The 144179-nt window shown below is 38.0% G+C and overlaps 10 protein-coding genes across 21 annotated transcripts in view; 4 read left to right on the top strand and 6 right to left on the bottom strand.

Annotated features, from left to right (window-relative positions):
- The window catches only part of LOC144476529 (uncharacterized), a 142189-nt gene extending 116264 nt beyond the window's left edge, over positions 1–25925 (top strand). The window contains exons 4-6 of the mRNA XM_078193608.1: positions 6397–6519; positions 8822–9010; positions 22091–25925. Of these exons, the coding sequence (XP_078049734.1) occupies positions 6397–6519; positions 8822–9010; positions 22091–23376 (1598 nt within the window). The 3' untranslated portion in view covers positions 23377–25925. The remainder of the gene's footprint in view (positions 1–6396; positions 6520–8821; positions 9011–22090) is intronic.
- A 15768-nt stretch (positions 25926–41693) lies between these two features.
- On the top strand, positions 41694–43496 carry Dtwd2 (DTW domain containing 2). Of its 3 annotated transcripts, none has more exons than XM_078192190.1 (6): positions 41694–41871; positions 41975–42187; positions 42311–42472; positions 42543–42723; positions 42861–43063; positions 43190–43496. In XM_078192190.1, exons 2-6 carry the CDS (start codon positions 42102–42104, stop codon positions 43317–43319), a joined length of 762 nt encoding a protein of 253 aa, XP_078048316.1. In that variant the 5' UTR covers positions 41694–41871; positions 41975–42101; the 3' UTR covers positions 43320–43496. The 3 variants fall into 3 exon arrangements, with proteins under 3 accessions (XP_078048316.1, XP_078048315.1, XP_078048317.1); XM_078192191.1 differs by having other exon boundaries at positions 41716–41758; XM_078192189.1 differs by having other exon boundaries at positions 41694–42187.
- Positions 43497–43510: 14 nt separating this feature from the next.
- On the bottom strand, positions 43511–46712 carry Art7 (arginine methyltransferase 7). The gene is made up of 9 exons (XM_078192188.1): positions 46306–46712; positions 46085–46234; positions 45759–45980; positions 45448–45680; positions 44995–45124; positions 44721–44932; positions 44089–44647; positions 43848–44005; positions 43511–43772 (listed from the first exon to the last, which is right to left on the bottom strand). The coding sequence occupies exons 1-9, from the start codon at positions 46432–46434 to the stop codon at positions 43511–43513; spliced, it is 2055 nt and encodes a 684-aa protein (XP_078048314.1). The 5' UTR covers positions 46435–46712.
- A 4233-nt stretch (positions 46713–50945) lies between these two features.
- Positions 50946–59292, bottom strand: LOC144475858 (sodium-dependent neutral amino acid transporter B(0)AT3). 3 transcript variants are annotated; one of them, XR_013494935.1, is made up of 15 exons: positions 59256–59292; positions 57254–57527; positions 56949–57147; positions 56686–56801; positions 56494–56601; positions 55664–55747; positions 55438–55599; positions 55226–55336; positions 54514–54715; positions 54234–54430; positions 53954–54155; positions 53113–53272; positions 52573–52836; positions 51980–52227; positions 50946–51319 (listed from the first exon to the last, which is right to left on the bottom strand). XR_013494935.1 is itself a non-coding variant. In XM_078192186.1 (14 exons), the coding sequence occupies exons 2-14, from the start codon at positions 57437–57439 to the stop codon at positions 52032–52034; spliced, it is 2187 nt and encodes a 728-aa protein (XP_078048312.1). In that variant the 5' UTR covers positions 57440–57527; positions 59256–59292; the 3' UTR covers positions 50946–52031. The 3 variants fall into 3 exon arrangements, 2 of the variants coding, with proteins under 2 accessions (XP_078048312.1, XP_078048313.1); XM_078192186.1 differs by having other exon boundaries at positions 50946–52227; XM_078192187.1 differs by having other exon boundaries at positions 50946–52227; positions 57254–57524; positions 59256–59288.
- Positions 59293–61403: 2111 nt separating this feature from the next.
- LOC144476206 (uncharacterized) lies at positions 61404–64213 on the bottom strand. Of its 4 annotated transcripts, none has more exons than XM_078192874.1 (6): positions 62671–64213; positions 62397–62598; positions 62128–62263; positions 61819–61976; positions 61621–61733; positions 61404–61548 (listed from the first exon to the last, which is right to left on the bottom strand). In XM_078192874.1, the coding sequence occupies exons 2-6, from the start codon at positions 62540–62542 to the stop codon at positions 61502–61504; spliced, it is 600 nt and encodes a 199-aa protein (XP_078049000.1). In that variant the 5' UTR covers positions 62543–62598; positions 62671–64213; the 3' UTR covers positions 61404–61501. The 4 variants fall into 4 exon arrangements, with proteins under 4 accessions (XP_078049000.1, XP_078049003.1, XP_078049001.1 ...); XM_078192877.1 differs by having other exon boundaries at positions 62397–62583; XM_078192875.1 differs by having other exon boundaries at positions 62397–62573.
- Positions 64214–64230: 17 nt separating this feature from the next.
- On the top strand, positions 64231–97193 carry Lpcat (lysophosphatidylcholine acyltransferase). Its single transcript, XM_078192872.1, has 11 exons — positions 64231–64788; positions 77132–77277; positions 87250–87467; positions 92594–92706; positions 93130–93284; positions 93419–93556; positions 93971–94096; positions 94191–94338; positions 94640–94738; positions 94804–94948; positions 95051–97193. The coding sequence occupies exons 1-11, from the start codon at positions 64663–64665 to the stop codon at positions 95134–95136; spliced, it is 1500 nt and encodes a 499-aa protein (XP_078048998.1). The 5' UTR covers positions 64231–64662; the 3' UTR covers positions 95137–97193.
- A 184-nt stretch (positions 97194–97377) lies between these two features.
- LOC144476202 (RAB11-binding protein RELCH homolog) lies at positions 97378–104688 on the bottom strand. 2 transcript variants are annotated; one of them, XM_078192864.1, is made up of 16 exons: positions 103809–104688; positions 103370–103564; positions 102706–102864; positions 102287–102633; positions 102108–102221; positions 101781–102025; positions 101398–101708; positions 101044–101330; positions 100636–100963; positions 100410–100563; positions 100221–100344; positions 99810–100080; positions 99580–99715; positions 99272–99471; positions 98928–99189; positions 97378–98711 (listed from the first exon to the last, which is right to left on the bottom strand). In XM_078192864.1, the coding sequence occupies exons 1-16, from the start codon at positions 103858–103860 to the stop codon at positions 98564–98566; spliced, it is 3333 nt and encodes a 1110-aa protein (XP_078048990.1). In that variant the 5' UTR covers positions 103861–104688; the 3' UTR covers positions 97378–98563. The 2 variants fall into 2 exon arrangements, with proteins under 2 accessions (XP_078048990.1, XP_078048991.1); XM_078192865.1 differs by having other exon boundaries at positions 102287–102627.
- Positions 104689–105539: 851 nt separating this feature from the next.
- Positions 105540–112940, bottom strand: Eip63e (cyclin dependent kinase Eip63E). Of its 3 annotated transcripts, none has more exons than XM_078192870.1 (7): positions 112333–112940; positions 109832–109921; positions 109054–109179; positions 108396–108592; positions 107604–107989; positions 106975–107519; positions 105540–106757 (listed from the first exon to the last, which is right to left on the bottom strand). In XM_078192870.1, the coding sequence occupies exons 1-7, from the start codon at positions 112376–112378 to the stop codon at positions 106666–106668; spliced, it is 1482 nt and encodes a 493-aa protein (XP_078048996.1). In that variant the 5' UTR covers positions 112379–112940; the 3' UTR covers positions 105540–106665. The 3 variants fall into 3 exon arrangements, with proteins under 3 accessions (XP_078048996.1, XP_078048995.1, XP_078048997.1); XM_078192869.1 differs by lacking the exon at positions 112333–112940 and adding an exon at positions 111633–112308; XM_078192871.1 differs by lacking the exon at positions 112333–112940 and adding an exon at positions 111661–112308.
- A 4124-nt stretch (positions 112941–117064) lies between these two features.
- Psa (puromycin-sensitive aminopeptidase) lies at positions 117065–122887 on the top strand. 2 transcript variants are annotated; one of them, XM_078192866.1, is made up of 4 exons: positions 117065–117363; positions 118990–119234; positions 119535–119685; positions 119918–122887. In XM_078192866.1, exons 1-4 carry the CDS (start codon positions 117238–117240, stop codon positions 122006–122008), a joined length of 2613 nt encoding a protein of 870 aa, XP_078048992.1. In that variant the 5' UTR covers positions 117065–117237; the 3' UTR covers positions 122009–122887. The 2 variants fall into 2 exon arrangements, with proteins under 2 accessions (XP_078048992.1, XP_078048994.1); XM_078192868.1 differs by lacking the exon at positions 119535–119685 and adding an exon at positions 119336–119483.
- Positions 122888–127110: 4223 nt separating this feature from the next.
- Positions 127111–128982, bottom strand: Emc (Basic helix-loop-helix domain-containing extra-macrochaetae). The gene has a single exon (XM_078192968.1). The coding sequence runs from the start codon at positions 128453–128455 to the stop codon at positions 128072–128074; it is 384 nt and encodes a 127-aa protein (XP_078049094.1). The 5' UTR covers positions 128456–128982; the 3' UTR covers positions 127111–128071.
- Positions 128983–144179: the final 15197 nt, after the last annotated feature.

Raw genomic sequence — 144179 nt, 5'->3', positions numbered from 1 at the left:
ATCATTCTTCTCATTATCCCAATTTATGCAAGAGAAATAAAACATAAACTAACCAATTGTCAAAACATCAATCTAGCGAACAGTAGCAAAAATATTCAACAATACGCTTTCAAGCTGCAATAAAATCGATTTCAATTTCGTACCTCCTGGAAAGCGTTCCATAATAGGTGCTTGTACATAATTTCACAACGTACGAATGCGATTGTGACTGATGTAGTGGCAAATTCTGAAACAAAAGGGAGGAAACACTCTGGCACGCAACGAGTTGAACCGATTGTCCCGTTTCGGCAAGACGAGAGAGAGAAGGAGGTTCGGCGCGCTACTTTTCCGACACGATAGGTGCGCGCGGATGCATCGCGCGGGTCGACGATGGAACGACCCCGACACGGAATTAGGGGCGGAGGGAATATTTCCATGGGGATGCCACCCATGCCGCGGCGCATCCATCGTGCCGGCACTCTGGCGCAACCTTTGTGCCAAGATTCAGGTTTTCAGCCTCTACTCCGTTTCCGTTGGAGCCTGCACGAGTCAGAATTCCGGCAGCGTGGCTGCGTCGGCCTCGTTACCAACGACTAATGTGTTTATATGCATTTGCGCGGCGCGACGCGACGCTTCCGTGCCGCGAAACGCGAGCACTGCCATTTTCGCCGTTTGTCCATCAACATCAACATCGCGCGGCACTGTAAACGACGGGAATATTTGAGTGCGCGCGCGCGCGCGAGCACGTATATACGGAGTCGATGATGAATGTTTTCGACGGCGCGCGAACGGCGAAACGGAACAGCCAAGGAACACGTACATTTTGTTTCGCGTTCGGTGCCTTAACCCTTTCAAGGCTGAACAATGGCCGGCAACTTAAGTTTCAGAAAAACTCCTGGAAAGTTCGACGGCGGATGCAAAACCGTTCGCGTCCCAGTCTTCTTGTCTTTTCAGTCCGTGTATAACTCTAGTCGCGGCTCGGCATTGTTGGTCGGCTCTCCGAACTTCTAGCCCCGATGCAATGTACTAATGGAACTCTGTGTTCCATTTGGAAAATTACGAGAAATCTTGTTCGATCGGGCCGATCCGCAGTACGATCCGGTGTACGGGGATCAATTACAAGGAGACCGGCGCGCGCGATCCGGTAATTCTATGAGCGGAGCAGCGTCGCGGAGCAGCGGCGTCTCGATCAGTCGTTTGCACGGAAGATCAAGAGATTCCGCCGAGAGAACGGGAAATGAATAAAACATTGGGTATTACTTTTCGATCGATTCTTGGTAGATTATAGCGTTTCCCCATTTGCCGGGTGTAATGGCGTCGGGAGTCGTGCGAAGCAATTCGAACGTTCCCGTTGTAAGAGCGTCGTTCGCTGTGGCGGCTCGTTAGCAGCCATTAGCTTCGTTCCGATACTAATCGATGAAAACAACGGCAACGACCACGAGAAATATTCCTACGGACGGCGGGCGACTCGGAATCGACTCGGTGCTACGCGACGAGACCGCGTTTAACCTTTCCGATTGCCCTAATAATTTAACGGCGGACAACGCCGGAGCGCGAATCCGCTCTAATTCGCTCGGCACCGCCAATGAAATTAACAATAGTCGTTCGGCAAACCCTCGCCGACCCGGACGTTGGCGACGTGCTGCGTAATCAAGCGGAATGTTCGGAGAACTTAGTTGCAATCGCGGGTTGTTTGCTCCTCGAATCGACCTAAACGACGTTCAGGACTCCAAAAGCTGCGAACTGAAATCAAATATTCAAGCGTCTTGAAAATTAATGACTTTTTGCTAACAAGTTCCTAAATGTATGAACCAACTTGCAGAACACATGCGTATCGGTAATAATATTCGTACACTTTTTGCTGCCGCTTTGAAAATATACTTCTTGTTCGAAAATTACATTTTTCTTATAAACTAGCATGATTTGTATAGTTATACTTTTTAATGCGTGGAAAGATGCTTGCACCCGTCAATGCAATATTGAAGGATATACTTCTAGCTAAAAATATGCTGTAAAAGCGAAGCAATGTACATATATTAACTCTTTGAAAAATGAGTTTTCCTGCGCGCTTATCTTTGACACTTGTCGGAATAACATTAAAGATAGCTGTGCAAGAATTATTTACAGTCTGTTGCATTTGTAAAAGTCATAACTAACACAAAACTCATATATATGAATAAATAAGTATTAGTTTCTTATATCACTTGTAAATAGAACAAGTGCAACTGAACTAAAATCATTTTTGAACGAAAAGCTTTATTTAGGATGTTCGGAAAGTGCGTTTCAGATTTGATAGAAATGATTTTATTAAATTCGCAGAAAAGATTTTAAAAGAACTTCCCGAACAACCTAATACATGCATTTTTATTTCAAAAGTATCGATGAAAAGTGAATTTATATGTTAAGAAGCAATAATCATGCAAATTCGGTTCGATAGAAATTGTTTATATAAAAGACAATATCAAAATCGGATTCTACGATTTTGCAAGCTTCTGTAGTCATACTAGTCGCAATGATTAACACTAAACGTACCGGCATTTTTCTGTACCTAATCTTACCATAGGGGGTCATTTGACCCCTTATGAAATAAACGTAGATTTTTAGTAAAAAATTCTTTATTTATTAAAGGAAATAATTTGCAACATCATTTCTGATTTCGTTGATTTCGCACACAATCTTATTTGACATTTTTTCCTGGATTAAGAATTATTATTTGTCGAATTCTTTCCAACTCTCTCACTAACCGTGCGGACATATTCAGGGTTGCAGTGAAACACAAGTCCAATTGAATGTAACAGAAATTGTCAAATGTTACTAAAACTGTCGTGTATTGTAACTACTTGTCGAACTTTATTTCTTGTAGGCTCTGATCTTTACACTCCGACTCTCAATATACGACTGTATTTTTTTTACTACAGAGAACTCATTGGAGGGAGTGTTGCTTGTGAATCTCCGATAAGAGTCGGTTTTGTTTCTGCGTTAGGTCATATGGACCCGGTTGGGTCACATAGCGCTTGAGAAAGAATCACTTGAGAAGCGTATCTGAATTTAGAACTAAGGTTCCAGTTGGAAAACTGATAAAAATTACGTAAACTTCGTACGGGGTCAAATGACCCCCCGTAGTACGTAAGGTAGGTAAAGAATTTTTGTCGGTAAAAAATAAGCTACGAGAAAAACGGAAAGTGGGAAATTGAATAATCGGATGATATAAGAATTTACAGAAAGTCAAATGACCGACAGAAATAACAATAAATGTACGAATTTAAAGTAAATTTTCAAAAGGGGTCATTTGATCCCGCTTGGTACGTTTAGTGTTAATACATAAATAACGAAGACATTAATTTAGTTCATGTTCTTGGAGCTCTAAACCGCTGTGCGGTGCAGCATGGCCGATCGAACACGACTATCGTGCGACAATTTTCGACCAAGAAACACCCTTGGACACGGGTCGGCAATTGTTTACGCGATTCTGAAATGGCGCGTATACGTCGAATCCTTAAAATATCGGCGAAGTCACGGACAGCGCTATGGCTGCGATCGAGCAAATAATTAACGGGCGCTTTACGCGAAATAGACTTCGGAACCAATTTATTTGCAGAATTTATGAGGTTCGAAACTCAAATGTTCCGGGTCGTGAAAGTGGCGTAGTTCCGGAGTCCATAATGCCCTGTGGAAAGTTAACAACGAGCCCCTTGTGAGTTTTCATTGGTAGAATCGCAAAACTCTATTCGCGTCGAAAGTTTCTCACGATCGAAAACGTACAGGGCATTCTAAAACCTTTGTTACGCCCGGAAAGGGGTTGATCAGGCTAATCGAAGCTGTTTCAAAAATTGTACAAATCTATAAGTACATCTAACTTCTCATCGCTGTCGTTTTTTACGATTTCAGTAATCTTACGTCTCACGGAATCTAATAAAATAAAAAAGATGTAGCTTAGCATGAAAATAAATTTCCAAATCTACGGAAATATTTTTGCCGCCCACACATGGATAACGCGACAGTTAACCCTTAAATGTATGAATTAATGAATTTTATTTAAAAATTAGGGTTATAATATTTCAAATGAGTGGAAATCGGGAAAAATATTTAAAAAAATTATAAGTCATATCTTATAGGGTTTTTATTGAAAAATATTAATGATTCATTTTTGGTACACTATGCAAAATAGACATAAAAATTCTTTAGTTAGTATGAAAGAGATTGAAGCAGTCGTTTCCTTAAAAAAGAAACCTTACCTTTAGAAAATATTTTTTGTTTAACGAATACACCAAAATATTTCTAAATAATCCACTTCCAAAAGTACGTAAATGAACCCGCTATCAAAAAGGCGCGCCAATTGGTATAACGTCAGAAAGATACAAATATTGTCAATGGACAAAGGAATCACTGCCATTCAGCCAAATGTATCGATATCAAAACTTTTGTCGGGTATCCGCGCAAAAAGTTATTGATTCATTTTTGGGACTCTATGCATTTAAGGGTTAAAGTATTATCAAGTTATCAATGAAAAGAAGTGGACCAATCACAGAGTAAGTACAACCGGTGCGTTCAGACACAATAGAGAGCACGACGCTGCATTGGCCGCGTGGGCGGGGCATCGCTATACTCATTCTCCGATTGGTCCACATTTTTCATTAATAACTCTTTAAAGAAATCGCGGAGAATATTTTCATTAAGGGAAAAGCTACTTAAAATCACTCGGAGAAGGTGATTACTTCTCTCTCTCTCTCTCTCTTCACCTTTTCCGGGTGTGACAGGAGTTCTGGGACAACCTATATAACAGTCCCCTTTTCTGTGATCATTACGGGGATTCCGCGCGTCTCGCGTAAATCGTTTGAAAAATTACTATCTCCTGGAACCGTTTAGTCAACATCGGCGGAAACCCGTTTCATTTCTTCGAAAGGATGCATCGCGCGAGATTTGTAGGTAACTCGATCCCATTTTAATCAGGACGATCCCCATCGCTCCGCCCAGTTTTTCTTCCCACCGTTCCCGGAATTCCTTCGAATCGTGGTGAACGGCCACGGGGACAAACGGGAAAGATAAAAGCGAAAAGAATTTCAACTATTAAATTATAGAAAATTACACTTCCCCGACTCGTTGCGACGACGTTCGCCAGTTTTTCTTCGATTCCGTCCGGTCATTTCTCTCGCCCGCCGATCCTTTAACCCTACGTTTCTCGTTTTATTACCTTCGATGCCGAGCCACCCTCGAGAGTTATAATTGCGAACCGAGACAGGCGGAGTCATTACCCCCGCGTTCCATCATCGACCACTTTGTTACGGTCTGCCAGAGATATCTTCGACGAACTTCTCATTTTTTTACGGGTTTCAATTTCGAGAAGTCCAGCTTTCTGCTCCTCGAACCTTTATCACGTCGACCGCAAATATTTTTAATGAACGAGTGCGATCGAATCAGTGGTGCGCGATGCATTTTTGAAAACATCGTTCCTTTTAGCAAAGACTCTTATAGAGTTTATTAACACTTCTTTGCACCACCTGCTCTTTTTCATCTTGAACGTAATTCTTTTTATTTGGCAATATTTCAAAATTGGTATTAAGATCGTTTTCTCAAAAAATAGCGAGTGTCTCTTAAAGTATATACAAACATCAGATGATCTTTTATAAAAAAAAACATGAACAGAAATATAAAATAAGTCTTTTTGTTCGACACTTAGTTTTCTTGAAAATCGAATTTGAAAATTCGCTTCGTACTCTTGCAGTTGAGATACGATTCGTGGAGCGACGTATGTCCACCTATTCTTTTCACTAATTTTTCACTGTCTGGCTACGAGCAAACTTACAAACAACATTCCAATATTTTACGGTCACAAAATTATGAAATTTGACGTTTCGAATTTATGAGTTGTAGTTCGGGCGATAACCGTGCGACGTTTCGATTGCCGAAAAGCGTGGTCGTCCTCAAGCGCCGGAAGTGCCGAAGTTCGAAATGTGTAAATTTAATTAACCTGAAAGCTTTTCATTTCAACGCGGCCCGTGGACGTCATATTCGGCCGGCCCCTTTTAATAAACTAATCTCATTTGGATCGCAATAGGGTCGCCGTCAAATTATCTAATTCGCGATCGCCCTATTAGCTCGTGGAAGGAGACGCGCGCGACCGAAGCTTGAATAATAACTGGTAGAAAAAGGGTTGCACGGTTAAGTGGCGGCACGGCCGCGACAGAAATAGCCGGAGGGAAGTTCGTCGCCAAAAAGTGCGACGCGTGTTTCAAAACTGGCCTGTCGTTGAAGCCTCGACACCCGTCGGAGAGCTCTCGACTCGAGGGGTGCGTAACCCTTTCGCAAAGCCAATGCACTTGTCCGCGAAACACCATACTTTTTTTTTCCTTGTTGGTTCTTGGCTCTCCTGCTGCGACACGGTTAACGTTCAATTTCTTCTTTTTCTCTCGTTTCCAGAGCACACCTGCAAGGACTTCCGATGCACCGAGAAGGAATTCTGCATAGACAGAGACCTACTTTGCGACGGCGTGAATCACTGTGGCGATGGCTCCGACGAGGCTATCTCCACCCTCTGTGCCAGTAAGTTTCTCTCATTATTCCTTGGAAAAACACATCCTTCGTTTCCTTTTACATTAGCCGCATGAAAAACTTCCTCTCTTTTCTCGGAGCATTTCTTTTATTTGCAGCTCTTTTACAGCATACGTAACATAACTTCGCTATGTGTTGGGGTACAGGTTTTGCACTACGTTAGCATCTTTTTCTTGTATTCTTCTTTTTTGAAATCAAATTTATTCTTTACGAGTAATGTTCACTTTTTTCAAATCGAATTCATCCTTTGCGGGTTCTATTGATCTTTTTTTTCAAGCTGAATTCATCCCTTGCAGGTCGTGTTCACTTTTTTCAACACAACTGCGTCCTTTTGCAATACATGTTCACCTTTTTCAAATATATTGCAACTCCACCTACTGAAAGTTATATTTACCTTTCCTTAAATCAAATTTATCCTTTTACAATTCATGCTCACTTCTTTCAAATATATTACAATTCATCGCTCTATTATATTTATCTTCTCTCAAATAAAGTTCATCATTTGCAGGTTCTGTTCATTTTTTCCAAATCAAACGCATCCATTTGCAGGATTTATTTACCTTTTGTCAAATAAAATTCAACATTCGCAGATCAAATTAATTTTGCGGCTCTCTCGAGATCGAAATAATATAAATGTAACTTCAAATACTTTAGTAAATTGCTTCGGGAATTATTGTGGGAACTCGATGCATAAAAATGGACGATTTTATGGAAAAATTATTTTTTTTTCGCGAAGGTTACGAATTTTTCTGTTGCACATATTATCTGCTCAAATCGATTCTGCCAAATTACTACGGCAGAAGAATTATTATAGATAATGATGTGTTCATAATTAAATGAATATTTCAATTTCATTATAAAAGTACGTTCGCTACTAAATAAGTATTTTTAATTCATTGTTGTTATGTGTTACAATAAATTAAAAAATGTCAGAACAACAACGTTACATTGGATTTTATTTTCACTACAATGATTTAGGGAAATGAAGTAGAACAATTTGATTAGCAAGAAAGTGAATTCGATTTATGAAAGAGTGAATTTAATCTGTGAAAGGGTGAATTTGATTTTCAAATGGGTGAATCTCACTTGCAAAAGTATGAATATAATTTGCAAATTTGCAGTTTGGAGTGCAGAACCTGTAATACATGGGAAAACGATTCATCTCGAAATATTTACATTTGAGTCATCGCAAGACTACGAATATTTGTGCATTTATGGTACTTACGTATCTCTCAAATACGGTAGAATTTCGACTATCCATTCCAAGCAGTATTACATGAGAATATTTGGGCAACAAATAGTTACATAATTGTAGTGTCAAATTTAATGTCCATTAACTTATAAAGGAAATCGTTTTACGTATAAGTTGCCTTAAGTTGAACTCATTAGATGTGGAACCTATTTTGATAGTGGATTATTTTAATATAGCTGGCCTGGATATTCATGGTTGTACTGTGCAAGATAGCAACCATATTCACAGATATTAATAACATTTTATTCTATATATTTCTATCATTAAATATTCTCTGGTAGGAGAATTAAATTAGTTCCTCTTATATATAAATAGATAATAGAATATATAAAAAGTTCCGCAGTCTTGCATTACGTTTGTCCAATTCGAATAATGAATTGGTATAATAATGTCTTTTGATTAATTCAATAGCTGATTGGCCGATTTCTCGATGTATTGATAAAGCCATCTTTCTTTTGACGCTTATGGTATAATAGAGACTCATCCTACCTTTTACAATATTCTGATACTCAAACGTTATTTAATCTCTATCATTTAATCTATTATTTAATCATTGTATTATTCAGATACATTATTGTCTACTAAAAAATATTGAAAGAACTTTTTAAATCAAAATGACGGGTCACTGATTTGTTAACGTACTATTGTTCGGATTTTAAAGATTCATTTATTGCTTATTTATCGATTATATTTACTATAATTATTTATATTTATTTACTTATCGATTACATTAACGATTAGAATAAATCGTTACTTTCATAAACAAATATAAAACGGCTGCTTTTATTACTCCGTAAACCTAGTGTTAATGTTGTGGAATTTCTAAGTGAACAGTCAAAGTGTTAAACAGAATCTGGCACGTAATCGTATCGATCCAGATTTTCTGACTAGCAAAGTTCAATCTTGTTGCGTCCCCTGAGAGGCGACATCCGAGTGGAAGGAGTTAAGAACACGCGGGAACAAATTTCTATTTAACCGGCGGTAGAAGTTTCCAGTTTCGCAGTCTAATTACAATTATGCTCGCATCGCGTGCCGTTTCAGACTCCGAGACATCAACGATCCTGGGCCTGCATCTGATCTGGTTTGTGACCGGCCTTATTTTTGTGATCCTGAGCATAGCAGGCATGGTGGCGGCGACGATACTGTGCTTCTGCAGACAACACGTCGCGACCCCCAGGCACCCCCATAACGCACACAACGCCCAAACGCATCCTCCAGTCAGCTTCCCATGTGAGTCGAAAAAAAAGCAACTCTTATATACCACTACACAGTCCGTCCTCCATGTTGTGTCGCTGTTTAGTCGTTGCTCGGCAAGCCCGTTTACCCTCCGGCTTTTTTCGCCATTCGTACGTGATTTCGTATTTTTCGGAGTTGCAAAAGGGGGGGGGGGGGGGGGGGGGATTGTGACGGACTCCCGGCTCTCGCATCATAAAAATTCGAGACGTTCGGGCAGCTGATACTCTTTGCGAGAACGAGCGGAAATGGAAACAGTCTTCGCGATTCTTTGTTTCTGCTCGCGCGCGATGAACAGCGGGAGGAGGGTCAACGCACGGACTTAGGAACAGGGATGGGATCAAGTTCAATGTATGCATATGGACGGCTCAGAAGCCAACCATTTTAAGGTTAATGGACTTACGTCCAATTTGATAGAAAAAAATGACGTCAGACGAAATTTACTTCGAACAATAACAGTTTAACGATGTCTTGCACACAGGCGATAATAGCTATTTGTATTTTTGTTGAAGATTCAAAATATGCACGTTTTATGTGCAAACTTCACAAAAATCAGTCTGCAATTGCCACACTTCATCTTATAAGCTTGTTTCGAAGTTGAAAATGATTACTTGAAGGTTATTATATAAACGCACGTGTAAGTAGTTCGATGCTAGAAAATTTCGAACCCCTTTGAAATACTACTCGAATTGTGAGTTTAAATGACATTTGTTATCGAGAGTTTTATTTCTTAATTGTCTCAAAATCTACAAAAGTATTAGGAAACATATTGATTTGATAAACCGATAGGAAATTGTTACAATCTATTCTTAAATTCATTTCGAAATTAATTTTACTAAAATGTAACAAGTGCACATGTATATTTTACGTTATAATATTAGTAACGTTTAAAATTACATCTTGGACTAATTTTGGCATCCGATGTGCATGCTTTTTCTACTATTTCTAATTCTATTCGGTTCAATGAATCTTTTATTATGTTCCACATGTTAAGATATTATCGGGAATCGATGTGGATTCTACCGAGTGATGAGTATGAAATGAAATCGGCATACGTTTTCTACAAATAAAAGGCAATAGATGAGTAAACTTATTGCATTAGTAACAATACTTTGTAAAACTCGCAGGTATTACCTAAATTAAAGGAAAACTTGCAATTTATATTAAATAAGCAACTGTAATAATATTATTATTATTAATAAGCATCCTAATACTTTTTGAGGAAGACAGTTCGATATAAAGTTCATTATACTTAGAGGTACCATTTATATTTTGCAAAATACTTACGAAAGTGTTCGAACCGTCTCGTCTGGGTTCGAGTCTATTTAAAACTAATGATTTACTTTCAAGAAATACCCATGAAACTCTTATTATACTAAATTCTGTCTCTACTTGAGAAGTATAAAGACCGGACACGATCAAGCCAGAAGCAGGGTGCGAGATGAAAGCAAAACAGAAGGACCGTCGGCCATCTTACTTTGTCCTTTAACAGTGCAGAATTGAAGTAAAACAAAAGTAGAAAATGTTTTATTCCGCTTCTGAGGTATCGAAGTAATATTCGAAAGTTGAACAATGTATTACTTTAATCGTAAAGAACAATTACAATGTTAACAATACATTAATTGTACGCAATTACACTATTTTAGAATGACAAAGAAATGATTAACGAATGTAAAAAATTTAGTTGATCGACTTCTAAAATGTACGGGTTTGTTATAAAAATTCCCAATGTTCTAGTTGTTTACAGTACTATCAACGTTATATCTTATTCGGTAATTTATAAATATCTGGTAACTTCTGTTCTCATTGCAGTGGCATGCGCATCTAATGTTTTAAATATTGTATCATTTTCAAGATGTGTTGAAAACATTTCCTTTTAAAACATATCCACTTTCATAATGCTCTGCTCTTATACAATAGCAAAGAAATAATAACTCTTATTTATTAGATTAATTTTTTTAATAAATTCTCCATAAACGTGTCTTCACAAATTCAATGATCTTAAATCAAAAAATTTAATGTAAACTGTGGACCCGGCCGATATTTAATATTTTTGCTATTACAACACGTTACATGTTTTACAAGTTTTGACGGGACATGCAAGGTATTTCGAATATCTTGTAAAACCGCTACCGATACTCTAACGCTACGCTGGCTACGATGAAATTCAGGGCAAAGTAATATGGCGGATGCCCTCGCGGCCGATCCATATTCGGTCCCTATTATATTTCCTAAGTCCGTGGTTGAACAAGAACCGGCCTTGCGTTTTGATCTCGACTCGTATACTTTTCCACCGGCGAAATGGATTTCCGATGTATTAGCATGTAAGTGAACGCCTTCGGACGGGTCGAGCCAATGAATGAAGGATGCATACATACGCGTTCGTAGCTCGTAAGTCGTAAACTGTGCATAATTTCGGCGCGATCAACGCGCCCATGGAAACGGTATCCGACGTTTTTACAGTGTGCCTCGCTTATTAATTTATCAAAGCGACGACTAATTAATTTAGCGCGGGATTAATTTAACGGGAACACGGTTGAAACTCAATGAACGTTACGAACAAGTTCGCGCCAGTTTACTGAGAACGGTTGATCCTATTCTTCGATAATAACGTCGGAACGCAATCGATACCGCGCTTACAACCGAGATTTAAATATTATCTCGACGGTAGAACAAGGCGGAAGCAGCGACGTTCGCGGGCTAGGCCTCGTAAATATTGTGGCCCCCGTAACGAATTCGATTGGAGTTTTAATAAACCAATCGACGACGGAATACCGGAATATAGGTACGGACCGATTCGGAATAAATGGTACGGAATAAATTGATTAGCAAAGCCCCCTGTAATCTAAAGTGCAAAGAGCGGATCCTCCGTTTACTTTGATCGCGAATCCGCTGTATTTCACTCGGTTAATGCAAATGAAAGGGGACCAACAAACCAAGTAAACGAATGTCTGAGCAGTTAATCCGATTTGAAAATCATAAATTTCCTCCGTAATGTAAATTGCCATCGAGTCTCGCCGCGCCTCGGTCCACCTTTGCGTTCGATCGTTTTTCGAATTTGCATTACTGTAATCTGAATATTACCTCGACGGCCGATCGTAAAATTTATTATTTCCGGTGTCCTCCGAACGGAAATTACAGTCGTGAGAAAGTCGTAGCGCACTCGTGTAAAATATCGTTGCGCGCGTACCGTGGCCGTACACGCAGCGAACAAAATGGCCAGCCATGGCCGTCCCATAGATTTTCAAGCCCGACAAAGCGTTCTTTATTTCTCTCGCTAGAATCAAGTGAAATTAATGTCTCGCGAGACTCGACACTGAATGAGATAATATTTAAATCGAATCGATAGCTCCGAATAGCACCGCGTTTAGGTTTTTCCAACGATAGTATCGCTTTTTATCCTGCTTCGTTGTTGCTTTCGACGAACTTCGAGTTCTATTCCAATAGGGTAGTAGAATCAGTTACTATTGGTTAACCAACGTATCTTTGATCTGTTTTCGAGCATAATTAACTTTATCTTTACCGTATTAAATTTTTGTATTCTTTTGTGATAATTTTATAAGAATAATATAAGAATAATACGTATTAAATCTTCTTGTTCCGTTATTTTGTTTATTTTTTAAATATGCAAAAGTTAAACAAAGGATAGAACTGTAACGGCTCCGCTACTCTACCTGTTTTATGGTTGTGTAAACGGTTTTCACTCCACCATAGTTACTCACAATTTTTCTATTCGATAATGTACGAATCGCAGTTTGCATGGCCGCGATTGCAACGAATTTTTGTCGTTTATTGCAATTTCGTGAGAGTGATACTCGTCGAGGAACCGAGCGATCCGATGAAATCTGGCGAGGAGCAATCGACAAGAATTGAGACTAATTAATTCTGACCCAGCGGACCAAGAACCGCTGGTTCCAGATCTTGCGATGAGCAGACCCTTTAGTTGGGCTTGGTTCGATAATCCTCGTCAAAACCGGAATTATACCACGTCGCGTCGCACAGTGCTCGATTCCTTCTGAAAATGGGATGAAAATCATTATAACTTGACGACCTGCTTTATTGACAAATGGAAAAATACCTTCCTTATCTTGAAAAATGCGCACATTGTTTCTGTTAAGTAACGACAACATAATTATTGATATTTACTCTTTTTTTTATCGATAAACCCATGAAGCTTGTCGTTAGAGGATTTGATGCTATGCAAAGCGTAACATTGTTTATTACCTTCAGACAATAATACTAAAAACATTCACCGCAATTTTTAACAGATCTAAAGGAATTACGTTACAATACTCAAATTGTAGGCTAACTAATTCTTTTATTATAATTAGACTACGAATTTTATCATTCATGGCAGAATCATATAGTTGTCAATTTATTATTTTTAATATATTAATCTGATTAAAGAATGAATACATTTCAGTGTCTCTGTCATGTAATTACTGCAGACAATTATTATTTTACATAAAAGACCAGTTTGATTATTATAATACTTTGAAACCAGATTTGCAGTTTTTAAACAATTAAGAAACATTAATAATCTGAATATATAATAACAGTATTCATATAAATTTAAATATACTTGAGTTATAATAATTTTTTGAATTATTAGCAAACGTATAAAACCTGCCAATTACACGTATTGTATTATAATAATTTTGCATAACACACAACGATTTTCTATTTGCAAAACAATTCTTTCCCCGTTTTCCAAGAATATCGACCACTGCGCGTCGCATCGCTTCGAAAACCGAGCCATACTTTATAAAACTTTCGTCGGAACTTTAAAATTCCAGTGTGACGAAATAAATGATCTTTTTTCTTGCTAATAGAAGTGTACGCGATCGATTTTTTTTCGGTTAATAGAGTTTGTTTCAAGTTCTATTACTTTCAACTTTGCTATTAAAAATTCCGATTAATTCCAACGAAGTTAACGGTTCGAACGCAGTTTTTTCGGTTGACTCGTTACGACAACGTTCCGCTGTAAATTGCTGCTTAGACAAAGCAACATTTACACTTCGTTGGGGATCCCCGATCGTTGCCGAAATGTACGCTGAGGTACGCTAAGTAGGCGCTGAAAAATGCAACGCAAGGCAATTGTTTTATCTTCTGTTAACACTTTGATTGCTGCGTTATCCGTGTCCTGAGTGACGGAGTTACAGTCAGCCTAAAAAGTATTCGCACGCCGATTTTCAAATTTTGACAAGTCGTCGATGATCGAGCTGCTATAATTACATAAAAGCGAGTCCTACAACAATGATTCTGAACTCATTTTAAAGCTCGGAGCTACCAGTTATACTGCGTAGCGTTTAGTTTCCTGTAACATGTTCATGAACCACCTCTAAATGTGCTGGAAAATTTTTTACACTACTGATCCCAACATAAATGTCAAGATTGCAGTTACGATGTTATCTTAAACATTAATGTACGACTTTTTTAGTCACTCTTTTGAGCTTCGGAGGTGTACTGACCAATTTACAGTAACACGAACGAATTTGTTTCTCGTTTCGATTTCATAAAATGACTGAAACAAGTCGTACACCAAGTTTTAAGAGGTCTTTCCAAAGAGAAAACTACAATCTCCACATTCGTGGTTAATTCATTCGTGAAAGAAATTTTTCAGTGGTTCTAGAGACGATTCAATTATATAACTGATTGAGCAATTACGAAGACAGATGCTTCAAATTTTAAAATAAGTACAGATTTATTACGATATGATGATCTCTTACGAAATTATATAATTAATCTAAAATTCACTGTACGAATACTCTTTAGACTGACTGTACATGCTCGACTTGGAAAATTCGTTTTCATGCTGATGTGTTACATCTCTGTTGAAATTACAAATTGTAATTGAACGTTGGAATTGTAATTGATCTCATACAGTTCGACTTGTCAATTTCAATTTTATTAAAATACTTTAATTTTATGAAATTTTATAAGGTTTTGACGCGACAATCGAAGTGTTAATTATACTTCATTACTATTGCCACGCTCTAGTTCACCACAAACGATCCCAGCACACTCACATGTGGAATGTTTATCAGAATTTTGCATTAGACTTCTGTGTGCTTGCTTGTTGTACAACACCGTTCAGCCATGTGTTCGTATTCTGTGTGTAATGTTAAGGTTATCTCTATAGGTAATAAGTCGCGACACTGTTAACATTCAACAAAACTTGATAATAATAGCTCCGCGAGATTATCCGAGATAAATACAATTTCGCGAATGATGCCTGTACAACGTATGGATCAATTGCGCCGAGTGGACTGTAACATAGGCAAATTTGCGTTTCGCCTCGACGGGAAACGAACGAGCCCGAATACGAAAATGAAAAAGCTGCCCGGTAAAAAATTTCAATGAAAACGCTCCATCGCGGTTCGTTTTCGGATGCTTGCACGATTAACCTCTTAACGTGCAAATACATATCGCATCTATCCGCATCATTCCGAAAACATAAGTCAGTGTTACTTTCACACTTGTTCTCACTCGGTGGTAAAATGAATATGCTCATTAATTTGATAAATGCTCGATGGTAAATAAAACATAGTTTCGAATTTAACAATCTCTGTATGGCTTAATGAGCCTGTAAAGTTTCACACTAAATCTACAGAGCGCAAAGAGCGACGCATTTCGCTTTATATAAAACTGGATTTATTTAATCTTTCCGACATTTTTAGGCTAATGTGGAATCGCTTTCTATGAAACGGTCTTTGTAACATCAAGATTTTAAGCCGATAATGTGACGGTTTAATCGTAACCAAAAGCTGCATCCGTCAATTATAATGCTAATCAACGTTCTCGTCATCGATAATTGTAATTTGTAACACGAAACAATTTATTATGCTTTCGGTTATTTGTAACCAAATCTATCTCCGTCATTTGTAATGATTACCGTTAGCCAACAAAATTCTGGTCACTTATAATCATTGATTAGCAATGGTAATTGTTATAGCTAACAATTTAATGGCAATATATCAATTTTCCTCATTTCAATTATAACAATTATGGACGTTATGGTTCAGAATCAGTTCGACCTCTTGTATACTCGGCTGGCTATTCAAGTTATCTGGACAGTAATATTTTCGTGGGAGGTTGCAGCTCGTAGATCCTCTGGAAAAAGAACTTCCGCGATTCGTGCGTGCGTGGAACCGATGTATCATTGAATTTCCTGGCGGTATCAATCCTCTATTCGGTAAAGGAGTAAGAACGGTGGCAGCGGCGGCGGCAGCGGCGGCGGTGGCACGAAACGAAGGAAATGTTTGGCGGAGATTAAAAGACAGTCGGCCCCCAGCCTTAATTTCCGTCCCGCGAATAATTCAGCCGTAGCAAAGACCGCCGCCGCCGCCGCCGCCGCCGCCGAGGCGAATAGGTGAGACATTATCCACATCACGAGACGTTCATAAATCTTGCAATGCCCCGTTATCTGTTATCAAGTCACCGCGCTCCATTAAATCGGAACGTTACAAGTTACAAGCGGAGCACCGTTTCCCGAACAAGCTCCCATCCTCCGCGTTTCGCCGTGTTTCTCTCCTCTTCGTACGGTTTTCATGGCCGACGCCGGAACACTCGGAAACAAAGAGATCTGATTCCCGAGATCTACTTCCGTCACCGGGATCGGTTGTTTCTGTATCTCCTTATCGAGCAACGGTACGTCGCGCGGATCTGGAATTCATTATATAAATCCGACTAGGGTCGACGGAGGCGGGAAACGGGCACGCGCGCGAGGCCATTTCGACCGTAAAATCGACCGATCGACGCCCACTTTGTCTAAACGGATTGCGTGCAATTATCGGACAATAATCGGGCCGCATTATACCTTATTACAACAGATCGCACGGCCGTCAAGCGCGGCGCAATTTGTTTGCGGTCATTTCGCGATAACCCGACAAACCGGAACAGCTTTGATTTATAGTTGAGCCATGGGGTTATACAGTTGTCCGGCGAGCGCGCGCCGTGTCGTCGAGAGGTCGATCGACGAGACGCAAGTTATTTTCGCGCGGTTAACGATCGCGTTCGGCAACGGCCTCGTTTCTCCGAATTTCATTGCGTTCCGTGGACCCTCGCTATTTCCGTTGAGAACGGAGTCGCTCGTTCGTTCGTTCGTTCGTTCGTTGGTTTGCTGGTCGGTTGGTTAGTTCGTTCGTTGGCTCGTCGGTACAATAATAAAATACATCGTTGGCAAAGGCTGAATTAACCGCAGGGAACACGGTTGAAAACGGACCTCTCCCTGTTCGCGGGACTTTCCGCGGAAAACTTTCCCCGTGCGATGACTGGCAACTACGTTGCCATTGCCGACCGTTGCCACAGTAGCGGCTCGCATGACTGGAAAAATACGAAAAAGCTAGCCGGGTACGGGAGGAAGTTCGAAGAAACGAAGAAAGAAGTATTCGTCGACGGGTAACGGTGGACTTTGGCCCCGTTCCAAGAGACCATCGACCGTTTCCAACCCTGTTTCTTTTCTATTATCGTCGGAACAAGCAGGATGGGGTCGGAGCGCCTCTTTTCCTCCCTTTATCCCGCGACTCGACCTCCCACTCGCCCTTTCCTCATATCTCCACCCTCTCTCTCTCATCGTTGCCCGCCGCCGTCTCTTGGAAAACGGATCCCATTCGATTTTATTATGACAACGTCAGATCAATGAAACGAAAAAGCCGCCTAGCCAATTATCGACCTTTAATTGGCAGAATAGCACGCGTATGAATAATTCGACGAGACCTTTATCGACCCGCGCCTCCCCGTTGCCTGTGTCGAAAATAACGAACCGATTCGAATGCGCGGCGATTTCGTCGCCGGGTAATTGCCAATTTAATATTTGTTTACCCCCGGCGAACAGCTATTCTGTAACGGATTTTTGTCAATAATGCAACCGTTGCAGCTGCACGAGTTACATCGGATTGATTTGACAAGCGCGCTTTTCAATACCGTGCGCGTCACGGTTTTGCGAACGCGCGCGTACCGCTGTGTGTGTGTGTGTGTGTTTTTTTTTATTTATTTTGTCATGTAACTTGTATAAATTCCGAGCTTCGAGATCTTTCCTTTCGACGATCCGCCGCACGTTCGGCCGGAAACCTGTTCTCTGTGGCCGAAATTATTTTTAGCGTTATTTCGAGGTTTAAGGTTACGGTACGGCAGGTCGTTGAATTCGTTTCGTCACCAGTTCAAGTATTATTAAATATATATATATATCGATTTACAAAGTATTCGTATACCTTTTAAAACGGAATAACCTTTTTGTAATTGGACCGAAAGATCTAAATTTTGGTGGGATGTTAGAGGTATTAGTTTACTAGAAAGTGGTTGAGAAATGGTTTTAAAAAATATTTACTGAATCGGATAAAAGTGTTAAACAGATTATTTTTTTCAATCTCTTCATCTGAACCTGGAGCGAAAATTTAAAAAATGCGCTTCGAAGATTTCGCCAACTTCTATGCATACTGAAAATTTCATTTCAATTGTAGCTCATCTGTGCGTGAACCAATTTCAACTAAATGTTCAACGCGTATAAAAGCTACCGAGATCTACAAAATGGATTTTTTTTAATTTTCGTTATACGTTCAGATAAAAAAGTTGAAAAAATTATCTTTTAATCCTTTTTTTTCATTCCAACCAATTGCCATTTTTGAGAATTCTTCCCTGGAAAATGACCGAATTTTCTAATTAATTTTCTGATTAATGTCATAATCCAAACAAATATTACAATCAAAATCACTTGTAATCCGTAAGGACGACAATCAAGTTCATTATAATCAAAATAGCAACAGGTCTGAATAAATATAATCTTTTAGTCATTATAAAGTATCACATGTTACCTACTTTTAAGGCTCGGTAGGTTTAGCATGAAAGTTTCAGTCTGATTTAATGTTTTAGTACTTCAGGGCATCTGTTTCTTAAAATCCGCCGAAACTTTAAAGGTCTCAGGTGGTTGAATTGGAAATTCACGTATTAGTCTCCATAATTGCTTATGCTTTCGTATGAAATAAGTCCCATTTTACAACTTTGAATGACTTACTTAGAACCTTTCTTAACGCTTAAATTTTTTCAAACATTGTTACATCTATATGAGCCGCCCAGTGCACACATCGATTAACTCCACTTTTTGAAAAATCTTAAATTTAAGTGTCAAAGCACTTGGTATAGTCATAACTTTTTATATTTATAATAACTTTTCTGAATAATAAAGATTAACACCGTTAAACGGCAAAATTTTTTTTTCTTTTTTTCTTTTTAGCTATTCTTTCTTGTTAATTTTATACATTAAATAATATTAATTTTATACATCAAATTATACGTTAAATGAAAGCTATATCTGTATTTATTCATTCTACATTATATATGTGAATCTATGTTATAACAGGAATTTTAAAAATCAATGTACATCATTTCATCGCGTTTCTCGACTTTTTGTTTTATGGAGTTAGTCGAAGTGTGCACTGAACGGCTCATATATGAATTAAATAATTCTTAAAAAAATAATAAATAATGAGTATACGTACATATCTATTCTTATACAGGGTGTTTCATAATATAAGAGACCTTCTATTTCTTTGTTTATGAGTTGTAATACATTTTATAGAACAAAGCAAACTCTCTGTAAACAAAAAAATGAAATAAAAAGTTTTATTAACAATGCCGAAATGTAAATTCGACAATTGAAATCAATCAAAATATTCTGTTACTATATAATTAACACAGAAAATTCGCTACATCTCATAAACGTAAGCGAACAGAACATATGACTCTTGTTTATTATTTTATGTGTACAATCGGCCCCCAAAGTTAAAAGAATTATATACACACATATTTCTTTTTCGAATGATTTCAATAAATAACGCACTACATTCTTTTAATGATTGCTCTACTTTTCAGTCGCTTCACATAGTTTTCTCATAGACGTATAAAATCCATAGTTTATTCGTAACGCTCCAATAATATACTTTATCAACCATTTGTCCGTCTAAAAAGCATTTCAAATAAATAATACCACTATAATCGAAGAAAACGATGTATGATTTTGATTTTTTCATCACAGCAGTTATCATGTTTTTCATAAACGTAGAGTCACTAGAAAACGAAGCCAGAAAAATAAATGCAACAATTAAGACAAATTCTTTGCTCGACAGATTTTACTACTATAAAAATCGCAGAACATACTTGAAGTTGATTGACATGAACAGTTGCAGTAAAGTAAAACTGCTCAAAAGATTTATGTTGTATAAGTATTAATAAAACTGTCTTCAGTTGTACAACTACCGGCTATGCTTATTGTTAATATGTTCACAATTCTACTGACACGAACAGTGAATAGACGTGCGGTCGGCATTTTGTGTTTTCCTACTGTAAACACAATGATTGATGGATCGTGATCGAACTTAGCGTTATAACTAAACACAGTGATGCCTGTGTACAACAAATTGTTTCGATACACGCGGGACTTTAGAACGCGAAATTCCGAATACTTTTGTTACATAATATATTAGGGTTAGAAATTGATTCGGTACATTTTACAGCAAATTTAGTACTTATTTATAAATAAATTATACATTGGTTATTCTTCGAAATAGTGTTTACTATATTCGATGACTTTGACTCATCTTTTAGGCATGTGTCAAATTCCTTGACTAAACAGAATGTCGACTTCGATGTAATGAATTCATTGATACCCCTTTTGCACCAATGTTTGGGATTTCGTATCTGTTAACACGCTCGTCGCCGACAATTAGACACTAAAATCCCCACATAATTAAAGCAATTTAATTAATTAAAATGAAACTAAAAAGTTCACATACATCATAGGAGATGACATTAGAACTCTTTCGCATTCGAAAAATCATAGTCGAATTCATTTTCCTCGAATATATTGCAATAAAAGTAAATTTTCAAAATTGGTCAGAAATAAGTGTCACCCAGATATGGATGATGCGGTGACGAACGTGTTAAATGATGTTGGAGTGATCGGAATAAATAAAAATCCGATGGAGTCAGAAGAGTATGTCGCATGTGAGAGGACACTGATAGGAACAATTGCATGGAAACTCCCACGGGAACGCATGGAAGAAAACTCTTAGCGTTACAGAAATTTTGTATAGGATTTGGGGCGGAGGTTGTGATCATAATCGGTTCACCTTTCTTCTTACACCGTGACCCTAACTTACTCAGTTACTAATCATTTTTGTATCGACTAGTAGTTAAATGTTTCGTAAGTGTCGTTACTTAAACATTATATAATGGCAGTCCATTATTTACAATTACATTCAAACCACTGTTGTAAGTTTTTCGCACTACTTTTATTTACAAGTTTTAGTCGGATAAACTAAATTATTAAGATTCGATATCAAGATGATAAAACATAATTTTTTAGTTTACCCAAAGAAATACTTATAAACAGAAGCAACGCAATAAAATGTGTATAACGAAGCTGGCTGCCGTTATATATTAAATTAAAAATATTCAAATCAATAGATTGTCTCATATTTTTCTTCGTGACTGTATAAGGTTTCGTCGGCTGGGTTCAGTTAGATGTACGTATAGAAGGGACGCGATCGAATCATAAACAACGTTCGTGGAGGAGTGCCGATTAGACAGAAGTCGCGTAATTGGGACGCTCGCGGCGCGTTCTCTGAAACGAACGTAAAAGTGTTTTCGGGCCCGATTAATATTCCGTGGTCGTTTATCGCGAAAGTTGAGGCTTTCGAGTCGCATACCGAATGGCTGCGGGAATTTCACCTTCTAGCGGTGTCCGCCGACGGAAGTAAATACTCGCTTTCACGGTCGCTTCCGATAGCTCCAGGAACGTCGGTCCCCGATCGGCGACCACTCGGCGATCGGGCAGCTGGACTCTTTCTAACGACGTTTCTATCGCGGCGAATCAACGGGAAAATAAAGTCACGTGGCGATACACATCGACTGCAGCAACGTGCTCCGACTGCTCCGAATCGTCATCGGTTCGACCTTCGCCAAGGCTGGCCGCAATCGAACGGTAGTATGCTTATCGAACGTGTCGGTGCGTCAGAGCTTGCCCCTACCCTTCCCCACCCCTAATCAGAGACAAGTCGCGTGTGGCATGCCCCTCTTTAGGGATTCGGAGCTCGTCGAGGCGGTACGTGCTGATTCAACACGAAGTTTCCCCGACGCCGACGCCAATGCCGACGCCAACGGTTGGCCGTCGTGCGGACACTGCGGACAGCACGGACAACGCGGACCGCCGCTCGGTAGTTTGGTGCCGGCAGTCGAGCGAAATCGGCCCTAACGTCGATTCCGAAACCCCTCGATCCTCGAAGCGGCTCCGCGGACCGTTCGGACTAGCCAGGATGGACGTTTCAATTATACGGAAAGCGGTCAGCGCCTTATTGTTCGCGCTGCTCGTCGTCGGACAATCCTCGGGCATGCACACGCCGCAACCGTTCGTCATCAGCAACACGCTGGACCAAGGTAGCTCGGCGAAGGACTACTTCATCGGGCCGTGTTTGGTGAACACTAATCAGACGTGCCCGGACGAAGAGGTGACTTTCTTCCTGTACACCCGAAGGAACGTGAAAGATGGTCAGCAGATCCTAGTGGACGCGACCGACTCGAACCTGCCGGAGACCAATTTTGTGCCCTCGAACCCCACCAAGATCCTGATACACGGTTACGACTCGGACATGCAGCTGTCGTACCTGGTCGACGTGCGAATGCAGTACCTGAAGAGTTACGACTACAACGTGATCTCGGTGGACTGGCATCGTCTAGCGAACGCACCGTGCTACCCCATCGTCGTGAGAAACGTGCCCCACGTGGGCGACTGTCTAGCACAGCTGATCGACAGGCTGAGGGACATGGGCGCCACTGACATCCACGCGATCGGCTTCAGCCTCGGCGCCCACGTGCCCGCGTTCGCCGCGAACGTGCTCCGTCCGTATCGCATCAGCAGGATCACCGGCCTGGACCCGGCCATGCCTCTGTTCGTCACCGTGGACAAGGACCACAAGCTGGACGCAAGCGACGCCGAGTTCGTCGACGTTTTGCACACGAACGCGTTCATCCAGGGCAAGGTCGAGATGAGCGGGCACGTGGACTTCTACATGAACGGCGGCATCAACCAGCCAGGCTGCTGGGAGATCGGCAGACCCTTCGAATGCGACCACCATAGATCGGTCATGTACTTCGCGGAGTCGATCAACTCGAAACCCGGTTTCTGGGGATGGCACTGCGGCGGGCTCGTGTCCTACTTGCTGGGCATGTGTCCGCCGAGGTACCCGGCCATCCTCGCCGGCGACAAAGTCGGGAAGACGGAGAGGGGATTCATTCTGGTCCGCACCAACTCGCACAGTCCCTACGCCTTGGGGAATTTCACCGTGAACCAGTTGGACATGTATACATAGGCTCGGCGAAAGGATCCTCGGCGATTAAGTCGCCAGATAAGGCTCCCGCGATAACGGACGATATACGACGAACTTCGCGAGAGCCGCGCGATGAAACGGGATCTCCGAGCGGGGATCCCAAACCGAACCCACCTCTCTCGCGAATACTTGGAGAAACTTCGACGATCCGAGAGTTCGCCGCAGAAAAACACGAACCCGTGCCAAGGTCAGGAGATTCCGGGCATCTCCGTTCCCACCGTCTAATCGATATCGAACTCCGCGAGGCGAGAGATACAGCGCTAATTTGCCATCGAGAATCGATTGCTTATCAGTCGTGCACGAGTCGCAAATAACGAATTACAATGCCCGTGGCTACTAGCGCGTTGTATCGTGGACGTGTTCAAGATTGATTGTATTTTGTAGTGATCGTTTTTCGTAACTCCATATTCTGTTAAATTGGGGCACATGAAATATCGAATGTTTTTTAATGAACGGCAAGAACTTCGTATCTGTTTCTGAAAGATGATCTCATCGTGATATTATATATTTGCTTCGATATTGTTTTTCTTAACGAAGTTTTAATCTAGAAGTGGCTACATTTATTGGACTGTCGAATTTGATGTTATCACGTCTATTTGCGACGAGGAGTATGTTAACGTCTTTTCAACCAGAAGAACTTCTTCAAAATTGATCCGAATAACTTATATTTTGCTGAAACGATAGACTGCGATTATTTAAGATTCGTTTAACTGCGATTGATTAAAACGATAAACAAAAGTATACTTATATACATGTCGAAAAGTTCATCGAAATTGGTCACAGAGAAATGTGTAAGAATGATGTGTTTTTAGTTGAAAAATTGCTGTCTTCAGTCGGTATAACGTGTCAAAAAAATATTCAAACCATATTCGAACTAATTAAAAAAGCTGATTCCGTTTGAAATGGTGTTAACATACTTTCCGATGCAAGTGCGACTCCGATAAATTACTTCGGTCGCTCGTGAGTCGCGGTTTATGAGACACGTTACAAGCAGTATAAACGTGTTCGCGGCACGAACTTATCGGGCCATCTGATCGTTCGGATCGATTAAACTCGAATCTATTTGCAGGCCATAACTTCACTCTTCTACGTAACTTCTTTGCTCTATTTTAACATGCTTGCATAACTTTAATCATCAGGTGGGGTTAAATTGTTGGAAAATACAGCGTAAAAAGATGGAATGAAGTATTCAAGATCGTAGATTGCTTGCTATATAGCTTAGATTAAATGGTAAGAAGAAGAAGATAAAGAAACAAAGGGAAATTAAAAGGTCGATCGCCGTCAGCGAAGTGAAATATATCGCTTGTGAAATGAACTCTAGAAAATGGACGACCCTATGTCGACCGTATATACCCGTAGCTTCTCGAATCGAGTCGCCGTAACGCGATTAAAGTTTCAATAAATATTGTAGTCGATATGGCTTCCATAATCTTTATCTCGAGCAGCAATAAAGCTAGTGGAACGTTTACGTTTGTAATCGAATTTATTGCTTGAAGAGGGAACGGTGCAAAGACCTCGGTTCTTCCAAAGATCTAGAAGCCGTACTGTATGATCCGGTTAGTTCCTTTAAGCCAACTTTAAGATGAAAGGGCCCGTCGTGCTCCGTAAGACCGGCGGAAGAACGTTTGAAAAATTATAAATGTTTTGCAAAGAAGTCACGATTACCAAAAGCACTCTTAATTCTGTAGTACTTTCAAGGCATCGTTGTACGCGTTATAGACCGACGTCGGAATGATCATGAAGGAAAAGAAACTTTATAAATTTATTTAATAAGAAGACTTACATTTATTTCAACGCACAAACCATGGAAGCGTAAATATACTATTTAGAAATAAGCCATGCGATTAGGCTGTGGATTTAGGTTGCGGAGCCTCGTTAGCTTCGCTTCGTTAACACGATTGTCAAGAAATGGTAAGAAACTTATCGTTAACATTTTAGTAAAATTCGATGTTCTAATAAATATGCGTATTATTACGTTAATAGTACATATACCAGTGAGGCATACATATAACACATTGTTTATGTTGCAGTATTGTTTTATTTAGTACGTACAACCAATGAAATAGAAAATAAGAAACGTAAAAAACATGAAGATCTAATAAAAATGAAATTGTTAAGAAATAAAATTAATATTCCCGTTGACAGCATGCAATGTTACGTTACGAACGTTTACTACAGTCTAGAATATGCAATTGCGTAACATGTATCTTAACTTTCTGTACTGCAGTTCCTATTCCAGAAGTTACAAAGACATTATTTGATCAAGTACTTAACAAAATATACTTACCATTATTTATGTCTTCGATACGTAATATTCCCTGAGGAGAACATTTTTGGAAAATCCTCGTTCTCAAAGGGTTAATTGTTTTACACTAAACGCAGCGGCAATTTTTATTTCGCGCCGAGATATGCAGTCGAATTAATGTAGCACGTCGATGCGTCTATTACGTCGGCGAACGTCGAAAGATATAAATAGAAGGTATCGAACAACGTTGGGAATATTCAATAAAATGCTAAATGTTCAATGTGAATCGTTTCTCTTGTTCCATTCGTATCGCGCGTAACCGCGTGTGCCGCGTGTCCGTTTTCAGACAGTTTATCCTGGGTAATAATCTCTTATCCTTGCCCCCCCCCCCCCCTTTCGCTTCCTTTCGAGCTCGCGGTTAACTACCACGTGGCATTTTTAGTTTACGTCGCCGGAAGCTCCGTCGAATCGGCTATGGTGCTTCGAAACGCGATCTTCTATAACCACGGCGGATCGACGAAACCTAGTTATGTCACTTGTTCCATGAAACGAGCAACCGTAGTTGCTAGTCGGCAACCGACCAATTTAGGAGATGAAAAACGAACGGAAAGAAGACGGTTACGACGAAGACACGATAGGCCTGCCGACATTTCTCGCACAGATTCTAACAGCGATTCGGGGGATGGAACTGGTAGAATTGTCGGTTTGTTGTACATCGACCTTATTGCAGATTTGAAGTAAGACTTACGGTGGATCGGAAAAAGATTTCGCACACGTTTTAAAACGGAATATCCTTTTTGTAATTGGGTCAGGCGATCTAAATTTATTTAACATGTTCGTGGAATTAGTTTCCTAGACAATAGCTAAAAAATTGCATTCGTAAATTAAAATTTGTTGGAACGATGAGAAAATTAAGAAATAATGTTCCCTCAACTTTTTTTTATCTAACCCTTTGCACTCTAAGCTATTTTTATCCGAAATTCAAAACATGTTTACTGATCCAAAAAATTTCTATTTTATATAATTTATTGTAACCTATACATATGAAATTGAACTTTCACAAAGTTGATACTGACAAAACTAATTTGAAACGTGACACAGCTACTTTTAACACTTTGACTGCCGCGTCACTCATATGTGAGTGGTGAAATTATTTTCTCACATCTGAAATTAAGATTGTACGCTAATTTAATACGTCTTCCTAATTAGCAAAACATTGAATATTATCGAATTAATGTCACACAATTTATCTTCTCAATCTAAATGTTTCTAAGTCAAATACTTTTTGATTTTATAAAATTTTAAGGTTGTTGACGTGGTCAAAGTATTACTGGCGTCTCAAAGTCTCCACTTCAGTGCAAAGGGTTAAAAACCAATAATTTCACCCATGACTTCATAATGGAACCTTACTCCAGCTATATCGTTTTGAAACTCTAACCCTGATATCCTAACCCTTATATGGTGGTTCTTAAAACAGTATTGGACATGTATTTTTTACAATAATTTCTTACCACTCTGCAGAAAACACCGAAAAGGTAAATTATAATAACAGTTTTTGAAATGGAAAAATATTCAAGAAACTAGATTAACATTTAAACAGAAAAATTGACTAATATATTTTTTATATTTCTAATATATTTTTTAAACATATAAAAATACCGAAAACATGTTAGTGCAGCTAGACTCCATATTTAAAAATACACAACTTTACAATATGAATCACCCTCCTAGCTATAATAATCTTCAAGATATTCGATGAAATATGGTTCCAACCCCCGTCTGTTTTCACCCCTTCAGTCCAAACATGGGAAAAATATGTGGCGAATATTTTTCTAAGAACTATCCTTTACTATCTTTTACCAATAGTTTCATAGAAATCAGAGTGTCTCACTTCTATACGTCCTCTTATTCTTAAAAAAAAATCATGATGAATATAGATCGAGGAAGCGAATCAATTCTGACATTAAGATATGAATATTTTTATATGTACAATAAAAATATTCAAAGTATTTAAGAATATTTAATTGTACATTACTTTCAGCCCGCTATACTTCTTAAAGAAAGAATTAATTTTCTACGTGACGTCCGCTTTTTTCAATCGACAAAGAAAATTCTAATTTTACACGAAGACCTGACTTCTTCGTTTTTACTGGTTTACATTTTCTTTCGTTTCTACGAAAGCCTAGTCATCTTACTGTTGGAGTCGTTTCCTTAATTGAATGAGGACATTTAGACGCGGTTTACAACCACTATAGTCCAACGAGACGAGAGAGTAGATCAGGTAATTGCGCGTGATCGACGCGTGAGCAGGACAACGCCGACATCCAATTCTACCTACTTCAACATATAAGAAAATAAAGAGTTACTTTTCCGAATGAAAAGTTACTTATTGTCAATACAGTATGGAATAATTCATGGTACAAGTATATCTAAATCAAATTCGAGAGTTAAAATTCCGCCGCGACTTGTTTAATAATAATTATGAAAGAGGAAAAATTTTATTTAATTATTTATGATCGTTACACGTAACCAAAAACGGTTTTATTCCTATTTATTTTTTCCCTTTTTGCTTATAACAATTAGAGCCCTTTCTGAAGGTCCTGTCTTTTTTAAACACCTTGTATATACCAATCTCTCTCAACTCTAGTTAGAGAAATATGGAGAATTTAGGCGGGTAGACAGACAAATTTTTCGTATTTCAAATTCCGGGGCAAAATTCAAGCAGACCGAGATCGTAGCGTAACCTTATAACGTGTATGTAGTCGTATAAACCTGTTCAGAGAATTTAGTTATAAAAGCGTTGTGCTCGACTGTTGAACCCGGAATCCCAGTTCCGCGCTGTTTGAAAACAGCATCGGGGTCGCGCGATCGCGTTGCCGTATATTAAATCCGAAAAAATTTGAACACACCGGTACGCTCCCGACGTGGAAAGATACGAGCGGGCCATCGAGCTGTGCGATTGTTCAAAGGATCATTTCCTTTCCAAGACAATTGGAAAAATATAACGATAACGAAGTTGTATGCTATGAAATCCTCGTCGATCATCGATTCCCGATAGCGCTCTTTCGGTCGCGGACCATTCGACCGGGGGCTTGCAGCAGCCCGGTGTATCGAAATAAAAATCGTGGGACGAGGGAAACGCGAAAGTAATTAGTTGCCCGTGTCGCTGTGCCGGCGTAGATCGATAATTGGTATTTTGAGAACGCTCGGTAAATTTAGTCGGTCGACTTCGCCGCCGGAGTTTCAAGTCCGTGCGATCGGTTTTCAATGTTCAAAGGCAACGGAAAAGCCAAATTAATAATAATTATTATTATTTATTTATGTATACGGATAAAATCCCTTTGTTGCAAAAATGGAGGTAAAGAGAAGAGATTTCATATAGCTGTCACACGAGTTCGATAAAAATAAAAATATATACAATGAAGGGGTTTACAGTAGGGGAGCTAAATTCTGTGAATTTATTTTACATGTGATTTTTATCGAAATCCGTCCACCTAAACCATAGTAATTTCTATGCGTGGATACTGAACATTCGGAGTTGTTTTTCTCGACAACGTAGCCTAGATTTAAAAAGTTGTGTTTCTTATTTCCGATTTGTTTTTTCATGTAGAGTCACCACCCCTTCTCGATTGTACCACCGATGCTGGAACACCCTGTATGGTGGATATAATAAATGTTTATTAATACTAGTTTATCAGTAGTAGAAGAAATCTAATAAATAAGATTTAATGAAATGAGAATACTAAAGAAAGATTAATAAAAAATGGGGCAAAGTAGCGTAAAATAGTGACGTGCGAAAATATAATAATTACGAAAGAATCCATAGCGATCTGCTATACCTAGTAGACGGTTGAAACAATTATGGTAACCATATAGGGTATGGCGAAGGTTCCGGAAAAGTTAGAAATATGGTGAGGGTAGAAATTGCAAGGGCAACGAGAGCAGTCTGGGAGGGCAATTAGTGCAGATACGAAAGAATTTGGAACCGAAAACGGAAGAGATGCAGGTGTTATGGCGGGACTGATGTGTTTTACGGAATTTCAGTGCAACAGATGTACGGATCGAACGGAGCGAGCGCAGGCCTACCGGTGGGCATGACCACACTGAAGGGTTCCACGGGCACTCTGGGACCCCTAGGGAGCTACGGTACGGGATACAGGTCGGGGATAACGGAAGCTACGACCCTCCCGCGGCCGGGAAACTGGCTGCGCCCTGCGGGCCTCAGGCTCGGGCACAGCGCGGCGCGGGTCCGCCTCTACTGCCAGGCAAAGTGAGGAGTCACGGTTCCGATAGGTAACTATTAACCAAGGATTCTAACCGAACGCCTAATCATAACCCAAATCCGATTAACACCTCAACTAACGCATGAACAACGGTGTACTTTCATAAAATCAAAGTGCAGAGTGCGGATAAAATTCTGTTTTCTTATCAAAACACCCTTTCTGCAAATATTCGAAATCTGAATCTATCTTGTTTTTCAAATTCTTTGTACTTTCTACATCTATCGTTCTTTTTCGTTTTATTTGTTCTTTTCAGCTTAAAAATGAAAAATTATGTAATATTGTCACGATTACCGGATATGTAAGAAGAGACGGAGAGGGTGGCAAAGCAAACAATCACTCATTATTATTAAAGATAGAAGATCGCCCATCAATCACTCAAGTCGAGTTAATGAGTTTGAAACTAGCTTTACGAAATGTATGGAACGAAATTATAATAAACGAGTGTGCGACGATCATTAATAATGTCCGAGGAAGGCTTTGAAAATGTATTAAAGTGGAAGGAGCAAATTTCGAACGCCCAATGTAAATTTCATTGTTCAGTTTCGTGATTAATATCTTCGTTAAATTGGTAAATTATGTAAGATATTAAACTGAAGTGTCCCCTCCGCACCGTGTACATCATTTCATCAAATAGAAGTTGAAAAATTATTTTCCATGACATGAACTATTTTCTCAACATTCTTGGTTGCGGTTCCTAAAATGTTCTACCATTTATTTATTTAATCTTTTTTATATTATATCCGAAACAAAAGTGTCCCCTTCATACCATTTCTCCGCTATCTTCGCTGAAAATCGACTGACTCGCTCGTTTCTCTGCTTGCAGCGACATCTCCTCCAGCCAAAAGGATGAATGGTTTGTGTAGGTGAGCGAACAGAAACTTTCATGTCGGCGAACATGAAATACGTACGAATGGCTGCGGGAATTTATTTATTAAATAAATCTTACCGCCTAGTGCTTCTCTCCCTAATGAACTGCCCGCGCGGTAACTGACCCGTTAGCGTCAGCGTGTTTTTAACGAAGCTAAAGGAAGATGGCAAGACGCCATGCAGCCTTCAATGGGCTTCACGGCTGAAGTTTGCGCGCGGTCTTGAACGACGGTGCCTCTCGGAAAACTGTCGATGTTTACGATTCTAAGATTTCTGATCGAAGGATACAGCCGGTTAATGGGACTATAACTACCCTTCAACCGATTTAAACGGCTGGCGTGACGTTCGATTGTTCCTAAAAAGAAAACGTGTAAAACTTCTACCAATATTTTTGAACATTGTTTTTTATAAATTCACCCTCACAAATACTATTATATAAATACATATAATTCATATGATGAATTTATCAACGGTACGAAAATGTCTATCCGAATACGGGGTTTTCTAATCAAGAACGTACAGTTCCATATTGTGTATTTCAAAGTGTTATGGACCGAACGATCTTTTTCGTACGGTGCACAGCTCCTTGTTGTTCCAATGATGCTGCGCCTCCAACGACAAATTAATGGCGGTGAAAATGACTGAAATGGTGTAGGAATGAATAGATGTCAATGGGTAACAATACTATTTATTCGCTAATTGATGTTCAGTTGCGCGGAGGTCACCACGATTATCTTTATCGCACTGTGTTACAATATAGTTAGACTACTGGTTGTTGATTAACGGAGAACTTAAGTGATTCTACGGAGTTATAGATGTAAACTGTTGAGTCTCAGTGCGTCGCCACGCACTTCGACTCGGTTGGGGTGGGCTCAAAGATTCCAGTCGATCTTGAATCTATCTGATTGGCCTCACCCACACCCTGTGCTAATCCTAAGGCGTTTCCTTAGGGCCTTAAGGAAAGGGCAAGGATAGAGAGAGATAGAGAGGGAGGGCCCACTGACGCTCGGTGCATACGTCATGTTGTGTGCGCATGCTGCCGGCAATTATCTTTGCCGAGCTACCTGGGCAGACTAGACGAGCCCTGCTAGGCGTTTATGTTTATCGTAATTTACATCTTTATGTTCTTATCGTTTTACGCGTTTACAATAATCGCTCTACGCGTTTACGGTAATCGTTTTACGCGTTTACAATAATCGCTCTACGCGTTTACGATAACTGTTTTACGCGTTTATGATAACTGTTTTATGCAGGGAACCAAGTGTTCCCTGCTCCGTCAGTTAATTTCTTGGGGCCGTGTAACCCCGTAACTGGGGACCGTAGGCCCTCGACCCTCGCGACGCGGGTACCTGCTATGTTGTTCCGTATGGGACGGAACACAAAGCTTTCATTGTTGCGATTTATGAAACATGGGAACATGATATGGAAACGATGTTCTATAGTAAATACACGCTTGTATTTTTATATTTTAATCGTACTATTTTTTATTTCGTATATTAATATTTGAAAGTTGATTGCATTATCTAAAAACATCAATCTGTTATCTAATTCTTTCTTTAAAGTCTGTGAAAATTTTGTACTTCATTCGTCACTGTTAGTCGAACAATAATGCGCGTATTATGCACATGAACCGTTCAGACCGGCTGAAGGGTACTTTTGATTCCCATAATCGGCTATGCCCTTTCCCTTATAATGTTCGCCTCGTCGGTCTCTGAACCACCCTGCGAACACTCCTTTTTTAGCCTTCGTAAGGATCCCGTCATTTAAAAATCCGTTTCTCGAGCCAGGCTACGACGCGATTGATTGTCGGTCAAAGTAAAAGCCCGCAAAGGCAGCTTTCGAAAGAGGGAGAGGAAGAGAGAGAGAGGGAGAGAGAGCACTAGGGGCAAGCCGCAATTGACCATGTTCGTTATTGCGTTTGGCAGAGGCAGGCCTGGACCAGAGCCCGCAGGGTGAATTGGAGCGGTGGTGCCCTCACCGCCTCCCCCTCCCGGATGGACGTGACGATGCCATGCGTCGCTTCCATTCCTATTGACATTGGTCGCGTGTTACCGAACGTCGACGAACATCTTTGTGCGCGCGATCAAAGCGTGCAACGCAAATTCGCCAGTCGCCGTTCCAGGCCCACGGAAACGGATCAGCGAACGCTACCGACCGGTCTAAGAAACGACTGCTATTCGCGAGCGCGTGTTCGCCGTACCGCACACACGAGGAGGAACAAGGTTCGAGCGCCGTTTATTCGCTGAACGCCGGTCGTGGATCGCTGGAAGCATCGAATTCGTCGATCGAATTCGATCCCCGCGACGACCCGGCTGCTCCTAACGTCCAACCGCACTTTGGCCCCCCCGAAGTCCTGTTCGTTGTCCGGTGGCCGACGCAACGCTTGAGTAGACAGTGGAATCGAGAGCCGGAAAGACGCGCGATCCGTCGGATAAAATTTTCTTCTCACCGTGGGCACGTTGTACAAGAACGGCTTGGCGAGGAAACGCGTGTCGTCGCGCGAACTCGCGCGAGCTTGACGGATAAGAGCCATCGATGCACACGCCGCGAGGATCGATCCGAGTCTCGGTCTCCCCTGTAACGCGCGCAAAGACAACGATCCTATTTTTCGGTTCTGCCATCAATCAGCCATCTCGACGGCACATTTTCCGTGGAACGACCACTCTCCGAAGACCGTCGGCAGCATTCCAGCACTTCTCCGACCCAGCTGCAACGTATTTTCGAACGCTCGAGCGTAAGCATAGGCAAGACCCGATCGACGCCATTAAATTCTCATCGCTGTCTACGGCTAATAAAGAGTCGGCGAACTCGAAGTTGTCGCCGCTATTACGAACGTCTTGGACGTAGATAAATTGATTTCGTCGCGCTTTAAGCGCGACTTCGAGCACTCGAGCCGTGACACCGCGTCGAAGCTCGCACGACGGAAAAGGGTGAATTACATCGGCGCTATTGATCCAGGAAAGGCGGCTGAATCGTTCCACGGAAAATCGTTACCGCGAGACACGTGTATGCATGTGGATGCGGCACGTGTACGCGCCGTGCGTACCCGGGTGCGAAAACCTTAAACGAAAACGGAGAACGGCGAACGAAGGGATCGCGTCGCGGAGACCGTCGCTCGAATTATTATAGAGGGCTGCGGATACGAGGAGAGAGAAAACGAATGAAATCCTGTATGCTGGCGTTTCACTCCACCGAAGCGGCAAAGATAGACGCGAAACTGACTGACGATGAGAATTATCGCGATAACGATCATCGCCGTTGAAGATTTATTGTTCGATCGCGGAGCCCGCGAGCCGGTTCCGCGATCATTCTATTCCCGCGTTTAGCATTCTCGCTGCGACTGCTCTATTAGTTTCGCGATACCGATCGATCTCGAGACGATTGCCTAGTTCCTACAGTATTCTAGCATCCCCATAGACGAACGTAGCAACGGCTGCGTACGAATCGGAGCACTTTTACGACAAGACTGTTAGTACTTCCGCCTCCGTGAGCGACGCGTTCGCCAAGCTCAACGTTTCGAGCAATCTCGTGTGTACCGCCTAACGCGTTTGCGAGCGTTTCGTTGATCGACTCCGGGAGTCGTGGACACGAACAATCGTAGCCGTGATCGTGGTCGCGGGTGTCATGGTTGATTCTGTTGCCGTGCGACTGAGTTGGGTTGAGTTGACTGGAAATTAGTAGACCTCGTAGCGGATACGAGGGATTATCATCGCGATCGGGTATTAACGTTGACATTTCAGACGAAATCGAGTCTGACGTGCTTCTATCACGAAAATTTCATGATCGTTGCTTTAGGATCGAACATAGAATCATCATCCTCGTGTGAATATTTCAAGAAATGACAATCGCAGTAGCATATACCTATTTAACAAGACTACTACCCGCGAGTACTTACGCGATCGAGGATAACGACGGTGTCGCGTGGTTTTCCCGAACGTGGTCATCCTTGGCGTAAAAACCGTGGGCGCTACTACACAAAATTCAATGGTAAAATTACTTAACGAATAAGAATAATACGATACAACACCGACTGAACCCCGTTTTATAGTCGAGTAAACGACCGTCGGGCCGAACCGTTTACGTTCTCCACGATTCAATTGTCGTCCGTTCCGAGTAACTTCTACGACTGTTTTTTAGGTTGTTGCACAAGTGTAAATGAGTCGCACAATTTTTTGATACAAGTCTTGGTAATTGGAAAAACAAACGAGCATCCTCAGATAAAAAAGAAATTGACGAACAAAAATGTACTATTAACCGACAGAACGAGAAAAGGAAGAAAAAAGGGAAGGGAAAACGTATACTCCGTTTATTCTATTTTTTTAAACTGTTTTTATACTGTACGAATCACGATAATATCTTTGCACTGCCTTTTACGGGGACAATAAATGTGAATTCTCCGCATAGTCGTGTCAGAACTGAAAATACAAAAGATACGAAGCATTGTTTCAGCCTTGGCATTTTATTTGTTTACGAGCTCATTTTTTCGAACGGGAAGCAGCGGAGTGAAATGCAAGCGACAGCGATCGTACTCGTGTACATGTAACATATTTGTATCTACTACTAGCCGTTCAGCTTTGTGCCGTCTCCATAGATTACAATTACGATAAAAAGCTATATATACATGTATATACATGTATACGTATATGTATACGTATATAAGTATATAGGTATATATATAAGAAAACTGCTATATATATATATATATATATATATATACATATATATAGCTATAGAGATTATAGATGCGAGAAGAACATCTCAGATAAGGATGGAAGAGTGAGAACATGGAAAATGCCTGTTATGTGTGCGCGCGCGTGTGTGTGCGAGCGTATGTGAGATGAAAAATCGACAAAAGTTTTTAACCATCGACTCTAGCACGTACCCCGTATCGCAAACCAATTATATAAGTCACCGAACAATGATTGTCAGTTTGTGTTTGATACAATCAATAACGTTGATCTGTTAAAATCTTATCGATGTGTAATCACCGTTTATCATTGTCAAACTGACCCTTCGGCCTCAATCTTCGAAAGAAACTTCGCAACTCGGGATCGCAGCGTGGTTCATATCTTGCACATAGGTACGATTTCGCACCTAATACGATCAACGTACAAAAGTGTACCGAGTAATGTCGTGAAAATTTTAATAAAACGATCGAGTTGATCCGATAGCGTCGAATGTGCTGTCTAGGAAACCTGTTGACGCAACCACGTTATGTCCATGGAACAACATAGATACAATTGTCGAGCTCGCAATACGGAGTGGCACAAACGATTACGGAAATTCAAAGCGAATCCTTTTATAAAAGTTTCGATGTCGAATTCCGGTACAATTAGTAGCGCATTATAACATACACATACATTGCCGCTCAACGGACCATTTTGATACTAGACTGAACGATCACGTGTCAATTTAAAGTGATCGACACCGATGATGCTTAATTGTATATTTTAGTTAAAAGTGTTTACATATCAAGGGAAGACTACGTTATTCGAATTACAAATGAATTCGCGTTTGATCAATTGATATTATTGTAATTGTCGTTCGATCGGCGACATCGACAGCGACGCGATTCGTTACACCGTAGTACCGTGCATGTTCTGTGCGCTGCCTATGTGTAGTATGTGAACCAAATATGGTGTCCCTGTTAGCTTCTTTATCGGTGTGCGCGTCCCGACAAGACCATTAATGGTTCGAGAGCACGAAACGATGCCGATAGACGACAACAACAGATCGATAACGAGACGAAAAGCGATAATGACGCAGCGTGTAAACACCTTGCGGGTTTCACTCTTTCGTTGTGCTACTCGATGGTTGACTTCTTACCGTTGTCAACCACGGACAGATGAGACGGTGATAGGTCGCGGAAAGCGAAGACACCAACATTTGCGAGCACGTTACGAGATTTTTACGCATGGTCATGGAGAATGGCATTGGTTGATGAACGAGTTCACTGAATTTTGAAACCCGCGCACCGCGATGCGATAAGTGGGAATAGGTAGAAAGTTCCGTTCTGTTTCCACAGATCCGGACACACGGAAGCTAGTTAAAACTGCCATGAACGAAGCGACGTAGACGAATGGGTTTAAGTGATATTAGTCGGAAGGCAATCACTTCCCTAATGAATTTCTCGGGTGATCGGATTGCCGGCATCTTTTATTTGATCTCTTGGATCTTGTATAACGAGCTTGATGTTCTCGAGAAATAAGGATGAATAGCTAAATTATATATGATTAGTATCGTGTTGTTGTTACCTGTTATTTCAACTTTACAATTCACGAGGAACGAGTTCTAGAAAATTAATATTGGGGAAGTGGTTTAGCAGCGTGTTAAGAGAGAATCATTTTTCAGACTGCGACTTCATGGAGAAGGCAGAATCTGTTCTCGACTCGTATAATATTTAATGCTAGTCAAACGTTTAAAGTACCAATACGAGAAATGTTTAAAAATCTTTAGATTAAATTAGTCGCTAGGAATTTAGATAACTCGTTATATTAATCCAACGTGTCTTCGTGGCAACACTATATAAGCCGAGCGACGTCGATTCGTGAAATTCATTAATGGCTCTTTCGAAACTACTCAACGATTCGTTTCGAAGAAAATTTTTGGTCGAGAAAGAGTACGAACTTTCAAAGAAGAGACTTATCGTGCTCACGAGTCTCGAACCCAAATGCGTGAACTAAAAAAAGAAACGTGCGAATATTTATCAGCAGGACCAAACGTCGAATTATCAGATTTTTGTAAACTTGTTTTCACTAATTTTAATACCTAAGAAATGTAACGAGCGCTTGTACGTTTTGAATACTATAGTCATCGCTTATTCGTAAAACTGCAACATTGCTTGACGCGAGGATCTGCCGATGCGCTGCGCTCGATGATCGTTGAACCGCGCTTTAAATTAATTAACATTTAGGATCGCGATAAATGTTGACAGATGTTTACCAATGTTTATCGTTCCAATGTTATTGCTTGAGAACGCGACGCATACAGCCGTAGAACGGAAAAAGATATTCTCGGGATCGTTGAGTTACACCGGAAATAATGATTTCATATGTTATGGATTAGAATATTTTGTTTGTTTCCTCGGAGGCGAATCGATCAGAGTTAACGAAAACGATTCACCGTCTTGCTTTGTAGTCGAGTAGTTCGTCGTATCGTCGGACGGACCAATTTGTTGTTAGAGTTGTGTATGCACGATGAGACGAATGATGCTAGTAAAATTGAAACGAAGGTAATAATCGCGAGTCGAGAATAACGGCTGGAACTCCTTTAATTAAACGGAAGTCAAGCGGACAATAATCATCCATGTTTTCGAGCGACAAATTGTCAGCAAACATCTGCTATTCGAACAATGTTCAGAAGCAACGCAACACCCTCACCATTTTGTACCTATCATTGTCATTACGAGACAGCATCGATCATTACCTTTACATGGGAACGTATTTCCATCGCATAATCGGTTGTTCCAGATTCGAGGCCGATCGAACACCAGACTCTCGGGACTCGGAATTCGAAATTCGAAGTTCGACGAACAGCGATCTCGACGGAACGTTCATGATAGAATCGTAACAAATAAAAGACAAATAATATACGCTATTAACAGGGAAAGGAGAAACCTAGTTCTCGCGTGTATCCTAGGTATTCGTGGACGAACTTTGGAATTCGTCGTCCAACGACAGCTTGTGTTCGCGAGATTGACGATGTGGGTCACGACCTAATAATAAGTAATGGGAAACAATACAATAATTTTTCATACTGTTTTTACTTTTTACTACTATGATTACGCGCGACCATACGATGTTACTCTTATCCGCTATACTGTACGCACGTAGTATCGTGCGAACCAACGGAGAAACCATTCGCGCGCGACATTGCATCCTAATAGCGCGCGTTACATCCTAAAATGTTGTAGGTATGTACTATATAGTTTGTGGAGAGCTAGCAAATTTTGTCTGTGCATATGTACGTGCGTACGTGTGTATGTATGCGTGCCGGTATGGTGTATTTGTACGGGCGAACAGAACGAGAACAATTTACACGGAATCGCGACCGATACAAGGCATATTGATCGCTAAAGGGGGAGAGAGAGAGAGAGAGAGAGAGAGAGAGAGAGAAAAGAGAAAAACCAGCGAAACAAGCGAAAATCTTGGAACCGAAACACGTGTTGGAACGGCAAAGCTCGCCTCCTGCAAGCGGAAATGCGATTTCCGCGTGACCATAAAAGAGATTCGCATAGCGTCGTTCGATCGAACCGAATATCGCATAATCCGCTTTCAGTGTAAATCGTTTGATCGTATAGTTTAGAATGCCAAGCCTTCTCCTCGCGACGAAGAGCACGTGAGCGACTTTTGAGAAACGCATTACAAAAACTCGATGAAATATTTAGAGCAGAATACGTTTTAAGAAACTACCGAAAGATTCTATTATCGTCTTCTAGATATCTTCGATCATTGATTCAAATCGATTTACATATCCTTCCGAACTCCGCTTACATATCAAAATGAATATCATCAAGTCGAATGTATTAACTTGTTCGTACAAACTAGAAATAACAGCGCGTCGCCGAGTCAAGATCAGCCTATGAGCGGATTCGCGCGAAACGATCCAAATTTCGACAAATCGATCGCGTGGCAATAGAAGAAATTCATATCAGACCTTCTATAGGTTGTCATCGTACCCGAGTAATGTCACTGCCGAACGGGAGCGTTCACGCGTCACTATGAATCGAACAAAAATAAACGAGAAACAATGAGAACCGCGCCGTAAAGACGGAGAACGTACCAATGAATAATTAACTACTCAGTATTGATCAAACTCGACGTGTTCTGCATCCTTTCGTTTCATGAAAATGTCTCAGAGCTGTTGTGGGGCTGTTTACGAAAACAGTCGCATGATGTTCGTGAAAGAACTGTAGCGTATTATTCATTGATACGAACCGTAAGTGGGTGCACGCGACAATGTTCTGCGTGCATCGGTACACGCGCAACAATAACAATTAAATAGTAGGCCACGGAACTGCGATCAGTTTACATATTATTTCGTCGTTCGACAATTAACGAATTGAACGTGAATCGAGAAGGGGCCTCTTGAACAACGGATTCTTATCTTGGATTCGTGGGAAGAATCGACGAGAGTCGGTTGGTCGCTTTCTCAAACTGTGAATTTAGTGTAAGCGACGTTGTAATAAAGAAAATATATTGAGATTCGGGCAGCCGCGTCATATATGTTTATCTTTGAAAGTGCGAAGCAATAGATGGCTCCTTGATACGCGTGATTGATGTGGTTGGAATTTTGTCGCGGCAAGTCGATAGTAATAGTAATTATTGTATAACGATAGTAGTACTATACGTGTGTCGGACCGATCACGCGATCGAGCAGCCGAAACGACTACGAGCGAACTTGAAACTATCAGCTGCTTGGTAATTTCAGTGCTAAACAAAACAATGGAAACCAACAAAGAACACTAATTATACCCATAAGTATCCTATATACCTAAAACCAAAAAAAGGTAACCAAAGCATTGTAACCTTCTAGATGCAAAGAGGAAATAGAGAAGTACCTAATCTTGTATGGTTTAGTTCGACCACTGATTTGTCCGTGTGTGTTCGTTATTGAAATATGTTTCTTTAGTAAAAAAATGCTTAAAAATCTATAACTCTGTGTGTTCTTTATTGCCCCTTCTGGTTCCTTAAGCAATGACAGAATTACAAAGTATTGTGAAAACTATTGTTTATGTTGATAAATTAAATCAAAATGAACAGCCACTTTATTAACGTATACAACGTTATATTATAAAGATGACTATCGATGGCACAATAAGTGAAAAACTCTAAAGAAAACATTACTGTCTATAATATTTACAATAACCATTTCTAGATTAGCCTATGGAAAATACACAATTTATTTAATGATGGAAGGAAAAACAAAAATTTTTATTTACAATAAAATAGAAATACTGGTTATTACGAAATCAGTTTTTAACGTTGCTTTTGCGTCCAACAAAGTTGTGCACATGGTATATTAAAAAACAGCCGCCCAACGGGCACAGAAACACTATAACCACCTAGCGGCAGAATCCATGAACTAAACCACCCTCATTGATGATGGTTTTCAGCTTAGCGCGCTAATTTTCTCTATTAGTAGAGATCCTGATCTTTTCCTCTTCTTTTTGCTGGACAGAAGTTCCATTCTTTTTCTTATAAAAACTATATATGAAAGTATTTGAAGGCCCATTCTATATTCTTTAGTTGCTAATATTTCCAAATCATTAATCGGAAGCTAGTCATTAATTAATTCCCTACTGCCTAGTCAGGTTATCGAGAAGCTTTATCCTCCCTTCAATTAATTCTATCAAACTGTCTTTGTTCTTTGTTTTATTTAAAATGACCCTTTACATTATGTTCCTGTTCTTACAACTAACATCGTCTTTTATTATGCATAAATCTGTTCTTGTCCGTAACCTCCTTGCTCCTCATACTTCGCGTGTACGTACCAGGGAATTCAAAGTCCCACAGAAAAGTTCATGGCGGCGCAAGCATGGTTTGATCTATGCTTAGCGTATTCAAGAAAATTAACTACACAAGAAGACACATACGCAAGGAGTCCCGCCCAGCGGCGTGGAGTGCCTATCGGTTAAACGTTTGTAATTCTAAATGATTTGAACTACGAAAACGACGTGATCAGTGTCTCTAGCTGATCGTAATTTAAAATTTTTAAGTTTACCCCGTATACGTCCTACGCCGCTGTGCCAGACTATTTGCGCATGCGTGATCTTGCGTAGTTGATTTCTTTGACTGCATTGTCTATGCTTGTTGCATCCGTATTTCTATCTTTATCTTACACGTAACAACAATAAGAATAATTAGTTCACAAATCTGCCACTCTAAATGGCACCACTATCATCAGTATCGTGGCGGTTTTGTCTAGTTGTTTAAAATTTCTTTTAGATGTTTTTCAATTAATATTAAACGTATGACAAGATTACTGTTTTACGATTTATAAAGATTAGAATAGCGTAATAGATTGTTTTTTTGGGAACCAAATGAAAGTTATTCCAAAATATGCATATCATGTCGTAACAATGTATTAAAAATCGTTCGAGACATTTGTTTATATTCTGTACAAAAGCTTTATATACAATGACAGTTTAACATATTTATATTAACATTTCAAAAATATATTTTAGATTTCGTAGATAATTTTCCTAGTCACATCCGATTATCAGTTTCAAGCCATATCCAGCTGTTTATTATGTATGCACCTTTATCATTGCTCAGCGGTCGATATCTTTTATATTTTTCTACATTATTATTATGACAAACGAGGAATCTGTATGGCAAGAATTATCAGAAATATATGCTGATCCTCCGGAAACAAGAAACAAATGCACGCAATGCAAGTAAGTGTGCGAATGATATTAGGTTATATGCAGCTTGTGTCACAATTTCTATAGCGTATATATTACAAAGCAATAATCAGATAAATATCACGGTAGTCTATAAAGATATTTCTAACTTTCTAGAAGACCAGTGCCAGTATGTTGGTGTCCAGGACTACCGAAACACGTAGTGCGTCCTGCATCAAGAATAATTATTCTGCAACACCCTGCTGAAGTAAAGCGTTGTTTAAGAACGGCGCCTATGCTTGCTTTAGGTCTAGAACCTGGAAAATGCATCACTTATAGGTGTTTAACATAGAATATTATAACTCAGTGTAATAGAATACAATTAATCTGATTTTATCGTATGCTTCAGGGGGAAGAAGTTTCCATTACCAAAGCACGAAGGATTAACAGAAATTTTGAATGACAAGAATACTCTATTACTTTATCCATCGACTGATGCTATACCACTCGATAAATTGACTCCTGTTGGTACAGATGGACAAGAGCCTTATAATCTTATTTTATTAGATGGTACTTGGCCACAGGCAAAGGTAAACCATTGATCATATTACATTGGAACCTTCATTAATTTGATTCTTAAGAGATTACTTTTTTTTATAGATGTAATTTTCAGTCACAGAACATAAATTCTGAAAGGCTTTGATTTTTATTTTGTACATTTCTACAGGCAATATACCATTCTAGTCCAGCACTTGGCCTTTTAAGAGCATGCAAACTGGTTGGAGTTCCAACAAGTGAATATGTTATTAGAACACAGCCAACCGAAGGATGTTTATCTACGCTTGAAACTGGTGCTTTTGCGCTTTCCATTTTAGAAGGTGATCCAGAATTGAAAAATAGAATGCTTGGACCTCTGCATTATCTTTGCAGGTAAGCCATCTCAATATACTAGTAATTTATTTCTTCAATGAATGTTCCCCCAGGCTTACAAGGAATGCCATCTCAATATTACAATGTTACCTTAACTGATCAAATTAGCATTCATGAAATTTTTAGATTTCAGTTGGAAAATGGTGCTGTAACTCATCAGAGTAAAGAATTTCTTATTAAACAGAAAGCTTATCCTAAACTTATAGGACGTCGGCTAGCAAAACAATTACGCATGTTACCTGAGGAATCGTCGTAACATTTCCATTTTGTAGCTTGAAATTATAGATTTTTAAGTATAGCTATTTAAAGAGATTCATTCTATGATAAATGTTTAATTTTTGATAATCGTATATGTAAAGGAACAGTTTTACGGAAAAAGGAATTAAATATATAACTGATGAATGGTTTTACTTTAAAAACGTGTATTTTTATAAATGACGCGTCAGGTTATTTCAGTGGTTCTGACAATACATGAAAATCAAATTTCATATTCGTGAAAAGTTCTGGCGTAAAGTCGAATGACCAATGAAGAATACTTTGTTGCGTAACGTCTGTTATGTCTCTAAATAAATATACACCTTGTCTTGTGAATGGATCCCACGATATTTGTGTACCGGGCTGTATTGCCCGTGTTGGTCCTGACGATACTGTAATCTCAGTGTTTAAATGCCAATCCACCCACAAACATACGCCGTTACACGATCCATTCCTAGATTAACAGAAATTAAATTGTTAATGTCTTATAGACTTTTAGTAAATAGAAAATTAATAAAAACACTCTTACTCTAAAATTGGAACTGTGTCGGTGATATGTATATTCTTGAAATTATGATATTGTGTTAAATCGAACTTTTGAATAACAAAAGGTAAACTTAATGCTCTCGCAGGATACTCCCACAGTGGTTGGGGTTCTACCGAACTGTCGGTTCTCTCGCTCGATTCCTAAAACGAATGCAAGTATCGTATAATAAGTCTTTAATAATAGTTTTTTACTGCATTGCATTATTGCCTGCAAATCAACTCACTTGAAGAAGTGCATCAAAGATCGATAAGTCATAACCTTCGCAAACCCCAAGTGTAGCTCGTATTTTATGGAGATCTTTGAATTCGACAGCAACAGCTAATATCGTTGCTCCAATCGGTATTCTTTGTACACGAGATGAATACTTTGAACCAAGATACCAGAACATAAGATTCTCCCACGGCAGCTTAGAGGTAATAAAGTATGGTTCACCGAAAATTAAATTAATTTCATCTTCCGAAGGCAGATCAAATGCCGATTTTACAATTTGTATTTCTTTCGACAAATTGTTGAATGTGATAAATTTTTCTATGCATTTTCTTGAATGGAGTTCTGTTTCTAAAATGAATACTTTCTTAGCTCCTAATTTAACAGCTGCAAGGCTTAACAAACAACCATCCGATAAACACAAACAAACGGTATCTGAGGTAATTTTCTTCTCCAGTGCTCTGATATATTTTTCGTTTCGTTTCTGGTCGTTTAATTGCCCTATACGAGTTCTGGAATAAGCGATGTGAATACCGCAACTGCACACAGGTGTTCTAAGGGTTGTTTCGTGGATTCTAAAAGTAAGCGGTCACATTACGCAACTGTAAAATGGTAAATAACATTAACGAAGGATTGAGATTAACGTACAAATCAAACCGTAAAGAGTAGTCGTCGTGAGATCCGATTAGATTGACTTCATTACCGGCAACAACTGGAGTTTCTGAGGGTAAATGATAAATAGCTTGCATCCAATGGTCCCTCCATGGTATTATATCGGCTATTTCTGAAAGACTTAAACCTTCGCGTAGCATTTTTTTGGCATCCGGATGCTCCCAAACAGGTGCGCAACTTAGTAAAATCTACAAATACAGAACCTTTTTGACATCGAACTTAAAATATAAAGTCAGTGTAAAATTAATACCTTATTGTCTACATCCATGTTCAAATCCCACCACATAAAAACAGCATGAGCTGTACCAGTCAATGTTGGCTTCACACGTAAATTCACTGTTTCGGAATACGATATCGGAGTTTTGCCAGTAAAATCAAAACTGAAACATTTACCTTACATTGCTTTATCTGCAATGCGCATCTTCTCCAGAAAAAGAGTTACAAAACTTTTGAAGTACATAGTATGCATTGTAATTGGCTCGTATTTAAAAAATATATTTATCAAAATAGCTCACCGGGTCATAAACAATGATTAACTACTTTTTAATACTTTTCCAACAATAACAAGTCAGCTAAATCAGACTCAAAGAGAGACTTTTTTCTTCTTTCTTGTGTACTAAGTACTCAAAATGTTTATAATTCCATTTCAGAATAACTAGTATATTTCTCAAGGATCATTTTAATCTATATTTTATGCATCCACCTAAATACAGGCTGGGGTGGTATCAGAGGTGTAAATGCATCATATGGAAATTGTGTTAACTGTAAATCGTGTACATATTCAATTCCATAACAGGACTTTGCAGAATTTGGAGTATCAATCAAACATTGGTTTCTAGATTTTAATGGTTGTACTTTATTCCATGCATGCACATCAGAGCTTTCAATAACTTGTACCCAAATTGTGGCACTATGCGGCACAACTATACTGTTTTCCTAAAAAGAAGTAATAAGTTAAACATTATACATATACAATATAACAGAATATAATGTTCAAAAACATAGTGCATATACTTCGAGTAGGTTTTCATAAGCGTGTCTAAATGTAGGAAGTGCTCCTTCTCCAATAAGTTCTGTATCAAAAACTTCTGCAATTAAAATGTTTGCTTTCTTGGGCATATCACCATCCGGTCCTACTGTTAGTTTCACAGATATTTTTGGTATCAGTTTGATCTTGTCTTTGAAACCATTTTTTTGGATTATTTTCATAGCACACTCAGCCATTGGTGAGAAAAACTAGGGAAAAATTAACAACTTTAATTATCAATTTCCAAATTGCTTAATAAATTCTATATCTACAAATACAGTAAAATAATGAAATTTCATTAGAAACAGATTACCTCACATGCTGTTACAGTATCAGCTCCACATGTAGCAGCCATCATCGAAAACAAACCAGTACCAGTTCCTATATCAAGAACATTCGCCTCCTCTCCCATTTGATGTTTTCTTTCAATTGCAATTTTTAGAGCAGCGTAATACTTCTGATTCTATAATTATAATAACACTGTAAATATTGTTACATCAAAAAGATTGCATAAAAACACTTTGAAGCACTAACTCTTTCATGATCGTGTAGCATATCAGCAAACGCTGATCTCGCAATTTCTTGGTAATAATCGAAAGTATCATCATCCATCCAGTTATCAAAACCGGTCAATGGACGCATATTTGCATTTTCGAGAGACATGTTTCATAGAAAAATTGATTTAACAAAAAACTATTTAATCATCTAAAACTATAACAATGTCTATTTGTTTCTTGAAACAATATTTTAAATAACAGTTTTGTTTACGTCTGTCATACCAAATTACATACTAAGGTTAAAGTTAACATAAAACGTTCGATAAAGTTGCTTCAACATGTACAAACAATAATAAAACTAAATTTATACAGAAAGAGTATGATAGTACGACATGTGGAAATGATTATCGAAATGTAAACTACACCACGAGCGAATGTGTAGCGTATACCGCGACGATTAAACTGATTTAACGACCCACCGAAAGATGGCACAGAACAGTACTCATTTTATTGTGATCTCACTCTTTTTACACATGCGTACGCCTGGTACCCCATCTGAAACATACGGCGCGATATTCGATTGGTTTTAGAGCATATTTAGAGCTGACATAAAGTAGATTTAGAACAGGTTGAGATATCAGTTACTTCTCTAACTGTCCACTGCTATGACTGTTCTCTCATCTTATAACTATTTTGTGAGTGCACCTAACTGCTCACTGATTGCTCTGCCCTCAAAGTGTTCTAAAACTGATCTGCCCTAAGACTGGCGTAAATTGAGCGATTTTGTTCTGCGTTCTAATCATTACATACCAGTACAAACTTCAATAGGATTTCACCAAACCTGATAGTCTACTTAAGGGTTAATTAAATCGATCAATTAAAATGCAGTTACAAATCCATATTCACGCACGTTATTTATTTTAACATTCAACTGACAACAATATATATATGTACAGTTTTACGTATACGTAATATAAGTGTATATATTATACTCGTATTTATATGTGTATATATATAAATCTAATTATATATATGTACATATAATTGTAACATTAGCTACACCCCGCATCTCTGTGTATCTTATTTATTTTATTGCACAAGCTACATCGAGGTTTGGCTATCTGGTACGATGTATCGTGAATAAAATTTGAATAAACACGAATCGTCTCTGAGAACTAACTTCGTAGCTCACACTTTCGTGTCTCCTCGGATACACAGCCTTCTTATTTCACGTTTTAATTGCATTTTAAATATGGATGGACACACAACTTCGTACACACCTATCGAAACCGATCGGGCACCCCTAAAAGAACAAACAGAAACAACGAACTCCAATAAATGAAAACTTTCTATAAAAATTGATATTCCATATTTTTTCTTTTTTTTATCATTGATCAAGCACGCAATAGACCCTAACTGTGTTATTTTATTAATACTTATTATTCGTTTGAGCCTCGAGCGCTTGCAAACAGCTCACTAGCGTCAACGAATCCGTCGAAAATATGTATTTGTCAGTTATTGTCAATAAATATACGACTAGAAGTATCGCATACACGCTAATCTATGTAAAACAAATATTTATACATTATTGTCTACACATAAAAAAAATTGTCAAATAAAAAATTTAAAATATGAAATATTTATAAGTTATTATATTATACCTGGCTACAAATATTAAATGCAATCTCCATAATTGTTATTTTACATAACTAAACAATGTACTATATAAGATTCTGTTTAGTAGCTACAAAGGTACAGTCGTAGAGTTGTTAACAGTTGTAGTCGGGCTGAACATCGATTCAATTTAGCGTTCCTGTTTGTTCAAGAAACATCTATCCTCAAACATGTTCAGCCAGATTTAAAATGTTTTACATTACTTGTGCCATTTATTTCCACCAAAAGTTTAAAGTAACATAATCTTGTGATTTCCGTTTATGTAAGTTGAGCTAAGGTAGACTGATCGAGAACTCTCAAATATATATTACCAAACGATTTTTTAAATATCATCACTAAAAGTTACTTTTAACAATTCTTAAATAAATAGCGGGGGTATCCAGTAATAATTACGAGTATTTTTATACAAGATGTCCCACAATTGTCAGTACAAGTAAAATGTAAAGAATAATTATGATAAATAAAACAGCTTGTCTGACCATTCCTGAATGTTTCTACTTGCAGTAGACCAAAGAATTTCTTAAACATTAACTTGTACTACAGTTAAATACTTTTAGAATAGGAGTTAATTTCAATGTAGGCAAACTTTAATTGTATATTCCTGGCATATGTTGCAAGTAAAAATCAATTTCCTGGTTGTATTAATAATTGCAGGATACCTTGTACGTTACAGTGTTTTAATAATATGTTAATTATTCTAATTCGATAAAAGACTTATATAATAACATTTTCGCTCGAGGCCCCAGCCGAATATTGACACGAGAAATGAAATTGCATTTGACATTATTGTCTGGTATTCCATAGTGTTTCATACAATTTATTTGTACGAAACGCGCCATGGTAAAAGAAGGATTTGTACTATCCATTTTCGGGTGATTTTTCATTTGTTGCGTATGGCAAGCCCTCGTCCGCGTTTATTGTCGTTTTAGAGTTTAAAAGACACTTCAACAATTATTTACAGCTGATCTATGTTCTACGAGTAAACATAACACACGAGCTTAAGTAAATCACCTAACCAATCGGGAGCAACCGAATTATTGTCGAAGGCAATCATTTAATACAATGAGAAGACCTTAACGTACACTATCGTTAACGACTGTGTATATGTTTATAGATATATTTATGTATACTTATATATATTTATATATACTTATATATACATATATATTTATATATGTTTATATATATATCTATATATTTATATGTATATGTATATATAATGTAGCATTATCGTGTCGTATTAAATCACTCTTATTTTATCGTAGTTTAGCACCTTCTTGATAAACGAAGAACGACCTACGTGTGAAGGTATTTTAAAAACGAGAAGAAGTTATAGCTATAGCTAATCGAAGATGGGGATCAAATTTTCTCGTTCTTATTGATGGCCAATCTTTCACCTATTCCTGATATGACGAGATCGTTTTTTTTTCGGTTTGTAGTATAACAGATTTGTGATCAACAATTTGTTAGAAAGGGGTAAAGACCATACCCAAAAGCGCACATACAAAATAGAGAGATCCGAAGTACAAATAGACGTGATTTGAGCGCATCTCACTATTGCTCTAGTCTTCGCTACTAGACGACTCTTTCATCGAAGGAATAGATCTGTGCTCACTAATTACAAACAATAGTTATTCTAATGTAAGATTCTTAATGTAAATGCATCACAAAATTAATTAACTTAGCCCATATTTCGATAACGTGACATATTCGGCTCATAAATCTGAATATTACTAATGTAATATTGAAATTAATTTTGTGAATGAATAAATTAATTGTTTGTGATATTCGATAAATTAATAATTCCATCTTATATTCTTAGACATAGCCATTGAAAGTGAATATATTCCTATAAACGTTGGTAAACATTTTTTCTGTGAAACTAACATTCCCGTCATTTTTAAAATTATAGGTCATGAAAATGAGATTTTGCATTCCGGACCAGTGGAACGTTGAGGAATATTATGTAGCAGATAACGGTTCGATCTCAAACAACTGATCTAGGCCGATTGATACTTCTCAAGCAACCGAGTGCCAAAATAGTGCTATTCCTTCGATTCGACGCGCCAATTTCACGATTTTATAGGCCTCTGTGAATGTGCATGAAGTGCAGTGCAAACATTGACCATAATGCCGGATTTCGGAATAATTAATTTCAATCGGTTCGATTGCGTTTTTATTGTCACGAGATGTCTCTCCAACCTCGAGTCTTATGAAATTTGTTATTGTCCTTATATATTAGAATGCTCGCTCTCGAGCCCACGCTAAAATTGCAAATGAATCCACGCGTTTGATAATCGTTTTTTTGATATGCGTTCGTCTCGTTTCCTGACGTTATCGTGATCCAGCTACCGATACTAGCAATCGATTCTCCCTATCCGGCAATTACTCTTAGTTAGTTCCGTTCTCATAGAAAATACGCGACGAGCGAGATATGTAACCTTTTGATAAATTAAATCGATGCTATTTAAAGCCATCGGTAAAACAATCCGGACTTAACGAATTCTAACACGTGTCGCGAGTAATCGGCATCGATGTTTTCTTTCTTTTCTCTTTTTTTTTATAAATTTTGTACGTGATTTTGTATTAAATTTCAAGGAAAATACGAATCGTTCAACTTCAGAGAATCGATCAGGAGCTAGACACCATTACAAAACCGGAAATTATTATAATAATATTTGGGAACGTCCTCGTCACGCCCATTGGACGGTTCCTACGCTACCCTTACATTTTTCACATAATCTGCGACCGCTAAGCGCAAAAGTATCTCGTTTCTAACTTTAACATTATGCTAGTTCATTTTATTTTTCATTAATGATCTGCGTTCGGTTTTAAGTTGACCTTTACGAATATGTATTGCAAATGCTAAAGATGGTATGTTACGCTAAAGTAGTCATAGCATATACGATACATCTCGCGAACGATATTACAGTTTCACCGATTCGAGCTGTTTAAAAATATCCTGCAGTCATTAAGATCATTACGAGCGCTCGCTTCTGTATCTTCTGATAGTACAATTCTTTCGCTAGGAACGATGAAATAAAAGGTTCTAAAACCGTGCGATACCGAGATGTATTATATATGTATAACACGGTTTAGTAGATTTAAAAAACTGCAAGTTCAAATTCGTGACGCAAGCTTCATGCCGTTTGTTTCGCCTACGTCAAACTTACAGTTTCCTATGCATTTGCTCGACCTCGTATTATTGGGAACTCCCTATGTGCTCGCGATATATCGTTCGGATTAATATTGACATGTGTACGCGTCGTCAAAATGGTTCAGAAACACGAAAAACAGCGACGAGACGTTACCAGAAACGAGCAATTTCTTCCCATTTTCTTTTCACCTTCCATCTTAGATTCCTCGCTGAAACAAAACTGTTAGAAACAATTCGGCGACGATTAATGATACACTCGCAGACCAGATTGCCTATACGTATGTTTCTTCTTCATGGTAATTGACGCGATATCTTTGTACCACTCTATAGAATCAAATTAACCCTTAAATGGATCTGTACACCTTTAAATTCCATTATACCGTGATTCGAATATTACAAAGTAAAATCGATTTCCACTTGTCATTTAGCTAATTTTTTCTGAATCAATTTGAATCAAGGCTTAATATTCGGTTAACACCTTATGTATCGGCAGTTTTCTCACAGTCGTTTCAATGTTGAAGATCAACGGTTCAGAATATCTTAAAAAACCACTTATTAACTGCTTTTTATATAGTTATTTAAAAGAAAATGATCAAACTTCCATTACGTACAGTCGAATTGTTGAAATTCTCTTAATAGGCCTTCGGTAAATGAAGTAGAAAGACTCGACACCAAATCGTACAATAAACACCGATGGTACTTTCCTGTATAGGTGTCTATAACGAGAAACGCGATTTGGGTCAAACTGACCGAAACGCCTGCAGCACTCTGAAGGTCCATTTAAGGGTTACTGTCGTTGAACATCGACTTGGAGCTACAATGAGGGGTAAATATCGGAGTTCGAGGCGCATTGAAAAATGAGAAAACGCTGTTTTCCGACCTATGAACCATTTAAACACACATTAGCCCAACATCGGCGACGACAACCATTCCTAGGTGAGGTCTTCGTCGTCGTCGCTGGGACCACCGGTCGGACAACAGAATCCTTCGGACCCGTCGCTTCTTATGCAGAACAACAATGTCTCGGCGGGCGTAACTTCGTGCGGCATAATTCCATGAAACTCTTTCAGATCCGCCGCGGGGAACCAGGCTTTCTCGTTATCTTCAATTATGAGTATCCCGAAGAATCTGTGTTGAAAAATAAACAATCTGTTAGTTTCTTATCACACATGAAGTGCCGGCAGTGAACTCTAAAAATTCCTACGAAATTGAAATCATTTAATCAATGAAATCGAAACTAGAAAGTTTAAATGTATCATAGTGGATGGTATTTTAACTCCTTCGCATTATGAACGACCTAGTAAAAATCAATTTTTCGTATAATTTTGAGATCTAGTCAAAGATTGCGTTTAAAAACTATCTTTGATCACCCAGCACTTACCCGCCGAGCGCAAAGGGTTAAGAACTCTTTCATCGTGGAATCGTGTCTGCGAAAGATAATCAGGTGTAATACTTTGTGTTACGTCATGTTACCTGCAAATTGCAACTGCGGGAATCCAGAGAACAGACGCGAGAATGAGAATTCCGATGAGAACCAGGGCCCACATCGGCCATTCGTGCCGCTCCGTAATGCCTTTACTGGCGATCCAAGCCGGATAACCGCTCCCGTCGACGATAATTTCCACGATCGAGGCGACCAGAATGCTCAACATCGCCATTGGGCTGAGATACTTCCAGCAGATCAGCCAATAAAGACCTGGACGGTTGCCGGTCATCAATTCGATATCGTCGGCGAATCTGAGAGAAAGATGAAACAAAGAGATGAGAAAGAGAGTGTTCAGAGATAAAAACAATTTTCACATATGTAGAATTTTCCACTCCAAAATATTCTCGCAGTTTATACATTTATTTTGAGGAAGTCGCGGAGTACAAGAATTCTCAATCGATTTTATTTGCATAAAAATGAATATGATTTACAAGAGGGTGACATTTTCGAAAGAGTAAATTTTTCGTGCAAGGGATGTGATTTTAATTTGAAGAAAGGTGAATATATAGTTCATGTATCATCCGTACCTTTTCAAACCGTACACGTAAGACACTGCGATACACTCGAAGAAGGCAATGATCAGCAGAGGAAAGTTCCCGCTGAAGTTATCAAAGAGCACGAACACGTAACTACCAGCTCCATGAGCGAACGCCATCGATATTACGCAGCAAACCAGGCAAATTCCACCTAAAATGTATGATCACCGCGTGACAAACCAGGGTTATGAAAGAATTACAATTACATTACTCAAGAAATTACAATTACAAAGAAAAGCAATTACATTGTAATTTCTAATTCAGATCTCCATTAAATTAAATCACAATAATTCGAAGTTTAGTTGGAGTACAATTACAAAATACTAAATAATTCAATTATATGAATTACGAATTACGATGTAATCGATTTAGAATTACAAATTGAAGTATAATAAATTAGTAAGTATTATTTCTTCATTATTATGAAGAAGAATTTATTATTATAAAGAACTGTACTTCGTACCACTGTACTTTAATTACATTGCAAATCAATTGCATTGTGTTCGAATTACACAAGTGATTAAAATAATTAACAGTTGAATGAACTAAAAGGTTTCAATAATGTCATCGAATTATAACGCAGTTCCATTACTATGTGATTGAAGTGCAGTGTAATTAAATTGGGAAATCGAATTAATATGTAATTGGATTTAATATAACTTCGTGATAAACCTTTTGATAACAGTGACCCAGTCACAGCATCGCATGGCTATGAGATACAAACGAGAGAAACTAACAAAGTTGTGAGGCTTTAACATGATACCATCTGTCAACCCCGACAGATGGTAACTACTAGCTGTGTTATATGGTAATCGTGACACAAGCAACCAACCTGTGAGTATCTCCTTGCGTAAATTCGGAAACAGCTTCATGTCCACGATACTGGTGACAACACCCTCCAATGTGCCGAACTGCGAATCGATGCCCAATGTGAACAGCATGAGGAAGAATAACACAGACCAGAATTGAGCACCGGGGAATTGATTGATTGCCTCCGTGAAGATAATGAACGCCAGTCCAGTGCCTGACGCCGACTGGAAAAAACACGATGGAAGTTCAAGTTAACATTGGAAACAGAAACACGGTGGAATTTCTTCGAGTAGTTTACTGACGTTGTCCAATTCTTTTTCCAGATCGCACTCGGGCAATTCGGGCATTATTAAATTGTCCAGAGTTCCGTTTCCTGTCGTGATATTCAAAAGTGTGCCAGCGATCGGGATCTCGTCCGGCATTTTGTTCCCGAAAATGCTGAGGATCGTGGCGTTCCTTTCCGCCAGACATTGTTCGTACACCATGGTTGCTTTGAACCCTGCGAAGCACAGCGTTCAGAGATCGATACGTCTAGACGCGCGGCCAATAGTCGAATAATTCGGACAATGTCAGGATAATTACCGATAATAGAGAACACGACAATCCCTGCAAACATCGAAGTGAAACAGTTCGTCATACTGACCATAATAGCGTCTCGGTAGCAGTTATTGTTCACGGGATTGTAAGACGAGAACGCTATCAAACCGCCGAATGCCAAACCCAGCGAAAAGAATATCTGAGTGCCCGCTTCCAACCAGACTACCGGATCTGCTATTTTCCACCACTGAACAGACGATATTTTACAATTGAGAAACATCATATTTACATTTCTAATTGATATTTCCGTTTAACCATTCAAAGGATGTTTGGTCTACCCGTGCGACATATCGTTGTGAACTCCTTAGAATATTTTGTAACACTAGAGCTACCGAGTTTTAAAAGCGATTAATGTATATTGGTCTTATAGCAACGACAATATTAGATTTCTATTATAAAATATGCTTCAATAAATATATTTACAAACAATTTTCTGTGATTCCAGGAACTATGAAAGAGAAAATCAGGAACCAACTATTTTGACTAGTTTGGTAGTTCTAGCGTTAGTATCATCGTCATCAGTTTCAATTGACTCGTATTCTACCTCCACTGTCGTTTATCTTGAAGATTTGCGAAGAGATACATATCGTTGAAAGTACAGAAGTAAGAAGTAGAATGCGATAAGTCCATCGAAATTGGTGACGATCGAGGAGCGTATCAAGAGCTACGAAATGAGATGGTCACGAAGAAATATTACCTTCGGAGTAAAAAGGTGGCGCAGACCGTCGGACATGCCTGTCAATGTAATGCCGCGGAAGAAGAAAATGATCAGAACAATGTATGGAAACGTGGCAGTCACGTACACGACCTATAAAAGACATTCCAATTGATAAAGGTATTTTATAACCGATCCGGTTAATTATGCATTCTATAGTGACGCATACCGCGTTGAACACTTTAAAGGAATACCTTCCCTGAAGACGCGATTCCCTTGATCATGCACATATAAACGAGAATCCAAGCGATCACCAGCGCCAGAGCGATCTTCCAATTGAATAACTCCGGGCTATTGATGTCCTTCGATATCATCAGAGTGGTCCGATACCAGAAGTATTGTGTAGGACTGCTGACCTGTGGAATCAGCATCGGTTGCAGCGTAATTGTCTTTATTAATTGAAAGACGAATTGAACTTACCACACACTCCGGCTCTGGGGCGTACGAGCCGTTCTGGAAATACACGTTCGGACATTCTGCCCATGGTAGCTGAGATTGGAAACTCTGCCAGCCAGAAGATTCGGTTATTAGAACGGGCAATGGACTCTTTATATGCATCATGTTATGTATTATTTTTCGTCATAAAGTTGTGCAACTTTTTGCTGTACTTCCACGAGTCTTACTCGTCGTTAACATACTTCTACTAATAAGCTATTAACACTTTATGCCCGGGAAGCTTATTAATAGGCTTTTTTCCGACAGCGCTTATAGTCGTGGAGTCTTTAAATACACTTTTAATTGACATAATACTTTCAAGATATATTAATCAAATGTTAAAGCTATATTATTCAAGTATTATTCAAGTATTATTAACATTTTAATTTTTCGTCAATGAAGTATATACAAAAATTATTTGAAAATTAATCTTTCGTTTATGTGCTGCAAATTCTTCTGTTAAACATTTTTTTTTACTTTAGTTATAGAACACAAACTCGCACGATAACCGAAACTGGCCCGATTTATATGCAATCCGTACGCAGATTCGTCCGAGCATAAAGTGTTAAGTATGAATGTTATTACGTATTTCTAAGTGGGAATAAAAAAATTCTATTTTCTTGTCATCAATATGTAAGTAGCCAAGTAAAATAAATATTGATTTTCTTTTTCTTTTAAGGAATGATTGAAATCAAAAAGATTCTAACCGTTGTAACTAAAGAAAGAATAACATGGCAACGGGTTATATTTGAAAGATGCGTTCTGAATTTGATACGGTATCGTTAATTTGTGATTTTCGTAATTCGAAGACTTACTTGAACAAAGTAGAAGAGGCACCAAGCGATAATAGTGTTATAGTACAGAGCTACGTTGAAGGAAACTACGGCGCTGCTTATCCCTATGCCGCCCATATACGGAGAAACCTTTTCCGAACAAACGTGAATATTTATTCAAGTATATTTGGATTTTCTACTGTAATATTATTCCGCGTATCACGCGACAATCACCTGGTTCCACACACCGATAGCGCCCTTCCGCAATCTCTGGCCAATCGCCAGTTCCAGATAAAATATGGGGATGCCCTCGATCGCCAGCATCACGAAGTATGGTATTAGAAATGCACCTGTTTTCAAAGTCGTACGCAATAAGAGTAAGCAAGGAATAATAATTTGCATCGAAATCGAACTCCAAAAATTTAGAAATCATATTCGAATTGGCGATTCGGTTTAATTTTCGTTTCTGAAGCGTAAAAGTATTTCTCACAGCATACCTCCGCCGTTCTTTTGAGCGAGATATGGGAATCTCCATACGTTCCCGAGGCCTACTGCGTATCCGACAGTTGCTAACAGAAACGTGAGTTTACTATCCCAATTCTCCCTTTCGTCCTCGCCGGATTCCGGTCGAAATATCGTTTTCCCATCGTTGTTGGCGGTTTTGTTGCTACCCCCATCCCCGCTTGCTGGTTTGCTCTGCAATTAATGAAATTAAATTATGAATTAAATTAAATTATGAATGAAATTAAATTAATTATGTCTTTACTTTTTTATTTATCGGAGTATATACTTTTATATTTACCTTTGTGTTAGGACTGGAGTCTTCGAAGGCTGCGTTCGTGGCACCGTAATTGGCAGTACTGACATTTTTTCTGTTCTCCGTCACCAATCTTCCCCTCATCTCCTTCATCTCGAGTCTGTCGACGCTCTTTTGGGGCTTTAGATCGCGCGAGCTTTGCCGGCGGACAAGGTGGGCTGTGTTCGCCATCCTTTTTTTTTCTGTGGTGTGAACCACCGGTTTCCTACTTTGCTAGAATCAAACGGAAATGCCACACGCGCCTATGGACTCCATCCTTCTGAAATCAGTCGTTTGAAATCGTTACGATTCACCTAAATCACTCGTCTGCGATCTTCTTAGCGGAACGACTACTTGTGCTTAGAAATCGTTGCTCAATCGCACAGTATCGAACGAAGGTGAAATGACATTAAACTATCGCGAAATTCAAAGAAAATTAAGCATATCATCGAATAATACCGATCTTATTATTAATATTCTGCTTTGCATCAATGGGTCAAAGCTGAATGAACTATTAAGTAACGAGGATTAATATCAGAAAATTAGATGAGTTGTAGAAGATTAATCTACTTCGTTTCAGGATTATTACTTTAGGATTCGGTACACGAAATTAATTTTCAAATCGTTTTTCGCAAATATGTTGAACATTTATAATCCGAATTACAAAGCTCAGAGTTTTTCTGCTGAATACGAGAGAAACAACCACCTCTCCTAAAAAACGATTCTCCAAAGTGTGCTTGTTTCAACGAAATGTTCAGATTTTTCACAAATGTTTGCGCTCGAGTACTGCTCGCTGACTGTTCGACGCACACCTATGCACACGCAGCTGCTAATCCCTCACGTGCACGTTGAAAGAATTCTCGCGAATTGGCAGGAAGAATATTTATAAAATTATCCATTAATTTGTTTAGCCGTGTTTATTGCTCGAACGCAATCATGCTAGCTTTTCACAAAAATATTCGCACGTTCCTTCAGAAAACCGAAGCGATCAAAACTAAGAAAATTCCGACGGGTTTACAGAAACGATCAGACAACGAAGAATGTTCGCGCTGCCCGAAGGTTTATCATCGATTAAAACCGAGCTTACGTCTGCTTAAACGAAAGCTTACTTAACGAAGAGCTTTAAGATCGACGGGACGTCGCAAGAGGATCGGGAACGCTTTTCACCGGAGAGCAACAGAGAAAAGATGGCAACTTTCCCGAACAAAGTGTCGTTATTTCTATCGATTAAAAGCGGCGCGAACAATCTCGGTTACCTAATATTTACGCGACCGTGGAAAGCGAAGTCCGAGGAGAGCAGGGGAACTCGAAGTAAACAATAGGCAATAAAACAACGTGTCGATCACTGATCTCCCGCTCTTGAGCCCTCTTCCTCGCCGAAGCGAAGCACTCGGCAGAAACGTTGTTACGATTCCAGCAAAAAGAATCCGTCGCTGGATGGCAAGCAGCCGTGTGAAAAAGGGGGAGAGATGTTTGCCTTTCAGCTTCACCACGTCCCTGACCTCGTACGCGAGATGCCGTCGAGAGCAGACCGAGAATCGCACGAGAAATAGTTTTCAGCTGGAACGGCGCGCGGCAATCTCGGAAAATAAAGAGGGAAAAATCGATGTCCGCGATTTGCGTCCAGGGACATTCCGAGGCGGAAAGGAAAACGGATTTTCGTCACTGGAGCACACAGGACATCGGAGCGGCAATTCAACGCGACTGACATATACTACTTTCCCCGTTGACGTCATGGGTGGACCGATCGAGTGACATTGCCCACCTTTCGCGAAATCGAGCGCGTTTCTACAGCGAGAGAGAAACAAAAATTTGGAGAATCGTTCTTCGAACAGTAAGAATCCCATTCGGGACCCATTGAGGCTAGACGTGATCGCGTGGACCCGGGATATGCGAACGAACCGGCGCGTTTAATATCGCGAACGATCGAGCGACTCTAAGCCGGAACCGAGAAAAAGAAACGCCTTTGTTTTTTGTCAGGATATATCGTTTCGAGTTCGTCACTGACCTGCTGGGGTGAGAGAAAGAAAAGCGCGAGGGCCTCCTTATGGGACGAGGAGCAGTTAGCTACTGTGGCACCCTCTACTGCGATGGTAACTTTTGAAATCACGATACCCCACGGAATCAATAGCAAGCGCCGGCGCCCCAATGCCTCCGTGTCCCACAGACCGGAATATGCGTGTACCCCTTTCGCTGAGAGATTGGTCGATGATCGACGAAACCGTGTGCGAGCAAGCATGGCAAATGTCACAGCGTGACGTTGCTCTGTCCCATTAACTCCTTGCACACGGACTACTGTCCGATACCGTGACGAATAGATCGATCACAGTCAAAGCTTAAGCTGGATTCGACGATCGTCAAAGTGGAAACTGTTGCACCAAAAATTGGCAGCGAGTCGCACGACAATCGTTCGCCACTTCAGATCTTGGAATGTTTTGTCACTTTACTTTCCCTTTTCTAAGGGTTCTTCCTTCTCCTCCGCACAAAATTCCTCCGCATTCTTTGCTCGCACAGTTCTTTGATTATGTCTTATACGTGCCTCTTTTTTACTTTCCCTTTTTCGAGAGTTCTTTCGCTTTCGTATGAAATTGCTTCGAGTTCTTTGGCTTTCGAATGGAATTGCTTAGAGTTCTTTGACTTTCGTACGAAATTGTTTCAAGTTTTTTGCTCGCACAGTACACCGATTACGACCGGGGTGAACAATTTTTGACTCGTTTTTGCTGTCCACAGCTCCAGGCCACAATATTAAGATCACATTTTCAACGTTCATCAGGCATATTACCACGTCGCGGTACATACACCGGTGACACGATTCTTCGTGCACCTTTAAAACTTAATCCGCAGCTCGAGATGCGATTACCCAAAGCGAATTTCATTAAGGTTTGTACAAACTAAACGGTATGATGGAATTATCATTGTGATTTGAACATCGAAATTTCGTCGATCGTATCGCGAGTTATATTTCATATTTCGAAAACAGATAATTTAACACGGTGTTTGTATTGTAAATTCTAGAAATACACTGAATGATATTTTTGTTCCACAAAGCTTTATGAATTACGAGGATGGTGATGCGGCAAGCACGTTTGTACGTGTATTCGCATACAGATTTTGATCTGTAGGCGAGAGGACGCGACTACGCATTCCGAAAGATCAAGTCAAAGCGTTTGACCTTTACGAAAACTGAATCGATACGAAGTTTATATATTCGTCCGGTCTGCATAGAGGTCCGATTTTAAATACGATGTGACATAAAAAAATTAGGGCGAAGCACCAGCCTATTTTCCTGCATCGGTATCGACATCGTTACGTAAGGGAAATTGTTCTTCGGCGAGTGATTGCTCCCTCCTATTAACAGCTGTTCGCGTTACGCAGAAATCAGGTGAAGAGGGTAAACCGTCGGTGACAATAATGCGATCACCGTTAATATCGTCCCGTGCTAACGCTCGTTTCGATTAAACATGCTTTTATGGTGACAGACAATCAACGAACGTTTAGGTTCCCGAGCCGGATGAAAATTACAGGATAATTTCGTTCACTAGCGAACAGCTGTCGATTTTGTTCGAGTGAAAACACTGTCCGCGATCGATTCGCCCTACAATTTGCCGCGAACGTCGTTCGCGATGTTCGTTTTATGCGCGAGACCGTAATCTTAATTAAACGTCATCGTTTAATGATGCCTCGGTAGGAACGGTTAGTCATCGGCTCATAATACTAGCGCGACACTTGTCTTAAGTTGCGAACAGAAGGGATTAGTCCCAGCGACAGTGGAGAAACCGGTCTTTAATCAGACAAGTAGTACAACACGTCTTTGGCGGGAGAGATTCCGTAATGCTTGAAGCAATACGCGTGTAATACCTATTTCGAAACGAGCACTATTAATGCAATAAAATCTGCATAAAGAATATTTATGCAAGACAATAAAATTACTGTGCCTGACTTAACATTTATGCTAATGAACATTGAAATAACTTTATCCTATAGTCATATCATTTGGTTATAAAAAGTATCGCATGTTATATAATTTATATACTATTCAAATTGCAGACTTAAAGAAGTCGAAAATCTTTTCAAACTAAATTTTATGATACGTTTTACGTGAACTTTTTTTAGACACTATGTCGTCCCAAGACGTAGGAAGATAATACGAAAGAAATTAGGAATAAAAATATTTTTATTTTGTAACTTTTCGTATGAAATACATTGCTGTAATGATGTTTCTTCTTGTACAAAAGGTTTACAGAAAAGTATTGTTCAACGAACAGTCTCCTTTATTAAAAACTGTGTAACGGCCAATATTTCTGAAATGTATAATATAAGTTAGCGATAAAACCGCTAATTAAGTAGAATTTTAATCAAGGATAAGTGCTTACGATCGATTCGTTCTCTTTTAAATCTGTCCTCAACGAACAAGTTTGTCAAATCTTCGATCATCTCCTCGTTCTTGTAATTATATTTATTGATGTTTTCGTTGATCCGGAGGTATCTACGTTTAATACAGATTAAGCAAAATGATCGCATCGGGTATCAACAAACATCAAATGGACAATACGAATGCTATTAAAGGATACAAATCGTTGTAATAGTTTAGTCCATCCATGGCACACTTTAAGAGTAGATTCAGCCTCGGTCTGTAGGGAGTTCCATTGACCAACTCTTTCATCGTGTCATCGTTCAACGAAACATTGCTGCGAGCGTCTTCCAAATTTTTATAACGAGACCTTAACGCCTAAAACGAAGTTTCGATCGAAAGACTCGCACAGAAAAGTTTCAAAAATCTTAACTTTACCTTTTTGATAATATTACTTATTCAACTAGTCAACGATGAAATAGTAAATTCGATTCGAGGTATAAGAAACGTATGTAGTTAAATTAATTACTTGATTGACGTTATTGAAACGCGACGAAATATCCAGAAGTAATGTAATTTCGTTGTCGATTCCTAGGAGAATTTTATAAATCAATCTTCCGTATATCTCCTCCGTTTGGCAGATAACTGTGTTATCGACCCCCTCGCTGTAAAACAACGACATCTGTTTGTGAATCAGTGAACTCTTTACCGTATTAAGCATCCACAGCGCTTTTGACTTGTTCGTCGAGTTTCCGTTCTGGAAACTTATCCGAATAACAATGTGTAACTAGACGGTACCTTGTAACAAGACGAAGTTGTTCCAATTGATTCTTCAATGCGTTCAGCGGCCGTTTGGCTTCCTCGGATAATTCCTTCCATTTGCAGTCAATTTTCTCCAGTTGCGAGAAATAACTAATCAATTGTTTGTGTAGTTCCGTTGCCATAATTTATAGGTTATTTCATGGCACTGTGATACTATGCATTACTACATTAGAGTACGCTACTTGAAGTAAGCGTCATTAGAAGAACTTTGCGTATGTTCGAATGTCTTTTAATATGGGTGAATGCTTACCGACGATCCGAACACTAATATTGTATTAAAGGCGAAATAAAATTGCGAATACTTCGTCTGAACAATGTGGAATACATGTATAATACATGTGGTCGATTGTAAAAGCTTCATAACACAGTTGCTCTTTTTAATGTGCTCTAATAACATCGCGCGTGAGCATTTATGCAAAAAAAATAATAATGAATGGACAATTAATCGTTCTGCTCCAATTAGACGGTGTAAATCATTACGGTATAGTCCTCCAACCACATATTTGAGTAACTAGTACACGTTTCCACGTTATCATTCTGTCACTGCTATTTTCGTAGTTTTGTGTACGTTTAAATCACAATTTTGCCATCTTCGTGTAGTCAAATCGAATGAATATTGCGTCATCTGAATTTCATATTTATGTTAAGAGACAAGAATAATTGAGGAAAACTTAAGACACAGCTTATGACATATAATAGGTATGAGAACAATATGCTAATTTTGATTGTCTTGTATACAAGACAAGACGTAAATGTAAGATCTTCACGAAACGTTATTCGACTTTGATTCAAATTATTCCATAATCCTTGAAACCTGTAACTTTATCCTACCTTGACATACAATGAAATTATGGGTTGCGATTAGTATATTAATTTTTAAATGGTCAATACCTTGAAAATAAGACAACGAGAACTTCGAAACTAAGTCAACCGATAACTACGCAGAGTAAGAAATCCTCGAATAAAGACACGTTGTTTCATACTATCCAATCGTTTTAATTTATACGAATTCTATAATTTTGTACTTTGCGCCCGAAAATTTCAATAAAATACCAACACGAAACGTTCAATTTTCCAAAATTAAAAAAAAAACATACAAAAAATTGAAGATTAATATTTCTGTTCATTCAACATTAACATTATATATAAATATTCACCAATTTCGTCCACCGCTTTTTCTCGACTAACTGTACTGCCCTCTTGATCAACGAAAAACTGAAACTTTAAATTAATGAACTTATTGTAAACTCAGTTAATGCCAACTAAAAGAATTGTGTGTCTGGAATAAAATAACAATTTTGTAAAAGTTGATAATTTTAAAATTTCAAAAGGAAAAAGATATGAGAAGCAAAATCATTATTTAGTAATATTGTTAAGATGAGAACATTTTCTAAAGCGTAGACAACAACTATGTTGAAAAAAGAATTAAATAAGTGAAAATAAATAAACGGAATTCATTTGCAACTCTATGAAGTACATAGAATGTTGTAGCTTTCCTGAAAAGGTAAAAGCCACATAGTGTTCCGAATATTTAAAACTATCCCAAAAAGTAGCAAATTAATAGATAGCACGTTTTAACTGAACTGATTGAAGTAGTTTCACTGTTCGTATGAAAAATTCGAATCAATTGAGAACGGAATTATTTGAAAATGGAAGGGGCACGGGACCTAACGAGTACGTCCTTGGCTCGTGCTCGTTGGGGGTGGTCGGATGGGAGGCCGAGGGAACTTTCGACGAGGTGACGCGGTGCACACTGCGCACGCATCTGACAGTATCCCCGAGTGTTCGGTAGAGTTCGGTAACGGTCGGGAGAGCGCTTGGCCGGTTTGTTCGGTCGAACGAACCGCGAGAGCACAGTGTACCGTCGACCAACAACCCTTTCGCGTGCAAGGATGTCTCGTCACGGCTAATCAAAAGTCCGATTTCTCACTCTCACTCTTCCTCTCTTTCTCTCTCTTTCTCTCCTTGCCTCCGTTTCATTTTCTTCCCCACAGTACACACCTTCGACTGTGTATCGGGACAGTGTGTTAGGAAACATCGAGAGCATATCGTCGGAACTTTCTCACCTGGCCGATTCGTATCGACGTTTCGCGGCCAACACAGTGTGTGACTCTCGACCGAGCAGCTAAACCGTGCGACTCTGATCTGGTCTCATCCCACCCCACGGCCGCCGCTCTCTCGCGCGCACTCGTGCACTCTCTCCCGCTGTCTCTCTCCCTCCTTTTCTCCGGCGCGGAGAAACATGGACGAGACAAACGGGAAAATGCGGAACAAGCCCGAGGACGTGGATACCGCATCCCTTGGCTCTGACATCCTGAACCCGTTCGTACACCGTCTTGAGCTGGACACAACCTACGACAAGCTCAAGGTCAGTGGTTCTCCGAATCCTCTCGCACACGGGAATCCCGAGAGGGATCGATGCTCACGCGGCCGACTGTTTAGGGGTTGTCGAAGCAGAGCTGCCCGAGCGGGGAGGGGGCGCACCGACGATCCTAATCGCGGGAGAAACGACTGTGTCTCCCCGTCCCGTTCGTTCCGGCAGACTGACAGACACGCCGGCATACACTCCCGGACAAACAGATTGTACAGCGAATTAAGTCTGCCGGAAAGGACGGCACGGTATTCATGTTGTTTCGTTCCGAAACGTTTCACGAACGTTCTGACCGTTTATTTGAATCTGTTCGGTTCGTTCGTGCGCCGAACGGTCGAAATGTTTTCGACCGTTTTACTTCCTCCTTCGGTTAGAGAAACTCGAAAATATGGTAAAACGTTAAATGCGGAAATACCAACAATTGACGATATACGCGCAATCTCTCGGAAGGTCGAGCCTCCGCATTTGACGCTATAGGCAGAGATGATGAAAATGATGATTATATTATGTGAACACAAAATCGTGTAAATTTGAAAAGTTTGTGTAGACAAAATTTGATGCACTTGACAATTAGCTTTGGATGTGGAATCAAGTGGTTCAAGTGTGCAGGAGTTTTGTTACCTGCACAACTTCAATTTATCGAGGGAAACACGTAGATTACCTTTTCAGCAATAATCTTCTCTTACACGTTTAAGACGAAGTATTTAATACACAGTACAAAATATTTAATATGAAATATTAAACGTACAATATTAATACTGTACAGTACACAAATTCTTAATAAATAGATACCTTAAATTTTTGTGATGTCGAAAATGGTAGTTTCCATTGACCTACATGAATTATCTTCCAAACCCATTTACGATATCTTTATCACTGTTCAAATTATATAGACATTGTTGCCTTAATTATACCCATGCTCTATCAACAGCAATTATAAACTACTTATTGTGCAACTCGTCCTAAAACGCATTATTTTTGTATTTTTGCGTTTTAAATTTTTCAGTTTGATTTACACGAAATAATTGTATTAATCGTCACCTATTGCAATATGAAACACCGAAATGTGTAATTTTGCATCCTTGAATTACAATCTACAATATTTATCAGAACAAATCGATGCAGACTGTATTAAACGATTCAACAGCAGCTTTCAACTCTCAAGAACATTTCTCTCAAACCGTTTACAGTAACAAATTTTCGTCAAATAGTTGCTTAACATTATAACAAAAATAACTCTTCCGCCATGTTGCGGCACAGTAATTTCATTATTTTACCGGCGCGGAATTTCTGCGGCTTCCGGTTAAAGAACTCGAAAAGGCTTAAATGTTTCGCGGCGATCGAACCGGTTTGCACCAACAATGAAAGTCATCAGATTCCATTGTGCCGCGCGATCGATAAACAATAAATATTTCTATTATTCAACGGGCAGTTATAGATTACCACGTGGCCGCTGCACAAGACCAATCGGCGATCTTATCGATCCCGTGCGCCAGCCAAAAGAATTAATAGTTCGCGACTCGTCGCGCTCGTCGGGTATATTTCGAGTGACGGCGCGTGAAAATATTTCTTTTTTCTGTCCACGTGCGCACGGTAAAGGCTTGCGCGCATCATGCTAAAACGATTCGTGCGGTCGCGTCGCATAAACATTCAGCGCGAGATGCAGCTTTCAAAACGAGACACAAAAGCGTGGCACGTTGCACGCGCGCGTCTGTACCGTGCATCGAGAAAGGGAAACTGTTACAGAAATCACTTTGGAATCCGGGCGACAGTGCTAAAATCGGGCTCGCTTTGGTAAGCAGCGCCACGGAAATGCATTTTCCTTCGAACGCCGCGAAAAGATAGCTCACCGTTGGATGTTCCGTTGCTCAAGGATTTCATTGGTCTGCTCGTGTGACCATTGCGGTGGCATTATGTAACAGGAATCCGATGGTTAACGCGAGAAAAGATGAAATTACAAGGAAAACCAGTTCCGGCGTTTCCATAACGTGACGTGTAACGACGATTACCCCGGGATCGTGGCACGAAATTCATTTTTGGAACGACGCCGGCGAGGATAGTATAGATACTTAATACCGGCTTGGTGTCAATGAACGTTGTATTCTTTGGACGCGACAATGTCTGCAGATTTTATACTTGCTCTTAAAAAAAGAGTATAATAAATTTCAAAACAGTAAAAGCATTTGAAAAATTAAAAAATAGTATGGTACTATTTGCAACTCGTTAAAATGTTTATATACTCGTTTAAGTTAATATATATTTGCGTTACCTCCCCACCTAAGAATTTAACAAATTAATTTCTTTTAGCCGTTAATAAATAAATAAATCAAAATTAAAAACGGGAACGAATTATGGGTCAATTTCTTAGTTGGTATAATAAACACTCGTGTAAAGTTCGATCAAAATCGGCGTGTATCACTCACCGATAAACCGTACGAGATATTATTGCTGGAGGGTCGTAGAAAATTATCGAACGGATTGGTATCGATCGAAATTACCAGGAATAAGATCGGAATTACATGATTTCCTTATAGTAATTTTGTAAGATTGCGGCGGGAAACAAGAATGCAACGCATATCTGAGTGTTATTGAATTTCGAAGCCTCTGGCTCTAGCTTATTCGTCTCACTGGACAGAAAATCTCTTTAACGATTACGAGAACATTTCACGATGGCACGTCGAATCGCGTTGAGTAAGGTGTCGCAGCACTTGACTCTAGCAGTCGCAACTGCCACGTTGATATAATTTTTTTTTTCATTTCATGTAACCGACATTTATTTCATTCCCGTCGTATGAAGTTGATATTTTGGCAGGTTGTGATTAAATTGTTGGATCTGGAACGTTGCAGGCCGAGAATATTGGCATCCTTTGGGGGTACGTGCTTAAGCACGTGTATAATCTATTGGGAGAAGGGGTTCGCTCATGTATTTCCGACTCAACCACTACAATCTTACTTATTGCTATAGCACGGTAGCCTCCAGTGACACTCTCGGCAGCAAGATTGTCTTCAATAGGCACGTTGTCTGGCTAGAGCACGCCTGGTCACAGATCTGGCCCTGCAGAGCGCTGTCCTGGCATCTAAAGGGCTACCAAACCACGCCTACTCAAAAGTCTTAGGGTATTTTGCACTGAGGAGATGAGACAGAGGAAGAATCAGGTAGAGAGAGTACAATATAAATGCAAATTTAAATAAATAGATAGCAAGGTGTAGTATAAGACACATAACAGCAAAATAGATAAGGTGCAAAATATTTAAAGAACAAGGTAAATTGATGATAAAATATATACAGAACAAAGCCGATGTCACGCAATATACTTAGAAAATAGGTAGATTAGGAGGAAGATAAACAGAAACCCTTTAACGTAGATAATAACATAGATAGAGTACAAAATAAATGGAGTTCTAAATTAATAACAAAATAGGGTGCAGGGTATTTGAAAAGCAAGATGGGGTACAAAATGTTTGAACTAGGTAGATGAAGGATAAAATAGAGGAAATCTTTAGTAGACAGTTAGGTAGATGCAACTCAAGATACGGAAGAAGTAATGTAGCTGAAGATAAGGCAGACAAGAAGCACCTCAAGTAGAGAGCAAGATCGACAGAAAGCACTTCAAGTAGACGTAAAGATGAAGAACAAGAAAAATGGAGAGCTAAATAAATACCAGGATAAATGAACATTCTCAGTAAAGGTGGTGGATGTAACGTAATATACTGAAGACAAGACAATGTGCATTATAATGGGCTCAAAGTTCTATATTGTTACTGATACCTAATCGAAAACTTAACAAAAAATCATACTTGCATATTTCTGTTTTCTATTATCAGTAATATAGAAAAATATAAATATATTTTTTTAAAGTTTTTGCTTAAATATCGCTAACACTGGAAAAGTTACTTTGAGTCTGTAATTATTCGCTCTACTGTAGATAGAACGTACTATTGAATAGACAACAAAATACCTAAATAATAAGATAGATTCCAAGTTATAGACAGATCAATGAATCGATAGATAGTGTCAGCTATTCCAACTTTATTCCAATCCAAGCTACAAAAAGTACTAATTTGATCACTAATTATAAAAAATAATTTGCATTTTATGAAAAGTAGAAATAATCTACAATAGTTGCAACACAATATTTTTAAATTCTTTAAATATCATTAGAACTTAACGTTATTCAATTAACCCACTTTTGTAATAAAGGAATGAAATCAATAGTCCATTAATAAGATTCAAAAGTATTCGTCCAATGACATTCCGTACGAATCAACGTATCAACGTTTCGCTAACATTGCAATTATATAGCCTCGTTAGGGCATCGAATGACACGTTGATAATGGAACGCGAATCACCGATTAGGCAAGCGAATTGTCAAATCGCGCAAACCAAGCGAGTTTGAAGGACATTTGTCCTCTGTGGAAATTGTTATAGAAAATCGACTTGCAGTATTTTTAGTTTCATCGGTTTCGCAATGACGCTCGAGGAAGTTGTAGAGCCAAGCGCATTGTCTGAAAGGAGTGCAACGACTATTTGATATCTGATGCGTGACCTAGGCACATTGCGGGAACCCATGCGTCCATAAAATATTCGATGTTCTTTTTCCGGAAAGACTGCGCGCTTCTAAATACATCATGCGCAATAACTCTCGTTAGGAGCCTCGTTTTTTTTTTTAATTTCACGTTCTCGGAAGCCTTGACACGATTGCCGAGCGTCGGCCCGAATACCGCGGAGTTCATTAATTCGCGTCATAATATAAACACGAGATGAAATACGTGATTCGTTCGATGGCGGGTCTTCGCACTCGCCATACGGGCCGCGATGGCATTGACTGGTTCATTGGCAGTTCTTTGGCGAAAAACTTACGTGCATGCTGCCCATTCTTCTGGAATACTAATTGCACTCCATATCACGCGACCGTTAACAGTCACGTACTTGTGTAGGTACAGAGTTTCGTTTCGTCAGGACAGCCAGTGACGTTTCACGGGTCCGCAATGCAATTGCACACGGTGCGGAAAGAGACTTTATACAGATACTCTTTCATAACATGGAAAATAACGTTGCATGTGCATAGTATCTCCCTTGTCATTCGCATCTAATTAATTTCACTATTATTATCCGTCGCGAAATATATTGCAGACAGAAATGAAATCTTCGTTCGTTTGTATCGATGTTGTGCGATTTTCGATGCACTGGTCAATGCACTTGTACACAGTGTAAAAAGGAAATCTTACGGATCTTTATGCAAAATAAAAACCTTGTGCATTAATTGTAAGATATAGGCTTCAAGTATAATTTAAATTCTTCCTGCAATATTTTTAATAAATTTAAATCAGTACATATACCGACGGTCTAAACTCTTTGAATCTTTTCATTGCTTTAAATTTTCTGTATCTCAATACTTTCGCCATAAACACATAAAATTCGCAGTATAGTTATTACTCTAAATTCAACTACGCGGTTACTATCCGTACGGAAATTTATTACAGATAAAAAATTAAATGTTCATTCCTTTTAATTGAATAATACTGGTTTTTGATTAAATGGTCGAGGCACTTGTATATGATGCGAAAGGAGTCTTTATTGGCTTTCTCATAAAATGAAAACTAGCGTTGCATATACAGTGTTTCGCCTGTCATTACCATAAAATTGACATCACTGCTATTATCCGTTGCAAAATATATGGCAGACAATAATTAAACCTTCGTTACTTTTAATCAAAGACTTGCGATTTTCAGTACATTGATCAATGCACTTGTACATGGTGTAAAAAGAGTCTTTCTTTCTTGACTTTTTCAAAGAATAAAAACTAGCATTGCATATATGGTACAGTGTCTCGGCTGATTATCTCGGCTCATTACCATCTAATTAACGTCGGGGTTACTATCCCCAGCAAGGTCACATTGCAATAAATAATTGAATCTTCATTTCAATTATTTGAAGTCGTATGACCTATCTCGCATCTACATATGGTATAAAAAGAGTTTATTTATTTTTTCTTAAAATGAAAAGAGTATTGCATATAGTCCTCACCTCGCCTATTGTTAGCGGACTGCCAATTTGACTATTTATGGCAAAAATGAGTAGCTGAAATATAAAATTACGAAATCATAAGAAGAATTTAATAATACTGTTACACTGTTTTGAACTTATCAAAATAATTAAAAGAAACAATTTATTTTCTCTTAATTTCTGTTCTTTATAATCGTTCTAGAAAATTGTTTTCTGCATAAAAGTCCGCAGTGTAGTTATTCATATCTAATTAACGTCACTATTATTTCCCGTAACATTTGTTGCAGACAAAAATGATTTCTTCGTTCCTTTCAATCGAAGACGTCTCGGTTTTCGATGCGAAGGTCACTGAACTATCGCGTAGGAAGAGAGTTTATTCGCTTCCTCATGAGATGGAAAATAATATTAAACTGGAAAAATATTATTGAACAGTGTTGCAGACAAAAATTTAACTTTCATAGGTTTCGAGGCATTTACGTTGCGTACGTTAAGGAATTATTGGCGAGTTAAACATTTCTAGGAAGTTTATTACGAAATTGCCACCTTTCTCACCGTTTGAACTTAAGAGGTCCTCGCTACGCAATCTGTCAGTGCAGTTCGCCAGTCACTTTCTCCAATAAAAACAGCTTTTACTCGGCGCAACAATGTCTCCGGACGAGCGAAAGAAAGACAGAATAGCAAGAAAATTAATCAGAAGGATAGTATTTTAGACCATGGTCTTTCTTTGAGGTTCCCCGGTTCTTATTAACGACATTTCGCCCGCTTTCGAGGCATTGCCGGTGAAACGGCGATAGTTTTCCACCGTACCAGCCGAGCCTTGCGCAAAAACTGCGAGCCGGTTGCCAAATACGGTCGGCGCGAACATTGATCACCGGAACAATCCACCTTCGAAATATTTTCCGTTTGAAGATTCGCGAGAATTAATTGCTGACGCGTGAGTCAACCTTTGAAACGATAGCGGAGGAGAATAAAAGTGTAGAGCCATCAGATATTGACGTACAGTTGCTTGCGAAACTCCACGCGGTAAAGAAAAGTATGGATTCACGCCTATGTATCGGTCGTGTATGAATAATTAACTAGGCATGGTAAAGCTGTTGCAGTTATGATAGAATTTCTGTATTTTTCTGTGCAATTAATCTGACGATTTTTATGCAAAATAGAAATTATTGTCAGTGCAAGATACAAAAGCTAGGCAGACGTTTATTTCGTTTCTGAATCAGTCGGAAATAATGAAACAGCTATGATATAGTACAATCTGAACATTTCTAATCGATCATGAGATTCGCAAGTTTCTTTCCATTAGTTTCAAGGAGATCATACTTTTTTCCCGACGGTGATTAAATTCTTTGCAGTTCTGTCAGAATTGTTTTCCCGAGATAATAGAAAACGAAACGGCGACAACTTGCTGAAAGTGCGAGGAATTATTCAAAATGACGTGTGGCGCGCGCATTATTCATGAAGATATCGAACCCAAGGAAAGAAACTACAGACGGAGGAAAGTGCACTCTACGTTTTCTAATCGAAGAGGTTCAACATCTCTCGGGACTCGCGTGTTCGGTTTACGAATTTGTCGATTAATTAGCTTTTCAAACGGCACTGGCGGAGCATTTGATGATTCATATGGAATATGCCGTTTTTACTTCCGGACTTAATAATAGGCTCGACAACTAATTGGAATCGGGCAAAGCTATTCATTTAATATAAAGCGATGAAAAAGGAAAGCCCGATTTATTTTCTCTTTTCCGGTTGATTTTAAGGTACATATTATACGGAGTGTCTCAGAGGTACATGCCAATACTTAAGGTGTCGCATCTACGTACACGTTAAAATAAGTAAACAAATTCGTACGAAGAAGTGTCTTATGTACCTTACTTTTCAAGACGAAAGTGAAATAAGAAAGTATTTAGAAGTGACCGTCCGTGCCTCATTTCACGTAACTACTTCTTTTACTACGCCTTGATCTCTTATCTAACGTTTACGATCAAAACGAAAGAAAGATGTTATGTTATTCAGATCAGAAATGCATTTGGGACTAATCGAGAAATACTTGATATTTATCGATAAATGTGAAATTCAATGTTGAGGCGTGTAAAGGCCTCTTTGGAGTCACGTAGTGATTGTATCGAACATTTTCTTTGGACATTTTGACATGCAGGACACTTGTTCGTAGGAAACTTTTTACTTATTTATTACTTATTTTTAATTATTATAAGTATTTTCTGAGACACCCTGTGCAATACTAGGCTACCGGCTAGCAATTTTCGAGAAACGATTACAGTAAGTTTTCTCCATTTGTACCTCAGTTTGTAAACAAAAATAGACAATCGTCGATTATAAAAGAAGCCGCGAAGATCGCTATTCTTCCTACATTGTCCACGTTTGTTTACAAACTGCGAGACAATTGGAGAGAATTTACTGTAGCAATAAATCAGCGCTTTAAAGCGTTAGGAAGAAATATTGTTTTAGTTCTAGCCTTTTCGGATGGAAATTTGGAGATTTATATTTTTGTTTAAGAATATATGTTATAATTATTTAAATAACCAGGCAGTGGATTTTGGTATATATATATATATTAACAATGTGACCGTTACGTTCACGTTCTCTATACAAGAATGATCTTACATAGCTAAACAGAGTCGGTGGTTCCCAGAAGAGAACATTCTGGAATTCTTAATATAGTAATTGTATCTCTACATAGGTGTCGACGTCGTTAACGTAATTAAACAGCTATCGTGTCCTACCATATCGACACATATCGTGTTTACAGTTATAAGCTAAAACAGCTATTCTAACAATATAGATAATATTAGTGTCTTAAAATTGTATAATATTTTTAAACCTCGGTACTGAATTATCAATGTTTTTTAACACCGTCAATTTCCATAATAGAGAGTTTCTTAAGAATTCCTCAAAAACAGCAACGATTTCATCTATAATATAACAAATTATTTTAATTAATATTACATAATAACTTCTTTTGAAATTGTTATTTGAAACAAAATTATATTTCGTTGAGCAGTTTCAAGTTACATAAATTATTAGAAGCTTTATTCAATTACATGATCTTTTGTATTTTCATATTAATTATTATATCTTTTCATGCAATACGTCTAAACCCTTATTATAGTTCTGTTTCCAATTATATTTACAATAGTTCCAAAATGTATTCGTACACTTTTAAAACGATATGTTTTTAAAACTGGACTAAACGACGAATTTTTGCAGAATTAATTTAATATACAATAACTGAAATACTTTTTGGAATTTTTCTATATCTTGTTTCATACAAAATATTGTCACACATTTTATTAGTTAAAAAAGGGAAAAGTCATAAAGTGAAATCAATTTTCCGAAAACCGGTACAATAATATACTCTGAAACTTGAAAATGGTGTCAAATTGACACAAGGAATTCGTTGCCATTCCATGCAGTAGCAATATTTAAAAAAACGTGTTTTAGTCATTGTACTGTAAACTTGTTTCTCCAAAAAGTTCAAGTAACTTGATCCAGTTTTAAAAATTCCTTCACGACGAGTGTACTCGTCAAAAACAGCGAACTGGTTGAAAGTACGCGAACAGTTCCTGCAATCATTACGCGTATCATTCTTGTCTGGCCTTTGTGACCCAAACACCATTACAAGTTTTTATGGACTCCATAAGGAGATTAAGGAAGTTCGAATAATTGTAGGTGCGCGCGAAACGGCGATCGAAATTCCCAGAAATGGCTTTCGACGAGACAGAGATTCTTTTTTAGAAAAAGTATCGGCGGGATTTAGTTGGTCGCGACCTCGATCTTGGAAGTTATGTAAATAGATACGCGAAGCGTACGTCTTCTATAGGTACAAAATGAAGCGAACAGGTGATGGAGCCTAACGGAACGAATGAACGGTACCCGTTTCTCGTTTTTTCTTGTTTCCCGTCTCTCTTTCCCGCCGCTTCCTTTCTGTTTCTCTCTTGCTCTATGCTACAACTCCTTTCTCTTCTGCTCCTTTATCCATCGATCGCCGGCATCCTAAATCCTCTCTAGTCCTATAACCTTGCCCCACTAAGGTAAAAAGAACGTTCCCGTTGTTAACGAGCGAAAGGTGGTCCAAGAATACCTTTTATTCTTTTTCGTCGTTCGGTCGTGAATCTTCAATGACTGGGATAGCTCCGTTAGGAAATTTAGAAAACTCTCACCGGTATTTGTACCCTACACTCACTGGAACCATCGTCCACGTTCCATTCTCATGAATGAACCAGCTCGTCAACGCCCAATTACTTATTTCTACGATTTCTTTCTATTATTTAATCGTTAATAATTGAGTTTAAAACCCGGTATTCGGTTTTACTTTTATTTTTGTTATTTTTTTGTAATTCTTGACAAAATATTGCAAAACCGCTCCAAGGTGCCGAATGTTGGCGTCGATTTTTATTGGATCACTTTTACGTCGATTAACGTTTCATGAGAAAACTATTTAATGTATTAAATTTAAATAGTATATAAATAAATAGTATATAGTAAAATACGTTGAACATGATAGGAAATAACGTGGCTCCATATCCTGTACATACATTTCATCTAAGGAAAAGGATATATTAACACGTGCGCCAATCTAGTAAATGGAAGATCGCGTAAAATGAGTCGTATAATTATGGGTCTAATAAAATAAACTAAACGCCAAATATTAGATATTTTCGTTGCACACGAAAGGATTCAATGAATCGATTCATTTAATATTTGTTATTACTCAATGTTTCGTTGAACAATGGGAAAGAAATTAAAGTTAAGTAAAGCGAAATGAGATGACATTTGGAAGGAAATAATATCAAGACAGCGTCACAATGTCGTGCGCTTTTCCAACGTGATCGTATTATTTCTTCCCCGGCTCCCACTGTTTTCTGTCTTATTAAGTCTCTCATTTTTTTTATCCCTTTGAGACTTCCCTTTGAGCTTCCTCGGCAGCTCTAATAACTCATTCTCTTGTTTTCCTTTTCTTCTTTAATCTCTTTCGTAGCCTGAAGCTACGTTTGATTACCTGCCTCATCGAAACATTGCCGTACAAACCGAACGCGCTAGATCGCTATTTTTCATTCGGCTCCGTTCCCCATTTCCTCGCTGGCCACTGCTATTTCAAACATCTATCAACCCCGTCCTACAATTTCTCGGATTTGTAAGCATCGTTTTATCATTCCATGATAATTCTCTGGTCTTCCTCCGGCACGTAATCTCGCTCCAGGTTACTTAATAGCTAACTGCGTTCGACCTCCTTCGATTATAATAAAAGGACTTTCGTTTATTGCGCGCGATCAGCGAGCGACACATTCGAGGAAAATGATGCTAAAAATGCAACAGCATCCTCTTTTCTCTGTTAAAACATCTTGAAAAGCTTTTGTCAATAATAATATGTACATATGTACGGAACATCCCAACACTGTGGTGAAAATAAGTCGAACAAACAAAATAACAGTTTTCCGTTTAAACTTTTGTTTTCAGGAACAATAAGTATGTAGATCCACCAGATTCGCGTAGTTGATATTAGATGACTTTTTAACCCTTCGCACTCCGAATTTTATTTCAATTTCGTTATCAGCAGTTCTCAACGCTTTTAAGTATTTTATTTGATATTTATTTTAACTAAAACGTAAGGCAATTTAAATAAATAAAGGATGAAACAAATTCACTTAAACGCTAGTTTTATTTACACTATTGTCATATTTTGAAATTTTCAAGAGTACGATATCTTTTTCGCTTAATAATAATAACAACAATAAACCGGTTCGGTAAGAGCGTCGGTAACGTGTGCACGACATCTATTTATTTGGACATGAAATAATGTCGAGTGGGACACGACAATGGAGCTCCTGAGGTAAAAGCTAATGTCGAGTCACATTCGACATAGGAGTGCAAAGGGTTAATGTGTAGAGTAAAGAAGTAGAAAAACTGTTTGATATTTAATTTGATCGAACATTGAAGGAACTGAAGGAAATGTTACATCTGCAATTACCTTATGATCCAGTAGTAAAAATCGGTATGCAGAAAATTTTACGAAATTTGCGAGATATTCCAAAGAATTAACGTCACAATAATATCCTGTGTTCACACAGGTATCTCTGTGACGATTCCCTTAAAGCTCGAAATTAATGTTGCGTGTACAATCTGAACCTATGAAATGCAAATGTTGGGAGAAATGATTTTGCGATAGTGGCGGAAGTCAGTATGCAAAACGCGTTGCTACGGTCATGCATCTCGAGGTAACGCTGGATTAATCGTCGGTTTGGCCAGAGGTGGTTGTTTCTGTTAGTACGTACGTATTGACAGCAGTTGTTGAAGCAGAGGTACTTCTTGTTGCAGACGGCATTCCTGACGGTGGCTCTTCTACCATTCAGACTCGCTGCAATTACGGCACTGGTGATCATGGCCTGGCTGCTGGCTTGTCTAGGCCTCCTCGGATTATCCGAGGAGGATCTGCGGCGAGCTCCTCTGAAAGGGTGGAGACGGTAAGGCATCAACTTGCCATTATGTCCTTTTTCATTCCGCTTTTTGTACATACACTTTCCTCACCTCCCGATGATCATGCTTCTTACCTACTGTGCGCTGCAGCTGGCAGCTTAAAGGCTGAATCCATGATTGCACGATTCTACTGTTCACCTGTGTGTTATCGCTGGCAAATCTAGAACTCGTTCCCCGCTGGTCGCTCCATCCTTAGTGATCGATTCTCAAAAGTCCTCGCAGTTCCCCTTTTATTGTTCGTTGATCGTGAATTGTTGACGTCCTTGCAAAAAATTTGATTCAAATTTGTTTTAATTGTGCTGCCTACCTCGACTGTCTTGTTCTATTTCGCATAACTTTACGGGTTTTTTTTCATCGTATTCTTTTCTCTGCAAGACAAATCAATCATTTTTTAGACCACGTTCGACTGCTTTATAAAACAAATTCATTCTCATGCAGGTTTACTTCATCGCTATGCAAATCAAATTCACTTTTTTCAAACTAACCCTTTCGCAGATCGAAATTGGCTATCTTTCATTTAATTTTTGTATTTAATAACAAATAATTAATCTGTAATAATTGTTTATAAAATGTCATTCGATTCTAAAATTTATTAGGATTTTTATTACAAATAAGTGAACTTCATTTGCAAAAATGTGAATGGGATCTATGGAGGAGTTAATTTGATTTACAAAAATGACGAATATGGTCTATTAAAGAATTGATTTGAAAAGCAAAAAGCAAGCTACACACTTTTTATTAATATAAAAGAAAATGTAAAATTGTAAGAGATTATAGGATTTCCGATTGCTGCTTTTCTTAGTTGTTTTACGGATTGTGCATTCCAAATTCATCCTTTTGCAAATTCACGTTTTTCAAAATCGAAATTACCGTTTTCCGAATTAAATTCGCCGTCGTTTAATTTATTTCCTTAATCTATTACCATCGACGTTTAAACTATTGTTAAAATGCTTATTTAATACATGTTTTTATCTCTGCGTCTAGTAGACACCAACGAAAAAATTTGTCCACATAATTTAATTTTTGAAAAAACTTAATTTGCGTCATCATTGAAGGCGAGAAAAATATTCAAATCATTCTTGTGTGACCAAGAAGGTCAGGCAAATCCACACGGCGATCGTCGAAACAGTTTGTAAAAACGTCTGGAATAAATTAACTCGATTTGCATAAGAATATATTTAATTTGCAAAAAAAATGAATGCGATCGAAAAGGATGAATTTGAATGAAGGGAAAAGTGAACGCGACCGTCGAAAAATTTCGTTCGATTTTCAAAAAGTCGAGCGTGATCCGCAGAATCTTGAATTCAGAGTTGTAAAACCTGTTTCGATTTTATTTACTTTGTGATCGCTCCTAGAGAAAGTGATATTCATTGATTGGGTACGAGGAAAGCAACAGTGGTGATCAATGTGTATCAAAGAATTTGCACAAATCGAATTGCGTCCTATCAAAATTGTAATTCCTAAAATCAATATTCGAACAAATTGTCAGATTCCACGAACAACGATCGATGCATCGATAATCGAGAGCCGATGCTAACATTTTTCTTTGAAGACAACTGTTATGAACAACATGACGTAAATGCAACAAGTAACAATAATAAAAGAATGTTTGATTTCATTGGCTCGAGAAATTTCCCTGAAGCTTTAACACTGCAAAGTAATCTCACTCGCTTCGTTAATATAATCCGCTCGCCGATACATCTATCATCGTACTTTTACCTTTCACCTATGTTCGCCGTGCAATTCGTGTCTGCTGCTCCACTTAAGTGTCATAATTTTCACTTACAGCGTACGTGTGGCATCGTGTACTTGTTTAATTTTTCTTAAAAGCATGATACGTATTATTCGCTATAAAATCGCCGAGCTGAGAACAATAGGAAATGCTCGTGTAACTTAATAACCATCGTCTGTAATCATTCTAGAAAATCGAAGAAAAAGTATTGCAGATGGGAAGTTTATCCGCAAAGAAACTCGTTGCTATCTTATTTGGCAATAGTTGAGAGTTCCAAGCAACTTTATACAAAGTTAAATACAGATGTTTGCGCAGAAAATAATACAAAATTTGATGCAAAAAGGAATGCAGAGCTTGATGCAAAATTTCACGCAGAATTTCGCGCCAAAATATTTAACGAAAACTTCGATTACATTAATACCAATTTCTGTCTTCGTAAGCAGAATTCTGCGTCTTGGCAAGTCGGTGTTAGAATTCAAATGTAGTGATCTCGCGTGGCCTTGACAAGATCTCGACAACTCTACATTTCATTTAGGCTTCGTAAAATTCTAATGAATCTCTCGGCATCATTTGATGCTTTCCACGGCGAAGCACACTTTCCAGGACAAATTTATTCGTGGGTCGGAATTGGTCGCTCTAAACACTCGCTTCTATACAAGTTAATTAATTATATTTTCAACTTTCTCGTCGAAGCCAAAATTATCTGGTAATTTCGCGCGGAAGTTGGTACATTAATAGGACACACCGGTATCTATAACACAGTTTGATAAAATCAAATAAAATCAATGACTTCTACTCCCTTCTCCTCTTTTATCAGGTAAATTCATTTAACAACATTATTAGTACGTCGATGGAAGTTCTTGTTAATGTTCAATAATAATAGAGTTACGCAGTATTACCAGAGACTAATTTCATTTTAAATTTTCTTCGTATACTTAATAATATGACAAAAATATGCAACAACAAAATAATTACTCCTTGGACGTCAATAAAAAATTAATACTTTCGTTTTTCACATTCTTACGGACCGAATTAAATTCACTTGTTTGCAACTATTTGTAATGAAGCTCGTATTCAAAAATTAAATGAAATTTTATAAACGATCAGTAAAGATTTATAAATATTAATTATGTGTGATGGAATTTGTATTAATTTATAAGTGATTGTTCGAAGATGTGTTAAATTTGAAAATTTAATAAAAAACGGTCAGATTTTATTTATCATAGGGTTCATGATGAAGTCATTTAGACTACAGAAAGGTAAACACATATATTTCCTAAAGAATATTAATCTTTACTGTAAACGCTATACAGCCCGAATGATATTCGTGCAATTCAAAAATAAATACATAAAAGTAATATAAAAATTAGAAGTCTCTATCATATTTCTCATTAAAAAATAAATAATTAATTTCAATGAAAGAAATTCCATCTACGTAACGAGCCTGGCTAAATAAACGCAAGAACGAACGCGCTCGTTCGGAGTTGTTTGAAATCCGTAGTCGACAGCTTCGTTTCCCGATTGTTTTCGAGACGAAGCCGCGATCGCGCTTGACATCTTGAGAAATGACACGGGATCCGGTGTTATTAAACCGTGGCGGATGCAAAGTATCCTTCGGAGAAGATCCGTCGGAATTGACGCGAAGAGGCTGGGGAAGAGATGAGACGGGGGGGGGGGGGGGGGGAGGATATAAATTGCGGAAATCCGTCGAAGAATTTCAGTTCATGAATGCATACTTGAAACGATTGTAGGATCTCGGTGGGGAGAGAGCGTGAATGACCGCGGAAAAGAAGTGAACGAGGATACTACAAAAGAAAGAAGTAACGGGAGAAAGTAACCATCGGACAAGTAGTTCGTGTCCATTTTCTTACGAACGACGGACTCGCGGAATCGGCAGCGTGCATCTTTGCCGTTATCTCTTTAACATCTTTCTTCGTCGTCTATGCCTTTCGAAATTATCGCGATTATACGCGGTAATATATAGCCTAACTGTTTACAAAACTTGTTTGGCCGATGCGTTGCGTTAATTGAAAAACATTACGTTATTGTGCGGTTGAGTCCAGTGTTAATGCACCGTCGTTTCTCGAAGTGTTGTACACAGACTTAGATAAAAGTATTTTAGCTAAGAAATGCACACATCTGCAAATATTATTTCTCTTGACTGTGTTGGATACGCTCCATTGGAAACAGTAATTTATTTCACATTAACTGTCAAATATTTTTGTCACATTCAAATTACATTTTGTCGTTAAAATATTTCATATTTCTTAAAATGTCCCGAACGGGGATGATTCTAGCAGGTTGCATGGATAAAAGCTAGTAAGAAGAAATTGTTTCTTTTATATGCAATGAATTTTCTTTGTTTCTGTTTTACTAATTTCACGAGTTACTTCGTGTAAAGTTGAGAAGAAGAAAAGTTGGGTATGGATAAGTGTGTGATGTCGTTTCTTGTTGAAAAATAATTAGAAACAAAGTTCTCTGGCTGGTCGAGAAATAAATCATAAGGCAAGAGGTTAAACTATGCTTATAAAAATACAATATTCTATTTTAAAGGCGCGTATATATGCACGCACACAGGTGACCTTCGGACGTACAAAGGCGACTTCTGCTGTAAAAAAGATCGTCATCATACGTGCAAACTTAGTTAGTCCGATGGTTTCTCCTGTGACTTCCATTCAGTCTGTTCACCTCCAACAGCATTGCGATTGGTAATTGTTATAGAAAACGATTAACCATCTAGCAAAATTTTCGAGAGTGAAATAATTTCCTGAAAAAAGTGCAGAATTTTCGTTTTCTTTCTATATCTTGCTATGGTCGAAGTCATCTTTGTATTATCAAATATGTTGCTACTTGTATTTTTTAGCAGAAATTGTTTATAATTAATACTCGGTTGTAAACGGAGTCGAAGAATCAAGTACAATTTTTTACTATTACCGTGAATCGTGTACAATGGAAAAAGGGTTAAGGATAACAGTGTAATAAGGCTTCAGTATAATGAGTATACTAATGTAGTATACTATAGTATATTACATACATATAATAACATATATGGTATATTATATTATAAATATAATAATAACAGTATAATACATATAATAATGTATATAAAACTGTATCCAAATTTATTAGAATCAAAAATTACTGTTCCGTTAAACCCTTTCAACTTAGCAAAGGATTTAAAAGATTGTGTAACTGGTACGAGTGCTTGAAAAGAAGATTAAACATTTTTTTTATCTACAGTGGATAACGATAGCATTCGGATACCTTTTAAAATAGTTTTTTTAAAATTGCATTGAATAACTTAGATTTTCTTGAGAAGTTAGTGAGAAGTTAGACCGACCAGCTTACTAGAGAGATGAGGAAAAATGATTTTAAAAATTGTGCTCCCTCACTAGCTGCGTACACTAAAAGTCACATGTTTTTACAGTTATTGGTCGTAAATCATAAAAAACTGGAATGTTCGCTATCTTAGATAGTTTATAACTTGTAACAAGGTTAACCGATTTCGAAAAAATTTTTAAGATTCATAAAAGTCATCGAGTATACAATATATAAGGTTGAAAACCATAATCTTTTCTATTATTCAAACAGTCATAATTTTTGCAAACACTATTTGCTCATTGCGTGGTAAACTAGTCAGTATAACATTTCAAATAGTTCCAAGACATTTGATGCCATTTTTAAAAAATTATTTGTTTTTTAAAGTATCCGAATATTCACTGATTACAAGTTGACACAATTCTTATTACTAACAATAAAATTATAGTAAAGAATATCATATATTATCAAATATCGTATACAATATCATACAATTCGATATACATCGACTGAAACGTTGACGATCTTACAAAAATCATACATTTATTAATGTAAACTTGTATCGGCATAAAAGAAACGAAGTCTATTATTTAATAATAATGTGGTCAGACGATTACAATTTGTTGTTCATGCTATCATTTTAGCTATAAATGAACACACTTTACACATTGTCCTTAACCCCTTTAGTGCCGACCGAAAGAGTTGTGTGTACCTGAGCGAGGGAAACGAACCAGGTTAGCGTAATTCCTGGATGAAATTATACAAATTGTGTATAAAAAACGAAAATTAGAAAATTCAGAAAATTATTCACATAATTAAGAAATTAGAAAATTAAGGAATAAAATCGTTATTCCTCAAGAATGATAAGAAAACAGCATTTTCTCAAGTGAAGCCAACAACGATGCATCGTTGTTCGGCATTGCAAGGGTTAAAAGCTGTGAAACATATCTTTATACGGGATGTGCGATGCTGGCGGCGATTCGCTACAGCCAGGGACCCTTCGTTCGTCGATTATCGAAAGATCGAGGACGTTACGCTGTCCGCGACAGGGTATTGGCATCTATTGGGACCATCTGCTTTTGAGAAAGTCTTCGGCCAGAGGGTTTTTGCGGCTATCAGGAAATTAAATTAGGAATTCGGGTCGTAGAAATCGTTCTAGTGTTGCCCGGCGCTGTTGAATGCATCCGCTTCTGTCGGTCCGGGTTCCGTGCACGGTCAATAGCGGTCGCCGCGTCACAAACCACCATACGGGGTATAGCAATCGATGGGGTCCGCCAGGCGTGTGCAACCCTCTTGTCCTAATCCTTTTTCAGGCCTGCCCGATCGTGAACCTGACACATGACTCAACGGGGCACGCGCGCCCCGACGGTGCAACTTTAACCCTACAGCGTGCGCTGATGTGCATGCGAATCGTTCAACTTTCTGCAACCCTTAACCGTCGCAGAGCTTCTAAGAAATAATTCCGCAAGACGTACCTTCCACATTCGTTGCACATTTATTCAGCCGATTGCGTTTCACTCGGGGCCTGGGTAAAAATAATTGAAAAAGTATCGGAAACAGTTAATGAAATGCTCTTGCTTGTATGAAATAATATTTCAAGATTTATTTAACGTCGTGAAGACGAGTGCATGTATTGGAAATAGTTATTTGTATTATGGTAAAGAAAGTTATTGGTTGAACATTTATTAAACTTCGTTAGTTTATCATTTTCTGGAAATCGAGAGAGACAGAGAAAAACAACCGGTTCATTAAGTATTTGATGAGTCTAAATTTCTATTCATTATTTGAACTTCTATTTCTTGCAATTGATATTTATGAAAGAAAATAAACCTATAATCAAACATGCTTTCCTTTACATTTCCCTTGATTGATGAACATAATTGGAACATTTAATATCTCAAGACATTGATTGCTTGGATGGTAAAATTTCATGGAAATAATATGCATGTGTTTCATTTCACGTACGATAAAAAGAATATTTGTTTCAATTAAGTATAGCAGGTTCATATTACAAAATATATATTTTAAATACATGTTATATATTGTAAAATCAATGAAACATTTTAATTATTATCTCATTTAATAGAAAAATAAATTACTATTTCAAATAAAGCATATGTAACGCAAATTGAGAGAAATAGTATTTGTAAATGTTTGTAGTTCTTTTTAAAAATGTTTTTACTCAAGTCTGGTTTTACTCATAATTTGATTTTTTTTTAAACGAATATATCTAATTCTAATAAAATTTGGACCACCAAATGATTGTTATTTAACCACCAGGCTACGTTTGCATCAATTATTCAACAAGAGGAAACTCAACTTTTTCCAAATTCTTAATCGAGTTTTCCCCATCCAAGGAATTCCAAAAAATTGTTTACATGGTCAGGAGTTTCAATTGATCCTATAGACATCATGAAAATGATATTAACCCCCTTACCCTTTCCCCACTTGACCTTATAACTTCGCGCAATAACAATCGTTTGCTCGTGTTTGCTTGTCACTAATTGAACGGCAAAGTCAAACCGTCCACCCCGTATAATCTTCTGGAAATAATCGATGCTATTAACATATTTATAGTGAAACGGTTTACATAAAACGCTAACCTCGAGCAAGTTACGAAAAGGAAGGCCGGGAAGTTCTCTTGATGCTCGGTGTCCGCGAAGCGAGGAATTCTCACGATTCCATTGTTTATTCATATAATAATCAATAAAAACGACAGTCCGCATCCGCCAGTGTCGCAGGGTTCTTTCTAGTTTCCCATAAATAATTCAGCCACGTAACACCGACGGTAGTGGGTCGGAATATTTCCCTTAAAGACTGGTTGTTTGCCTATAAGACAGTGTCTGAGACACAACCGTATGGCGAGCTTATGTTGTTTCGTTGTTGCACAAGCTCCTCTATTATTCTGCTGGATATGCATCGTGGAAAGGAGCGTGAGATGCTCCAGAATCGTGAATGCGATCGAAAATGAAATTATTTATGTATCTTAAGATGCGAGATGAAGGCGAGTAGTTTACGGTAAGTTCAGAATATCTACAGTGAATTCTCTGAAGTTGTCCATTAGCTTGTAAACAAAAATGAACAATTGGGAAGATGAGATACGATTGCGCGAGCCTTGTGGTTCGTTTATATTGTTGTCGACGATTATAAAGTCGAGTAGAGAACGTGATACATGTATTACAAGGTACTTAGAGAGCAAAATAGGCAAAGAGATAATTGAACAACGAATAAGATAAATGAAATTTAAGGTATTTGGAGAGCAAGACAGATTGAAGGCAAAATATACGGACAGCTATTTAGACAAAGATCAACAAGATAGATGGGGCACCAGATGTCTAGAGAGCGAAATAGATGAGAAGAGGAGGATGGCCGAGGAACAAGATAGATATGAATACAACAAACACAAGTTCGAGATTGAATCTTGCACGAAGAATAGTTCTTTGCGCGGTTACATTAACATCGTCGTCGCACTTTGTTTGCACGGGAGAAAGTACTGTGCGCGTCTGTTGAAACAAGTTCCCGTCTAGCACACGTTTACTTAGTCGATCCTCAAACCTATTACTCTGACGAGCAGAACTCCGCAGGAAAGCATGCTTACCCAATACGAAGCCAATCTTGTTGATCCTAAGACATAAAATTGAAAGCCTGAAATATGAAAGCAATACTAATCTTCTCATTAATTGATTACTGATACACGATAATGGTAATTTAGAAAGATATTCGTTGATGGAGGATCGTTACGGCAATGTAGATCACACGTGTTATTCAATTGTTCCGAATCTCCGACACAAAGCCAATTAGAAATTATAGTACGAGTTTGTGTTGCATACTTTTTCTTCGCTCCTAGAATCATTCAATAATTAGGTATTTTCTACACACCTAATCCTCGCGGGTCACGCTATAATGTACTTTCAAACGATTTGCAGCATTTCCTTTTAATAGCTAGCACCGTAGAGCAAGGTAGCAATTGCACGCAGTGGAGTAAAGCTACACATGTTCCCGTGAATGTTGTGCCTCGCGTGTATGCAAAAACAATGGACGTGTCGACGCGATTTAACAAGTGCAATATAGTTCGATTTAAACTTGTCCCCGAATATTATTGTTCTTTTTTCAATGTATTTAGTTGGAAAAACATTTGCCGAAAAATGGACTACGCTGTCTTATTGTCGAGGCACTTACAGTATCCTCTAATGAACAACTTTAAACAATACATGTTCCTTTTACCTCAAACCAATACAATAAATTGTCAACTCTATGTCGTTGTATTTTAAAAAAAATAAAGTTTGGTCTGAATTCAATATTGTTCATGACTACATCATGATTAAATACATGCGTGAGAAGACTGCGGATCTTTATGCATTTATTACAAAAATGAGATTATAGAAGTATAAAATATTACAAACATTAGCAAAAATTTAAAGATGTTGTTTAAGTTCAACCAATGAGATCTGTTCATATCTTACACAACGAGTCAGACTCGTGATCAAGATTTCATACGTGATCTACTAAATACGGATGGCATTGATTTCTTCCAAATCGAGAATGTCAAATAAATTATATCTGGGAACGAAAGCATACAAGTATAACATAAACGAGGTCGTACAATAAGCAAAAATTGTCTCCATCTATTAGGGTAATTACTGAAGAGTACTAGTTTCATTTTGCATAAAGATTCGAAGTCGATTAATCAGCAAGAATCAAAATGGGACTGAAAACAGGCATTTCAGAAGTTTTGTCGGCGACCTAATTTTTTCGCGGAAGATAAAAGAAACGGCGATGAACAATCGCAGAGCAATGAACGCTCTCCTTTCGAGCACGGAACGGCAGCCATTGGTTTTTGTATACACTCGTGGACCGTGAAGGTTCGATTTTAAAACGCTTGAACGAAAAAAAAAAACTAAAATAACAGAGACATGCGAGTCGTAATCTGCTGGATGATGCGAGCGTTGTTCATCTGCGGGGGATTCCATCACCTGAAGGTCAAGGGTCGCAAAGCGGAAACAAAGGATGCTCCCGTGTTAGCCGTGGCACCACATTCAAGCTTCTTCGACGCGTTTCCGGTTGTGTACCTCGGCGGACCGAGCATCGTCGCCAAGGCGGAGACCGGGCGCATTCCTTTTTTCGGAAGTAGGTCTTCCATGTTTTCTGTGTCAAGCTACTCGTCGCCTAGTTGACGTTCCATCTTGTCCCGGACTACTTTTTTTTTTTATATCATCTGATTGACGCACGATCGCCGTAAACTTGTTTCACTTTTCAATGAACATTCAATGTACATTCTTGACACACGATTCGCAGATGATCGCAACGACGCGCACTGAAGTATTTCGCCTTAAAAGCTGGCCAAACGTACATGGGAATGATATAACACCATCATTTACTATAATTTAAAACAATTCAATAAAATCATTTTCATCGTGTTAGCTTGTATTGTTTTACTTCAATATAAATTTTCATTTATAATTATGGATTTAACATGTCTATTTGTCACGCGTTTCTTTCAATTCGATCTAATTAAAAATGTTTCGAAATTTATATAGACACGAAATGCTAGCTGATTCTTTGTGTATCATGAGGGGATGATAATAACATTAGTAATAACTATGTTAATTATTTGAAATGTATCGTAGTTTGTTAAATTAATCGTAATTTTTTAACGTTGCTCATCACAGAACACAGGTAACGTAGAACACACTATTTAACAAGCAATCATTCAGAGACTCATTAAAAGGCAAACATTTTTACTTTGAGAAACGTTTAACGCTTCATGAAAAAATAAACTGAAAGGATGGTATTGGAATATTGTTTTCCATACATTTATCTCAAAAAGGAGAATTGTATATTTTTAACAAGATATTTTACATCAACTTTTGGCTAGTTTTTGTGGCTACATACAGTTTTGCAAACATTAACATTGGAAGGACGTTCATTTCACATTTCAGTGTATTTAATTACCATGTGTATTCGAAGAAAAACATATACTTTCTTGGCTAAAAACAAATCTCCAATATTATAACATTTCATAATTGCTGTTTAATCCTTTAAAAATCTCGTCTGCCATTATCCCTATCATATAACTATATCATAAAGCTCGAAAATAATATAAAAAGCAGATATTTCTTCTTTCTATACTTTCGGACTTTATCAAACACTAGAACACAGAATTTCGTCTCGAAGTGCTGAAAATTAAATTCTTTTACGACCACAAGAAATTACACAATTTCTAATGTATTATTCGACCTCGTTCGCGTCGAATAACAGGATGGAACTCAACTTAGGCTTCGTCAAACGAAATCAATTATTTGTCAACTATGTGACGCAGACACACGATAGGATATACTTGGTCCGGATAAAAATATCGTCGATTTCCAATCGGAAAATTCTGAATGGTCGAACAGGGGAGATTGTCTTTTTGCGACGGTAATTTACAGTTGCGCATATAGCAATTTGCCGAGTACGACCGCGGCGCGGTTCGATATCTTGAAGCTGATCATCCAAGGCGAAAGGATCGCACTAACAGAGGACTTTATGTATACGGTGAATGGGATCATCCATATTGTTACTAACAAGATCGTGGAATAATGGGAACACTTGTGCTAATTAACTGACGCCTTTAATATTGTGGGAGAAACTTGGAGCGTTGCATATATTTATTATTCATGCTTTACGACGCTGTCGAACGCTTCATATTTTTCATTGTTCACATCATATTTCTATAAATCTGTCTTCCATATTTTTTTCCTCTCTCTATATTTCTCTCTCCCTTCGCTGACACGGTACAAACGGATCCGAAGTGAAAGGTTTCTATCGAAAAGATTCTAGGTGTCGCGAAAGAGTCTTAATCAACTCGGACCAGAGGATCAATTATTTTTAAAGACTCCCATGTTTTGCATACTTTGTTGTACACATAAACGACACAAGAAGCGTTCAGGATGAAACGTACGGGAGCTAATTGGCACACGTGGTACATATAATTTGTACACAACGTTGTTGCAAAGGCGTGTAGCGATTTAATAATACAGAGGAAAATTCATCTTACACGATGAAAAATGATCGGTCCCCGTATCGATGTTCGTTAAGACTCCTTTCGTTCGCACGTTTTTCTTTTAAACGGCGATAATTATACATACGTGTCGACAAATATTTTCGCCGGCATGCGTGTACCATCGGCGAAGAACTCGCGACCGCCATAAACTTTCTCAGTAACGTGTCACGTGGTTTCGAAGCCGTTTAGAAGTTTCACTCTTGTGCAAATAAACCGGTGATATGAAGTTTTCCACTGCGCTGGCTACGCGTGATACCTGCATACGCTATTGAGAAACACGCTCGGAAAATTGTTAATTCGGCGCCCAACTTTTTTCTTCCTCGTAAAAAGAATTCGTGCACTTTTCGTTTCGCAAACGATATCGACGCGCCGATAACGATACCCGACGTAAAAACAATTGTTCTACGCTGTTGGAAGAACGAAAGACCGATTCAGCTATTTTCTACCGTAATCCTGCAACGATAAGCTTCTCGAACTCGATTGCATTCAGTGACGTTGGTTTTCGATTTCCAGTAATTAAGTTTTCGAATCTTATCTTATCTTAATTACGTGAAAATATTGTCGAGGAAGAAAAAAGTGTACCCGGCACGAATTTGTTTAACTTTGTGTGAAAAAAGTAAGCGTAGTTTCCCAACGTTCTCCTGTTAAAATTATTGAAGCTATTATACCATGATCGATTTTCGGAAACGTTTTCGTCTACATTGTTCATTTCCTAGAGACAGTAATAAAGAAAATGAAGGAAATGAAAAAAAAAACAGAGTAAAAGAAACAGAAATATTTGTAACCCTTTTAATACGTTCGCATACCAGCATGACAGACGTTTAAAAACCTGTTGCGATGTATTTCAGACTTATCCTCACGAAAATATAACCATTTCTATTCTAGAGGGTACAAATTCCACAAAAATAACATTCCTTCGTAGTTCGTTAGTAGAGATATTCTATAGAAATTACAGATATTTTTCCTTGATTACTATAAATTTTTCACACGCGAACTGTTGATCTGTTAAAATTAACAAAGAATAGATTCAAACCATTATTGAATGCAGGCTACAATTAATGTTCTACACATGTAGAAGTATTACCACAAATGATGTCAATTTTCCTTTGACAATCAAGTGAGAATAAATTTAAAAATTTATTTTATTGCCATCCCTAATTCAATAAATCATATAAAGTGGCAGTGCTGTAGGTTAGAAAACATGTTCTGTATTTTCAATTAAAATAGCTTCGATTGCAAGAGGTCAAAATATCATCCGTTATGATGAATTTTATCTCCTTTAAATTGACGATGTTTAACAACTATTTACAGAGTTTACCAATACTTTTGAATCTGTACTTTGGTTGTAACTTTCCTCTATGAAAAGTAAAAGAGATTTTACTTTCATATATGAGATTAGGTCGACAACCTCTTTGGATTGATGATAAATTTAAACTTTCTATATTCAGTTTCACGAATTATATTACCTTGATTTCGTGGGATATTTTGAGGTTGGTTTTCGGCACTTACGGCGTTAAGGGGTTGATAAAATCTTTGAACTACGAAGGCTTGTGTTTGTTCAAATGCTGGTATTGAATGTGTTTTCTGAGCATCGAAGCAAAGTGTGATATTTCGACAACCTAAGAAAAATTTAATTACAAAATTGAATGCTTGTAGAAAATTATTTAAACTACCCTTGATTTCAAAATGACCCAGGCGGCGACTTCCATTTATATACTATATATTGATTTAATAATAATAATAATAATAATGTATATTTCAATCAAATTACTAAATCATGTAAGAAATGATTATAACTATTGACAATTAATGATTATAATTGTACATGACGAAAAAAAAAAATACAGAAAAATAGTCGTCGAAAATTAAAAGTCATAATATCACACTGCGCTACGTTGGGAAACTATCGCGATAAAATTGAAAAGATATTCCGAGTGGTTTTTGAACTTTGTCGCCAACGTTGAAGAGTGATACGAACCTTCGGGGAAGAAAGGGAGCAAGAAAAAAAGGGGAGATCAAGAACTGTTAACCAAACCCGATTGAAACCTACAGCAAAATAGTACCCTGGCTGTGCTTCATGGGTCGGCTGACATACCAGGCAGGAGGGATGAGAATTGTTGTACGCGGAAGACAGGCCAGCAGATCCGAGGCGCCGATCCTCGTGGTCGCACCCCATTCAACCTTCATGGATGGCGGGATCGTCTACATAACCGGCTTCCCCTCCATCATCGTAAGACGAGAATCGGGGCTGAATCCGTTTATCGGAAGTATGTGCTAAACTATACAAAGATTCCGCGACCCACCCCGCCCCCCCCCCCCCCCCCCTCCTCCCTCCTCCGATTAACCGAAGTTCCTAGATTATTCCATTCATACTTCGCACAGTGAAACGTTACGAAACCAAATGAATCCCGTGCGATAAACATTGCAATCGCTTCGAACTAGATCAGGTACATAGGCTGTCCCATTATTCTATGATGCTCTAATACTGACGATCTCGAAACATTGTTTTTTATGGAGTACGATGATAAACGAATATTTCAACGTAATTGTGTGGGATTAATGCGATTTAGTGAACGAACAAATTGATATTCCATTCACCATGATATACGAAAACACAACGAGGAGCCGATTACCGTTGGGTGACCAATTACTGTCCCTTCGGTTTGTTTACGGGCATAATTAACTTTATATTTATCGAATAAGACGTATCGAAATTTTTGTATTTATTTCATTTATTTTTCAACATTCGACTTCGGCATAATTAACTCAATATTTATCGAATAAGGTATATTAAATCTTCTCGTTCCTTTACTTTGTTTCTTTTTTAATAAATAAATTAGTATGACTTATTCGATAAATATTAAGATAATTATGCCAGAAAACAAACTAAAGGCATAGCAATTGGTCACCACACAGTAAACGGCTCCACTTCTCTGAGAACACGACAATTTTTTTAAACAAAGAAAACAGTCACCTTGATTCTGTTGTCAGCTGATCGATTGATCGATACTAACGTATCGCAGAGAAATAGAAATCGTTAAAACATTTTGTTGACGTGTGACACGGTGGTCAATAAAAAATGCAACGCTCAGCATGCAATAATTAATGTTCCATCGCGATAAATACACTTATCGGTAGACAACGCGCGTATAACGTTGATACAGATTGTTTGGCTTAATACTGATTTATCTATTTGTGTCGCCACTCTCAGAACTTATCAACTATACGCAGCCGGTCTACGTATGGAGGGAAGATCCGAATTCACGGCAAAATACGATCAAGGAGATCATCGAGAGAGCTACTTCGAAAGAGGACTGGCCGCAGGTACCTTTAACAGCGAAATAACGTAGCGTCGTCGTTGAAGCTAACAATTAGATTTATAATTTTATTTATAAAGCTTAAAGAGTATTAGAATTGATTAAAATATTATAATTAGACTGCGGATTATGAGCATTCGCCATTTTATATTTTAATTATATCATTTGTAACTCTTGTAAATGATTCAAGACGGAAATAAATGTTTACAGCGGATTTTATTTTGCATACGTATCCGCAGTATAATTACAATAACTTGAGCATATTTAATTGTGTCATCGCTACGAAACAATATCAATTAGTCACGTTTAGGGCCCGGCGTTTCTAGTGTTAATAACGCATCACTGCTACCGAATTCAATGACGCGCGATACTCGAGTGTCTCGTTAATTTCCCAAATAAAGATGATTAAATCAAGAATTCCCGGTTACAGGTTATGATTTTCCCGGAAGGAACCTGTACAAATCGATCCTGCCTAATTACGTTTAAGTCGGGTGCATTTTATCCCGGCGTCCCGGTACAACCAGTGTGCATCAGGTACCCTAATAAACTGGACACGGTCACGTGGACGTGGGAGGGTCCTGGAGCGTAAGCATCACACACCTTCCAGAACAAATTTTTTAAAACTAGGCTACGGGATTTTTTGTCAGCATAGAACTGTAGAACGGTATCTGTGAAATTGAACGATTTCCAAGATGAATAATCAGAAATTTTGTTCTTAGACTGAAATTACTCTGGCTGACGCTGACCCAGCTAAACAGCAGCTGCGAAATCGAGTTTCTCCCCGTTTACAAGCCAAGCGAGGCCGAGAAAACGGATCCTAAACTTTACGCAAACAATGTGCGACGTCTAATGGCCGAGTAAGTGTATCTTCTTAATAAGTCGATTATTAAATACTCGATGGATCCAAATTTGAAATAGTATAATAGTAATAATAATATTGATATACGTACACGGGGAAACTCCTTTGTTACAAAAAATTTGAGAAAAGTTACAAACGATAGACAGAAAGAAAGAAAGGAAATATAAAAGTAAAAACAATAATAACTATAAAGTAAATGGTAATAGAAGAGACAAACAATTAATAACAATAATAAAAAGTAATAATAATAATAGTTATAGTAATGATAATAACAATAATAATAAATACTAAGTACTCTATTATCACTATTCAAATTTTGATTTGAATTTCATTCTTTGAAAAGCAAAAGTATGTATCACTTCTGAAAATCACTTCTTAAATACGAAATATGTCAATTCGATATATGTTTCAGGGCTTTGCAAATTCCTGTATCAGACTACACGTACGATGACTGTAGAATAATTAGCAAAGCGCATCAACTGCATATGCCACATGCATCTATCTTGGTCGAGGCTCACAAGCTTCGCAATAAACTTGGGTATGTTTCTAAAATTAGCAACATTAAAGAAATTAGTTATCGATTGAAAACGATAATATCATCGATGATATCTGGTAATTTGTTGTTCACTTAGGTTGGTGACAGCCAAAACAGAGGAAGAGATAGTGCAGAAGAAAACGCAGAGACTCAGCGAAGAAGTGGATCTCCACGAATTCGCCCAACTTTTAAGAATTGACGAGAAAGAGCCTACTCTTCAACAGCTCTTCCGAATACACGACAAAGTATGCATTGTTCGACCTACTAATTACGAATTGATCATTGGTAAACGAAGATTTGTAGCGGTGATCTTATTTAGATTTTTATTCTAATACATCAACTCATCATTGAGCTGTTTTCTGAAATAAAAATTTTTTTTTTGCAAGCTTCTGCACTTTGAAACTAGTTGCAATCATTTGTACACTAATTTCTCCATTTATGCCACTACTGAATAATGGAGCTCGAAAAGTCTTTCCTCGAAATTCTGTTTCTTGACACAGACATGCAATTATTTCTTCTGAAACCGTAAATTTGCCATTGTTTCAGAATGGAACAGGTAAAATAGACTTCGAGGAGTACATATTCACGGTGTTAGCCACGTCGAATGCGAACTCTGAACTAGACAAGGTTGAAACAGCGTTCGAAGTAAGTAAAGAACGTAATTCGTATAGTTGTTGATAAGCTAGTACTACTTCTCGTATAATTAACAGGTGTGCGGCACGAAATCATTATCGTACATCAGTCAAATGGAGTTGAGGAAAGCCTTGAAAATGTCGTTGAATGTACCGACAGAGGAGTCGGATAAAATTTTTCAACACGCGAAAATCGATTTTCCGGATACAACGGTGAATTTCGGTAAGCTGTCGCAATATTACTCCACACACACACACAGCTATTACATTCGCGAATCGATCGAAGCAATTAATCAAATTGTTTTTTCTGTCTTTCTTTTCACAGAATTCGTGTTAGCTGCGCTGTCGGAACGCGCGGAGTACGCCCATATATTCGCGGTAACCCCCGAAACAAGAAAAAAATGTATTTGAGAATATTTCATCGACTCGTTCCACACTCATCGAAGAAACAGAACGCGTGGTGTTTGTAGCAGGCCGCTTCTCAACCAGATTTGCGTCAGTCCTGTCTAACTTGGTTCTATTTTCCCCGATGCTGCTACCCCTTCAACGACTAGATAGCCATTTTCAGTTAGTATTACATCGTTGACGAAACAAGAGATTGTCTTCGTGAGGATTAAGCGAAACACGGAACGAGAAGATCGCATAGAACACATTAGAAACCCTCTTCATCCTTTAGTGGACTAAACTACCCTAATTGAAAATTCAAAATATCACTTTGAAATACAACGTACATCTTTTCGGAATATTATAAATATATAAACATGTTCAAAGATAATGAGATCAGCGCAAAGGATCATTAAACGCGCCCGGTCCCTTTAATTACTGTTTAAACACGTTTAAATGTTTATAATAATATTAAAAATACACCGTTGTCTACAGAATCGTTCTACGCAAGAAATATTCGTGTTACTATCATGGTTGAAGCAAAAGAAATTCTCAAAGTTGAAACCATGATTTCTTCAAAATGAATACAAGATGATGGTTCCTATCGAAATGCTAAAGAAATACTCAAATTTTGTTTAATCGTATTATTTAACATTATTCTTGCTATGTTTCAGCAAAGTAAACATAAAATATGCTGTTTAAGTTGTCATGATAGTAAAGTTGTTTTCAAGAGTCTACTCAAGGGTGAAACAAACAATATTGCTGCGTAGCGCAGCTATAATTTCTTTACTTGTCAGAAGAGCTTCTTTTGTACAAACGAAGTCGAATTCCAAAGGAGACCGAGCGGCTCGAGCCGAAATTCTTACTTGAGAAAGTAAGAAATGTATAAATACTTTTTTGTTTTTGTTTTACCCATAAATAAGCGGTTTAATTTATTGACAAGTTTTTTATTATGCCATTGTGTTTCACAAGGTTTATGGACAGGACAAGTATGTACAAGTACATAAATAGTATGTACACAGAATCAATAAAAAAAAAAGGATAAGTTACGGTTGCTTCGTAACGGCTATCATACACAAAAACACACGTACTCGTATACATGCAGAGTAAAATAAGATGTACCATAACTTTCTCTTGCGTTTCGTACTTTTACATACTTTCCATCTAGTGCACACACGTGGTCTAGAATAGACTTTATTTCTCGCTAACACTCGCCTAATATTTATTGTAAATCATTTGCCCTCCCTTCAGAGTTTCACCCTCATTCGAAGTCATGTAAATAGTATTACACCGACGAAGGTTTCTTAGAGATAAGCATGCAAACCCCTCCGTGTTGGACTTAACATTCACGGCGGACGTGCTGTCTGTACGAAATGATTAGGTTTAGAGTTATTCTAGATTGCTCAGGGTTCAGAAGAATTTCAAGGCTATTGAGAATTTCGTGCGTTATTAGTAGTATCGATTAAGCCACGATCACAAACTTCTCCAAGTTCGCAATTTGGCCTGATTAGAGCTCTTACAGTGTGGATCGGTAAACTGGGTTCAAAATGATCTAAAGTGTATGAATTTTGTATTTCATTTCAAATTAACCCCTCAATTTATCACATAATTTTACTTTGCAAAAAATACGATATATATTGTACTAGACTCAGAGTCAAAAAGTTATGATATTTATAAAATTCTGCTATGAGCGAATTTGTATGTTTCAATAAAGGATTAAGGATAAGGAATGCGAAAATAAGCGTACACGGTGTATGTAGAAATTTTTAGGAATTTAATTTCCTAAGTTTCTTATTAGATCATATAATCCAAAAAATGAATTTTCGTTCCTATTTCAGTAAGAGCCCTAGTCCAAGGTAATTAAAATATGTTGAGGACTTGGACATGCATTTAGAATAAATATAATATAAAATTTATTCTTTGCACGATAATGAAACATGCTACAGTATTTAATATTTAATAAACATAAATACATATACATGTGTACAATATATGTATATGTATATGTATGTAAAGTAATAATGATTTATTGGTCATAAAATACGTTAAACTATTAATCATTGTATATACGCATATATTAAATACATATATACATGTATTGTATATCAATATATATGTATATACGGGATATATGATTGTATATATATATAGATACAATAAAATATTCTTACAAGATACAAACTATTCTAAAGAAATTTGATTCTTTCTTTTCATTCGTTTACAGCGAAAGTGTCGGCGCTGATGTTAGTTTGATTTAAGTACAGATACATTACTTAGAAATAAATAAATAAATTGTAACTTCTTAGGGTGTGATATGATAAGAAAATCAAAATTTCTAAAAATAGAATTCATGGGCGGAATTTACCTAAAAAACTAACAGTATTGTTACATTTACCATAATTTTCAAGGTACACAAAAGAATAGGAAATTAACAAGCGTTTTTTCCTAAAGACGTAAATATAATTAGAATCAAAAATTGTTCAATGCCTCTATTTCAAAATACTTTTCTAAAAGTTGGAAAAGATCGGAATGCTCGAATAACAGAACTTGTTAATGCTAACGAAAGTTAGTATGCAATCGAGTAAGGTAGATATTAAACTCGAAAAGCAGAAAAAAGAATCGAAGTTGATATTGCCCCACAATATCAAATAAAACGTGTATACAATTAAAATGAAAACTTTTCAGATCAGAAAGTCACATACCATTCAAAATTTGAGTTGTCTTTTAAGATGTATTAACGCTCGGTTATCACAGCCGAGTCATTAAACGATTAATATTACTTAGAAAGTACTCCCGTGATTTTTAATGTAACAATCATCCAACTCTTGTAACATCAGTTTTAAGAGACGTATTATGGCAGGATATTATTTTCATTTTGTTTAAGAGCACTGTCGTATAGTACACAAAATATCTACAATACAGCAATTTATGAGATTCCTTTTTAATAAATATACTGTAATTAATATAATATGAAATAACGAACTATGTATCAGTTAATGAAGTTTTTCATAATAACTGGTTATGCAATGTAATGCAATTATATTAGTATTTACTGTTATGCTTACATATGCACACGAATATAGAAATTAAACTACTATTTATTGACTGTTATTAGTAAAGTCTAATTCCGAACACAATGAAGTATCGTGTTTTTTAAAGTTGTTAAAATTATATATACTTTCAAAGGCACACCATTCTGTAGTGATGTTCGTTACTAATTTTTGAGTAGATTTTATTACGAAACTTATATCCTGATGGTAAATGATAATGCTTAGGTAGTATCGATTTCTACTCCGTACTAATTTTGTGCATTATGTTGTGTTGTAAAATACATAAGTACAAATATATCGTCAGATCCCTAAGAATACTTGGAAAACAATTCAACTCAGGATATCATAAATAACAAGAGACATATAAATCTATAGATGTAACTAGAAAAAGAAACGAGTTAGTCTTACTTTTTCCGCAAAATACTTGACATACTCGACGAACTACTTTTCTGTTGAAAAATCTTTGTCACTTTTTGCTTCATGTCCTCCACACCTTGTCCCACATTCGCGGTAGCCATTGACAGTAACAGACCAGAGTTCATAGACAGTGAACTGTCGAATACCAGAAGCAAACATTTATTTAATTACTTGCAAAATTAAATATTACTTGTTAGTAGAGTGCAGATATTATACATACAGGATCAACATTTTATTAAACAATATGTACATTTTGACTTTTGACATTGACATGTCAATCTGAATTTATATTATCAAATGGATTTAAAGTAACATCTGCGCTCCACTCATTACCGATCAACGTGTACAAACCTCTTCATTGGTTTAGAAAGATCTTGTCGAGATTCTACTTCCCTCAAAAGGGACTTAACCGCATCTTCCTGCTGAGGTAAATGATGGGTTACCAATTGTTCCAGGCACTTCAAGCCGGGTAATAATACATTCAAAACACATTGATAACTGAGTGGACAATAAACCAGAACAGAAAACGCTTCGACTAAAGCATTAATGAGATCAACTTTGCGGCCCTGTTGCAACGCAAACGACGCTATTCCAAATAATTGTGTAGCTATCACTGGAAAAAAACGTTATTATCATTATATACCTTAAATTTGATACAAACGCCGTTAGAAATATGAAAGTTAAGAAGTTCTTACCATCCTCGATGTAATTTTGAGGACAATTCGGAGCAATGACTGATAAAGTAGAAACTAGTGGTAGCGCTAAAGCTGGAGGAATACCTTGAGGTTCCTTCGCGATAGTTTCCAATGTCAGACGTGCTTTATCTCGCATTTCTTTCACTTTACATTCTGTTATCAGTCGACCGAGTGAAGGAATTGCTGCACACCGAACGGTCCTAAAAGCAGAAAGTCATTACATTATTGTAATTAATAATGCAATACTAATAATTGAGTTTCTAGATCTGATAGACGACTATACAAAAATATTTACAAATATGTCTTACATATCAGGATCACTAACGAGTGTTACAATTGCTGGAACTACCTTAGCGCTTGCTAATCGATCGGAAACATGAGCTATCACACAACCAAATATCGTGGCGGTTGCGCATCTTACAACAGGTCTTTGGTGCACTACCCCTATAAAAAAGGGGGATGGAAGGTGTAACTGAGTCGCTAAAGTGCCACTAAAAACTGAACGAAATTGCTAGTCATAATGATCAATGGAACTAACCATCCCATAAACCGCTAAGGACATATTCTTGCATATGTTCATCAGCGCACAACATAATTACTGCGATTTGTAAGCAAGTAATACTGATACCACTCATGGACAAAGCAACAAGGAATTCTTTCAACGATTTAGCAACCTCTGTACCATTCAAAGTGGACAATAGAATTAAATAGGTAGGCATTATCGTTAAATTCATGTTTTTCTTCTCTTTCGACAACACTGTCAACTGTTGCTCGAGCTCGGACACGTCGGACGCAAATATCGGCTGAATCTAAATGTTAATAAATCATGTTTATTATAGAAGTACGATTATTATTACACTATCCAACAGACTTCAACTTTTTAGTTGCATCGTGACGACTAAAGTTGGTGCTGGACAGTGCTATCGAGTAATTGGAACATTCAAATTACCCGTGTTTGCGTAATATACCGTCCAAAACCGAAACACAACGAACGAATGTATGTCAGTAGAGTGTGCAAAATGGTTTCGTGCGTAATTTCTATAGACTTAACCATTTCTAAAATTTCCATTACTCTAAAACATAATAAGTATTAACATATATGAAAAATTCATAAAACATTTACCATTAAAAAGCATACAATTTATTTGTGAACCACTCTAATTCCGGCCACGTGTCATTTTCCCAAGTATTAGCAAAGAACGTATTCAAAAGTGCTCCGACATCTATATCTCCCTCATAAAATACTTTTGGATTAACGATATCGGTCTGACACAAGTACAGAAACACATCGGCTACGAAATAAAATTGAAAAATAAATTGATAGTTATCTAAACCCACCTTACGTTAGTAAGTATTATATTTACACAATTCAGATGATGTTCCAGGTTCTATGCACGTTCTAACTGCATCTGTATCGGCTACACAGATGATCATATGAGGTAGTAAATATTGTAAAACGTGAATCGACGACACTGTTTTTCCCTCGTTAATATGATCCTTATTAGGTGAATGTTGATACTGTCCAGACTTCAATTGAGTTTTCACTTTTGATATTATACGTGGTAATAAATGTGTTTGCAATCTCCTCAAAGAGAGTGCCCATTGGGCTAAAATTGGTAAAAGTAAAGTGGATGCGACTTCTACAACGGTGGGCGATGAATCATTTAGCGCAGTTAACGCCAACTCTTCGCACTAAATAAATAATCATAAAAAGTATAAAATATTCTCATACTTCACAGAGTATCTTACAATTATAATATGGGATATATTACTTGAAAATATTTGTCGGGGTCATCCATTAAAGCTATGAGCAATGCAAGACTCCTTACAACGCACGCTCTGACCATAGGATCCTTGTCATCGAGTAACATTTGTTGCAACATAGAAAGCATCAAAGAGTTTCTAATGCCGACCGACATGTAAGGTGCCAATGCGCAACAACACTCCACAGCTAGTAATCTCTTTTCAGGATATTTGCACTGACTCTGTTCCCAACAAATGGTTAAAATTTCTTCTCCTTCCATTGGATCGTTCTCAAGCTTTGCCATCGCAACTAAACCTGATAATACAACGATAGTAACATCTATATATTACAAGAAACAACATAAATTGTTCTATACCCTAACCAGCTAGTATCAATTGTCTTTCATCTTCTTGCGGCCTTTTCTTCAGATTGAACAAAAGCTGTAGAGATTTTTCTCTTTCCGCCGATTCAGTGTGCAGCCGGATTACGCTTAATATCAATGGTATAACTTCCTCGCGTTTATTAAGTATGACGTTGGGCACAATGCGAGGTAAAGTTTCCGCCAAGATATGAATGAGATTATCTCGTGTTACTCCGTTTTTAAAGGGTTCTTCTGCTGTAGAAACAATAGAACTTGGAATATTTACTAAACAATGGGTTATCACCTCCATCTTGAATTTCAGCGGTAAATGTCTATAAATAATATATTTCAAGTTACCTTTAGAAGGAAATCGATTTTATTGCATTTATGTACAAATGAAATACCTAGATGGAGGATTTGGAAGGATGGACGATCCTTCGGTAACATCCACTCTTGGTAACTGAATTCTCGTCCATTCTTTGTCACCGGGATCGGTCTCGCCGAGACTGACAACTACGGACGCACTGTCATCTTCTTCTGGTTCATGAGTCGCTGTCGATGCATCTCGAGGCGGCGTTTCAAGTAACTCGAATTTATCTGGAGTTGTAGAACTCGAATTTAACGTTTGTATCGTTCCACTACTTCCTTGCTACAGAAAGAAAAAGTCAGCTACAGAAACGGGGGATGCAAAATATATTTTTCAAAAATTTTCCTATATATTTATGCGTTACTTTGGTTGGATTATGTGATAAACTTTCATTTGTTGTTGCAATTATTTGTTGTAAATCCACCTTTTCCTGTTCTAGCATAGCAGTTTGTTGTTTTAATTCTTCCAATTCTTTGACCTGTGAATAACACGATTATTAAAATTGTTTATACTGAATTACAGACACACTTCGTTTTAACATACCAGCTGCTTAAATTCGTCTTTTTCAGATTCTAAATCAACTTCATCAAAGTCTGTTTGCACACCAATAATTGCAGAAGGTGCCTTCTCATAGCCATTAGCTCGCATATATTCTCTATAAATTTGTAACAATTCCGCAGGTTTGGGGATATTCAATCCCACGTCTTGCCAATCTTCGAAATCTTGATTTTCATTTTCGTCGCTAAATGTAATCGATGTCAATTTGTACGAACGTGTTAATAAATATTCATTAACAAGGAAGTTTAAAGCTTTCTGCTCGTGGGGCTTTATGGGTGAATCATTGACTGAATGTTTATCAGAACATTTATCTGGTGTAGGTACATCTGATTCTAAAACAGTGAGGTATCAGTGAAGATACAATTTCGAACACAATATTCATATAACATAAAAAGGAAAATAACCTGTGACTACAGTGAGATTCGTGCGCAGAGCAGAGATACACTCTTTGGCTTTTCTAAGTTCAAATTCTAATATTGCAACTCTCTCATCAGCACCTGCACCATCTTCTGAGTATCTTGTCATATCAAGTGAATCTAAAGTTGCCTGGCTGGATGATCTAGCTGGATAAATTAAAATAGAAATATTATACCTTTTTGACCTATTAGAGAATTGATTAATATAGTATCTGTCAGTAATTATTCAATATGTTTTAAGAATCTACAGCAATAATAAATTTAATAGTTATTAAAAGATCATTCTATTGAATATAATATTATAATTTTCTACAAATTTAAAAGTTAAAAGCATTTCTTTAGCAATTGCAATAGCTACTATCTATAATAGTTATTTATTTGTAAATCAATAAGTTACCTTCAATAATATAAAGATAGTATTCTATAATATTTAAAAGAAAATTATTAAGCTTCTTTCATACTAAAATTATTAAAGAATCAATTAAAATAAGCTTACAATAGATATTAAAAAGAATTTAAATATATCTTTCCCATCTTACTTAGAATAATTGTAACTTAATAATTATATTAATCTTATAGATATAGTAATTATATTTTATATATAATTAGTTCTTGATGCACGTTAATAATATATATATGTATATATACATACAAGGGAATGGTTCCGGCTTGATGTTTTGTCCTTCAAAATTACTTGGATTCGAAAAGAATTCTTGCAAAACATGTAATTCTTTCCCTGCTTCGCGTAATTCCGCATGCAGCTCCAAGGCCGTTAATAGAAATTTGTCGTTTAGAAGCTTTGTAGCGATATCTTCGTAAGATATGCATGTTTTCGAGGCTGGGTATCCTAAAGTAAAAAAATAAATTTTACTGATTTCTACAAAAAATCGTACCGTCGGTAATTATTACAGGATAATTTGTACATGTTCCAGCTACCGATGACGTGTATACATTCTACTAACAAGTATCAACGACAAATAATAAATTCGTTAAAAGGATTTTATTTTTATTCGGTATAACATCAAAATATTCATTCTCACGGTAGAAAATGTTAACTGTTTTAGTGAACGCAAGTATAAAAAACCAATTACCTTTACTGTCTGTTGACAGAGGATCCCTAACCTCTTGCACTGCATCGACCATAACTTTCACTCTGTTCAAACGTTAACTGAGAATGACATGTCGATCCAGGCTGATGAATAAAATAGCAACCCGCTCGAGCGCATGCCACGCTTTCATTAATTTAATTAAGTATATTAATAGAAATTACTTGGCTCTAAGCGATACAGCACATCGTTCGCGATGACAACAAAGCCATGTTTTACACACTGCGATGGCAGCGACTACACAGCGCCCTTCGGCTAGCAGCTATCATTACCAGTCGGTCATAACAGAATCCATATGTGATCAGAGTTCGGCATTAATCGATTACAATTTTTAATTTTATTGATAAATCACACTTATGATTTAAAACAATTAAACGCACAAAATCGCAAGCGATTGATAATTATGAACCATTGATTAAAAGCATTAATTGTTACTTTTTAATTGAAGCTGCCAACAAATTAATTATCTTTATTAATGTTAAATTTACAATAATAAAGTAATAGAAACGTAACAGCATTTGATAACTGAGCACTGGAATATTTATTTTACGATGAAAAGAACTTTAATAATTAATATAATTAATTCAATTAATAATTAAAGTTTAGTTTATAGCAATTATACATTGGTTAAATTAAAAATTTAATCGTTAATTTCATAAAATATTGCCCAACGCTGTACACAATATATAAATTTAAATAAAATATTTTGACATTTCTGAAAACTCAATAATATGTATGCAATAATTCAGAATTTAGTATTCGATCAAAATTTCATTGTCTTTGCACATTTTCGAATACGATTACAACACAATAATGTTACGTCTACGTAGTATCACAGAATTTACAATATTATATCAATGTTTCTACATTAGAAATATTATATATCCAAACATATTAAATACACATGTGCCATAAAGCTATCACATGTGTATTTATATGTCATAACATATTTCTATGTTTAGTATACGAGATATGAATTTTCAAATATACACAGGTGTTTCAAAAACATAGTTCTTTATCTTTCTCAGTACAAGTTTGAAGCAATTCGAATATCAATGATTTCATAGAAAAATTACAAATAAAATATAATTATAAGGAAATAAACGTGTATAAAATCAATACTTAAGCAGAATAAGTACTACAAATACAAGTGGCTTTGCATTATATTACACTTAAAAGTCTAAAACGATTCTGCAGCTTGGTTGCACATGGAAAACCTAACGAAGAAACAGGGGTCTAAAAGTGTACCGAACTACAATTTAATTTATTACAATTATTATTACAATGATACGAACCTGTGTGTGTTTTTTTTTTCTTCTATGTACAATCTACCTTTCTGCGCGTCTTTTGTCAAATAATAATCGTAATAATTAATAATAGTAGTAATAACACGTGTCTCAAATTCCTTCGAAATACTTTTTCATCTTTTTTTGCTTTCGTCTCGTTGATATTTTTATAAGTGTGTTGAAAAATCGGTATAAATGTAACTACTAAAGGAGTAATATTACCGTAGCAATCGTCGTAGCTTAGACAAAACTCGGAAGGACTGTAACACCGTTTTACGTTATCCTATATATTACTATTGCAACGTTATTAAAGTTGGTTCGTTTAGATACATGGTCTCGAAAGGGCCATATTTTAGTAAAGAAAATTCGCCGAACAATCCTTTTTCTAAACCACTAATATGAAAATTATTAATGTTTCATTTTCCTACAATTCGTTCAAGCACCATTAACCGGTTGGTTTCCTTTTTTCTTCTTTCTTAGTATATCAGCGATTGAACAAATTGGACTCGATTAAGTCTAAAATTATTACTTCGTTCTCGATTTACTATCATCGATAGACAACTACTTTGTAATGTCGATATAAACTTCGATCGACGCTAGTATACTAATATTAATTCTTACAACTAGATCACTACCGTCGATATTATCAGCAATAAAGTTTTTTTCGTAAGTCTTGCCGTGTTTCGTTTTGGTGTTGGTAGCTACGACACTTGAGACATACTGATATCCTATTCTTCTCTCTTTTCCTCTTAGGTTTCTATTTATTTATTTCCTACGATCACGTTCATATAGTTAACAACTAGAGTTTAATTAGAACAATGATTTTTATTTCTCGTTACATACCAATATATTCAATTGTCTCAGCAACCAACAGTAGATTCAAAAAACAGCATAAAATTTATATAAAGTATTACAGATCTTCCAGAATTTTTCTAAGTTATAATTATCTCATTAATATCTTCTTTTCTCTAACCAGCAACCGCCAACACGAAATTTGACTTAGGCTGGGATCGAGAGACGCAAGGCGGTATAGTACTTTTTATTTTCTTTTTTTCTTCTTTTGATTGGTATCAATCTAAATCTAGTATTTGGACGAAGTGCGAGGATGGGTCGTGCGTGCTTTTGCTTTCTAAATCGAGCGTGCGAATCTCATAAAATCGTTTTTGCTTCATTTAGCCACAAATAGCTTACTTTCGTTATTTCCTTTGCCAAGTTATAATTTATCGTTCGTTATTAATCCGCTTAATACAAGTAAGTACTCTACTTTTTTTCTTTAAAAAGAGAGAGAAAAAATATGTGAAGAAAACAAGAACGAAAGCTCGTAACCGTCTATACGCATGTTGTCCTATGAGTGTCCATGAACAATGATTGGAATTTGTGGAACAGCCCTGAGAAAGAACGAACGACGCGCGTGGAAATGTGATGTTTAAGTGAATCGAGGCGAATCCGCTTCTGTGAATCTGAATTTGTATCAGAATGTACGTTTTTTTCATCACTGAACATGTGAATTTCGGGAATTACTTATTTTTTACTTCCTTTCATGTCCACTTTTGACCTCAAGTCTTAAGAGATGTGTAACGCGAATATGCGAACAGGTCCTTCGAATTTTTATACAAATGACAACCTTCAACGCTAAATATCGATACTTCTGCAAAAAGAAAGAAAAATTTGTAAGTGTTAATATCGTATTGTAAATACCTACAATATAATTGAGAGATAGTGTCATCAAATCAAGATGATAATATCAGTTGCGACACCTTATAAACTGCCAAATGGTCGTTATCTTAATTCAAAGGTTGTGAACCATATCTGAAAGTTTGATAAGACTATCTTTGAATTAGTTTGCCTGTGAAATTTGCACTTACCATCAGGCAACTCGAATAGTTTTCTAGGAAGGGTGGAGAAATAAGGATGCCTTAAAGCTTCTTCAGCTCCTATCCGTTGATCAGGATTTAGTTGTAGAAGCGACGACGCCATACTATCACCTTCAGCGATATCATAGAGTCTAGGAAACGAAAGACCCAATTTTCGTAGAGGATAGAATCCCAGTCTATGCGGTTTGTATCCCGGTAGGCGCGTAACACCGGGCCAAGTTTCTTCGGTAGGGGTACCCAATACTTTGAATATTTTATCAAGTTGGTCGTATGTACAGCGTACACCTGGGAATGTTGGTTCACCAGTCAACATCTCCATAAATATGCAACCTACACCCCACATGTCAAGTGAGGTAGAATAATCTGTGGAACCCAGAAGAACATCAGGTGGCCTGTACCATAAGGTCACTACTTCGTGCGAATACGTGTGTGAAGGAACAGATTTAGCTCTAGCTAGACCAAAATCTGCTAACTTCAGTTCTCCGATCTCACTGATTAATAAATTCTGAGGCTTCACATCTCTGTGTAATACTCTCCTATATCAAGTTAAAATCAAATTCATTAATATGTAAACATGCAATTATGATATAAATCATTTCAAATTAATACATAATTTTTACCTCCTATGACAATACGCTAGTCCTCTTAATAATTGGAACAGAAACAATTTAACGTTTCGAGGATCTAAACCACCGTTACCAGTTCCATGGCTCTCCATATATTGAGACAAGTCAGTATGAACATACTCGAAAACAAAAGTAAGGGTCTCCCGCGTATGAATTATATCGTGCAAGGTTACAATATTGCTATGCTTCAATTCTTTAAGAAGGCTTGCCTCGCGAATGGCAGTAAATGGAGCACCTTCTTCCTCTTGCAGTCTAATTTCTTTAAGTGCCACCATTTTATTTGTAAGGTGGCTATAACCTTTGAACACTGTGGCATACGATCCTTCCCCTAATGGTTCCAGTTTTATATAAGCCTCGGATTTGCCGAAAGGAGAATCGCCCTGTACATATAAACATAATTATTTTGTTATTACTACCAAGAAAGATCATTGAGCTTGAAACAACTGACGGGTTTCGTCGGTCTAAATTTTTTACACAAATGTTATCAAATATTAGAATTTTGAAACTTAATAACTTTAATGACTAACATGAAAACAATTTTAGTGGCAATAATAAATTGTAAATCGTAAAAAACAATTTTGAAGGAGAAACATGTAAAGTATCAGATACACTTTTAGACTATAGGACAACTAATGCTTTGAATATATGTTTGTAAAATATATAATTATCAGAAAATACAGAAAATAAGAGAAACATAATGTTTACAATCCATTAAATCAAGGTATGCCTCGGATGTCTTTAAAGCTCAATAAAAAATATAAAACATGACATTTAATAGAAAATTACCCCAAAAGCTGAAAATCTTTTGGTTCTTCTAGGAGGTGGGTCCGGCCCAAGGAAGACCTCAGACTTAGGTCGCGGTGGACGCCGAGGTCGTAATATAACTCTAGCTTCTTCGCGTATATCCTCGTCAAGAAGCTTGGAATCACTAGAAACGGAAAGCTGCCGATGCACTCTCTCATGGTCGCCCACACCTGTCCATTCTATGACATCCAATTTCTTCCTTAAAACTTTCTTTCAAGTAACAGCAACAGTATCCACGTAAAACCATAATTCCTCAATAATTGTATCAATACACAATATTTTAGTTTTACTCATTCCATTGTCACTGAATTACGTAGTAATATGTTATGTGAAGTAGATTGCATATCTGAATGCAATTAATTATTAAATACTGAAGAAATGGTAAGTATAATTATTGTGAAATCAGTATAGATACATTTCCAGCAAGTCATTCATACGTTTTGTTATCTTTAATAAAGTGGAATAAACTGAATTATCCGATAACTGTTTATGTGCACTACAAGAAATTAATTAATTTGATAAATAGAACCATACATCATATTTTATCTTAGAAAAAACTTTAATATCATCTATCGATCAATTAAGAGAATCATTTCATCTTAGCAATATGTAATTTATAATTAATTAATTCCTCACTCACCATATTCCCGCTTATCTGTAGGTATATTACCGTTTGGCTCCAAACGGTCTAGGAACTCCTCAGAATAGCCATTATATGGCAGTTGACCTCTGTTTGCTGCATCATCAGCCTCTTCTTTTGATATTGCTAACATATAAAATCCAGTTATGTTAATAAATCAATATCAGATGAACTGTTGCAATCATAGAACACTTATTGCATCATAAACTTATAATTTAATTATCTTCAAAAATAAGAAAAGGAAGTATTAAAGTTTACATGTTCTTTTTGCTGTGAAAAATAGTTTAAAGTGTTCACATATTATTTAAATCTTAATAGTCAAATTAAATTTTTGAATTGTATTTTTTATACTTAGAAAAATTATAATATGAAATTAAAAAAGTACAAGAACATAAAAATTATTAAATAATATTTTAAAAAATATGTGGAACAGAATGTTTTAGTAGGGAAATGAAGTAGAAAATATAAAGTAGTAAGGTCATAAGAAAACTAATAATTAAAATAATAACAAAGATCGGATAAAAAATACTAGAAGTTGTTTCACATATCTATATGCTTGGATGTATGTTACAATCACCATTATCTAAAAGTTATTCTATGTAAATAATGTTATTACATAATATAACATAAAAATAGGTAGTTGAGCATGTTCGTGAAACCTTTTGGTAACTTCAAGAAAGGATTAATACTTTTGTAATAGATATTATATAATAGAAAAACCTATAACTGGACCAAGTAATAGAATTACAATTGAGTATCAATGTTTCTATACACTTACAAAGTCTCCCAAAACTGTGGCTAAGCCGTTTTTTCAGCTTTTGTACTCTGCTAAGGGCTCCTCCTTTCTTCTCCCGCATTGTCACAGACCCTATGCATAATAAGCATAATCTATAATATCTATGCATTAAAACATATTTATGAATTCAAATATTTATATAATTATTTATTTATATTTGCAATTCAAATATATGATTTGAAGAAAAAACCTGAAAGACCTTAGCAACTGTAATATCTATGAACTTTAAACATCAAAATGTCAGTCTGACACAATTATGATAGTTGATAGTTATTCAACTGACTGTTGCAATCTTATCAGAAATGTATATCTTAGATAAATCTTATACATTAATATTATCAGTGCACAAAAATACGATGTACTACTATTGTTATTATATTGATAGCATTTTTTTTCTTCCTATCAAGTGTGCTGACAAGGACATTGATAGACAACCATTGTCTGACAACCATTTGTACCAACGATCAACTAGAAGAATCAAGAAATGGTTAATTGCCTGCAGAAATGTTTATGACGTTAGCCTTTATTTTAAGCATTGTATGTACAAGCATGTACATTCAATTATCAGTGGTACATGAATACAATTGTTTGTCTCATTGTCAAACCTGTATCATTAATGAAATTAATAACAGTTAATTGGACAATGTATAATAGCAATTAATTATAAAATCTATGAATAAAATAAATGAAAATAACATAACACTTTCATAATTGTACTATATGTTTGAAACATACTCATTACCAATATCTAATGGAATCTTTTGAAAACGTGTAACCTTCGTTCCAATAGCAAGAACTACACTTATATACTGTGCAAATATGAACTCCATTATCAAAAAGCAATAAGACGCTAGATATTTGGCAAATACTGTACATGCATATTATCATCCTTATTTGTGTGCACTATATAGGATGTTCCATGCAGCAAAGACATATTTGCTTAATATTTACAAACATGTTGCATGATAGAATAATATAAAACAATATCTTTGTTAATATCTGGTAAAAATTAAAATGAAGTTAAAGACTGAAATCATTTTTTGATTAATAATTTCGTAGCACAAGTACCTTGCTAAAAAAAAAGAAAATAAAGAGGCTAGAAAGTGAGAATCTCACTCCCTCATTGTATATGTAAATATTGCACCCCATTAGATAATTAGTTGTTGCTATCACTTTTAAAAGTTTGTAAGTTTCTATAATTATACTGTATATTTGATTTTTTCATACTTTGTTTAAATACAACACTTTTACAAAAGTGTTTAATAAAGGATATCAAAGCATACAATATACATATATATGTATATATATATCTTTCTTAACCAGTTAGTTGTTTTAGACGAATATACTCGTCGTGAAGAAATGTTAACATTTTGTGTTATGACGAGTATGCTTGTCAAAAACGGCTATCCGCTTAATACTATCGAAGTTACGAACAGCTTTGGTTATAACAAAATTTGCAAAAAGCGTGAATGATTTCTAAGTTTTTATCGCAAGGTTGACGTTCGCTAATATCTGATCATACAATTTTTTCTAAAGATGAAAAGAAAAATTGGGTTAAAGTGGGTTAAAAATACAACTTGTCCCAGTTGCGTGGTGCACCCTGTACGATGCGTATACGCGCATCTAATATATGTATGTAAATACGTATGTATATATATATATATATACATATATATATATGTATGTATATGCCTATATATATACAAACACGTGAGTTGTTGTTACAGGTCAACGAACCAACAAAAGTTTAGTTAAATGTGTCAAGTAACGATAAATAATTTACGTTCATAATTTCTAGACTGGCTACTGACTCCACATCCCGATTCACGGTGTTCCGCATGCTTCCCCGTACACAAAAGCACTTTCCTCCATTCACGCATCTGTCGCTTTCTAAGAATGACGTTTTCACGGCAGTGGAACAGAACAGCAATTAATAATCCGCATTGAAGGCGACGATTCACAGAGCCTTGATACGCGCGGTCTCGTAGGATCAACAAACTTGGATTCGCGAGCGAAGGTTCGAGGAAAGAGGAAAGAAGAAAAAAAAAGAGAACCGTTTCGTCGAGAATGCACACGATCTCGCGTACGTTTCTCTCTTCGAAATGCGTACTGCTGCTCCCCCACCCTTTCGGTTTGTAAACGACACACTCTCCTCGGATCCCTCTTTGCCGCACTTCGATGGGCCAGTCACTTTGTCTCTCTTTGTCAGGCCAACGTCCACCCCCACGATCACGGAACTTTTGACACTGTCCAACCTATTCAATGCTGTGTGCGTCTCGCACGGGGCCACATGTGCGACGCAGAGGGACCGAAATCAGCGAACAGATTCGCGTAGGAAGGGTAAAAACGAAATGAGCGGCGCGGTACCGAGGACATAAGTCCGTAAGTCTGCGGAAAATGAAAAGGGGGAGGGGAGTGGAAGGGGAATGGGCCGAGTGAATTACTTCTAGTAGCCGGAGCTGCTCGCGCGGGCGTCAACTTACCCTCTTTGCTCTTCGAGGCGGTCGAGCCCTTGTCTTGACAGTACATGATTACTCATTCGCTCGCACGCACGAAACACATCACATATGGGCGGTGACGCACTCTGTGTGTGTATGTGAGTGTGCCCGTACGTGTGTATGTATGCGTGTCTGTATGTATGCAAGAAGCTATGCTCCGTGATGCTTCTCTCGGGCAGGTCAGGTCCGGCGAGCACCACCTTCACCTTTCTCGTATCTCGTACATCGGCGGTAGCGCACGACGCCTTCCTAACGAGCTGATCGCCATGAAAAACACACTGTCGTTCCCACCGTTCGCCGTTCAAGATCTCGCGCCTTGAACCCTGGCAACGATACGCGCCACCGATATTCCTCCAGTTGAACTTCACCGAAAGGTTCGGACCTTCCCCTCGGACTCTAACTCCAGGAACGTAAATAACCTTCCTGACACCGAGGCTTTTCTATTCGCGATCACCTGGATGTACGGCGGGTGCTCGCGCACGCCACCACTATCTCGAACAATTCATCCGCGAGAATAAACTTCTTCCAAGAAGTCTTCTTCCCACGACCGGACTGCCTCGCGCCACAGACAAAAGTCTGAACTGACCGAACCACATTGGCCCAAGTGTACATGCTTTAGGGATAGTACGGAAACTCGAGCGCATTTCTGTGACTTCTCGATGGCCGCTATCAGCCGCTATCCCACTGCAACTTAACAGTTTACCTGCCGGCAGCTTATTAATACGTCTATTGACGATTATGCTACGTCTAAAAGTATCGCGTAATGATTTTATTATAAACGGCAATCCCTCGTAAAATTGCTGGACTGTATTTAAATTAAGATCGTTATTGAAAAATTGATTAAGACACCCTCGGAGATTAACAGTTTATTTTTTAACACTAGAACGATCGACCTTTAAAAGTGACCAGTTCTGAAAGTATTGCCTTCTGTAACGGAGATTGTATTTATACAAATACATAGTACGATTTTTATTATAAAATGTAAAATATAGAATCTGGAATCCATTATTTTGACAAGTTCGGATATAACAGCATTAAAGACTATCGAGCTTTAACCAAAAGCAAGATATTGGCAGGAAATTATTATACAGTAATATTTCAAGTTTTTCTTTTTATCAAATGATTTTTCTACCTCCCTTATTTTCTGCAAACATCCCCACCATTTTACTGCGCATCCAATCTACAGTGAATCCTTTCTCAGCATTGAATCGTCAACCAATCAAAGGAAAGGAATGTTTACTCCTATTCTCATTACTAGAGCGCGCCGCTGCGTTCAGCGATTGCACTTAACGAAGTAAAGGGAGTGTTCTGTTATCTGTTTGTTACGTGTGATCGCAGGCGTAATAATTTTCTGACGTCAAACGGCCGTGCACGTTTTCATCTTGTAAATTTAATAGTTTGTATTGTATTGAACAGTTATATATGTATATGTTATGTAAAACGCAACAGCTGTGATAAGAAAAAAAGGGAGGGTTATCAAATTAGTTGAGATAGTTTCTATGATATGAACTCATTACAGTCAAATGAGATTAAGAGATTAAAACATAAGAAATAAATATTTCAGACGTGATAAATTAAGGAGATTGTGCTAACAACAGGTCATTGGAATTTAAGATTTGTCTAGATCACCGGAGACGTGGAATTTTTAATCTGATTATATAAAAATGAGCTTTCCAATTTTATAGAGCAAATATATCCTCTAAGCTTTCGAAGCAGTCAAAGTTGAATCTAGGGTAAAATAATGTATGTACAGTCCTCCTCGTGAACCCATGTGAGAACAACGGGCTCAGTCGAAAGAGTGCTGTTTTTAAAATTCTAATAACTGTAAAAATGATCGCCATTTTAAGACGTTCGCAAATACACTGGACGATATGGTTAAGAATCCTACGAGGCAACAGTACAAAGTCGAAATCGCGCCGAGTGAATGAATTGAGACAATAAGCACAGTAAAGTGAAACAAGCTATATGTAGTGTTCTCTTCCTCATTTTCCACTTTGTCTCTTTGTCTACAATTGTGACGGTAGCATATTTTGCCGTGAAATATCAGCTAATTAAAGAAAAACAATTTTTCTGCCAGTTCTCTTTTTACTAAATCTATTGCCCGTGCATAGGTTCACGAAGAAGAAGCACTACCGTATAACTTCAAAAAGGGAGAAATGTTTCATCATAGTATCCTCATATGGGCCCCAAAACGTTCAGTAATGTAGGGACAGGTACAGAAACTGCTCCTCTCTGATTGGTTGACGATTCACTGCTAAGACAGAATCCACTATGGATTGGATGTGCATTAAAATAGTGGGGACAAAAATGCTTTAGAATAAGGCAGGGTACTATGGTAAGGCATTACTGCAGTAGGAAGCACTGCTGTAGTCAACTATATAAATTTTATTTTCCAGATCATTTCATAAACAAAAAGTAAAATTATTATACTTGTGTTTATTTGGTACAAACACATAGATTAACGTCTACATCTTTTGATATTACATCTCTTCAAAACAGGAGATGAACGTGAGCTCATTTCGTGCAGGAAATTGAAAATTGCGTTAATGTTATATATTGTGTTATGTGAACAATACTGCTGTCGTCTATTAAGTAGTGAACTAAGCAATTCAATGACATTTTAAATTAATACAACATTTATAAAGCATTAAATTTATACATCGATGGATCATTAGGATTTAGATAAATGTAATTGAGATTTTTAAACAAAATTTCTTTACGATTACAAATTGAATACGTTGTTCACGGATCACTAATATTTGTTACTTAATGCTGTCATGCTTAATAATGCATGTTGAAAGTATATGCGTATAAAGCATTGCGTATACTGTGTATAAAGTTCTGTATGTAGTTAGTTCATCTAAAACGTGAGGCAATTTATATTTGGCGCGTTTAGAATTCACAATAAGGAAATACACATGTACAACATACAGTAAGGGTCCTACTTCTGCAGTCCTTTTCGTACTCCCGAAACTGGCTCGCACATCCCCACTATTTTATTGCCCATCCAGCTCCGCGCAAATATTGTAGAAAGAGAACGAAATACGATGGAGAGAAATAGGACGATACCTATCAGATTCCTATATGCTTGTACACATGGATGGAAAACCTAGCTGGCTTTGCCATGCTTTGGCACGCCATCTGAGGCGCGTGTCATGAAATTCTATTTGTAAAGGAGCTTCAACTTTCAAATTAATGAAATCTATTGCATCGAGTGTATTTGCGAAAACTGTTCAAGGTACTCTGAGATATATATATATCCCTCGAAATATATTGTCGAGTGGTAACCTGTTTTGCGTAGGCCACGATGCGCCTGACAGTTAGCTACCGGTAGGGTTCTAAGGATTTGATTCGAACTTTATTTGAATGTCATGACGTTCGACGATGGTTAGAATTCGTGCGAAATAAGGCTTCCAAAACAAAACAATACAATAGAGAGGTTTCCGAAAGGCTTTATCGACTGGACTATAATTTTTATCGAATTTGTCTAGTCCTCATTATTTTTTGTTTGAGATGTTGATCAAAGCGGAAAATAAAAACGATAACGATGGAAAAATACCACCAAATTAATGGGTGATTAAGTATTTCAAAGGAGTTTATCACTTAGATGGGTAACACAATTTGTGAAAGCACATTTTTATAAAGATATTAATACCCATACCGGTGACATTTTGCAATTTATCTATTAAGGCGTTATTTATTGAGATGTTAATTACTAAGGCGTTAGTTAGTAAATAAATCTTGTAAGAAGGGGAGCCATAATGAATACTGCTTTCATTCTAACTTCCTTTCGAGTTTCCACTTACAAAAACTTCTGTAGAAGAGGTGTAATTTTATTTGACACATAGTTATGATGACAATAAGTTTGGATTTCCAAAAGGTTATAAATTGCAATAAACCTTTAGCAACTAAAGAGGAAACAATGACAATGAAAGAATGACACAAATTTAGCCAATAATAATATCCCGAAATATCATCAAGGCGTTAGTTATTAAGGCATTGCGTTAGTCATTAAGTTATTTGTTAAAGCATTAGTAAGTAATAATAACAACGAATTCTGGTTTCGTTCTGACACATTTTCGAATCTCCTTTTACAGCAATTTTCACTCGGGCAATCGATGTAATTTTCAATTTCCAATCAGTTGTAGATAGGAAGAAACTTCGATGGTTCTATAACTAATTTTAAATCGATAATTACATAGAGCTAATGACTGTGAAGTAGTGTTGATATAAATGGATTTTTTAAATAGTAAATAGACACAAATATAGACTTCGCAAATATGTTCTCGATAATCATATGAGGTAACAAATTTTATTATTTGAAGTTTCTTTCAAAATTGAATATTGCGCCACGTACGTTTGACTGCGCGCCAACCGAATGGATGTGCGAAAAGAGTAAGACCGCACAAGCAAGGTAGAAGGAGACAAAAGCTACATTATTCGTCAGTGCGACTTGCTCCACGTGTAGTAGTGCTGATACCTCTCTTGCTTACTCACTGTTTTCTCTCTTTTTCTTTAACTGAGATGGCAGCACTGTGTCACCAGAAAATCGCAAGCCAATCAAAACAGAGAAGATTTCTATATTGACTCTTGCTAACGAATCGAACTGCGGCCTGGAGGTGTTCAGAAATAAGATCCATTCCTATATGTACGTACAACGTGATTCAGTATTTTTTTCATTACTTTTTTCTTTCAAGTTGCGCATGCGTTTACAATGCTTATCAGCGTTCTCGTGCAACATGTTTTTACGTAGTTGTGATAGTCAGTTTTGAGTCGGTGTAGTCAGTCTACGTCTATACTGTCGACAGGAAGGAAAAGATCAATTACAATACGGCGATCAAAATATTTGGCTGTGTACGACTTTTCCGGGTCGCAATCCAATATCGAGCCATGTCGAGTACAAAGTCATCATTTCACCGTCTGCCGACTGACGTTCTGCCGTGCCATTATGAGATCTTTTTGACACCGAATTTGAAAACTTTTGTATTCAATGGAAAGATGAATGTGAATGTTGATGTAAGTATCAATCTTGATTAACACTCGTCGACCACTTGGCTAAACGTTTCTAATATTACATTTTCAGCCGGGTAGACAAGGGACTCTATATTAGGAGTACCCACAAGTAATGTAATTTCTTCTAGATTCGATGTTATTGTTGGACATTATCAGCTTATTCGCGGATATAATTGACTCGGACGTAACCTGAGTCTGGTTGCATAATGCTGGAAGAATAAACAGTGGATAAGATCAACATTAGATATTAATGTTTTATGATTTTTGAAAGGGAAAAATGGTACCAGTGCCATAAGTACCATTAATTTCGTACAGCTGGCTTAATGCTTTGGACATGAAAAAGTGTTAGCGCTGATTTAAACATTTTTAAAATAGTAATTTTTATCTTTTCAATAGTTTTCACCTTTTTAAAGATAAGATATGATAAGATAAGTTCACATTCAAAAATAGTTAAAATTGGGAAAGCTGATCATTAGAGGTATCAAAATGACATTACTTATGGGTACTCCTAATAGATGTATGGAATGTTAAGTAGCGTGTGACCAAGTTTATATAAACATATGTACTACTTAATTTTCTTTTAGATTTATAGCAAATTGCATCAAATACACCATACTTACTCATTTCCGCAACGAATGTTTAAAAACAGCTCTTTGCATTTGCACTCAAATCTGGAAACATTTATCATTTACTGTTCCAGCCTTTCCGTTTGTCCAGAATTATTCAAATTTCATGGAACTCTTGTACAATCCTTTCATGTAGCATGTCGACGTTAAATATAAATTTTGTATACTGTGGTTTCTACCTATCAATGAATTAATAATCCAATAGATTTAAGTCAGACCAATTAGCCTCCTGGAAGAGGAAAATAAAATAAGAGAATAATAGAGAAAACAAGTTATGCATTATACTCATGATGATTTTGTTGATTAAAGGGAATGAAAAAGTAGTTGAAACATAAATAATTTTTATAATAGTTCTAACTGTGCCAAAATTTTAGGAATTATTAAAATAGTTTTAATAGTATAAAAAACATTCAAGTACATTTCATGAATATAGATAATTCAAAGAAAGTGTATGATCAGTTTTCTTAGAAATTGATCATTTTCTTTGCTTCTTTGGATATCCACTGTGACACGAAACTATTACAATGGCTAATAAAAATTTTTCAAAAATTGCAATTGGTTGGAATGATAAAAAAATATAAACGCGTTTTTTGTTATCAGTTACAAACAGTTAAAAATAACGATGATTGTTTATTTTTAACCCCTTGGCCTACACGATATCTGCCAATTGCGCGAGCTATAGTAAACAAGAGAATCGGTCGCGCGCCGTGCCATTCATCTGTTCAGCCGCGTACCTGAACTGGCGCAAAAAAAATTGTTTACCACGAGTCTGACTCGTGGCTTTCGTTTATGGCACAAATTCTTTACCACGAGTTAGACTCGTGGTTTTCGCTTACGGCACAAATTTTTCACCACGAGTCAGACTCGTGGTTATAGGCCAAACGGTTAACAACATTTTTGTCATGTTTCTTTGATTGAATTGAAAATACTGCATTGGAACACCATTAAATCGTTCATTTCTTTAAATCTATACATTGTTGATATTAGTATTTAATGTTTGTAGGTGGTAAAGTCCACGGATACCGTTGTTGTGAATTCCATGGACATCAACATCAAAAGCGTTGCTTTTCACTGCCAGGAGAAAGACCCTATTTTAACAAAGAAGATTGATATTTCCATACCTGATGAAACAATTACCTTCATATTTAATGAAAAGTTGCCATCTGGCAAATCTGGATATTTATCTGTAGAGTTTGATGGAGAAATTAATGATAAAATGAAAGGTCTTTATAGAAGCAAATATACTAGGTAAAATATTTACAGTATAATTATGCACTATACTTAAATAGAAAAAATTTAACTTTACTTCATCTAAATTTATAACTTTACATATTTTTGCCACTTTATAGAGAAAGTGACTGGGGTGCTGTAACTTTTTTATGTCCCACACATGCACGTACAGTTTTCCCTTGTTGGGATGAACCAACATTAAAAGCTACTTTTTCGATTAGGCTTACACTACCATGCAATACGTCGCTTGTCGCCTTGTCCAACATGGTGAGCACCTATTATTGTAGTTTGACTAACAGATTCGTTTTGTTTTTCCAGGCTAGATGGAAACGTTGATTACGCAGCTGTAACTCAATTCGAGTCAACAGATGCTAGACGTTGCTTCCCATGTTGGGACGAACCATCTCACAAAGCCACATTTGATATTGTCTTAAACGTGCCATTAGGTCTTACAGCACTCTCAAACATGGTAAGTCGCATCTAGCAACTGTTATGGTTTTTCTTCTTTAACAGTCAAAAAGCGGATGGTCGGAAAGCGGCGCCGCGTCACATTTGACCTAAGCTAAATTAGTGTACTTCAGACATTATGAAAAGAAAGGTAAAAGGTTTTGTTGTCAGAAATGACCCGGCAGCGCTGACGAACTGTTAAGGAAGTGCTTGTCAAGTAACTAGTAAAACGAACCACTTATTTTTCATTTCAGCCTGTTAAAAAAAAAGAAACAAATCAGGAATCAATGGAAACGTACTACTTCGAGACAACGCCAATAATGTCAACATACTTGGTAGCAATAGTTATTGGTGAATTTGATTACATAGAGGATACGTCTCGTGACGGAGTATTGGTAAGAGTATACACACCAAAATCTAAGACCGAACAGGGTCGATTTGCGTTGGAAACGTCCGTTAAGGTGTTGCCATACTACAAAGATTACTTCGGAATTGCATATCCGTTACCGAAAATCGATTTGATTGCGATCGCTGACTTTTCGTCAGGAGCTATGGAAAATTGGGGATTGGTCACGTACCGTGAAACGTGTCTTCTAGTGGATCCACAGAACACGTCTGCTCATCGAAAGCAGTGGATCGCATTAGTTGTGGCGCACGAGTTGGCGCATCAATGGTTTGGAAATCTTGTTACCATGGAATGGTGGACTCACCTGTGGCTGAATGAGGGGTACGCCTCGTTCGTGGAGTTCTTATGCGTTGCGGACCTGTTCCCGGAGTACGACATTTGGTCCCAATTTGTTACGGATACATACATCGCAGCGCTAGAATTAGATGCTCTACAGAACAGCCATCCGATTGAGGTGCCAGTCGGTCACCCGTCTGAGATTGATGAAATTTTCGACGAAATTTCATACAATAAAGGAGCCTGCGTTATTAGAATGCTGCACGCCTATATCGGAGATGATGATTTCCGCAAGGGAATGAACCTGTACTTAAATAGGTACAGTTACGGTAACGCGGAAACTATGGACCTTTGGCGCGCTTTGGAAGAAGCCAGTAATAAGAACGTAGGTTCCGTGATGTCGACGTGGACTGAACAACAAGGTTTTCCTGTTGTCACAGTTCAACATCGTCAGGAAGGCAATGACAGGATCCTGACCCTCACCCAGAAGAGATTTTTGGCTGGAGGTGTCGAGGAGACGGGTGACAGCTCATGGATAATTCCCATAAGCGTGAGCACATCGGAGGATCCCAAAAAATTTGTGATAACGGATTTGTTGGATGAAAAAACAAAAGAGTTCAGAGTTAAAGACGTTGCTCCAGATAGCTGGGTGAAACTCAACCCTGGGACAATCGGTTTCTACAGGACTCACTATAGTTCTGACGCGCTGACATTGCTATTACCAGCTGTTAAAGATGGCACGTTACCTCCGTTGGACAGATTGGGTCTCTTCGATGATCTGTTCGCCGTGGCACAAGCTGGCCGCGCTTTCACCGTGGAAGTGCTCCAACTAATGCATGCCTTCCAAAAGGAAGACAACTTCACTGTGTGGTCTAGTATAGACAACGCTCTGAGGAAAATCGGGTTGCTCCTCTCTCATTTAGAGTGCTTAGACTCCTACAAGGCGTTCGGACGCTCCTTGATGCATGACATTCGCAACAAACTGGGTTGGGACCCTAAACCAAATGAAAGTCATTGCGATACGCTACTGAGATCTTTAGTTCTGGACCGCATGGCAGTCCTGAACGACGCGGACACCATCGAGGAAGCGAAGAAACGGTTCGAGATGCATGTCTCTCACAAAACCCTTCTTTCCGCCGACTTGCGCAGCCCCGTGTACAAGGCTGTACTCTCTAACGGCAACAACGAAACTTACCAGATGATGCTTAAGCTCTATCGCGAGGCTGACCTACACGAGGAGAAAGATAGAATACTGAGAGCTCTCGGCGCAATCAAGGACGAAGCTATACTCGCGGAGATCTTGGAATTCGCTATGAGCGACGAGGTCAGGGCTCAAGATGCGGTGTACGCGTTCATGTCAGCGTCGATGACGTATAAGGGTCGTCTGATGACCTGGGAGTTCATCAAGAAACACTGGGACACGATCCACGATCGTTACGGCGGCGGTTTTCTGATGACTAGACTCGTTAAGATTGTCACCGAGAGCTTCGTCACCGAAGAGCAGGCTAAAGACGTTGAGAACTTCTTTAAGGAGCACCCAACGCCTGGCACAGAGCGAACAGTTCAGCAGAGCGTCGAGTCTATCAGATTGAACGTGGCATGGCTGGCCAGAGACTTAGACTCTATCAAAAAATTCCTGGACCAGCAGAGCAAAAGTATATAGCAAAACAAAGCAATATCGGCAATTTGTTACAGTGACTAATAAAGCAGGAAACTGAGGGTTTAGCGTCATTCGTGCAAACTTGGATGAATGAAGAATATTGTCATAAAAATACGATCGTCATCGTTAAATCTAAATTATAATGATCGCAAAGATGGATTGTGTATTTTTATTGCAAATTCAACGCAGTATTAATCTTTGCATTTACTTTCGTACCAAGTTCGATCCAACAGCAAATTCATAGTATTTATATTTTTAAGTTATTCGCTATAACTGGAATGTTTTAATTTTCTATTTTTATTGGTAAAATTACCTGGTTCCATATTTTGAAATTTATTTCTATTCTTATGTTTTCGGTGTATACAAACACTCAAATATGGATTGGAGCTTAATATTAAGCAATGAAGTCACGATATTTTTTTAACATGGTTTTGAACATATTTTACATATTTATTATTTGCTTCTCGAGTTTTTGTGGAAAGTTCGCCAATGGGTACAATAATATTTTCAATAAAATTTGAGCCGTGAATTAAAATTTTCTGGACAGATCAGTGTTCATGTGTTGTTTGTACTGAGAAAATCTGATACTGCCATTAAAAGGCCATTCGCAAGACAAAGTTAATGCTCTTTTATTTTCACTATCAATGATTTCATTGTATTTTTTTTTATTTGAGCTAATTAATTACATTATATAATTCACCTAATAGCGTAATATGTCTGTCAGTTTTTGGCCATTTGGTCCACTGTGCGCCGGTTTTGTATCCTGTTATTACTCATGTATGTACAATAAAGAGAGAGTATGTGAAACAAGCGTATAGCTGCAATATGCAATGTATATCACATTTAAATCACAGAAGATTCAAATAAATACTTTTACGCTTGTTCCTTCATGAATGCTTTCAACATCCTCTCCATGATCGTTTACATTTTACATAATCTTTTTAGATAGAGTTTGTTATTATCATATTTTAATAGATCCAATACTAAAGATCATATTCAGATTTCAATCCTTTTGGCTGAGTTCTGAATTGTTATCGGGATGGTCTACAGAACGAAGGAAATAGGAAAATCATTTCAGACATAGACACGCACCATATGAATTCAAAACAAATAGATCGGAACACCTGTCATTGAAAGGATCAACTAGGCACAGCTGTGCTGTGCGTATTGTTTGACAAAAAATGAACCCCTTGGAATACAATGGTTAGGCGTAGTTTGCAAAACCAGTCTACGTTGCGTTCGTTGACTGACATATTACTATGACACCTGAAATTTTTTCAAGCATACTTTTATATTTTCGTTGTCACCATCTTGGATTTGGTAATGTTGAAATAATCATTACAAATCGGAAGAAGGAAATATCGATTTAAATTTAACCAGCAGGAATGTGCGAATAACTCATACCACCAGGAAGTTAAATCGTTAATTGCCTGTTAAACTTTGTTGGCTTTACTGGGAAACAATTAGTATTTCTAGTGTCGCTGTACGATGTATTACTAAAAATTTAGATGTGAAATATCCTGATACACCGATTACGTTTTATCAACCAGATTCGCAAAACGTGGTGAAATTATAGTTCTAATGTTATGAACCATCGACATACATAAATAATCAAAGCAGATAGATCAGAGATTGGCAAATTATAAGTTAATTTCGATGACAACCGCAAAAATGGATTTACACCACAGCGATACAACTTCTCTTAACACCGTTGATATTCTAACACATCGTAAGTTATGTCCTCGACTAGCCCTCTTTCGGTAAAACATTCAAAATACAAAAAAGTTGAGAAGGAAAATAAATCTTATAACTTACTATCACAAATACTTTTAAATTTTATTTAAATGCATGCAACCGCTGTAATAAATTTTAACCCCTAATTTACTCACAGAATCGATCGAGTTTTCTACCATTTTTGAGAACGGTAACCAACTCGATTATTTTGATTCTGTAATTTCGACCATGTATTTAAAGCCGTAACAGCTGTTTTGCCTACTTCTATTATTTTAAACTAAGTGTTTTCTCACGGAGAACGGGTTACCGAAAAACTAAAGTATAAGACAATGTCACGGACAACCGTGGCGATTCTTATCCGAATCGATCAGCCCGTTTAGCTTCCTTGTGGGTGGGTGTGCTGTTGTGACACCGTGAGTCAGCCTCCACTTTCGTTATTAGCGTACATCTAGAACGAGAGAGAGAAAGAGACAGAGGGTGGTGGTTCGCGTCGGAGAGTAGTTTCACCACCCCCTAGCCATTCTGTGTTCCCCCATAGCTCCTCGCTATGAATACGAAGTGAGCCTCGAGTGGCCGAAGGGACGAAAAGCCGCGGGGACACGCAGCCAGTCGGACGGAATCAGTTCCCTGGGTATCCCGTGAACCCGTGGTTCCCAGGAACGCGCACGCGACCCGGGACAGGGAACACGATCAATACGAACTTTGCGAACTCCTACACCCTGCGACGATACATCGTCCGTCTGTGCTGTGGCCAGGCCCTCCTTCAACCAGGACAACCACTGAGAGACTCCTCCCTCGCACGTGTGCGTGGATTATTACGTACACGTGTGCTCATTTAACCCACCCCTCGTGGGACTCTGCCTCGCCGAATATACGCGTCATATAAAATATAATATAATATGAGAAATTAACCTTATAGCTCACGTGTACGATCACGAAGACAGTTCTTTTCATTTTCGCTAACTCTCTCACGCTACTCGGGTAGGCAAATGATCCTCCGGCCGTATGTCAATCATTTTCATTTCACATTTCTATACAATCAATCACATTTTATACATAATTTTTCACCTCATCAACGACTTTCAATTTTTGGTTCAAACTTGAATACATAAAAAAATCCCAAATCATGTTTATTGTAGTGTCAGGAGAAAGTAGGTACATCGAAATTGACAAGAGCCATTTTTACGATTAATAAAAATGTAAGGGTTGCATGAGCAAATTAACTGGACTTCACAGGCGTACGATACCAAATAGTAAAAAATCAAAATGCTGTACACTGGGGGAAATATCTTAGTTTTAAAGGTAAAATAACTTCGAGTGCAAAATGTTCTTTATTTTTGTTTTTGGGTATTGTTTCTACGCTCGAAATGTTAAAAATTCACTATTATAAATTGATGTATTTAAGAAAATACGTACAATTTAACCGAGAATATTTCAGGCAACTATTTTAAAATTACATACAACACGATTAGCGTTTGCAATTTGGTAGATGCACGTAGATTTTTGTGGCCGGTTGTATATATTCGTCCTGAGACGGTCGCGGATTTATCGCTTTCAATGATGCAGGAAGCGGAGAAACGACCCGGCAAGAAACTGCCGATGGGATCGTTATGGACGAGCTTGATCATAGAGAGAGCCGAGTCCTTTTAGGAATCGCGTTTTACTCGCTCGTGAATATCGTTCGCTAACGGAGGCTGGTTTTATGGACGCGGAGGGGGATGCTCGTTTTTACCCTCGCGATTGTTACCGTGCCGGGAATCATTACAGGACGGTCGAATGACTTTATCGCTCGCCGAGGTTTACGATGATTTTCAAGTGACTTTGGCTTCTTCTACTTCGTCCGACTCCATTCAGATTAGAATCGGAGAAGACGATAACGACATTGTGTGCTCAGCCGGTTTCTAAATTTAGCGAAACTGCTTTCGGCGATACGGGAGCCGAATGTATTCTGTGGGTAATTACGCGTCTTGCAATTTCTAATGAGAAAATATAAAATGGTAGAAATATACGAAGACTTTAAAAGCATCAATGTACAAACTTCATAAAATTATTACAAATATTAAAATTATTCATTTGGAAACAGTACCTTATTTGCGATATTATCATTGCACGGACTTTTGTGTCGCATAACCCAGACTTTAACTGGATCGCTATTCGTCAATTTTTTCGGCCTTCGGCCCAATCAAATCGTTGAATTTTTTACAGTTCGATACCTATTCGTGATCAATGGCTGAAGCCAAATCGATTTAATGTAATAGTAAACGGTGTAAGTATAGTTTCCTTTGATACTTTTCAAGGTGTATTTACACGCAGTGTAAAGTAAATTTACTTTTCGGCCATTTCGTAGCGGCGTGCAGTTTTCTCTGCGAATACACTGCACCTACAAGGAAGTGCACCTTGTCGAGCTACATTTTTACTTTCACTTTCTATCAAATCGTCAAACAAGCCGCGTCTTTCTAGCACGTCGTCGGCGAAAAATTACTTTCTACGTCTTTAGATTATAGCAACAATTCGTTCTTAATATTTCGCATATAATTTACTCATGATTACTTCTGTTTACGATCAATATTAATTTCGTACTGTTTAATTACGTAGAAATTGTGTTCCTGTTGCTTAAAACATAGTCTATTTTCTACAATTTCTCGTGATTGAACAAATTTCGGTGTAATCGAATATTGAAATTCTTTGCTATTATTTACAATTGAACGTTTCTCGCGATATTTCCGTGTTAATCAACTTGTCGTTCTAGGCATATTTCTTCTTGTCACCGGAAACTAACGGCCGAGACAAAGAGAAAAGTAAAAGATAGAACCGCGATAGGAGAAGTCTATATCTGGCACGGAAGGGTAATGGTCGCGCGATACTAGAGCCATAAGGTGTCAGGGGAAGGTGTTGCTCTCGAATAAAGAATCACAGACGCAGAAGTAAACGTGTGGACACAGTTTGCATTTATTTCGCGTGCGCGAGTGTGACACGCCCGCGCGACAATATTACTTACACTTTACAGCCTTTCAGTCTTCGCAAATATACAATAGTTAGAGACTCGTCTGTAAGTTGGAGATCTCTGGAGGTCGTTCGCGTCAACAAATCTTCCTAGTTTCTAACAATTTTTATTCCATCGGTGGTAAATTCGAACAAATTTTTCCTCCATTTTGGAGTTTACGTGAAAGATTCGCTGCCTGGTGACGATCAAACTTGTGCAGAAAGTTTCAAAGACGTGGTAATGGAAGAGAACAGCAAAAATTGCAGACAGGAGGACCACTGGACAGCGAAGGAGTATCATGTCGGAGTAGGGTAGAAACGGTCGAGGTGTCAGCACCTCTGTTTCGCTAATGGGTGTAGGGGTGAAAAGTTTGAAACGATGTTGAGACTTCCAGAGATTTCCAACTTATAATTTGAAAAGCAATAACAACGATAATAATCAGTAATAATAATAATAATAATATAATAATAATAATATAGTATCGGCAATTACCATTAATGTAATCCATAATCATAATACATGTGATTTCTTTTATTATCTACAACGGGTGTCGAAATAATACAGAGTCGGTCATCACGACGATAAAAACATCTCTTCCGTACGAAATCTACGAGAAAGAATGAGTGGGGGATTCATTCATGACTGGTTGGATAGGGTGTGCACTGTTACGTGACGGCCAATTGGATTCTAAGATCTATCAGACGGACGTCGACGAGGAACCTTCAAAACGAGTCCGGAATAAATCGGAAACCGACGTTTCCATCGTTTGAAGATCGATCGGGACGAGCCAATCAGTCATGAGTGGCGAACAAAAGTATATACAAAAGAGTGTCCAACGATCAACACTTCGAGCTCGCAATCCCCGAACGCGGCACGAACAAAAATTCATAGCGTGGTCGAGGAGGAAGCGAATAGTCGCCGGGAATAATTACGGGGGGGGGGGGGGGGGGCGAAAAAGAACAAGTGGAAGAAGAGCGGTGTACAATAATAAATGGTGCGAGGAATGCGGCGAGTTTATGTACAAGTATTTACATCTTTCCCCGGGAGAAAGAGGTTCGACTAAGCCGTGAGAGGCCCGCTTATATTCTCATCCTTTCGAACATGTTTCGAGTCCCCCGGCGCCGAGCCTGTTCCCAGTGATCTTCGAGAGTCTTTGTACAACGAAGACGACGGGGTTGTCGCCCGGGAGATCCTGGCGAAGGACTCTGGCTCCGCTTCAACCCTCGACCCGCGGAGCAGACTCGAGCACAGTTCCGTGCGGCGTGTCGGAAAGGTCGTAGAAGTCGGAGAAGTCGATCCTCCGGCTCGCGGCGATCTGGAGCTTACTGGAGCTGGTGCGACATGCTATGTCACCGTTCCGTGACCAGTCCGGTGATAGTGGTCGTCGTCGTCGACGACGCGGTGGAGGTGGTGGGCGCCGTCGTGGCGGCATTCAGCAGAGGTTGCAGCGGTTGTCTAGGGTTCGCCTTGACGATACTGGATTCGTGGTTCGTCTCCTCCAGCGTCGTTTGCAGGTCGCAGATGTATTCGATCACCCTCTGGATCACCTCCAGCTTGGACAGCTTCCGCTTCCTTGGCATATCCGGTACCAAGGAGCGCAGTTTCGTCAAATAAGCGGCCACCTCCTCCGCTTCGAGATCCCGGCGAGTCCCGTTGATCCCGAGGCTACTGTGCAGCACACCCCTGCTAGGTGGTACTCTGCCGCCCACAGGACTCACTACCATTGCCTTCATGCTTGGTCTTTTCGGTTCTCACCTCGGCTACGGTGAATTTCGTCGAGTGTCGGCGGCCGCGTCCGGGGAAACCAGAAAGAAATGTGGGTCGTTGATTAAATATAGTCACGCACACCTTCTCGACTCGTTATCTGCCGGACGCCGTGCTGCACCGTACACGCACCCCGTATTTATCGATCGAACCAACCCGCCGATGCGACCAACACCAGAGTCGGTTTCCTTTCCGTTCGATCCTAGGCGGTTTTTGGTACCGTTTTGTTGCGGTTTCGCTAGTTTCTGCCTTCCGTTGTGTTGCGTTGTATTGGATTTCCTCGCTCAGCTCTTGCGCACGTTCCTTTTTCACACACACACTAAGGCTGGTCTCGTTGTTGTCAGTTATCGCGAGCCGATCTCACTCGCGTCGAACATTTTCCGATCTACTGTCCAGTTTGTGGTGAATATAGCGTCGAGTTCCGGGCACAACCAGTGCGCCAACAAACAGTGATATACGAACTGCAGCGCTCTGTCGACACGCTACTCTCGACGGATCGAAGTCAACTGGCCTCCGCCCCTCACCTGCGAGCTTTTATAGCCTTCCCCCACCAAGCGCGCTGCTACCCCCGCGACGCCTCCACTACTTGTACGGCGCAATCGCTGCCCGAATAGAATAGCGTTGGACTCGAATTACTCGCGAAACCGATTTTTCTGTACCATTTAGTTCTCACATTTTTCCGGGTATATCTTTTTGATTTTTTTTTCTTCACTTTTCGGAAATATTCGCATCTTACGATCGATAGAAACACAATTCGAGATTATTCATGTATAGTGCGAACTGTTAGGTCAGAGTTTTGAAATTATTTGTTAATTACGGTTTCGTGTACGTTCAGAAATATTTTAAATACGAATAAAGATTGATAATTATTTTTCAATATCGCGTCAACAGCATGTTAAAATTTCTTACAAAATAAAAATTTCTTTGCTTCGCGTTATTTTCGAGAGAACTCGCATCGCTTCCATTATTCGATACAAATGTTGCAACAAGAAAAGAGGACAAATCTATTAGTTTTACGTAGTTTTCAATCCTTCAGCGAACGAATACTGAAAAATGTGTACTAAAAGACCATCGATAGGACCAATGTACACACCGTGAGTTTATAAGTAAGCGAAAACTTTGAAAATAGTGTGACGACTACAAAGACGACTCTAAGAAATATTGGGTCAACGTGATAGTTCGACGTTACCGGTGATAGACCGGGGTACATACATAGCGGTCGCGAACACGGCATAATTCTCATCCGTGTGCCATACCGTTCGGCGAGCGAACAAATAGCACGAAACCGGGTTTCCCGCTGCGAATTACCAACGTGTCGAGGAATAATTTGCAGAAAGGTGTGACGGAGCGCCGCTAGGAATTCTAGACGGGCTATCTGGCGAGTCCCCCTCTGTCTCCCGCAAACTTGTTCCATCGAAATTGTTCGGGTCGAAGCCGACCGTAGCCGGGGGTGTTTGACGACCATGGGACTAGAGGCGTCGGCGGGACAAGCCGGGCGTGGAAGAGAAGGGCAACGCCGGGTCGCGGGGCCGGGAGGGAGGTGCGTGAAGGGTTCTGGGTGCGGGTGGAGGAGAGAGGAGGGGGACGCGACCATTGTTGAACGTCCGGCGGCGCCAGCCACTAGCCATCACGGCTACCACCACCGTGACACCGTCGCACCACTACCAACCGGCGACGGCAACCACCGTTCTCGTGTATGCCCATGGTTCACGGGCTCGGCGCTGTGCACCGGCAACCTGTACACCATGATTCCGGCTACGGCTACGGTTCCCTTGTGTAGGTGTGCGTGCGCGGTACCGGGTCCGAGACTGAGACTCTTGCCTTCTTGACTCGTGTGCTCGCGCGTACACGATCAGGCAATCTCTCTTCCTTTCCCTGCCTCTCTGTCTTTCTCGGGATAGCCGGGCTCCGTCTAGCGTGCTCGTGACTCTGGTTACTCGGAGTCTCGTTACCGGTCGGGACAAGAATCCACCCGATGTCCGGCGCTATGGACACAGAACGAAGGGAGTCCTTTATTTGTTGCGCCGCGGAACGAGTCCCCCGGGAGGGCCCCACGAAATTGCGCTCGCCGGCCACCGAATCCAGCCGGGACCTAATCCAGGCCGCGCGAGCTGCCGAACCGTTCCTATTCCCTTGGCTCGCCGTGTGCTCCTTGCGATTTTCAACCCTTGTTCGGCACCCGAATACCCGTTTAAACCTTATGTCAATAACCAAAATTGTCGACGTCGTTTTGTAACCAGGATACACGGGCAATCCTCTACATATAACGAGCTCCAATATTACGTTACTGTTTCATATAACTTTTATAGAACGAACGTACCTCGAATACCTTGTCCAATTTTTAGTGCTTTTCTGAGAAGAAAGTTGTAAATTCGAAACAGATATCGATAGGAAATATGCCAAATAATATATTGGAATATTTTAAAGAGAATGTTCAAAAGAGTTAAGGGGATATTGTAAAGTAGAACTAAAAAGAAAAACGTTTATTTTTATTGCATTTTTTCAAAGAGTATAGTCTTAGAAATATATGTGCAATGGCGAACGGTGTACATTTATAGATCACCAATGAATGCAAGATGTAGATTTTCTAACCTAGAGGAATATTCTGTCGCCAGGCGGTAACATTCGTGGCTATCGATTGGCAAAAGGTTCGCCAATTACGTATTTCTCGCACGTTTCCCGTTATCCGTCCTCTCGGTCGCCAGGTTCGCGCCTTCGCTTTCAACGACTGTGAAAAACTTCGGTTTCCATCTCGACTCTGTTCCACGGTATCTGAAATCTTTATCACGAGCGGATTTCTCGCGCAATGAGGCGCGCCCCGCTTGCGCTTTGCATTTTCGATTATCGCGCAAACGGTTTCCATGCTCGCCGCGTTTTCTACGTTCACCACGTGCTTCGCACACGTGCGTACACCGCTCGGGAATCCTGTAAAACACGACATTGTTATTTCGCCTCAAGGTAGCTGTTCCTCTTCACCGACTACCCTCGCTTTATCTCCCATTCGATCCTAGAACCTCGCCGTCTCTCCGCGAGATTTTTCAAATGCGCGCTGACGTTCGCTGCGCCTGAAACATTGGCATTAAGTTTTAGTTTGATAGGAAGATTACGGCCAATCTTCCGCAGCGTTCAGCTTTTTGTTAACGAACCGCTGCGAATTTTATTTATGTGTTTATGGCATTTGCACATTTGCGGGTCACGGAGGAACGTGCAATTCTATCGTTATCATTGGATTGCGGAACTTGATGGCGGAATCAAATGTTTGCGTCAGAGTTCGGCATTTCTTGACAAAACTAAATAAGGAAATCAAGCGATGGTGGACCATAAATCAGGATAAATTAGTCGTCGGTTACAGATATTTTGCTATTAATAATTGCTTTCGGCAGTCACGTTGGATAAAAATATTTTCATTGCAACTGGCATCTACTTAGTTGGTGTTTTTAATGAATTTATTTTACGTTTATTTAATAAATCAGTAAGCGATTTTGAATACTAATCTTAAATATAAATGTTATTTATTTCTTCCAAACCATAACAAAATCTGATGCTTCTGTTATTTAGAATAAAGATATATAAGAGACAAAAAATCATAATTCAAAAGGTTAAAATCTGATGGTTTCCATGAGTTGTATTCTCTCTTTATTGGAGCCATAAATATATAACATCCATAGACTAATTATTACTTTTAGCTATTTGTAAATAGAGTTGGACATTATTTAAATTGTTTCGAATAAATATTTCTCTGAGATAGTTATCTAAATGAATACATCTTAGTCGAATATTTAATTCGAATAAGAATTACTCTTAAATTATTTTAGCTTTCATCTAGATAAATGTTTGATAATGTCGCGAATAAAATCTTCTTTTTTATTCGTCATCCTAACAAAAGTTTGCCGGCACAAATAAACTCCGATCACAAGTCGTCGAGAATTAATGTAGCGGTTGATAATAATAATAATAATAATAATAAGGACATTTAGTTATAGTGATACTATCTTCCAAGAAAATGCATCTTCCACATTTTTTCAATGGAACCTGTTAACATTATAATTTTTTCGATCTCAGTTTAAGTGCGCGAAGGGGCGTGAAAATGGATAGAAAATTTCACAGAAACGTCGAGGATAATTCCGCGACCGACGGTCGCGGAGAGGACGCGTTCATTATGCCGTCATTATCGGCAGTGATAGAGTGTTCGCGGCTATCCGGTCGTATCCGAGGCTACCAGTTACGATGCCCCATCGAGCCGAGGCTGGCTCGAATATACCAATTTACCTGTCTCGGAACACCGGCTGGTTATTTAACGTTTCTCATGGTAATTAAGGTTGTAACGCGGGATAGATAATGCCGCGGCGATACACGCCTTAACACTTTAGCCGTAACGCGATGGAGCCGCAGCGGCCGCTGCCGCGGCTGTAAAAAACTGTGACGAAGTAGGTGGGGTGGCCGATCAATTGGACAATTAATTAACGGGATTAAGAAGTTTAGTGGCGTACGGCAGTTGTTAAGAAGCGACCGGTATCTATGACCTCCCGGTAATGACAGATAAACGGAGCTTGTATCGAGTTCCAATTACCGAGTACCACGGCGATGCCGAAGCATGCCGGTAATAGAGCAGTGATACACCCGGAGAACGTATAAATAAAGCATCGGGGGCCACGGTGGTACCGTCGCGACTCGGGGGCAGCGGTTTCGTCAGTTTATTTATTCCCCGGGTCAAGGGAACTCCGCTTCTTAAACTGAAAGGTCAAGAAGTCAATGAGATCCGGTTGGCCAGGTATGTAACCGAGCAAGTGGCCGAGTCTCACGGGCGTTTCGTTCGATTTTATTCCCTGTAATTTTCCATGGAATCCTCGCGTTACCTGACCATGCGCCGACAAACGTCCCGGTGTTAGGCGACCGAGCTATTTATCGCGGCGACGCGACGTCGTCTTCGTCGCGCCAACCCGGATTTTTGCTTGTCCCTCCGCTCCGTAAAAGACCTGTGCGTGCAACGTTGCTCGGCGATCGAACGATCCAGCGATCCACGGATTAACCTTCGAAATATTAATCCTTTACGTTTATAGCCTTTCTCGTCACTTTACTTTACGTGATCAATTTATATTAATTACAACCTTGATTTTTATTTGCTGCTCTGTTTCTGTCGAATGTGCTCGCCATAAAGTAATGGCTACATTTTGTGTTACGGCGAGTATACTCGTTAAAAACGACTTCATCAAGTAACTAAATAAATGTTAGTTATAAAATTGGAAATTAAAGTGATGTCATTACTATTTAAAAAGTGTCACGGAATTGATGGTTCCTCCGTGGACGAAAGATTTGGAATACAAAGAGTTCATCCTTGCATTTACTCCGGTTCATGTCGATGCGAGGCAATTCCCGCAGAAAACGGGGTAAAACAACAAATTTACAAACGATAAAATCGAAGAGTTAGAAAAAAACCGTGATCTATGCGTCGTCCCTAGCAGAAGAACCAATGATGTCCGGCGTTAGGAACCGGAATAGTAACGCGTTACATGAGAATTCCAAGGAATACCAACGAGGCAAGGAAGCCGACTGAATGCCGAACACGTAGCTGCTTTATAACCACCGGATCTTCATTGACTCCGGATGACTCGAGGATAATTCGAAATTAACCCTTGACCGACAGAGCGAATTATAATATGTACCAACGGCAAGATAGTGTTTCGAGAATTTACGTAGCTTCGCGACGACAATGCAATTTTGTGGGATTTTCTTAATCGATTTAAAACTCCTGCATTTTAAATTTATTGGTTTTTAATATGAGGCCTGAACAAATTTTATTCCGAATCAAAATGGGAAATAATGCGTCATTTAAAACCAATGTTTTTAATGCGGTTGTCTAAAGATAAAAATAATATTGACCTATTTGAAATAATTGCGATTTGGAACAATGAATTGTTTCGTTATATTTTTCTTTCAAATATGGCAAGAGAAATAATCTTTAAAATAATGTGCAACGTAACGAGCAACGAAAAGATTTCGTGTTAAGAAACAATTGTTTTGCAACAATTTGCTTGAACAGTTTACTTTACATAAAATGTGGGTATTTGATTGCATCAAATTAGAATTTGAAAGTTATGTTGCGTGGAATTTATTACCGGATTTATCTTTTACAAATGTCAATGGAAGTATTAATATATTCCAGACTCAGAGCTGATAATTAGTTATATAAATAATTGCTAACGGGAACTTCGCAATTATCTCGAATAATTATTTCAATTAACTGTAAAATAACACGTTATTCTGTTATTAAATAAAATAAAATGCTATTAAAAATAATGATACGAATAATTTATTATGTTATTATGACATTATTTGAGATAATGCCACAAGTTATCGTGTATAATTCAACGTTGTAGCGATTAAGCTGCAACGCTTCGCGGAAAATATGTTGAATAGTTTAAAAATTTTTAATGGATAATCATCGGTTCGTGCAGGCGGTTTTAATAAAGCGATCGCTGTGGGTGTACTGTTTCCCGCGTGGGTGTTCTCGCATTTCTAAAATGGCGGTGTGCACGTAGAAATTTCCCCTGTCCCATTTTCCACTGCGTACAAGTGGCACTTGATCACCGCTCGACGACACAGCCACGGTGTTGCTTTTATTCTGGAGTCCTGTGAAATGACGGATTTCTTCGTTTTTAGCTGATCGAGAACGGATCTCGGGGCGAATGGAAAAAAAAGAACCCGGTCGAAGCCGATCGATCGATTCACGGTCTGATTGACGGCGCTCGAAAGCGTACAACGAAATTGCATTTGCACTATCCATGTCAGGTTGTGTACGCACCACTCAATTCGTTAGTTTATATGTATTTAATACCGTCTCTCCTTCCCCCCCCGGCTTACGAATTTTCCGCTCGAACTTTAAGCTCTCCCGGGGAAACGGAATTCTCTGTCCGCTGTGTCTCGGGAAATCGCGTTTTCGAACGCGTTCTACAACGAAAATAATCACCGTCTCTTTACTGCGGCACATTCGACTGTTTATCTTATTAATTAACGCGGCAAGCGGACCGTGACGATTTATGTAAATTCACAAGTTTGCGGACAAATCCGACGGAACTGGATCTTACTTTATGAATCGCTTCAGTAGCTTCCAAATAAATACTTCGATAACAAGTGGTAATTTCAGCAGCCTCCAAATAGATACTTCGACGACAAGTGTTCATTTCAGCTACTTCCAAATAAATGCTTTGATAACAACTGTTAATCGATTTTGATTCGTTTTAATGGGGTTTCGCTGTCCTCTGAAGACTTTTACGCGCTATTAAGGCGCGATGATTGGCAGCTAATTACCGAGTCAATTTTAAAGACGTTGCCTTGAGTCGAAGTTCATTTTGTTGGCGTGGTTTCAAGTAATATTACGCTTTTGAAATTTTCCGGGATAAACGACACCTTTTTCTTGCGAAAACAGAGAGAGATTGTCCAATTCAGTGATTTGTTATTTTTCAAACAATATACTATTTTTACGTGTCATATTTTGCAAATGATGTTTTCCGAATGTTCAATTAGTTTTGAAAAACCAACGATTTACGAACACCAATTGGTACGGGTGTACATGTTAATGGATTTCTAATCTTCCTATCCAATGTAGAAAAACTAAAGCAATAGAATGTTTCTCATTTTGCCAATGTTTTAGTTCTTTTTATCTTTATATAATAATTATAAAATCTTACTTAACTTAAAAGACATTTTCACAGCTACTTCTGGCAAACTTTGACTCCGTTTTTTTAACAACTATCAAATTTTCCAAGCGAATGGCGCGTATGTTAATTAAGACGATGTGGAATAATGTAACTTCTAATGGTTAACTTCTCAAAACTAATTGGGCATCTCAAACCTCCCTCATTAGACAGATATATGCACTGTTCAAATAAATATCGATGATGATCAAATCAAGATCGAAGAATATATTTAAGTGGAAACGTTTAAGTCAACCACCCTGTATGCGAAAGATTCCGCTGCAAGAAGTTCTATTGTCTGTTTTTAACCAAATAGTTAAAAAACAAGTTCTAGCTTCGAATAACCCTTCAAACTGCCTCAAATTTCGCGTGCACCGTATTCTACTACCTGATTTCGAGCAAAGTTTCAGCAATGTGTCGCTCGCAGAAACGATCGATTTCGCGGACGAGATCGCGTTTCGTGGAACTGGCGATCGATGCTCGCGAAACCGGAAGTCCTCGTTTGCTCGTTAGAAAGTCTCGTCGAGCGTCGCTTGCTTTCGTTCGCCGCGGGAACACCTCGGGGCGATCGGTTCATAATTTATGCGGTCCTCCATGCAACACGCGCCCCTTCTAGGCAATTGGAATAGCCGATTAACTCGTTGATGCTCGAAAAAGATTTATGCAAACAACCGGCGGGATTACGGTTTATTTTAAAACGCTCGCGATGCGTCGCGTTTCATCGTGTTGCGTCTGGTCACGGTTAAAAACGTTGCGCCCCGATAGTCGGCCCCGAGGAATGCCGTAGTTATTTTCGATCCAGTTCCAATCCAGTTCCTCGTTACGTATCGGACGCGATTCGATTGCAAATTGTATCGGGTCGCAGTCAATGAAACGTCACCGACCATTTGCATAATGTGATTTATAGCCACGACGAGCCACGACCGTACCCTTTTATCGATTTTCACCCAAGTTCGGCTATCGTGCCGGCATTCTTGGCAGAGATGCTGCCCTCGCGGCCCTTTCGACCGTCTCCGCGATACAACGTGGCACCGGTTCTTCCAACAATCGGCCAATAAATCAGATTTTTTACCGTCAACCTGTAATCCTAGATCGAGACACACCAGACACGATTGTTTCTCCGTTTTGACGTGTCCGTGGCATAGCGAAGAAATCGTTTCGTGAAGCCTTTTAACGCTACCAAACCAAAATGGTTTCTAATGTTTCCTTATCACAGTTACTGATACTATAAAAATATTTCTATCATAAAAATTGTACGAAGCTCAAATAAATTTAATCTTTTCTGTCAAATGTCTTGAATGTTTTTTGAAATGTCAGGACGAATGTCAGGAATAATTTTTGTAAAAATTGCGATTGCTTGGGATGTCAAAGAAATTGACAAATTATGTTCTTCAATGACGAAGATTTTCATAATATGAGTTGCTATGAGCAGATTGTGAAAATAGAATATTTATAGATTATTTATTTATAAATACTTTAATATTAAATATTAAACAATTGGATAATATTTAATTCTCCAAATAATAAAATTAAATAATAAATCCTAAATATTTATAAATATTTATTCATGAATACTTTTAATCTGTATGCTGCTTCAAGTGACACCTATAAATTTTTATCATAAGTGGACAAAATCCGTAGTCCAGTTATGAGCTACGAACAATTAAATACTTCACGACTTCAACTGTAAATTATTGTTATAGGCACAGATAATAGGCTTGAAAAAACGTTCTTTTCTAATATATATTTTTTCATTCCTGTCAACTACAATTTTTGCAAAAATTGTTTCGCTCACCGTCTAATAAACTGACGTTTCAAAGGTGTTAACCTTTTTAGTTCAATTTTTAAAAAGGTTTTTTTTTATTTCAAAAGATGTCGAAATGTTAACGTTATTCCATGTATTTAATCGCATCTAGAGCTCGGTAGCTCCAGCATTAATCAGCTGTAGAAAAATTTCGCTATCATCGGGAGAAAGAGAAAGTTCCTAATAATCAAGTTCTAATAATAATAAATACCATTGAATGGTGTTAATAATTGTTAGAAGAAATGCGTTATGAAACAGGATTCGCGTGCGGCTGAATTGAATTTCGTTTGCCGTTTGTCGTACACAGAAAACAGCAGATAATCCGAATCTCGAAACGAACAGCTGTGTACCTAAGAGGAAAGATATTTTGTTTGACGATTTTGCGAGACGCAACAGCGCTCGCGATAACTACGTTTTGATGAGACGAAACGAGGTTTCAGTTTTTCTGTTGGCCGAGGCGAATGGCGCGACGAGACGAGAAGAGGAACGCGAGCGCGATGGCTGCAGACGCATTCGTCAACAGCTGACTTCAGTGCTCGCCGCGATTATCTCATGCATTATGAATGATTCATGAACAATCGCGGTGTTGGCTACGTGGCCTGCTTTTGTAAAAATCATAGATTTTCCTTGGTACCGTTTCCAAGAACGATATTCTCGACACGTCCAGTCGAAGCCAGCGTGAACCGTTTCGAAACGAACGGACACGCGCCACCCGAAGATAGATGCACGAAATTTTCATGGGGGTAGATACACTTTACCGTCAATTCCACGTTACACCAATAAGGACATTTTCTATCCGCAGTGACCTCTAGAGTTTCACATACAAATCACGATTTTTTATGTTAATTGTAATACTAGTTATGCTGATAATTAATTAGCAATTGTTTGAAGATGCACGAAATTTTCATGGGGTAGATACACTTCACTGTCAATTTCACGTTACATCATGTATGAAATTTTCTATTCGCAGTGACCTCTAGAGTTTCATGTGCAAATCACGATTTTCTATGTTACCTGATAATGCTAATTATGCTGATAATTAATTAATAATTCTTATTCTATAAAATCCGTGTTAACCACGTGCCCTACGATTTCCTTTAATGATACAGTTAGTGTAGAGCGCGGGTTAAAGAAGAGGTAGAAAATTTGGATAAATACTAACTACATATAAATGTATACATTTTTTTGCAGATTTATAAAAAATCTCTCTATAGTCTGTACATTGTGTACATACATTTCAATGTGAAATCTTAACAGATTTTTTTTATTGCACAGTTTAGTAATGAATATAGACAGTATCTCCATGAGATATGAAATTCGACGAGTCAGCGCAAATGGAAAATTGAGGTGACGCTTATAGGGACTATGAAACAAACACAGATGTAACCTCAGGTGTTCAGGATCATTATCTCCGTTCCAATATCTCCGAGCAAAGCAACAAAATCCCTTTGTTACCGGACGATAATCAGTTTTTCGAGCAAATAACAAATGATTCGCATTACGTAAGTTTTATTACGCCTCTCTGTGGAAACGCTGTCCCTGTACACAAGGATCTGCTTTATCAACACCGTTCTCAGATAAACACTGCGAAAACCCGTCAAGATATCGCGATAAAGATGCGCACGGTCTCTGAAAAACTACAAACGAATAGTTACATTCCGCGAGAGCTACCTCTGCACGCGATTCCGCTGCAATCGGTGGTCTTTGTTGTCGGAGCCGTTTCAAGCTTTAATCTTTGTATACGACGTTTGTTCCCAGTCATTTCTCATTCCTCACCAATGATAGATTAAAAGCACATCGTTCAAAATACATATACATTATGCGAAAGGTAGATCGAACAAACAGCTCGATCCGGAGCTCGACGGGCTTCGACGTTGCGCGGCGAATATTTGGACCAAAAGACGAAAGTCGATTACAAAACAGCTTGCGTAAGATAGAAATTCTGTAAGATATGCTTAAAAAACAGTATTGCAATTGGTGTTTTTTTATTTTATTCGCTCACGAAACGTTACATTTTTCTGATAAAAGTATAGGGTTTTTGTAACAGAGTTTCTCTTTTGATTAATATCTGAGTTACCGTTCACTCGTTAACCTTTAGCTACGTATGAAATTTATTATGAAGACTTAAAACATAATCTTTATTAAAACATATGCAATTTTCAATGGTAAAAAATCAGAAAAATAGGTAATCATTTTATGAGTTGCTTTAAATTTTGATTTAAACTAATCTACTAAAATAAAAAGATAATAAAAGTAAATAAAAATGTATAGATAATATAAAATATAATATAAACGATATAAAGTATAAATAATAATAATAAAGATAAATAATCGACTAAATAGTTGATATAGATATTTTCTGTTTATGAACCAGGAAGATTAAATAATCTTATTATTCGATGCATTTATTTACGAAATTATTGTAAGTAATAACAGTATATTATTCCCAAGTATTCTTGTTCTCACGAAGACGAATAAAATAATTTTGTGCCAACTTTTGTGATCGAATATTCCACTGTGCGTCATTTAATACGATTATTGTCTGCATTACTTTCAAAACGAGCTGTCTAGAATAATACAAATAAATTGCGAACCAAAGTAACAATTTTCAAAGCCGACGTGACGCTGTCGTTTCTGTGCTCGAGTTCGAGACGCAGCTATATCCGAGGCGTGCACGTGTTGAGCGAAAGATAATCGTCGCAGTTCGCGCGATGGAAAACCTGACTACGTGCCGGAATACGATCGAGGCTAAAAGACATCGACGTGACTCGTCAACCGAACGAAGAAAGGGAAATAATAAAAATGCGGCGACGAAGGATATAGGGGAGGATACGTAGAAAAAAAAGCAAAGGCTCAGGTCAAAAGTAATTGTTGGCCGCGTTTGCGCGTGATTCAACGAGGGGGAAACGATCTACGCTTGATCGAGGCGCGCATCCAGGTGCCTCGGTCAGCTGTACTCGGCGTGCATTCGAACGATTTCCGTCTGTGAACGAGTAATCGGCTTTATCGAGCTAACGCGATAAGAAATCTGGGTCCCCTGCGCAACTCCTTTCGGTACAGGTGAACCGAAATTCCATGAACTCTAGACGGATAACGCACCGGCGAGATAAACTCGGTTTAGCTCGAAGCGTTGCTTCCGATAAACAAAACGAAACGTCGACTCTTTCCTGTTCTTGTCTTTTTCTTGGCTCGCCGATATATACTTCACATGTTTTTCACAAGAACGAGCAGGTGAAGTTCAGTAAATCCAATTGGCGCAATAGTAATCTATAATTTGAGAAATCAATCAAATCGTTGAAATGATTAACGTTGATAAAGACGCGATTTAAAAAGTTAAATGAGTTGTACGGTGTACAATGAAATTGTAAAATAAAAGTTGTACAAAATAAAATATTATCATTTATAAAAATTAGTAAATGTAACTATTGTATGATGACGATAGTTTTAGAATTGTCAAGGAGTTTCAATTATATTTGGTATATTACGGTTTACAGAATAATATAGAGTGTAATTCCTTAGATATTTTAATGGCGTATGCAAGGGTAACAACTGAATAATGGACATGACATATGACCTCCAATTAGTAGACTGCGGATTTTATGGATTTATGGCAAACTTGTCTAGTTACGATTTAATCCAATTTTTATTTTACATAAAAATCTGGAGTCTAATTATTGGTATGTGATTTTTAATATAGAGACCGTCTGATACTGCTATACTCCAGAGAAGGTCTTGTCAGAGCACTGTAGAGAATTTTGTTTGCATCACTCCTACTATAATATAATACACTCCTACTTTGATACCATCGTGATTAGCCCAATGTTATGGAAATCGTTTTAGCGTTGAATCGATATGAACTCTTTAAAAGCGAGGTTGAAACACAGAACGTTCTGCGATCCAGAGATTGGTGTCACAAGAGGGTTCCATCGAATAGTAACGGGTCCCGTCGTTCGCGCTGTCTATCGAGATAGCGGCGATTGAGAAATCGTTCTCCGTAAAATAGAATTGTATCGCACCACCGTAATAACTCGATCGAGAGACCGAGAATTAAGTCAGATAGTGTGATTGATAGGAAGCAAATTATGACGTCGTCAGTATTTACAAACACTCGTTTAGATACAACGATACGAGCATGTCGAGCCGAGAAACATTTATCAATGCTTCGACAAGTGCGCGTGCACTTGATCGCTTTTCAACCTGATCTTTTACGGGGATGAAACTTCCTGGAAAGTACTTTCATTTTTTTTTTCATACAAGCGGAAACTGCTCACGTGGCGATGGCGTCACTAGAGCTTCGATGATTAATAGATCTACTTGATTGCAATTAAAAGCGATACGTCAACCCTCTATTTGTGAGCAGATCCGGCGAAAGTATTCCAACTAAGAAATACAGATATTTGCAAATACTATTTCTCTCTGTGTTACAGTGTTATAAATACTTTATTTAAAATTGTAATTTATATATTAAATGAAATGCTAGTATGTATAATAAAAATATATTTATAGTTTGCAATACGAATCCGAGATACTAAATTGATAGAAATACTTTCTTTATTATGCGCGAAATGAAATATTTGAATATTATTTCCATAAAATTTTGCCAAGCTTCGAGTATGCTTTCACATTCGTATTTAAATTTGAGATATGTACAGCAGATGTGAAATATTCCAATTACATCCATTAATTAAGAGAAGTATAAGAAAAAGCTTATTTTCCAAGATAATATATGTATCTGTACATTTTCTATAGGTTTATCTTTTCTCATAATTATTAATCGTGAAAAATAGTATTTCAAATAATTAATAGAAATTTAGACACATAAAATACTATTTCAAAGAATTATTCACAGTTGCCTCTTAAGAAAATATCATTTCAATCAATGCTTTTCTTTATCACCACATAAATACTTTTAATTCAATGTACTTATATCTAGGACGCTTATCTTAAAATATAAAATCTTAAAATATTATTTTATATAAACAAGGGTAGTTAATTTACTATTTCTAGCACTCCGAGGGTTGTCTACAAATCGCGCGTAGAAGTTCTACAGTAGATTACATACCGGGATCCAAAATTTCCGCGATCGAACTTGAATTTTGATCGATACTAATCGAATAGATCTGACTAAACAGTTTTCGTCGGTGACGATCATAAATCACTGTTCCCGATAAACAGGTGTACCGCGAGATTTTATCGCTTCGCTGTCTCTTTCCTTTACGAACAAGACGTCAGGTGTGCACTCCCGGTCTCGCCGGATGCTCTAGCACAACAATTTTCCGCTTTTCGCGTCTGGTTTTCTTCACCGACCCTTATCTAGTCTTACGATCCGAAAGCTTTGTCAATGGAAACGCTAACGTCCTACGGAAGACGAAACGAATGAATGGGAAGGACCCTACGGACTCCCTTCGGATTTCATGGACTGCTAAAGGACTTCTTGGATCTAGTTTTAGAATATTTTAGACCCGAGGACACAATGCCTACTGTAGTTTTAGACCCTGTGGACTTATTTTAAACTCTATGAACCCCTTTCAGACCCGCGAAGATATTAGGTCTCGAGCATTTTGGAATTCACGGATTCTCTTTGACCCTTTTCGACCTTCTTAGGGACAAACACATAAAACACTCAATAAAATTGACAAGTTTTATTTAATTTATAACAAAAATAAGGTTTGTTACGTGTAAGTTTTTAAATTTATTTCTATTTATAAGTTTTAATGAACTATAATATTAACATTTGATAGAATTTTATCAGGAAAATATGTCTGGATAAAATGGAGTTTGCAACAAGAATTTATGAGTTACGATTATGATTGAATACTTTCTTTTCAATGTTATTTTGTCGTTTTTTATTAATATCGTGTTGAATGTTGGTATTTTAATTTACTTGACTAAAAGTTATACATAAAAGTAGTCTAAAAATGTGCATGTACTAAACCTCATTACCGTTGTATTAGATTTCCTGGAAAGTTCTTTTCGTTGGTTCGTGGAATAAAATAATAAATATAATAATTATATAAAATAATAAATACCAAGTAATTTCTAAATACCATTTCTTTTATTGAAACTTGTAATAGCATTATCAGACAGAACCTTCTAATAGAACATATTAAATAAAAATTTTCAAATTAATATGGTGTGTTATCTTTTTGACAACTCTATTTAATCTATTTGGAATCGGTACGCTTCTAAAATCAC

This window comes from Augochlora pura, chromosome 10, assembly GCF_028453695.1.
Source record: "Augochlora pura isolate Apur16 chromosome 10, APUR_v2.2.1, whole genome shotgun sequence".
In the NCBI taxonomy this organism is placed as follows: Eukaryota; Metazoa; Arthropoda; class Insecta; order Hymenoptera; family Halictidae; genus Augochlora; species Augochlora pura.
This window is presented reverse-complemented; position numbering and strand designations above follow the sequence as displayed.

Excerpts from the sequence above, each read along its gene's own strand:
- Dtwd2 (XM_078192190.1), top strand. The coding sequence starts at position 42,102 with ATGACAAACGAGGAATCTGTATGGCAAGAATTATCAGAAATATATGCT. Across the intron at positions 42,188-42,310 it reads AACAAATGCACGCAATGCAA|AAGACCAGTGCCAGTATGTT; the intron begins GTAAGTGTGCGA and ends CTAACTTTCTAG. Across the intron at positions 43,064-43,189 it reads CCTCTGCATTATCTTTGCAG|ATTTCAGTTGGAAAATGGTG; the intron begins GTAAGCCATCTC and ends TGAAATTTTTAG.
- Psa (XM_078192866.1), top strand. The coding sequence starts at position 117,238 with ATGTCGAGTACAAAGTCATCATTTCACCGTCTGCCGACTGACGTTCTG. Across the intron at positions 117,364-118,989 it reads AGATGAATGTGAATGTTGAT|GTGGTAAAGTCCACGGATAC; the intron begins GTAAGTATCAAT and ends TAATGTTTGTAG. Across the intron at positions 119,686-119,917 it reads TTACAGCACTCTCAAACATG|CCTGTTAAAAAAAAAGAAAC; the intron begins GTAAGTCGCATC and ends TTTTCATTTCAG.
- LOC144476202 (XM_078192864.1), bottom strand. The coding sequence starts at position 103,860 with ATGGTCGATGCAGTGCAAGAGGTTAGGGATCCTCTGTCAACAGACAGT. Across the intron at positions 99,190-99,271 it reads TCAAAATTACATCGAGGATG|TGATAGCTACACAATTATTT; the intron begins GTAAGAACTTCT and ends GTTTTTTTCCAG. Across the intron at positions 98,712-98,927 it reads CTTTCTAAACCAATGAAGAG|TTCACTGTCTATGAACTCTG; the intron begins GTTTGTACACGT and ends GGTATTCGACAG.
- LOC144476206 (XM_078192874.1), bottom strand. The coding sequence starts at position 62,542 with ATGGCAACGGAACTACACAAACAATTGATTAGTTATTTCTCGCAACTG. Across the intron at positions 62,264-62,396 it reads CAACTTCGTCTTGTTACAAG|CGAGGGGGTCGATAACACAG; the intron begins GTACCGTCTAGT and ends GTTGTTTTACAG. Across the intron at positions 61,977-62,127 it reads GTTTCAATAACGTCAATCAA|GCGTTAAGGTCTCGTTATAA; the intron begins GTAATTAATTTA and ends ACTTCGTTTTAG.
- Lpcat (XM_078192872.1), top strand. The coding sequence starts at position 64,663 with ATGGACGAGACAAACGGGAAAATGCGGAACAAGCCCGAGGACGTGGAT. Across the intron at positions 87,468-92,593 it reads GCGCATTCCTTTTTTCGGAA|AACTTATCAACTATACGCAG; the intron begins GTAGGTCTTCCA and ends CGCCACTCTCAG. Across the intron at positions 94,949-95,050 it reads GGATACAACGGTGAATTTCG|AATTCGTGTTAGCTGCGCTG; the intron begins GTAAGCTGTCGC and ends TTCTTTTCACAG.
- Eip63e (XM_078192869.1), bottom strand. The coding sequence starts at position 111,729 with ATGCGTGAATGGAGGAAAGTGCTTTTGTGTACGGGGAAGCATGCGGAA. Across the intron at positions 109,922-111,632 it reads CCAGTCTAGAAATTATGAAC|GGTCTGTGACAATGCGGGAG; the intron begins GTAAATTATTTA and ends TATTATGCATAG. Across the intron at positions 108,593-109,053 it reads TACAGATAAGCGGGAATATG|AATGGACAGGTGTGGGCGAC; the intron begins GTGAGTGAGGAA and ends TGGATGTCATAG.
- Art7 (XM_078192188.1), bottom strand. The coding sequence starts at position 46,434 with ATGTCTCTCGAAAATGCAAATATGCGTCCATTGACCGGTTTTGATAAC. Across the intron at positions 45,681-45,758 it reads CTTATGAAAACCTACTCGAA|GAAAACAGTATAGTTGTGCC; the intron begins GTATATGCACTA and ends ACTTCTTTTTAG. Across the intron at positions 44,933-44,994 it reads ACATGGATGTAGACAATAAG|ATTTTACTAAGTTGCGCACC; the intron begins GTATTAATTTTA and ends CTGTATTTGTAG.
- LOC144475858 (XM_078192186.1), bottom strand. The coding sequence starts at position 57,439 with ATGGCGAACACAGCCCACCTTGTCCGCCGGCAAAGCTCGCGCGATCTA. Across the intron at positions 54,156-54,233 it reads TGGAAAAAGAATTGGACAAC|TCGGCGTCAGGCACTGGACT; the intron begins GTCAGTAAACTA and ends TGTTTTTTCCAG. Across the intron at positions 52,837-53,112 it reads TACGTGTACGGTTTGAAAAG|ATTCGCCGACGATATCGAAT; the intron begins GTACGGATGATA and ends TCTTTCTCTCAG.
- Emc (XM_078192968.1), bottom strand. The coding sequence starts at position 128,455 with ATGAAGGCAATGGTAGTGAGTCCTGTGGGCGGCAGAGTACCACCTAGC.